Source organism: Haliotis cracherodii, unplaced genomic scaffold (assembly GCF_022045235.1).
Source record: "Haliotis cracherodii isolate W230 unplaced genomic scaffold, xgHalCrac1.p SCAF_3, whole genome shotgun sequence".
Lineage (NCBI taxonomy): Eukaryota > Metazoa > Mollusca > Gastropoda > Lepetellida > Haliotidae > Haliotis > Haliotis cracherodii.
Genome location: NW_027266286.1, coordinates 42,236,821 through 42,339,393, shown reverse-complemented (window position 1 = coordinate 42,339,393; position 102,573 = coordinate 42,236,821). Strand labels below are relative to the sequence as shown.

General features: G+C 39.3%; 6 protein-coding genes across 12 annotated transcripts; 3 read left to right on the top strand and 3 right to left on the bottom strand.

Annotated features, from left to right (window-relative positions):
• The first annotated feature begins 2,558 nt into the window (after positions 1-2,558).
• Positions 2,559-19,408, top strand: LOC139474841 (probable U3 small nucleolar RNA-associated protein 11). The gene is made up of 8 exons (XM_071257989.1): positions 2,559-2,710; positions 2,967-3,028; positions 3,843-3,945; positions 4,372-4,488; positions 6,432-6,525; positions 7,096-7,226; positions 18,655-18,765; positions 19,260-19,408. Exons 1-8 carry the CDS (start codon positions 2,651-2,653, stop codon positions 19,344-19,346), a joined length of 765 nt encoding a protein of 254 aa, XP_071114090.1. The 5' UTR covers positions 2,559-2,650; the 3' UTR covers positions 19,347-19,408.
• A 12,315-nt stretch (positions 19,409-31,723) lies between these two features.
• Positions 31,724-33,710, bottom strand: LOC139475938 (four-domain proteases inhibitor-like). The gene is made up of 4 exons (XM_071259153.1): positions 33,635-33,710; positions 32,775-32,886; positions 32,123-32,269; positions 31,724-31,955 (listed from the first exon to the last, which is right to left on the bottom strand). Exons 1-4 carry the CDS (start codon positions 33,675-33,677, stop codon positions 31,901-31,903), a joined length of 357 nt encoding a protein of 118 aa, XP_071115254.1. The 5' UTR covers positions 33,678-33,710; the 3' UTR covers positions 31,724-31,900.
• A 4,199-nt stretch (positions 33,711-37,909) lies between these two features.
• On the bottom strand, positions 37,910-70,509 carry LOC139473548 (cyclin-dependent kinase 8-like). 7 transcript variants are annotated; one of them, XM_071256192.1, is made up of 17 exons: positions 70,335-70,509; positions 69,026-69,094; positions 68,370-68,442; positions 67,281-67,391; positions 65,118-65,258; positions 62,260-62,317; positions 61,770-61,901; positions 60,682-60,825; positions 60,018-60,087; positions 59,345-59,417; positions 58,567-58,664; positions 57,221-57,317; positions 55,193-55,216; positions 49,089-49,180; positions 47,316-47,342; positions 41,047-41,139; positions 37,910-40,601 (listed from the first exon to the last, which is right to left on the bottom strand). In XM_071256192.1, the coding sequence occupies exons 1-17, from the start codon at positions 70,463-70,465 to the stop codon at positions 40,484-40,486; spliced, it is 1,551 nt and encodes a 516-aa protein (XP_071112293.1). In that variant the 5' UTR covers positions 70,466-70,509; the 3' UTR covers positions 37,910-40,483. The 7 variants fall into 7 exon arrangements, with proteins under 7 accessions (XP_071112293.1, XP_071112294.1, XP_071112296.1 ...); XM_071256193.1 differs by lacking the exon at positions 69,026-69,094 and having other exon boundaries at positions 70,326-70,509; XM_071256195.1 differs by lacking the exon at positions 49,089-49,180.
• Positions 70,510-76,398: 5,889 nt separating this feature from the next.
• LOC139474508 (NADH dehydrogenase [ubiquinone] 1 beta subcomplex subunit 4-like) lies at positions 76,399-79,639 on the bottom strand. Its single transcript, XM_071257560.1, has 3 exons — positions 79,465-79,639; positions 78,296-78,439; positions 76,399-76,603 (listed from the first exon to the last, which is right to left on the bottom strand). Exons 1-3 carry the CDS (start codon positions 79,627-79,629, stop codon positions 76,532-76,534), a joined length of 381 nt encoding a protein of 126 aa, XP_071113661.1. The 5' UTR covers positions 79,630-79,639; the 3' UTR covers positions 76,399-76,531.
• A 7,065-nt stretch (positions 79,640-86,704) lies between these two features.
• Positions 86,705-91,143, top strand: LOC139474566 (uncharacterized). Its single transcript, XM_071257630.1, has 4 exons — positions 86,705-86,777; positions 87,621-87,863; positions 88,505-88,643; positions 89,422-91,143. The coding sequence occupies exons 1-4, from the start codon at positions 86,769-86,771 to the stop codon at positions 90,897-90,899; spliced, it is 1,869 nt and encodes a 622-aa protein (XP_071113731.1). The 5' UTR covers positions 86,705-86,768; the 3' UTR covers positions 90,900-91,143.
• A 5,379-nt stretch (positions 91,144-96,522) lies between these two features.
• On the top strand, positions 96,523-100,784 carry LOC139474848 (beta-porphyranase A-like). Its single transcript, XM_071257997.1, has 3 exons — positions 96,523-96,762; positions 98,451-98,589; positions 99,182-100,784. The coding sequence occupies exons 1-3, from the start codon at positions 96,523-96,525 to the stop codon at positions 100,657-100,659; spliced, it is 1,857 nt and encodes a 618-aa protein (XP_071114098.1). The 3' UTR covers positions 100,660-100,784.
• The last annotated feature ends 1,789 nt before the right edge of the window (positions 100,785-102,573 follow it).

Below are 102,573 nucleotides of genomic sequence, written 5' to 3'. Positions count from 1 at the left end.
CCTAAAGCATGTAACTCATTTTTTGAGCATTTAGAATAGGATTATCTTAACTGTACTTCTAACTGATTGGTAGCTTTCAATCAATCGGGAATTGATTTAAATACTTAGATACACTGCACTTAGTATCATTCTGTTAACCGGGAATTAATTTCCCGCACACTGACATTGGTTCCACAGTATTCCGGAACATTCTAACTACCAACGGAACTTACTTAGTATAGTGGGGGTCACGGGTGGCCCAGTCGTCTTAGGCGGCGCGATTCGCTTTGCAGAGTTGCGTCCCTTGGACACGTCAGATTATGTTTCTAGGTTTGTCAGCACCATACCCGTGCTCGTGGGATTCACCGAAGTGTTAAACGTCTAAGACCTGCATCACTTCGGGCTTTTCTCCCACATTAAGCTGACACGCCGCGATATAACTGGAATACTGTTAAAAGCGGCGTTAAACCCAACTCACTCACTCACTCACTTAGTATAGTTAGACATATTCCTGCCCGGACTAGATTCACATCGGAACTGATAAAAGTTTACAATGTCACCATTAGCATTGAAAGTTTTACCAAACAGAAATGTTTTCTATATTAACATTATCTGATTTATTTTCATAAACATTTATTGCTTTTAATGTAAATATTATTATTGTTGTTATATTTTTGGTGGGTTTGGATATTGGTATGTAAGAAATATACATGTCATTTCAGTGTAAACTGTAAGCTGTTGGTCATGGGTTCGAATCCCAGAGATTCGTCCCGTATGTAGTCATTGGTTTGACAGAACCACACCCTGTGAGTTTCACCAAACTTAAAAACTGCCTTGAACAGTATTTGTTATATCTAGCGTAAGTGTCAACTTCATGTTGGAAGAAGGCCCAATGTGATGCAGGTCGTGGACGTTTATCACTTTAGCGAAACCCACGACCACGGATTTAAGAATTTAAATCAGGAAGAACCGGGAATTCAAACCCTCGATCATCAGAATGTGGCAAAGGGACGCAACTCTGCACTCTAAATTGCCGCGACTGTCAGACGATGTGTTGACCCGTGCACACATACACTAAGGCAAGTTAAGTTAGCAAACCAAGGAATTATAACTTATTTACAGTAGCCATACACTAATTCTTGGCTTACAAACGAAACAATGTTCCACCATTTTTGTATTTGAACTCTATTTATATGGACACACATGTGAATTGGTTCTTTTCAGCAAGTGCGTGTTTGGGACGACAAAGAGGTTTAGTGCACATGAGTTTACTGGAAGCTTTGAATATTTGAATAGAAGCAAGTTTGACTCAAACTGATTTTCTTAATAGAGGTATTGTTAAAACTGTATCACCTTGCTCGGTGTTACATTGTACGAAATCGGCCTTACACATTCATTTCTTTCATTTCAACTTCAGTTACTTGTGGGGGGCACGGGTGGCCCAGTCATCTAAGGCGCCGCGATTCTCTGTGCAAGGTTGCGTCCCTTGGGAATCCCAGTTCACCCCGATTATATTTCTAGGTTTGTCAGCACCATTACCGCGCTCGTGGGTTTCACCGAAGTGGTAAACGTCTGAGACCTGCATCACTTCGGGCTTTCCTCCCACATTAAGCTGACACGCCGCCAACTCACTCACAGGCTCAATTACTTGTGTGATTAATCAGGTCATAAGTCCACTTGAATGCGTATGATAAATCTTGAAACATAGGTTATGTAGTTAATTATATGATAAATGTAATTAATAAATAATAAATTGAGTTAGTGTCTGTACCCTCGAAGGGGGTTGAATAGTGTTAAGTAATGGTTCCCTGAGATGGTATGTAAAATCGCGTCATTCAAAGTAATTTTATTTCTTCCACTGATTTTAACCGCGGACTATTGCATGTCTTATTTGGCTAATCTTGCGTCTCACGTGCGTTCTGGAAACCTGTGATCGTGGCTTCAAATCCCAGATTCGTCCTGGTTTGTTTCTAGGTTTGTCCGCACCTCATCCGTGTTTCACCAATGTGGTTTACAAACGTCAAAGTCTAACTCAGGCTTTTCATACTTTCTTCACTACTGATAGAAAATGTACGAATTTGCCATAATCTTGTCTCAGTTTTCTTTCTTAAATATAATTTTGACTTTGAAAATAATACCAGAAATAATTTGCTTTCCCCGATGTAAACGATATCATTGAGGATGACACTTGCAATAATTACATGTAGAAGTTTATGCTATATAAAGAATACTATCACCAGATTATCTTTAATTTCAGTCTATGAAAAATGTATGATTCTTTTCATTCATTATAGTTTCCTTACAAGAAAATCAATAATGTTTATTACATAATCTGCACGATCATTAAGCGCACATCTTAGCTAAGATTAATACACGTAAAAATCAACGTGTATTGTTGTTGCAATGTGTACACCCTTTCTCACATAACAGACACAAATGGATTACATGAAACCACTATTTCAGTTCGAGGATTTTTTTGTGAAGAGTTGATATATCTGGTGTTCACCAAAGCAGACAAATCAGACTGTTAAGGCCTTCCTCAGTTACGTCCCCTGTTGAAGCTCTCTTTGGGGAAAAGGCGAGAAATAACCAACTTCCGTTCTATTTCTCACACGTGAAACATTGTTTGTGTTGATCGAAATAAAAGCATTACAAGACTGAAACTAAAATCATGGCGTCCTTTACAAAGGCAAACAAGTCAATGCGTCGGACATACAAAGAAAGGAGTCAGGTAATGTGTATTCAAACGGGCAAAGTGTACGTGTGTACTATGTATCATGCCAGTATTGCCACGAAAATAGGAAACGTCACTATTTACAAAGTTCAGATATCCATATGATACAGCTATACACATTGCATTACAGATTCACGTGTCGATTGATTGGATAAAATAAATTACACAGTGTAAATAAAGTTCACATCAGTTCAGGCATTTGTCGGATGAAACTGAGCAGTTGAATGAAAACTATCATCCCTCCATTTTTCAGCTTGAATCCAGAGCAAAATTAGGCATGTTGGAGAAGAAAAAGGATTACAAAGAAAGAGCAGAGTAAGTACATATTGCTATTGCTGTGTGGAAGTTAATTGTATACGTTAAATCAATAGAACCAAATGAGTTACACCCAAGTCTGACTCCCAGAAATTATAGGGAAATTTCTTCTTACATACACGAGACTTCCTAATCCAGCATGGCAACATATGTCAGCCCGATGTCGCTTAACATGGGAGATTTCCATCATTTTCTGAATCGGAACTGTCATAATGTTGTATGAGATGCATTAATGAGCATACGCGCGTGCTGCTATAAGTACTGTAGTTCCACGATGCACAGCATGCACTTGTAATCAGCAAGGTGAACCGGAACTACAACATGAACCATTTCCGGTTGGAGGAATATTGATTTGTGCGTGGTTTGGGGTATATGGGTACCGTCCTGTATTCTGATTTTGGTTAGGGTACATATCTGAAGTGCCCATGTAGTACTGCATTAGTAAAGGTGTATTTGCACCTTTATCAAAAGATCTCATGTAAGGAACATGATGATGTATAAAGAAGTTGAAATCCATGTTAACCCTGTCATAAACTATTTCACCGATGTTTGCAGTAGTGATGTTGTCATACGCAGACATAAAGAGTCAGAAACCATGACATTGATAGACATTAATACTAGTCCTTTAGCCAAACTGCCCAGTGGTTAAGGTATTATAAGGACTTGTAGGAATTTGCCATTTTGAAGGGTTTTGCTATGTGTTATGTTTGTAACTATAAGGGCTAGTGATAATTACCATGATTACTGTAATTATTCTTGTAGGTTAACAGAGGATAAATTGGGATTGATAATCTAACAAATCTGTTTCTTTCAGTGATTTCCAGAGAAAACAGAGGACACTAAAAGCTCTAAAACGCAAGGCTGAGGACAGAAATCCAGATGAGTTCTACTTCAACATGGTGAAAACTCAAAAAGTGGTAAGATGCTGTTTTCAATTTCTGCTGGGGGCCTAGGCGTCTATGGTGCCACGATTAGCAGTGCAGAGTTGCGTCCCTTGGGCACGCCAGAAACCTGTGATTGTGGGTTCGAATCTCGGTTTGCCCCAATTATGTTTCTAGTTTTGTCAGCACCATACCCATGCTCATGGGTTTCACTGAAGTGGTAAACGTCTTAGACCAGCATCACTCTGGGCTTTCCTCCCACATTAAGCTGACATGCTGCGATATAAGTGGAATACTGTTAAAAGCGGCGTTAAACCCAACTCACTCACTCTGCTATTGGCTACACATGCTCCTCTTGAGTGTGCTTTATTTGGCATGAAGTTGTTTGGATTGGTAAGGTTATTTCTATTGCTGTATAAAAAGAATTTTTATTTCTATGTCATCTTGTAATTGTCCAATCAGGATGGAGTTCATCAGCGGCGAGAAAGTTCGGAGCCAATGCACACTGAGGACCAGCTGAAGCTGATGGAGACGCAGGACCTGAGATACGTCAACTTTAAACGATTCACTGAGAAAAAGGTATTTAAAGTAGACCTATTGTAACATTGTGTTTGCCTCGTGGAGTTGGGGGGGGGAGGGGGGGGACAGAATAGGTCCCTCTGATGCCATGCTCTTTGCGAGAGGCACGGGTGGTCCAGTTGTCCAAGGCGCTGCAACTCGCTGTGTAGAGTTGAGTCCCTTGGGCATGCCAGAAACCTATGATTGTGGGTTGGAATCCTGGTTCCCCGATTATGTTTCTACGTTTGTCAGCACCATACCGTGCTCGTAGGTTTCACCAAAGTGGTAAACCTCTTAGACCTGCATCACCTCTAATAATGATCTAGTGTTGACTGAAGCTCATTTGTTTACCTAGCTAGAATAATAAGCAACATAAAACAATATTCAATTACCCACTCACAAGGACAATATTCACTTTCTCATTCCTAACACAATATTCACATTGTTCACTTACACATTCATACAATAGTCACTTTGCCACACAAATTGTGAACTGTGTGGTAAAGGTTCATTAAAATAAGAAAAATGCTTCTCATGTTGTAATATGATGTTGTCAGACATGTACCATGGTAAATTAATTGGGCTTCAAACTCAAACCATTGTTAAATGAGTAGGTTTTTATGAAATTTGTGAAAACCACCAAATATTGATAGTTTTATGACAGAGTTCATGATACGATGTAGATGTACATGTATGATCAAGACTGTCTTGCCTCATCAACAGATGGTTCCATAACATTGTCCTATTCACTATTTATGATACTTTCTACGTCGAGCCCTACATTAGGCATATAATAGTTAATCAGTTTGTCGAGCATTAGCCCAGTTTCGATATACTTCCCACTAACTAAACACAGAAAAGGTCAATATAAACTACTCAATGAAGTTGAGGACATGCCATAATAGATTACTAATAGTAATGAAAGAATTGGTTGTTCTTTAACTTCCTTTGAGTAGTATAATAAAAAAAGACAAAACAAGAAAGAATTTGTAAATCATGTAACTAATGGATATGTAGAAAATTAGAATTATTTTTTCTTTGTTTTTCACTGATAATATCAGCCTTATACAGATCTGCATCAAATTTATCTTCACAAGAAATATAAGTATATTATATTTCTTTCAAGTGGAATGTTTATAGTGTCTGTTGATAACACTGGAATTGTTTGACATTTGGCAGTGACTGTTTTTCATGCGCTGCAATTAAGAAACAATGGTGTTAATGTGTGACTCAAGGATTGTGTTGGCTGCTCTAACTCCAGCTGCATGGGTCGATGGCCTACATCCATGATGTTTACAGATGAGATGATGGATACGTTCTGTACAAGGGCAATTGTCACTCACTGTGAGGACACCTTTAACATGGAGCTAATTCCTTCAGGCAACTGCCTCATATTCTCCCTGCCTGGTTTGATTTTGAAAACACATTGGTTCATGACCAATGACAGGGACAGGCTAGTTTTTGCACCTTTAAAACATGCCATTTAATATGACCCAAGAACGTATGGAGTTATTCTAAATAAATACCAAAAATCAACGCCCAGTATGTCGGGATGAATTTTTCATGTCAGCGCTCAATTTAGCTGTATCAAACATACACCAGTGCAACCTATTATTGAAAAATGAATCCTAATAAAAAAATCAAGTTTGTGTATTACAACCCTGACTTGTCAACACACAATGATCTTCATCAAGTTCATTTACCATGCTACATCACTAATCCCTGTGTTCCGTGTAGTTTGTCATGCTTTCTTAGGTTTGGTGTCATCAAGATTATGTGCACATGTTCCTATTATGTTTTACAGCAATGAGTCATCAATTTGTGTGACTCTGGCAGCAGGCTGGCTTATGTTTCAACTTTGGTAAATTTATGGGTAGCAACCATGCTGGGTTTGGTGCAACTTGGTTTTCATGTCAATATGCGCCTGGTGCAATTCTCAAGGCCATTTATCTTGTGGTTTACAGAAAGTTGAGAAGCTGAAATCTTCACTGCATCTGATAGACTGCAACAGCAAACCAAAAAATAAACACATTGTCTTTGTGGACAGCAAGAAGGAAGGTGGGTTGTTACCACAATAATGTTTATATTTCATTACCATCATTAGGGCAGTGTGGTACAGACTCTTCGATGATAGAATCTCATAAACAAACAACTAGGAAGTAATGTTGTATGTTGTTTAACGCCGCACTCAGAAATATTTCATCTATCGGTAAATGACGGCGGTCTGTAAATAATTGAATCTAGACCAGCCAGTCCAGTGATTGATATCATGAGCATCGATCTACCCTATTGGGATTTGACGACATGCATCAACCAAGTCAGCAAGCCTGGCCACCCAATCCCATTAGTCACCTCTTACGACAAGCAAAGACACCTCTCATTGCAAGCGTGGGTTGTTGAAGACCAATGCTATCCCGATCTACACTAGGAGTTTCAACCTTGCTATAAGTTGGCTCATGGAATGCAAAGAGTCGGTGGGACCGTAGTTGATGTTATCGGTTGTCTCACATTGTTGTGGGTTCACTTCCTGATAGGGTTAATGGTGTAAGGTGTGTCCGAATGTGATACTACTGTTGTTTAACAAAATGAGAACTTCCCCCAACTTCATCAGATTTCGTCACTTTGCAGCCAAGAACTTTGATCCTGCCAAACATTTTGACACCCATCCAGCGTTTGTGAACAGAGCCTACAACCGCCCCACTCGCAGCATGCTGGAGTCTCTAGACTTGAGTAAGATGCTGGATGAGGAGACATTGCAGGTGAGTAGTAGCTGTCACATGTCAAATCACTGTCACATGTCACAACCGGCACCGTCACATGTCACAACCAGGACCGTCATATGTCACCACCAGCACCGTCACATGTCACCACCGGCCCTGTCGCATGTCACCACCAGCACTGTCACATGTCACCACCAGCCCTGTGACATGTCACCACCAGCCCTGTCGCATGTCACCACCAGCCCTGTGACATGTCACCACCAGCCCTGTCACATGTCACCACCAGCCCTGTCACATGTCACCACCAGCCCTGTCACATGTCACCACCAGCCCTGTCACATGTCACCACCAGCACTGTCACATGTCACCACCAGCCCTGTCACATGTCACAACCAGGACCGTCACATGTCACCACCAGCACCGTCACATGTCACCACCAGCACTGTCACATGTCACCACCAGCCCTGTGACATGTCACCACCAGCCATGTCACATGTCTCCACCAGCACCGTCACATGTCACCACCAGCACTGTCACATGTCACCACCAGCCCTGTCACATGTCACCACCAGCACTGTCACATGTCACAACCAGCACTGTCACATGTCACAACCAGCACTGTCACATGTCACAACCGGCACCGTCACATGTCACCACCAGCCCTGTCACATGTCACCACCAGCACTGTCACATGTCAGAACCAGCACCGTCACATGTCACCACCAGCCCTGTCACATGTCACCACCAGCACTGTCACATGTCAGAACCAGCACCGTCACATGTCACAACCAGCCCTGAAACATTTCACCACCAGCCCTGTCACATCTCACCACCAGCACCGTCACATGTCACCACCAGCCATGTCACATGTCACAACCAGCCCTGAAACATCTCACCACCAGCCCTGTCACATCTCACCACCAGCACCGTCACATGTCACCACCAGCCATGTAACCGCCAGCACCGTCACATGTCACAACCAGCACCGTCACATGTCACAACCAGCACCGTCACATGTGATCACATGGTTGATGCATGTCATCATACCTCAAGTGTGTGGATTGATGCTCATGACGTCAATCACTGGATTGTCTAGTCCAGACTCAATTGTTTACAGACAGCTGTCATATAGCTGGAATATTGTTGAGTGGCGTTTAACAACAAACAAACAAAGCATGGGGTAAAGACACAACATCCAACACATAAGTTTGATCTGTTGAAGTTAAATAACCTTTCCAACTCCTGACATACCATGTTATCCTACTATCAAGTGGAAGCTGTGAGACAGGGACATATAACATGCGTCTATAGTTGCACCCCTGCTTCTGACGAGAAGCTTTCAGCAACATCTCCAGCATGCAACAACAAACATGATGGACATCTTCAAAATTGACAATCATGTTCATCTGTGGCTTGATGAACCCCAGTGAAATGAAGGATTGACGTAAATTATAATGTTTCCCTGATCCTTTGTAGTTTTTCTGCTTTCGAGCATTGATAGATAGAAGATGGTTGATCAATCAATTGAGTGATGTATTATAAATCAGAAAGAAGTGAAATATTCAAATACTCATTTAATCCCTCATTCAGGGACCAACCAGGGAAAGTACAAACCTCGGATAATCACCCAATTCTTCACCACCATCAAGTAATATAATATATATGATATTAATATAATCCCAGGCTGACAACTGTTCCAATTTACACTGGCAAGGTCCTTTCCTCAGTACTGGTGAAATATAACAACATTATCTTAATATTTACGTCAAAAACACTGCTCGTACCTGCAATGAAAATGCTTAGTACTGTAAGAGCAGACTTATTTGCCCTTGAAATATCACCTAGGCCAGTCTCTTGTTTTATGAATCCACCATGCAGGCCTCTTTCAACCCCAAAAAATATTTTATGTTAAGACGAAAGCCCCCAAGTTCTAGGTACAAAAAACTCGCCTTAGGTTAAAAAAGATAATAGCCTTGGTTCTCAGGCACCGCACGCATCATCGTAAAGTTCACCGCACTGTTCCTTTTTATTTCCATTTTAAAAACAAAAAACAAAAATCCTTAAATATTCCAAGTTCAAAAGTATTTTACCATCAATGAATAGATTTATGTCGGGAGGCCCTTTCACAGGTTGATTGTACACAAACTGTTTATGTGGTTACACGACTGTTTATGTGGTTACACGACTGTATATTTGGTTACACGACTGTTTATGTGGTTATACGACTGTTTATGTGGTTACACGACTGTTTATATGGTTATACGACTGTTTATGTAGTTACAAGACTGTATATTTGGTTACACAACTGTTTATGTGGTTACACGACTGTTTATGTGGTTACACGACTGTTTATGTGGTTACACGACTGTTTATGTGGTTATACGACTGTTTATGTAGTTACAAGACTGTATATTTGGTTACACGACTGTTTATGTGGTTATACGACTGTTTATGTGGTTACACGACTGTTTATGTGGTTATACGACTGTTTATGTAGTTACAAGACTGTATATTTGGTTACACGACTGTTTATGTGGTTACACGACTGTTTATGTGGTTATACGACTGTTTATGTAGTTACAAGACTGTATATTTGGTTACAAGACTGTTTATGTGGTTACACGACTGTTTATGTGGTTACACGACTGTTTATGTGGTTACACGACTGTTTATGTGGTTATACGACTGTTTATGTAGTTACAAGACTGTATATTTGGTTACACGACTGTTTATGTGGTTACACGACTGTTTATGTGGTTATACGACTGTTTATGTAGTTACAAGACTGTATATTTGGTTACAAGACTGTTTATGTGGTTACACGACTGTATATTTGGTTACACAACTGTTCATGTGGTTACAAGACTGTATATTTGGTTACACGACTGTTTATGTGGTTACACGACTGTTTATGTGGTTACACGACTGTATATTTGGTCACACGACTGTTCATGTGGTTACAAGACTGTATATTTGGTTACACGACTGTTTATGTGGTTACACGACTGTTTATGTGGTTATACGACTGTTTATGTAGTTACAAGACTGTATATTTGGTTACACGACTGTTTATGTGGTTACACGACTGTTTATGTGGTTATACGACTGTTTATGTAGTTACAAGACTGTATATTTGGTTACACAACTGTTTATGTGGTTACACGATTGTATATTTGGTTACACAACTGTTTATGTGGTTACACGACTGTATATTTGGTAACTTACTAGTTTGAACAACGACACACAAAAAAAGATAACCCACTCAATATTTTCTAAAGCCCCAAGCCTGAGAATCAATTCTTTTAATTTTTTAAGCCTTATATGCCGCGATATACAGTATGCAAAATTAAAACATATTTCCTAATTTAGATTGAATTTCATAGTAACGAATGACTGTGTCTATGAATACATTTTGAATCATCAGTGTGTCCCACAGTCAATATCAGACAATTTCCTGATTAATGGGTGTCAACACAACAACTACAAGAAATCATTTGATGATTAGAAGAAAAAGGAGAGCTCCATGATTATCTATTAAACATTAATATATGATATGATAAAAGATCAAATTTTATAAGGTGTATTTGGTTATTTTGTATTATTTAAACTTTTGACTATTTTTTGTATGCAACATATTTCTTTTGAAAAAAATAAATTCCAAGTTTCCATAGAAATCTGTTGCATTTTAAAAGAAACTACATCTGTCTCAGCATGCTCAGTGCAAAAATATCTGACAAACAACAAATTAAGTTCTCGATTCCCACAGTGACACTTTTAAGACTCCCATGTGGAACTCCCCCCGCAGGCATTGTAGTGTGCCGCTTGTTTGCCTCTATAGTTAAGGGAGATTTATACAATAACGTTTCGTAATACCACCACTATGGCAATCAATCATACTGTTTGAAACAATTAGTCCTGAAGTTCATGGACCTCATAATCGGCCATTTTGGAGATATAAGGGAAATTTACAATTTTTATTTCATTACCACTCTCGTCTGCATAAACCCCAGCAAAGCACCCCCAGGGGTGAGTAGGTGATCAAGGGTTATGTGTAAGGGCAGTTGCCTCACAGCTAACCAGCAGACCAGGGCCACTTCTGTTGTCTCTGTGATTGGTGAATCGCTTCATGTAATTTGTCACATGCATTAAATGAATTGTGCAAGTGAAACCATGGATAATTTTCACAAGATTAGTGGATATAATCTGTCAGGTTCATTCTTGATATTCATGGTTAAATTCCACAGCGATACTGACAGTTTTCATCGGGCTTTTTGTTGTCTGTCTTTGTTTTACTTTTGTATGCTGTTTTATGTCAAAACTAGTGGTAAAGGACAATTGACAGCTTTTGGAGGCTTATTTTGTGAACTGATTGACAGTTTGATGACAGTATGAGTGTATTTCTTCTGTTATTTGTTGCCGGGAGACAGGTAGAGTAGCCTTGAGGTGCAGGGGTTGGCTTGTCATGGTGGTGATGGGACTTCTATTCCCAACATTTGTACATTGCCCATTATGGAAACACCCCACCCCAAAACACCCAAATGCAATTGTCTAATACATCACTATCCTGTATTATGCAATATCCTGTCCAGTATAATGTATTGTGCAATGCTAGTACATCACTATCCAGCGTTACGCAATGTGTACCACTGAACTCTCCAGTATGTTTGTATCCAATGTCAAGTATTCCACTATCTAATGTCTGCAGCCGATTTGGCAATGTCTAGTACAGCACTGTGCAGCTAAGGCCACGCATTTTATATTTTTCATTTCACGGGCCTGCCGCCCCTGCTGACAGGCGGCTTGGAAAGAGATAAAGTAAACATAAAAATATTTATTTTTATTATGTCTAATATAAGACCCTCTTATACAACAAAAAATGTTCTACATAAATTCCTCGTCTACTAGGGCTGGGAGGGTAACTGGGGTACTCAGGTCAGGTGGGTACTGAGTAGGCCCCGAGTACCCACAGGACTACCCGGACCTGTGGTTAGTCACGTGATATATTGTTTAATGACAATAATTATCTGGAACTCTATGGTTACACTACAAGTCACTAATGTTCGCATTTCTTTCTGACTAAGCACCATTGCTTCTGACCTTTATAGGTTTGAATAAAAATACAACTTCAGTCAACTACATTGTATGCATGACCAGAGCATTTTATACATGTATCTAAATACATTTTACCAGAGCTACGGTCACATTTATTCCCAATCAGACATTTTGTATTCATCTCTTGAGACCTGAAGCGGGTAGGGTTGGGTAATAGCGGGATGGGTACCCGGGTAGTAAATTTGGACTCGTCCCAACCCTATTGTCTACATCAATATCGGTGATTCAAGAAGCCAGCTGCAGTTGTAACTCCATGGCAGAATGACTATCATATAAATAAATAAATCATCGGCATCACAAATTTTTTTAAAATTTATTTTGACCGACTTTGTGTGGAAAAGATAGAATAAATCCATGAAAGATAAAATTCAAAAGTGTGGCCTAATGGATACCACTACTGGTTAGTGATGTCAAGCCTTAGAAATTCTGGTGTGTGTTTTTAGGACCAATGAAAACCTTATTTCACTCAGAGTTTGTAGCTAGTTCTGCTGATATGATTAAAACATGGAGGACTGGTTCAGAATTATAGCCCTCAAATGGCACCAGTCAGTGAGGACAACCATCATTGCATTGTTACTTGTCCTCAGCACAATGTAGTTGTCTCGAGTTAGCAGACTAGCATGTATTTCAAAGGCGGACATCCCTACTGATATCCTGGAGAGTGATGGTGTTGAGGGGAGATAGGTGAGTGTGGGGAGGAGAGGGTCTCTGACTCTCAGTCTAATGATTATGGTGTTGACTTTACAAAGGCAACGTATTCACAAGTCCATGAGACGTTATCCACTGATAGGGCAGAAACAGATTACTTGTAAATATCTACTTTGTGTAATCTGGCATATTTACCTGGATAACTGTTATTGCGTGGAAAACATTGATGCCAAATCGGTGTTGATGCAGATGTTGTCTGTACTATAGCTGCAAGTGTTCTTCACTCACAGAAGGTTTGTTCTCCTCATGAGGTGATTGTCGTAAGCAGAGCTGAACTAGGCATAGACTATTTTACCAAATATTAACAAGCTGTTATTTATATTTTGTTGATGGATCTTTTTTTTCATATTAAATCATAAGTTCAGCAGATAATAAATAAGATAGATTTCTGTTTGGTTTTTTTTAAATATTGTCTGGTGACTTTAGGTTCCACTAACTTGATCAGTAAATGAAAAAAAGTTAATATCTTTTTAATCTGCATGTTCCAGTTATTTGCATATTCCTGTTATTTGCATATTTGTGTGTAGACCAGACCCATTTGTTCACTGCACTGTTGATCTTTCTCTAGATATTTGCATATGGTTTGTGTTTAAATCTTTGTATGCAATCTGTTCAGTTCATTTAAGATTCCGCTTGATGTGAAATTATTGTACTGTGTAGAGAGCTTCCACATTGTTTGTTAAAATTCTCTATAAGGAGTTCAATCAACGTAGAAATAAGAAGGTAGGTTTTTGCATACTATTTTCACATCTGATTTACATTTGCTTTTGCATTTGAATATTTATTTTGACAACTGAAAATATGGTAATAAGGCCTTTGTCTTGTGTTTTTAATAAAAACTGAAACTAGAAAAACAAAAAAAAAGTGAGTGAGTAGGGTTTTACGCCGCTTTTAGCAATATTCCAGCAATATGACAGCAAGGGACACCAGAAATGGGCTTCACACTTTGTGCCTTTTAGGGGAATCATATCCGACCTTCGGTGTGACAAGCGAGGGATTTAACCACTAGACTACCCCACCACCCCTAAAATAAGAGTAAATTTGGAAGTTGAACTTTTAAAGACAATTCGACTGCCTTTATGAATTTTACAGGCAGTTTGCAAACCAGCAAATGAAAATAAAAGGTTGAATGGTTTAATGACATGTTCTGTTGCATATTTAAAGTAATAATGTGATCATAAATACTGAGTTTATGACATTTTTGCACTGTAAAAACTCTTTAGACAATGAAATCCTCTTCTTTGCATTCAGGGTGCAGAGTTGCATCCCTTTGGCACACCAGAAAACTATGATTGTGGGTTCGAATCCCAGTTCACCCTAGTTATGTTTCTAGGTTTGTCAGCACCATACCAGTACTCGTGGGTTTCACTGACTTGGTAAACATCTGAGACCTGCATCTCTTCAGGCTTTCCTCCCACATTAAGCTGACACGCCGTGATATAACAAGAATACTGTTAAAAGTGGCGTTAAATCCAACTCACTCACTCACTCTTCTTAGCATTCACCCGAGCATTGCATTGATTTCAACTGTATGGGTAACAGAATCTCAGCATGCTTTTTATCATTACTGAAATAATGCTTTAGGGAAAATCATAATAAACCTAAACAAAACAACACAATGAGTGTGTGTATAAAATGACATCGTAATCTGCCATTACTCTATTTTATGAATAATTTACGTCAATTCAAATATAAAATTCACTCACTAAACATATTGATTCATTTGTACCCAACACTTCAATTACTGGCAACAAATAATCAGAATTATATACAATTCATAAATCGCCACCATCCACAGTTTTGAAGAAAAAAAAGAAATGCCTGTTAACATGATTAAAATAACTATTTTTGCCCAAAAAACTTCAATAGGTTTAATGTATTGAGTCTAATGTAGCAAATCGTCAATCATGATCAATTCAGCACTTTCCTGCATTTTGGAAATCAATCTCTTCAAATGACCACAAAGGCTTTAAAAATTTTGGACATGAAATCCGTGAATGCTTCGTCAGCACTCCCATCCTATCCATTGAAGGGAGAGTGGTTCACTTATGTCGTACTTGTATTTGTTTAGTTAATTCCCCTGGTGTAATCCATGGGTTGTGAAGAACATGCTGGTATCACATTTCAAACACCCTTTTATTGGACGGGGGCTGTACAGGGTCGCGTTTCACTCGTAGAATTGCTAGTCAAAACCACGCTGTTTTTCTATGAACCCGAGAGGCTCTTTTTTTGATTAAATGGTCGGCTAGTTTTCTTTGGAATCCTTGCAAGAGTTTGCTTAGCAATGAGAAAATATTTTCTCATAAAACTTTCTGGAGGGAGTTCCAATATTTTGTCAAAACATGTTATTTTTGCTAAAAAACTCAACATCTTCTTCAATCAGAGCTACGAACATATTGCAATAAGGGCTTTTCATTTTCATCCAATTTCTGACGAGCTCCTCGCCAAATTGGAGAAGAGAAAAGAGCAAGGGGGCTTTGATAAGCATGGTAGTGTTACCCTTTGTAATCCATGGCTCCCTGGTTTAGCGATCGCTACTACGCGAGGGTGCTGTTTTGGTAATTGATCGACCTTTGTTTACACTGCAAGGCCTCTCATTGGGATCCCCGAGGGTCCGTGTGATGCAACGTCCCCTCGGAGGTGGGGGGCAGGCCGATAGGTGAGTCAGTGGTATCACAGATGGGATGACTTTGTCTGATTTAACTGGACGTTGATTGAATTTGGATGGTTTTCATTACGCTCATTTTGACCATTAGCCCCCAAGTGCTGTGTGTTGACAAAAACAGTCAGCTGATCGGCAGCGTCAATTTCGATATTGATTTCACAAGCCGCCCAAGTCCCACAGTGATTCCCCTTGCTTCTTGTTGTCGGTTGAAGATTCCTCTCGATGGCGACTCGTTAATTTCTCCCCGACATCTACAAGGCATGTTTTGATGATCAGCATGCTCGGATGTTAGTTTCCCAATTTCAGTGTTTGTACAGTGGATGTCTGTCACCTCAGCACGTCTGTAGCATGTCAGTCATGATAAATTGCCCACGCGGGGTGATGGGCAGCTACAACCAGAGCCACAAAGAACAGCCTGTTATGCAGATTTGCCTTCCTTTGTTGCATCATGGCTGTTAAACTTGCATGGTGTAGATACAGTTGAAACTGGGGTATTTTTTGGCGTGTTTTTGTTTGTGTTTGACAAGTCATGTTTATTTCACATGTAGTCATGTCATTAAACGCGGCTCAACATCTTTCTGAGTCCTCCCTCTCTTGATGTATTTATGGAAGCATATATCATACTGACAGATACAGTACTAAAGTTAGATTTAACAAGGGCTGCGGCACGTTATACCCCGCCATACAGTCAAATCTGGCATTTCTGGCTTTAATGAGAGACTTGGGTTCTCAAGACAACAAATTGAAAGCAAGCTGCACATTGTAATATCAGGCAGTGGAACCTCCTCAAACATGTATGAAATTCCTTTTGTCTGTTTGTTTGTTGTTTAACGCTGCACTTAGCAAATTCCAGCCATATGACGGCGGTCTGAAAATAATAATCGAGTCTGGACCAAAAGAATCCAGTGATTGACATTATGAACATCAATCCACACAATTGGGATACGATGACATACATCAACAAAGTCAGCGAGCCTGACCACCTGATTGATCCCGTTACTCGCCTCTTGCAACAAGCATTGTCACCTTTTATGGCATGGGTTGCTGAAGGCCTATTCTTCCCCGGATGTTCACGGGTCAAATTCCTGATTAGGATGGTAACTATTCAGTAGGCAGTAAGAGATTGGGGTGGAAGCTTGTCTGTAGGCAGTAAGAGATTGGGGTGGTATCATGGCGGGTAACACCAGAAATGGGCTTCACACATTGTACTCATGTCGGGAATCGAACCCTGGTCTTCGGCGTAAGAGATTAGGGTGGTAACTTGTCTGTAGGCAGTAAGAGATTGGGGTGGTAGCTTGTCTGTAGGCAGTAAGAAATTGGGGTGGTAACTTGTCTGTAAGCAGTAAGAGATTGGGGTGGCAACTTGTCTGTAAGCAGTAAGAGATTGGGGTGGTAACTTGTCTGTAGACAGTAAGAGATTGGGGTGGTAACTAGTCTGTAGACAGTAGGAGATTGGGGTGGCAACTTGTCTGTAGGCAGTAAAAGATTGGGGTGGCAACTTGTCTGTAGACAGTAAGAGATTGGGGTGGTAACTTGTCTGTAGACAGTAAGAGATTGGGGTGGCAACTTGTCTGTAGGCAGTAAGAGATTGGGGTGGCAACTTGTCTGTGGGCAGTAAGAGATTGGGTTAGGTAACTAGTCTGTAGGCAGTAAGAGATTGGGTTAGGTAACTAGTCTGTAGGTAATAGGAGATTGGGGTGGTAAGTAGTCTGTAGGCTGTAATGGGGTGGTAACTAGTCTGTAGGCAGTAAGAGATTGGGTTAGGTAACTAGTCTGTAGGTAATAGGAGATTGGGGTGGTAAGTAGTCTGTAGGCTGTACTGGGGTGGTAACTAGTCTGTAGACAGTAGGAGATAGGGCTGGTAAGTAGTCTGTAGACAGTAGGAGATTGGGGTGGTAACTAGTCTGTAGACAGTAGGAGATTGGGGTGGTAAGTTGTCTGTAGGCTGTACTGGGGTGGTAACTAGTCTGTAGGCTGTAATGGGGTAGTAATTATCCAGAATATGAAATGGTCAGCCCCCTATGCCCCTGGGTGCTTAATATGTCGACTACAGAAAATTCTAAACTGAGGATGTTGTATCCCATCTTGACCTGATGTCATGTTTGTAGACGGAAGGTGATGGAGAAATGATAATCTGGAAGCCAGGCCTTCATAACACATTCTAAATTAGGGTCCGGACCGCCTCCATGGTCTAGTACTAGAGTGTAGATGTTGAAAGTGGAAGGTCCGGGTTTGATCCCCCACCTCGTCAAAGACCAAAACGACGTTAAAAGATGGTTCTTGTTGTTAACATGTATGACACTCGGCATTAAGGGGCTAAAACAAGGACTGGTCGCCTCGGAGTCAGTCTACTGTGTCCGAGTGGGGTATTCATGTTAAACTGGGGCATTGTATCTCAGTGGGCTAGCACTATAAATCGGCATCAGTCCGGACTAGTACAAGCAGCCACACACACACACACGCACATGTGCAGGCACGTCGCTACGTAAGTGCTGTAATCTTTGAAGCAACGTTAAACCCCTTTCCACCTCACCTCACCTCACCTCACCTCACCTCACCTCACCACATCACATGAGGTTCCTGATGGCACTAGCATGAAACTCAAAAACTCCTACCTTGTCCTACATGTAAGATTGGTCCAGGGTTTTTACTGGGGTCTATCTATTTTGGAGACCGCACCACCCTGCGCGGCACCCCAACCCATCCCACCACACTCCACCACACCCCTCCCCACCACACCACACCACTGGTCATGTGATGACACATGCATTTGGTTTGCATCCTTGGCAAATAACATATGTTCTGCCTGCAGATGATTGCTGAATCAGGGTTAGAAAAGACACCAGCATGCTAGTCCGAGACATATGGAAATTTGGAAATCTATCTATGTATTGTTATTTCAAAAACTTGTCCAACTGGTATAGATTGGCTGTAGCTCATATCTTGTACATGTCAGTGTGTAGATACTGTTGTTGTTCCCAGGACATCGCCGTGGCAACACACAAGCGCTACAGTGAACTGGGCAAGAGGATAGAGAGAGAGAGGGACCTGAGTGTCGTCGCTGACAAGATGGAGACCAAGATCCATCTGATGGTGAGTTGATCACTTCCTTGCAGTGTTCATAGCAGTCATCATGATACTCTCCACTTTATTAGACAGCTGTTGTGTGTTTAAGTGTGGAAGAAGACTCAAAATCATGTATCTTGATTATCAGCAATTGGTTATCAAGTGTCAGGATACTCAAGTTGTCTGGTTGTTTAAGATGCCACATTTCCCTGAAAAGAGTTGCCTCCCTGAGCTTTGCCAGGATTCACTGATCTTGGGTTTGAATTGAATTTGTCCTGATTAGTATTATCATTTCTCTGCACCATGCTTCTAGTTTCTCCATAGTGGTAAATGTCACTTTCCTCCACAGAAATACTCCCAAAAATGTCTTCAGTAGTAATTCCAGAAATGAAAAAAAGTAGATTTTAATCTGTCGTCCATAATTTTGATTTCTCTTTTTATCATCTTGTTCACTTTCCCATCTAACTTTAAGAAATCACTTATTAATTTTGATTTGGAGACTTTGACTTTTCCTTCATCAGGACAAGGAGGCCAGCAAGGAGAAGGTCAAGGACGAAACTAAGACCGCACCTGCCCAGTACCGATGGAAGCCGGTCAGAAAGCGATGAACTCCACAACTACTAAGATTTTTGTACAGCTTGTAAATAGTCAATAAATATTTGCCCATGTTCTTCATGTGCACTTTTTTCAAGAAGCGGATGTAACACTGTGACTACAGCTTCGTATTAGTGGTACATATCACAGAGCTGTCAAGGTCAAGGACAGTCAACTCCAGGCATAATCAACTCCAACAAGACTTAGTCAGTAATATCTGGGATACATATGAGCCAAATAGGAGATGCATGTATCACTGGCAGGTGTATAAGATTTATTTTTTTGGCCTTGTTCAAGCATTCAACTGATAAAATCCTTTTACACACTAATGTCGCATGTGGAGAATTGATCATTATCAGTAAAAGGAGACTATGCTTGTCGTAAGAGACAACTAACAGGATCGGGTGGTCAGACTCGCTGACTTGGCTGAAGCATGTCATTGTATCCTAACTGCGTGAATCAATGCTCATGACATCAATCACTGGACTGTCTGGACCAGTCACGATCGCCATCATATAGCTGGAATATTGCTGAGTGAGGTGTTAAACAACAAGCAAACAAACAAACAAACAAAGATAAAGCTCATTACATTTGATTATATCTTTATTGGTCACCTTTATTAAGGCCAAACAAGTAACATTTTTTTCACAAGTTAGTCTGCCTTACACAAAAAAAACACCAAACTAAAGAGACGCAGAGAGATAGTGCTGTGTTTAATAATCCCAAAATAGACACACATGTAAGTGTTTCTCTTTCTGCTTTTAATCAAGACTTTTGTAATAGAGTAGCATCTTATTTTACAGGTATTTTCAAAATGATATCCTTAACTTAATATTTTTCATTGACTTTTGGTTCTTAATTTTTTTCTAACATATTGACATAGGCATTGAGGTAAAGACAAGGAAAAATCTTTGTGTGACCTTATTCAACCTGTATCAGGATCTGACTTTCTTTCATCAAATTGTATATTGTTCACTCGTCAGTGTTTGGTAACTGGCAGCCTGAAATACGGCCATGGTGAACAAGACAAACTTCCGGCACCTTGGAGACACCTTGGCTGTATACACCCCATGGAGCTGAGAATGCCGTTGAAGTGCATACTGATCTGTCAACCAGGATAACACTGTTTTGAGTAGGTTCTAGTTTTGAGTATTGAATCTAGAACTATAAAAGTATCAATCCTTATTGTGTTTTCCACATTGAAATAAAAATGACGTTTCACTTGAGCTGCAGTTGACAATCTCACAATGACGAAAGTGGTCAGCAAGTCGGCTCATAGTCTGCCATTTCGCAGTACAGAGTTGTGTCCCTTTATCGTGGTTTCAGAACCCAATGGTTGTAGGTTGGAATCACCCTGAAGTCTTTGTTCATTGTCGCATAGCTCGTGAACTCACTCACTTACCCCACAGTTAAACAGGAATGAGTTATTTTGTAACAGGTATGTTGACCTTCATTGACTTAACCCAGAACTGCTGTTTAATAATGAATTATAATTATATACTTGTCAACTGACAGATACTGTGATATAATTTCCATATATATGTGTATTGTCAGGAATCGGTTGTGACCTGGGGAGCACGGGGCGGAATAAGTCCCCAGCACACCATCGCTTGTCGCAAGAGCGACGTAATTGGGGATTCCGGGTTAGAAATGGTCACTAGCAACGTATGCTGGTTGTAAGGCGTGATTTAATGGGTCGGAAGTCTGTGACTTGGTTGTGGTGTGTCAACGTATCTCGGCGGCGTCGTCCGTTGTTCATAATATCAATCACAGGATCAACCCGGACTCGAATTTTTACTGTCAGACTCTCATGGAAGGACTTTTGAGTGCAAACAAACGCGCACATACACCAAATACCGAATACTGCTATCAAAAGTTGAATAGTCTATATGCATCTCCTAAAAACTTTCCTACGTGTCTTATTTGATGGAATAACGATTATATGAAGAAGCATCCTGAAAATGTCGGCAAATCACACAGTCTGGCTACGATGTGCTGGGTTGGTTTGTTGGTTTGTTGTTTAACGCCGCACTCAGCAATATTCCAATATATGACGGCGATCTGTAAATAATCGAGTCTGGACCAGCAGAGACCATATATGGGCCCAGGCAATCCAGTGATTAATATCATTCGCATCGATCCACGCAATTGGGATGGATGACATGCATCAACCAAGTCAGCGGGCCTGACCACACGATCCCGTTAGTCGCCTTTTACGACAAGCATAGCCACCTCTTACGGCAAGCATGGGTTGCTGAAGACCTATTCTACCCAGGAATCTTCACGGGTCACGATGTGCAGGGACACCGATGGGTCGTGTTTGATGACAGAACAGGACACGGAGACCAGTTGTTCGCTGAACACTATCTGCTGTGGGAGTACCAAGCATGGAGCGAATGTATCACAACAGACGATTGTCACAGGGTGCTTATCATAAGACAATGGAGCTATTATATTATACACAGCATGGTCGAGCTGTCATCTCTCTTGCTCGCCTCGCATGACAAGCAAGAGAAGCTCTCATAAAATATGTCGACTCCCTCCATTGTCCTGTCAACAGCACTTTAGGAGCATAAGCCACTGTTACAATCGCATCAAAAGAAGGGGTCATAAAATACGATTTAAACCAGAAAGCAGTCGGACAAATTGGGTTTAAAAACCGAGTTCTATAATCGGCACATATTTTTCAGATATATATTGTACATGGTGGACTTGTGGAATGGGGTTTAACGTCGCTCAAGATAATTGCACTTCTATAGCGACGTGCGTGCTTGTGGTACTAAGTCCGAGCTAATGCCGGTTTTATAATGCCAGACAACTGAAAAACTGTTATAGTTTGACATGGATATCCCACTCAGACATATTATACTGACTTCGAGCCGACCATTGCTTGTTTTAACCGCCTTTATGCCGAATGATATCTTTTAACGACATTTTGTATGTCGCGGCCGAGGATCGAACCACTGACCTCCCGCTAACCGGGCAGACGCTATATCCACTATACCACGGAGGATGTCGCTCAATTAGTAGGCCTTTCAATGATACTTCGGCGTAAATATTTAATTTTCATGACATTACACAGTTATGACAGTCGACTGAGGGTTGAGTCGACATCCAGTATATGGAAACGATTTCCAATGTCACCTTGATGCAAAATATGAAAATTACAACTACATAACATTCAAATTGAACCGCGACATCAAAGACACGCACTTCATGAATAACTGTCATTTAAAATTTGAAAAATAATGAGCGTCATAATTCAAAATTATGTGAAGAGATAGTTCAAAATAATTCAAAATTATATGTAGAGCAGTCGATTACTGCGAAACACCAGTGTCCTGTTATGTTGTAAGTGAGTGAGTTGGGTTTTACGCTACTTCTAGAAATATTCCAGCAATAGCACGGCGGGGGACACGAGAAATGGGCTCCACACATTTTTTCTCCACGTAAGGAATTGAGCCCGGGCCTTCGGCGTGACGAGCAAACGCTTTAACCACTAGGCTGTACCCCACCGCCCCAGAACCATATGAACTATTGTATGTTACACTGAAATAAAACAAAAAGGGCGATGGGACTCAAGGATAATTAACACACTTGTATTCGTGATAAGGGATGGAATTGTGTGTAAAGGCGACGTAAAACCATCCTCACTAACCCTAAGGATCGTTGGTTAGCCAAGTGGGTTTGGCGTTCTCTCCCAGACAAGGGTTTGAATCCCATGGAAGAGCTATGTGAAACGCATTCTTGCTCTTGCTCTTCCCCGATGATGGTAGGTAGCCTTGTGGTTAAATCGTTCGCTTGTCATGCTGAGAGCCAAGGTTTTATTCCTTAAATGGTCATTGTGTGGAGCCTATTTTTGATGTGACTGGTCTGATATTGCTGGAACTACGGTAAAAGCGGCGTACAACACTTACTGGCGTTAATGAAAAAGATGAAGACAAGGGTCTCGCAGTCGCACTATCATAAATAAAAGGGATAAAACAAGGACTGTCGGATTGTATTCTGTGGGTATCTTTATAAACTGGGGCGGTGGGTTAGTCAAGCGATTACGGCGTTCGCTCGTCATACCAAAGACCCGGGTTCGCTCCCCCACATGTTTACACATATGTGTAGCCATTTTCTGATGCCTCAATTGGGATATCATTGGAATAATGTTAAAAACGGCGTAAAAACATACCCACTCACTCACTCCATTTTAATGGTTTCTCATTAAAGCACTATAAAGCCAGCATAAGCCCGGACGAGTACAAGCGCGCATGAAAGCAGCGTCAAACCTTTCGAGACCACTGCGTTTCATAAAATCTTCAAGGTGATGACCAACATTTACTGGTATTAAACACGTACAGTCTGGTTAGCATTGAGTGTCACTTAAACCGACTGACTTTGAAGCTAACATTATGTAAGACTATCTTTAAACTTTTGAACCTATGAAATTCAAGTAGATATATATTCCTATCTTGCATCGACGGACGCCATCCCTACTGGACATCTCTCTTCAGTTCTCGGACAGACACTGACCACAGCTCTTGATCTCCAATCACTTGTTCTGTCTGAAATAGTAGATACAGAAACATAGATATTATAATACCACTAGTAGTGAGAGAGTCGGTTTCAATGTTGATCTGCGCAGTATTTCTGCTGTATCAAGGCGTGTCAGCTTAGTGTGTCAGAATGCCCAATTGTGGTGACATTCTCAATCACGGGTATGGTTATAGCAAATCCTGGATCATAAACGATGAGCGGATCCTTGCGACTTAGGGGCGACTACCCAGGTCAGTGTCTGCTTAGTGTGTCAGAATGCCCAATTGTGATGACACTCTTGATCACGGGTATGGTGATGGCAAATCCTGGATCATAGATGAGCGGATCCTAGTGACTAAGGGGCGACTACCCAGGTCAGTGTCTGCTTGATACCAGTAATGCGTGTATTACTAGCTGCCAACTGACACATTAATGTAAAGTTTTTTGTTTAACGCAGCACACAGAACTATTTACGCTACATATTGGCAGCCTGTAACTAATCGATAAGCGATCGATATTATCACCACCATCACACGTCGTCTAAGATACAAGACGTGTAATCAACCACGTCACGGATCCTGACCGCCCGATTCATTTCGTCGCTTTGTACAAGCATAAGTTTCAGGAGACCAACATACGACATGCGTATTTGAAAATTTTACCAAAATACATTTTGTTCAAATTTACATCTCAAACAATGACTGACTGAGTGAGTTTGCTTTAACCCCACTTGAACATTACATCACGGCGTGTCAGCTTAATGTGGGAGGAAAGCCTAAAGTGGTACAGGTCTCATACGTTCACCACTTCGGTGAAACCAACGACCACGGGTATGGTGCTTGACAATAGGTTGTTTGGTACGTGATAGGTTTCTGGCACAGCATGCTGCTTAGCAGTTAATGGTTGGTTGGTATACCGAGACACATTTAATCAATTTAAGCGAGCAGCTCGTGTTGCACTCTCATCGTCATTGAACCTATGAACACATACAATGAAACCATTTGTGACGTCGTTGCTTTGTTCATCAACGCTATGCCATTGTTTCATCAACACGACAATCTATGGCAGCACTGACTTGCATGCTGCCACGTCCATGAGACACTCGTTGTCGTATGTGATGCCGTGGCACAGATGGAGTTAATTGAGAAGGAAGGGACGCGCCCTGTCACAGCTGCACTCGGAGTCCATCTTTGTCAGCTACTGCATCAATGGACACAACCCATGCCAATAACCTCAGGTCACAATCATGTCTATATATCAGTAGTGTTATATCCCAATGGTGTTTACGTTTAAGATTTGTCCGCAGATAAATTAACCCCTTTTGTTTCACGTGTTGTTTGGCTTGTTATCGACACTAAGTAAGTTTATCGATAACCGTCAACCGACCTGAAGATTTATACATATATAAGCTCGGGGTTCAGTTGTCAATTAGTTGGATTTAACGCTGCGTTGAACAGTATTCACGTTACATCATCAGCTGTGATGTGATGTGGGCGGAAAGCCCAGAGCGATGCAGGTCTTAGATGTTTACCAGTTTGGTGGAATCAACGAGCGCGGGTATGGCGCAGACAAACATAGAAACATAATTGGAGTGAACAGGGATTCAAACCCTCGATCTTAGTTTTCTGGCGTACCCAAGGGACGCAACTCGCGGCGCGTTATACGATTGGTCACCCGTATCCCCGGTTTTGTCCATAATTGTCAATAGCATGACATAGATGACACAAACAACTCGCTGCGGTAGCTCACCTGCAGGCGACAGCCTACATCATACATTTATTCCCACAGCTTTTGGTGATCGTGATTCGTGAATGGTTGTCCATCATCGGACACGGCGTCAGCCACTCAGCGGTAACAACTGTGGACAATCAAATTGAATGTGTCCTTTCGGACGCCGTGGTTCTCGTGAGCTAATTAATGTGTGAAGTAAGTTATGTTTTGATTTCTGCGTGACAAGTGCGTGAGTTATTACTTAATGTCGAATCACAATCACAATAACAGATGGAATTAACAGTACACACAATATTTCTATTAACGATATTTATTTTGGCAAATTGAATACATCCTACATCAGCTGGTCTTGTGTCATTGTATGTCCAGATTACAATACTACTTCTCGTTTTGAATCTCATCTCATTCGTTGATATTGTTACTCACATTAATGTTCATCACCCTGACACAACGCACACGTGCAGATCACAGAAGGGCGGTACTGTGTGGGTCACAGAAGGAAGGGAAGAATAGGTCTGCAGCAAGTTCTTTAATACCAGGTATTTTACTCCGATGCGACAACTCTCTGCGTCAAGATCTGAGGACACCTCCAATGGACTTATTACTTTCCAGTAAGCCAGTCACCGTCGAGGCTACTAAATGCTCGGTACGAATGAGAGAAGCATTCAGAAAAGCATATTAATTTTAATTTCTGTACATCAAAAGCGACTAGTATTGGCCATTTCCGAATACAAAAATAAAGCCAAACTGTTATATTGTTTTGGATATCTTATTAACCCTTTTGTTTTAAAAGAAGATCTGATTAATATAATTAGCGACCCTGCTGCATACCTCTTTATGTTAAACGCGACGTGTCAACATTATAATTCAACTTTTTTTTATCTTTCGTTAGCTTAACCCTGTTTCAGTCAGTATCAGGCCCCCGTTTTTAAAGTAACCAAATCGTAAATTGTGATCACGATCAACATGATTATATCTAAACAAGGTTATCTGATAGGTACTTAGACATGAGTAGTGTTATAGTCTAGTCGCACGTTATGCTATACATACATAATGTTTTATGTTTGTTTGTTTGTTTTCTGTTTAATGCTGCACTATTCCAGCAATATTCCAGTAGTCTGTAAATAATCGAATCTGGACCAGACAAACCAGTGATGGACATCACGAGCATCGATCCACGCATTTTGGATACGATGACATGCATCAACCAAGTCAGCGAGCCTGACCACCCGATCCCGTTAGTCGCCCCTTACGACAAGCATGGTCGCCTTTTACGGCAAGCATGGGTTGCTGAAGACCTATTCTACCCCGGATTTTCACGGGTCATGTTTTAGGTAGGTTTCTGAAGTTTAGGTAACAAGTTCAATTAATAACGATGCAAATAACTGTCGTTGAATCTGATCCTCCTAAGTTATCCAGTGTATTATACTGTAGGACCTGGTTGTGTCGAACTTGGATGTGTCGAATTACCGGTTGTCCAAATTAGGCATAAAATTCCCCTGATGTCTCGGACACCTGAAAACTCGAACCTTTTTCAAGGTCCCAACGAGTTCGACTCAACGAGGTTTGACTGTATGTTCATCTTTAATGGATGCCCTGGAGCCTTTCGCTACAAAAGCTAAAATTAGCCGCCCATAATGGTGGTGACGTCACTTCCGAAACGAAGCTGTGTCGGTGAATGGGCCCGGGGTATTTGTCATAACTTCTTTAAGACTTCATATTTCATTCTAACACTCGCCGCTTTATATTGCTAATCAATGCTGATGCCGTGTTAAAAAATAATCACTCATTCACTCACTACTATCAATCTGTCAAGAATGCCGCAGCGAATAGCTAATAACTTGCTCTCTCACTAATCCACCCAACATCCAACGTCAAACACAACGTATGTCAAATGACAATATCACTTCAGACATGTACACACGGCTAAGTAAAGTATAACATGCCTACCGTCCGGCCATGTCTCCAAGTTATATCGGAACGATGTGGGCATAGTCAGGTTAACTACGGGGCACAGTAGGCCCAGTCGCCTAAGGCGCTGCGATTCGCTGTGCAGAGTTGCGTCCCTAGGGCACGCCAGAAACCTATGATTGTGGGTTCGAATCCCGGTTCGCCCTGATTATGTTTCTAGGTTTGTCAGCACCATACCCGTGCTCGTGGGTTTCACCGAATTGGTAAACGTCTAAGACGTGCATCACTTCGGGCTTTCCTCCCACATTGAGCTGACACGCCGTGATATGACTGGAATACTGTTAAAAGCGGCGTTAAACCCAACTCACTCACTCACTCACTCACTCACTCACTCAGGTTAACTAAAGCACATAATGCTATACGTGTATTACAATGTGTTAAAGCTCTTACTACATAAGCACAGCACACAATGTAGCCTCTTTGATATTAAGAAATTTATGAATACCCCTACAGCATCCCAGGAGCGTTGTAAATTGCACTTTCAAGTTTGAAGTACATGAAGCACTTGACGTCTATCCTCCAGAGATCAGAGGGTGCAGCGAACATGCTGGCACTGTACGTGTGTTTTCCTGCTGTGTATAACATAGATCATAGATAACGACCTTCAATCATACTGGGACCCTGATGGACGATGTGGTCGACGTCGCAGTATTTGCCTGCGCAGTACCGTGTACCTGCTGTGACGATATGTGCCCATCGGTCGTTCAAAATCTGCCCCGATTATGTTTCTTGTCCGTCAGAACCATACATCCGGGTTTCACTAGATCTGGTCTTTTCTCGCATTACCTAATTTACTTCGTGGTATAACTGAAATAATTTGAAAGCTGCGTTAAACCCAACCCACTTGCACCTGTCTCTCATGCGACACGGGGCGGTCGGGTAGCCTAGTGGTTAAAGCGTTCGCTCGTCACGCCGAAGACCCGGGTTCGATTCCCGAAATGGGTACAATGTGTGAAGCCCATTTCTGGTGTCCCCCGCCGTGATATTGCTGGAATATTTCTAAAAGCGGCGTTAAACCATACTCACTCACTCACTCACTCACTCATGCGACACAACTCAATCCTCTCTCATGCGGTACGTCACTCAATCCTTTCTCATGCGGTACGTCACTCAATCCTCTCTCGTGCGGTACGTCACTCAGTCCTCTTTCATGCGGTACGTCACTCAATCCTTTCTCATGCGGTACAACTCAATCCTCTCCCATGCGGTACAACTCAGTCCTCTCTCATGCTGTACAACTCAATCCCCTCTCATGCTGTACAACTCAATCCCCTCTCATGCGGTACGTCACTCAATCCTCTCTCATGCGGTACAACTCAATCCTCTCTCATGCTGTACAACTCAATCCTCTCTCATGCGGTACGTCACTCAATCCTCTCTCATGCGGTACAACTCAATCCTCTCTCATGCGGTACGACACTCAATCCTCTCTCATGCGGTACGTCACTCAATCCTCTCTCATGCGGTACAACTCAATCCTCTCTCATGCGGTACAACTCAGTCCTCTCTCATGCGGTACGTCACTCAATCCTTTCTCATGCGGTACAACTCAATCCTCTCCCATGCGGTACAACTCAGTCCTCTCTCATGCGGTACAACTCAATCCTCTCTCATGCGGTACAACTCAATCCCCTCTCATGCGGTACGTCACTCAATCCTCTCTCATGCGGTACAACTCAATCCCCTCTCATGCGGTACAACTCACTCCCCTCTCATGCGGTACGTCACTCAATCCTCTCTCATGCGGTACGACACTCAATCCTCTCTCATGCGGTACGTCACTCAATCCTCTCTCATGCGGTACGTCACTCAATCCTCTCTCACGCGGTACAACTCAGTCCTCTCTCATGCGGTACGTCACTCAATCCTCTCTCATGCGGTACAACTCAATCCCCTCTCATGCGGTACAACTCAATCCTCTCTCATGCAGTACAACTCAATCCTCTCTCATGCGGTACAACTCAATCCTCTCTCATGCGGTACAACTCAATCCTCTCTCATGCGGTACAACTCTTTTATTTTACAATTTTATTTTTATTTCATATAATAAAATCCGTGATATCCATAGTTCTTTAGTTGACACCAACAAATAATTCAATATGTAGAGGTTATTACGCGAGTGTGTTTTGGGATGACAAATACCCAGTATTAAACACTCAGGGACTTTATGTCATTCTTGGGTTTGGGCATCCAGTCTCCTAGTTCAGTCCCCGCACAATTCCACGGAGAATTAAATATAATAACCATTCCCATTTCATTTCCCCCCACCCCCTTCTTAACTCAGTCTAGATCCAGACCAACCTCGGTTCTAGGGTTCCTTAATACTCCAGGATTCCCTTATAAAGTAACTTTTATTTAGACCCGTGAAGATTCCGGGTCTTCAGCAACCCATGCATGCCGTAAAAGGTAACGATGCTTGTCGTAAAAGGCGACTAACGGGATCGGGTGGTCTGGCTCGCTGTCTTGGTTGATGCATGTCATCGATCCCAATTGCGTGGATCGATGGTCGTGATATCAATCACTGGACTGTCTGGTCCAGACTCGATTATTTACAGACCGCCGTCATATAGCTGGAATATAGCTGAGTGTGGCGTTAAACAACGAACCAACCAAACCAACTTTTATTCAACCTTATGTATAACTTTATTTCAGGGACTATATAGAACGCATAATTCCAGGGCGGGTTGTGTTCAGATTGTGCAGCCGATATAGACCATACCCTGCTATATGTGGCCAGTTGAACTCGTGGGGTGCCCAATACATAGCTTTCGAAAAAGCTGCAGCCGCTTATTTCCGTGGCTTGTAAAATTTCAGACAGACGAAAAATCCTCGTTCTCCTATACCATGAACCTTCATGTAATAAACTTTTAATTTTCACCAGTTACGTTTAAGAAACGTATGAATATGAAGTCGGTATAGATGTGATATTTTGTTACGATATATGTAATTCCTATTGCACCCATTGCTACTGTATGTATATATGTACTATAGGCCTATGGCCTTTTCAGTACTTGAAATAAAGATTGATTGATTGATTGATTGAAGTCGGTAACATATTATACGTTTTTTTTATATGCGATTTCCATCGTTGACTAAGTTTCTTGTTTAACGCCGCACTCAGCAATATTCCAGCTATATGACGGCGGTCTGTAAATGATTAATTCCCTGAACACTTGCCATCCCAACATCTTTGACGACGTCCAACTTATCAAGAGGGAACAGTCTCCCGCGGAGAGGAAATTGGTCCATCATAGAGGGAACAGTCTCCCGCGTAGGTGAAACTGGCATATCATAGTCGTGAACCTGCTGGACAAACTGTAGCAGTGGACCAGGGTCAGGAAGTACTTATGATGGACTATGCTGGTAGTGTTGTACATCTTCTAGGAGAGTATGATTGTCTTTAATCAATCCAGTCATGAACAGGTTGATACCGTGCCTGTGTGCGTGTGTGAGTGTGTCTGTTCATATTAATGCCGGTTTTATAGTGCGAGTTAGCCTACTGAGATGACATACCGCAGTTTAACATGGACACCCCACTTAGATGCAGTATACTCACTCCTAGCTGTCCAGGCCTTGTTTTATCCCCTTAATGTCGAGCGACAGGCAGGGCACCATGTACCATATATTGGTATGACGCGGCCAGATGTTCATACCACCGAACTTCCGCTCTCCGGTCATACCCTCTATCCACTACACTACGGTGTCAGATTCCAAAATAGAGGTAAATCGCCTCGTATATCCGACGAGAAGCATTAATAAATCTGACATATAAAGAATGACCTAAAAAATTCTGATGTGTGAATTTGTCTATATGCCCTGCAAGCATTTGTAATCACAAAGTTCTTCAGCAACCCATGCCTGTCGTAAGAGACGACTGCCGATATCGGGTGGTCAGACTCACTGACTTGGTTGATGTATGTCATGGCATCCCAATTGCGTATATCGATGCTAATGGTGTCAGTCACTGAATGGTCTAGTCGATATATTATTCGATTTATTTACAGACCGCCGTCATTCAGCTGGAATATTTTTAGTGCGGCGTTAAACAACAAACAAACAAAATGTAATCACAGGGTTAGCTCGGACATACTTGACCTCTCACTGTCAAAACACATCCATAAGAAACACGTTTGTTTAGATCAATATTTTTATTACCTTTCAAGAAACAGAAACATCGGTTAACATGTATGAATTAATTATATACATTGTCACATAACCTATCATGATTAAACCATAACCTCTCCACTATCAATGTGGAATTAACCTTTAGAATTAACCGTAAATTATAACCCTTAAATGTATTCTTGCATCAGCGCCACAGCTATGTCTGACAATGTGGTCATCAGTTCTCGGCTGGACATGATCCGGCGCTCTCCACTTCCAGCCACTTGTTTTGCCTGTAATAATAATAATAATAATAATAATAATAATAATGATTATGATGATGATGATGATGATGATAATTAGAGATTCTGCCATCTTAACATACATTATTACGAAAACAATGTTTGAAAAAACAACAATTCCATTATTGGATCAATACGGTAATGTAGGCAGCACTTACTTGCACGCTGCCACGCCCATGAGACACTCGTTGTCGTATGTGATGCCGTCCGTGGCACAGATGGGGTTAAGGAGGAAGGGACACGCCCTATCACAGTTGCACTCGGAGTTCGTCTTAGTCACGAGATGGACGCCTTGCTTGGCCAGGCTGAAAATACACACACACATTTGGTGGTACTGCGTATATGAGAACAGTCTGTATGAAAGGACGAATTTTGACGGAATATGCGTTCGCTCTTATTACTAAGCCCATGGATGCAGTCCATGACAATAGCCTCTCACACAGAGATCACAATCTTCTCGATACCCGAACGTCAACCGTGAACCAGAGGAAGGTGAGCCCCTCGCTCGCTTTGAGAAACTGATCACGTTTATGTACAGAAACATGCAACGGAATAATTTGGTGTCATGATGTCAACAATCATATCAATTAATATTTTCCCGAATTAAGTATTTGTACTCATGTACCTTCCATATTTTATTTCAACTGTTCATACAACCATTTTAAGACATAAAAAAGCTGTGCACGCCTATGTAAAATAACATCTGTATCAGCGCTTCTGGTTTATGCATTTACAGTTCAGGGTTTTGCCAACGATTGTTTACAGATTAACATAGCAACCGGCTCAACACTCCTCGCTACGGTAGCTCACCTGCAGGCGTCAGCCTTCATCATACATTCATTCCCATAGGACTTGATGAACGTTGCACAGACGGGGCTCAAATTTCTCGGACATGGTCTCAGACACTCGTCAGCGGCACAAACTGCAAATAAACACGTTGTATTAGAAATGTTCTAATATACATAGACTACATTGTCCAGTTCAAGCACCCACGGGTCCGCCGAAACGAATAATAATGCGTTACACTCTACGGTTATAACGAACTAAAAGGGACCACTAATTTTATTTCGTTATAACCGTAGCTCGTTATAAGCGTAGTTTACTGTATGACTACATTAAACAAATATCACCGCAGGGGGCACCGGGATAAGGCTGCAACCCCCCGTGTACCAACGTTGGGGGTCGGGCCTATGTTTTCGCCACGATGAGCGAACACTTTTTACCACCAGGCTGCCCCCATGTCCTAATCGAACAGGGAAACAGTGATGCAGTCAACATATCACCCTGTGCGGAATCATACAAAACAACGTATAGGTATATTTCTGACACAAACGTTGTTTGATCATGGTAACAGAGATCATGTATAGGAGGAGGACATGTTCAAATTTGACGCATTAGTGATAAAAATGTCCGATGCAATTCTCTATTTTGACTTTTGGAAAAGGTTTGGTCAATATTCTTTATGTTATGCTGATCAGATGAATATCATTTATCACAAACGAAGGTTGAAGTTGCTAAATTGACTTTTGTAATGACATTATATCAAAAGAAATATTTAACAAGGTTAACCTGAAATAAAGTTATTGACAATTTTACATGTCCCTTTTCTTCACCCACCACTGTTTATGCCCGTACTTAGTTTTAAAAAGAATAAGTACAAAGGGACGTACCAGTGAGGACCACAGCAGCAGCCAGAAGAACAGTATTCAGCATGGTGAAACAGGTGCTTTTTGTAGCCCGGGTAAATGAAAAGACTGGGTGTGTGAAGCAACCCCGCTGCACACCTCTTTATATAACGCGACGCACTGACAAGTGTCAACATAATAATTCAACTTGTTTACTCATTTCCAATACCCGTTTCAGTCAGTATCAGGATACAATTTCTTTTTCAAATAATCGTAAATAAGTAAAAGTGACAACTAGATTAGATAATGTGTGATATGTTGTTTTATTGCCTTCGGTTTCAATATACATAAATAGGAATGCTTTATTTGGTGCTCGTGACCAATCTAGAAATATATTCAAAATTATTGTCATGGAACTGCATCAGTCCTAATGTATTACAATAATACATATCACTCCTTTGCTGAATCTATAACCAATGAAACAAAACACAATTATAGGGTAGTAATAATTCCTTCCAAAAGAGGGAAAATGTATAATGTTTGTATGAACTTGGCCAGGCAGGGTAACAACAAGTACCATCTTATAACGTTTTTTGGGATGACGCAGCCGTGGATCGATCCCGACCTTCTGCTCTACGGCTGTATCCGCTAGACCACGGAGGCGGTCTGTATAAGAACTAGAACTGCTAAAGCAATAAGACAAAGAAAAGCATACGTTCCTTCTCAAAATAATATTGTTTACTATTACGTGAATTAGTTGAATCTTTGTTCAGACTTATCATTTACATCCTGTATGCGGTTGGAAACATACCCTGGGAGTCTGTTAACAGTATTTATTCATGAGACTTGTCTGGATAAATAACACAAAACCAACAACAATGCTATTTGTATTTCATGTATAAAACCCGATTCAAAATAAGCTAATATTAATTTAGAGAAACATTTATTTTGAAATTTTGGCGATTACAATGTATGATTTATGAATACTTCTGAGTCCTTCCTCCAGGTATCACCGGGGAGCTGTAAATCTACTTTTCAAGTTTGTCGTCAATAAGAACCTTGACATTTACCTGATCAAGCATGTAGATTACGATACGATTTATAAGGTGTAATAAAATAGTCGACTAAACATGACTTACGTCACAACGCGAAAAACTGTCGAAGTAGTTTCGTTAGGTCAGTGAAACATTGTGAATGTCATACTCATGGCGAGGCCAGGTTCGAAAAGGACCCACGTGGATGGTCACAGTGAGGTTCAATCGTTAAGTTTGTTCACCATTTGAACTAAACTGCCCCTTTGATAAAGTATCGACCACTGATGGTACAGCCTTAAGTTAATTGAAGGTCAAGCCCACTGGAATGGTCATTCCTGAGGCAGTTCTGCTTCTCTATGTCCTGAACCAACCCTCTTTGGTCGTATTGCGTTTGTAAGAGCTGGTTCCGACTATATAAACTACAAATAATCAAGCAGGTGATTGGCTGATATTGGCCATCAAACCAAAGTTCTTTTAACTTCCAAATTACGGTAGAGGCATAGGGCATAAAGTCTCACTGCACATGTCATGTATTTCCCTACTTATTAAAGTGGCTGGTGGGATAATTTGGGCATGTGTTTCCCAATCCCAAATGATGTCCTGGGTCAAAATGCCTTCTGGTTCCCACTCATGTCAGCTGGAGGAAGGGTGCGTTAACCCGGTATCAACTTGTAGAAGGTATGCTCACTTAACAATCAGTCAGGTGAGGTAAAAAACGGGTGGAGTTTCCACTTCTGTGGGACTCTTGTACTTCTCACTGAAATAAGGTAACGATGTATAGTTGCTGTTGTCACTCTCTTTATATTGCAGCTCGACGATGTCCTCCAAAAGTAGAGATCGTATATGACCATGCGTTGTCTGGCAAGTATTCCAGACAGAGTGGTTGCACTTCAAATAGGCTTTACCCACAGAATCCATGTCTTCAATCTCATCTGGGCCTTCGAGCGAGCGATACAACAACTTGGCTACCCTACCGCATCTGCAGATATGGAGATGACACTCTAAACTGGCGAAGTTCCTTTGTCCAACATCCATATTGGGTCTAATGACATGGGACTCCTTACCGGAAACCACTTATCTATGAATCAAAAGCATTGCACTTACGACCAAGGTGTATCTCTGGTTTGCATATGAATCAGCAATACAGCTGAGTAAGCAATATTTCGCCAGGGGGTCTTTTTTATACATATAACGACATGATACATGATACATATATTATACATGTATCATTTCCAAGTATACTACTTAAGGTTTGCTAAGGATCAAGTTTTGATGACATAAAAAAATCACCCAACAAATAAAGATAGAAATATCCCGGTACACAATGATTGGATAACCCCACAGGACCTCATTGTCATGATGAACGGACAGAGGCATGCAGTCATGGGCAAGATGGTGCACGAGGTGCTTGAAAACTGTTTGGATGTATCGTTGCACATCATTATCAGAGAGCACAACAAAATTTGCTAACAACTGAATGCACTTATGCCCCCTCAACGTCGTATGACGCCCGAAGAATTAGGCAGGAGCATAGGCATGATTGAAACTGACACCAAAGGCTTTTGCAACGTGACGTTGTGTTGACCCAGCCATAGCGTGATTAAGGTATGGACTCGATACGACGTATGGATCAGCTTCCCAGCGACATGCAGGTGGTCGACAGCGTTCAACCAGAGAGCGGGAAGACAGGTTCTCCTGATTGCATTAAGACGTCATCACTTTGTGACTGACACCACCCTCAGAAATGACCTGCACAACGCCAGTGGTGTTAACGTTTCTTCTCTTGACAGTGCGTAATCGTCTCCGTGAGGCTGGTCTACGGTCACGGCATTCGCATCCCACTAATCCGACATCACAGGCAGACACTGTGGATTGGTTGAAAATCACGTCAGTTGGACAGACCAAGAATCAGGAGAGGGGCTCAATCATGATTTGGGGAGGGGTCAGTTGAGCTGGAGGAACCAATTTCCATGTCCTACAGCAGGCACTATGACAGTCGTGCGCTACAGGGATGACATTCTGGATGTGTACGCAAGACCGTATGCTGGTGTAATTTGATCAGACTCTTTCCTCATGGACGATAACGCACGACCTCATCGTACCAGGGTCGCTGATGCCTACTTTGAGCAAGAGACTATTGTTCTCATGGAGTGGTCAGCTTGGTCACTAGACCTCAATCCTACCGAGCAGCTGATCGCACTCTCAAGCCGCACTGTCAATCCGGCAACTCGACAAGACCTTGGCAATGCCCTTTAATACTGAAGAGCGGGACAATCGTCCCTTGGCAACCATCCAGACACTTATTGGAGAATGAGGTACGCGCTACTGAGAGGTTGTTTATTTTTGACAATGAATTTGTTTTCGTGATTTTTTACGTTTAAGATTTTGTCAGACAATCTCATTCTGATTATTGGTCACATGAGGTTCGTTGGCATTGTGTGGCACATGACAACGGACGATTGTTCATTAAACATGTCTTCACGAAATACTGTCCTTGGCTATTTCAATAGATGCAAATGACCTAGTACCTTTGAAAGTGGTTATCCTTAGTCAATTTCGAGTAGTATATCAATGTTACCGATTGTATCATTCGAGGTACAATCGACCATGCTCTTTCTATGAATGAGTGAGTGAGTATGGTTTTACGCCACTTTTATCAATATTCCAGCAATATCACGGTGGGGGACACCAGAAATGGGCTTCACACATTGTACCCATGTCGTGAATTGAACCCGGGTCTTCGGTGTGACAAGCGAACGCTTTAACAACTAGGCTACCCGACCGCCCCTTCTTTCTATGAAGATTTCAAAGAGTGTCATAGGACTCTTGCTCTGAAGTTCTTGCTTACAGCATTGAAAGCTTTCGTAAAGCTTTCAAAGTGTTACCGCAGACACATGGACATCTCCAAATATGCTTACTTGCTTGATTGTTGTTTAACGCCTCACTCATGAATATTCCAGCAATATGACCACGGTCTGTAAATAATCGGACAATACAAATATGAGGCATCCATGACCAAAATGATGTCTGATGCAATCCCCTATTTTGACTTGTACCATATGTTCTTGTGAAGACTTGTCTTTGTATTTTTTGTGATGTTACTACCGATGTGCAGGATACGCCACCTTTTCATGAACATCTGGTATCACCACTATTTCAAAGCGACATAAAACACATACATATGATACAGTCGGAATCATACAATAACAAATATATACATGTATCATGATTTATTTGTATCTGCTGTCTATAGTGATAGAGAACTGACAACAACACAAAAGCTATCTGATACATCTTTATTCCTATTAGTATGTACAGATTCATCGTGTCCGACACATATTTCCACACCATGAAGAACAATCCTGCACAGGTCCCTTCCCTCACAACAATAAAGCCTCTCCAAAACCCTGTAGCACTTAACACATAATCATGGTGTGATGAACATACGTTTGTCGTATGTAAAATAGAAAAGTGCAATCTAGCATGTAATTGAACATGAGGGTTTGTGGCTTGAGTAGTTAAGAGTAAGTTAAGGATAATAATTTATATCAAATACGACAGTTATGGTATGGTTCATTTCACTATTAATCTAATTCATTTATCTATTAGGGTTATTTGTTAAAGCTGAGGTACAGTGTGGATAATTGCTCCCTCATGTTCATATCCTTTGAAAAAACTCATACAAATTCATCCTCAACATATTCTTAATTACATTTCAAAAAGACCTCTTTTAGTATGGTCTTACCTCAAGTATTACAATTTGACAAACTTCACTTTCAAATATATGATGGTAACCCTGGTGTGCCATTTAATGCCATATCTGAACAGCCGTCATTCTCAAATGGCCTCTTTACTTTTGTAAGAAATTATATTTATGAATGGTTTAATGCTAAACATTACAATTTGATTTATTCATATTTCAAATGAAGCTAGTAACACTGGTGTTCAATTTTGTGTAAAATCAGAACAACACGTGGACAATAAAGAAGTTCTAAACTCATCGCATTGGAGGTGTACAGTTGTCCAGATAAAGTCATTAGTCAGCATCATCTGTGAGACTAATAGGCACAGGATGAAGCCTTTAATGGATTGGGAGATCACATCCTTCAGCTGTATGAAAAGCAATATCTACTGTGCTATCCAACGAGCTCTTAAGATGATAAGACAACAAGAATCAGAAGTTCTGATCAGAACTTGTCTCTTTCAAGAAGTTTGTCTGATAGCAAAGAAACATAAAATAGTAATAACTAAAATCGGAACTTTGCATTCTTCACTTGTACCATATAACACAAAACACTTTCCTTTTATGATATGTAGACAGAAACCTACTCGTGAACAATTTCAAGGGGGACTAGTTTTAAGCCAATTGGCAAACCTTGCAAGTCTGATTCAAGTCATTCAAAAGCGACTTTCTTTGTCTACGAAATCAAATTGTGAGTATGCCAATCTTGTTACATCTATAACAGCCAGATGTTGGCACCACATGGTGGAGCATAGTCCCCCTGTAAGCGGCTCATTGTTTCTCAAATTCAGTGGACAGCTAGGTGAAGAGTAGACTACCTTCTGGGCAGATGCACCATGCAGATTGTGAATTTTCAGACTTATGAAATCATGGAGTTCTGGTCTTTTATGTTAAAACAGACCTTCTCATCAAGGTGATCCAGAAGGTGGTGTTTCTTGAATGGTCTCCAGACTAACAGTTTCACTGTATGTCCATTGAAATAAGTCTAAAGCAGGGTTTCACAAAATTGTTTACCACAACAACCTCTTTTGCCATACGAAACAGTCACACATCAAAGTAACATTGTAATGCTCAAAACAAGCATGAAAACTGGGACAGACTCAGGAGAGGTTGAAGAAAACATTCAGAAGATACTTTAATATGTGGCTAATGTGATGTGATATGAATTAATGCCATGGTTAATCAACTAAGGCCACAGTTTTTATTTTTTGTTTCACAGGCTTTCATATAAATAAATGATTGATATAGCAATTTATTTTTATTTTCATTTTGAATGCCCTTGTGTGGAAAAGCTGGAATAAATCTGTGAAACATAAAATTTTTTAAAATGTGGCCTAGCTGTCCAAAATGGAACCATCTCCCAAACACAAGAAATGCTTGTCCACCCTGATTTAACGAAGTATATCCTTTCCACAAAAGCCCTTCACTTTTGGACCAAATACTATTTTTTATCAAGATTAACTGATGTTTTAAATCATATAGAAACATTTTTGAACACATATCAAGAGTAAGATACAAGAAAACAATATCCCTGGCAGATCAAATTTTCAGCAATACCATTCTCTTTCTCACAACAAAATGTTCTACAAGAGACAACTTTGTTTCAATGATTCTTGTACAGTTCTTATTCAAATTCAGTGTATCCTTAAATGTAGAACTGTTGTTACATATCCTGAAAGTAAGGCCTCTGATATAATCATAATTACGTGTTGAAATCTGTATACAGTTGCTTACCATCAAAATACTACAGGATTATTTCATCATCGAACCCTTGGTTTTCTTCCAGTGTGACCACATTTTGTAACTAGTACGCACACATGACACTTGGCTGTGTGTTTCTACTGCTTGTGAAAGTGTACCAAACAATATTTAGATCTTTGAAATCAACAAATATACATAACCCCAGCATATCAAACTGATCCTGATGGTAAGAATGCCCATCAATGTGGAACTATGTACCACAACCAAAGACAACAACATAAGGTAGGACTACACGATCATTTATCAAGCAGCAAATCAGTCTCCTCTTTCCGAATCCTTCCGAAGCAGGCGAGGATACCTGGGAGAACCACAAAGTGTATTTGGCTTGTATTGTTCATGTGCTCCCACTACACAGCATCATGTACTGTGTATCAGACTGTCAATATCTGATGTAGGTTGAGCCTGAGGAGGACGTCTGGGTGTTGTTGGTGGAGAAGGCCATCCCTTGCTGTTGCTGGCCGTGCATGTTGTGAACCTGTAGAATAGAAAATAGAATAGAAAATAGTCGAAACATACTGGATGAAGGAAATACCTGGAGAGCATATTGGATATACCTAGAGAAGATATTGGATACACCTAGAGAAGATATTGGATACACCTAGAGAAGATATTGGACATACACAGAGAAAATACTGGATATGCCCAGAGAAGATATTGGCTATACCCAGAGAAGATATTGCATATACCCAGAGAAGATATCTGATATACTTTGAGATGATGGAAGTACTGACAAAAGATGCTGGATAAACCTAAACAAGAGATTTCATATACCACACAGACGTAGGAAAGATTTTGAATATATTAAGAGAAGACACATACACAGAGGAGATATTTGAAGTACAGACATATTATATTATATATCCCCATGTAGGATATTAGAAATACTTCCACTATATAGTTAGAGTAATATGAGATACTACCATGTTACTGCTTGTTGTTGAAGGTGGCATAACTCGGACTTTCTTGGCCGGTGGTTGATTGTGTCCAGATGATTGGTCAGCCTGTCCGGCTTGCTGGAAGTAGACCAACAAATGTTATGAATGCCGCAAAGATCAGCAGCATATTGACCATGTGCTTGGTTGCAATTGTGCTGTCGATCAGGTGACTATGGTTGGTTCCATGGACAACTAGCTTCATGAAAGCCAATATCAAAGCAACAGCTCAGAAAATGGTATTAATACTACAGCTGTTGGTAGACACAGACAAATGTTGCAGTGTTAGCAAGAACCAAGCAGAAGAGGTGGAACCCAGGTTCCATGTCTAAGCATTCTGTAAACACCCATTCAGGGCCAGGCAAACCAGTGGTTGAAAGCATGAGCAATGATCCATGCTGTTGGGGTACAATGACATACAATCATCCAGGTCACACGATGTGACCACCTGATTCTTACTTTAAACATGAGGTACTGGTGGCATTCTATCCTGGAAACCTCATTCCCAAGGGTGCAACATGTTCACACTCACACACGTATGCTGGGAACACAATAAGCTAGGATACTCAAAGTTACTCTTGATGATACATTGTATCTACCCTGCAAATGAGTGAGAGAATAAATCCGCAACTTTTCATCAACATATAACCTGCTACAATAAGGTTATCCATATATATAGAATATCACAATATCATGACAACAACTCAAATAAATTTCAACTATCAATATTTATGTAACCAAATTATGATGTTCCACACAAAACAAAATATTGCTTAAAAATAATTCACAAATTATTAGATAATGCAATTTTACATCTGCTACATAAATCTCGAAGTTGTAAAAACATATTTGGGCGACATAATTTGTACTGCAAATTTTGAACTTAAATAAGTGTACCGTATACCTCTAACAAACATTATGAAAGACACCATGTCATGATAATACCAACAAGACAATGAAAACAAAATATTTGAGAAAAAACAAATAAATGAAGAAAACAGCATTTTCTGAAATGTAAACACACAACCAACATTTGTGGAGATACCAGCATTTATCCCATCATCTGTTACCATGGTTACTTGTGTTAGTTTTAACAGCATACATGTCAGTTCCCAAAATTCTTTATTTATAAATCTTAGAGATAGTGTTTTTAATATATTTTCATGTCAGTATTGTTTGTGTCAGTTCCCGCAGAAATAAGATACAAACATTAATAATTTGAAGGATCAGCCTGGTAATTGTGAGTAAATGTCGGGGACACCAGAAATGGCTCCATAAATTGTACCCATGTGGGGACTAGAACCCAGGTCTTCAGTGTGAGAGTGTATGGTAGAAATGGGCTACAGAAACTGCCATTACTATGATGAGTAAACTATAGTCCGTCAACCATCATTTGCTACCAGTGTTTCACAATTATTTCTCATTAAACAAGCAATAATGTGACAGAAGTTGGTTACTATTGAATAATAATCATTGAACTAACTGTTCTGAATAAAAATATTTTCTTCATTGTTTTAAGTATTTGGGGGTGACGGGTGTGGGGCTGTGTGTGGGGGAAGAACAGACATTTAAACATCTCACAACAATGACATACTGTGTGTCAAAGACAGCATGAAAAAATGACATAATTCTAATTTTTTTAATTAAATTGGTTAAAATTTGAACATTATGTAAGTTTTATTTAGGGTTTGCTCATTTTCTATAGCACAAAGCATGATACAGTCCAAAGGCCAATCTACCCCACACAAACACACCCCCACCCAATAATGAATGAACAGTCCCTTAGTTGGTAGTTGGAGTCATCATATAGCTGGAAAACTGTTAATGCATCATCAAATATAAATTTAATCATTATTCAAGTCAAAAAGGTTTCACTACTTATAACATCAGAACTGTAATATCTATCGGAAGAATTCCAAATAGATTAAACTATTCCACAAGAGCTGACATGTATGCTGTGTTGGACAGAGCTGCTTGCTCATGAGGCAGCCAACCGCAGTACGTGCTCAGTTTAAACACCACATGTGCTTGTTAGTGTTTCACCATGCAACTCACACCTCCGGCTCGAATACAAACAGAAAAGGATCCATCAACAAAACACCAACTCAAATATATAACAAATTTGTTGTCACAACAAATTAACATTTTCATTACAATTTCCATAAACCACCCTTAAATGATTTCACAATTATAAGGGCATCATATTTATAGTTAATTTCAAATGTTAGCATTGCAGGAATGGGTATAAGAGTTTTATCATTACTTCATTAATTAGTCTCCGATACAAGACAGTGGCTTTTGTCCAGCAGCAATTATAAAGCAAATCAAGTAAAGTGCTCCAACTCAACCACATGTATTCCATAGTACATACACATAATTCATTTAGAACCAGTAACCCATAACCGTCAACTCAGAAATGGATGACTGATGACAATTTAATGCTGGAACAAATGTTCATTATATTTGTTTTATTAGTTCTTTGTGGCTATGTACTTAATAAGTGGAAAAATCTTTTACCTTCAACAGATGTAAGACTCCAATCCATGGTAGGAGTCAGATCAGTGATGGATGCTTAGGTCTGTGGCATAATTTATATACTACTCCAAAACAGTTAAGGACCACTCGATTCTTTATATATTAAGTAGTATATCTTCAATGAAAGATGTTACTAAGAGCTAAGATCGTACAATCTAAACAAAAGAAGCAAAAAGTACACATGGGCAGCATCTCGAGATGACACCACACTAAGAGGACATCCTAGTTGGCAGCATCCGGGGCAGGTCATCTTGACATCTTGGATGAAACATGCAATGAATTTGAAAATCTGCCAGAATCGAAACCAACCACAGATCAGAGTCCTACAAATGTGCTGAACAGAATTTGTATTGCAAATTTACCACATAAACTTCTATTGGTCTTATTGTTATCAGTGTACAAAAAAGCCAGTTGTGAAGAACAAAACCTCAAAGAACTTTGTTAGATAACAACCACTCCACGAGGAGCAGGAAACAGGTAACTTAAACAAGGTGTGAACGTATCAACTTGCAGATGGGTACTGTAGACAGTTGTTTGCTTGCATGTGATAGAACTGAGGAGAGAGAGAGAAGAGAGAGGTGAAACTAGCTTCACTAGCTGGTATAAGGGAGACAACCCTGTAACATGTCACATCCTTGTCTCACCGGGATATTGATATTGGGGAAAAGAATCGACAATCAGTACAAGATCAAAACATTAGCCCAATAATTTCAACGAAAGTAAAGGAACTTAACCGTAAGGTTATATATAATAGATCTTAAAGGTCATCACAGATATATTCTTTTACAGATCATTGATTTTTTATCAATTATTTGGGTCAGAACTTTTAGAAAGATTTCTGAAAATATTGTGTTCAGGGGAAAATAAACCATTTATGACAAATATGCAAACAACATAGTGCTAACCTATGAATATATATATGAAATACATATCCTATATATTTCTACATCTAGGAATTAGCCTACATATCTACCTGCTTTGTTATGCTATGGATGATGTGATTACAATGGTGTAGCTATGAGGGGCGTGGGATACTTACTGATTGGTGGTACTATCGTTAATACAGACTGTGTCAGCACCAGTGCCTTTTGTGAGGTTTTAGGAGGTCATGTTTAGTGGGCAGGAGTTTGTGGAATTGATTGAAGGTGTAGGTCTCTTTAATCTGATTCTGTGAGATGTGATCTAGGTCTGTGTTAGGTGTGCTTCTATCAGTGTGTCCATCTAGGCATGTGTGTGTCAAACTAGGTCTGTGTAAGGTGTGCTTCTATCAGTGTGTCCATCTAGGCATGTGTGTGTCAAACTAGGTCTGTGTTAGGTGTGCTTCTATCAGTGTGTCCATCTAGGCATGTGAGTGTCAAACTAGGTCTGTGTAAGGTGTGCTTCTATCAATGTGTCAATCTTGGCATGTGAGTGTCAAACTAGGTGTGTGTAAGGTGTGCTTCTATCAGTGTGTCCATCTAGGCATGTGTCAAACTAGGTCCGTTTAAGGTGTGCTTCTATCAATGTGTCCATCTAGGCATGTGTGTGTCAAACTAGGTGTGTGTAAGGTGTGCTTCTATAAGTGTGTCCATCTAGGCATGTGTCAAACAATGTCTGTGTAAGGTGTGCTTCTATCAGTGTGTCCATCTAGGCATGTGTATGTCAAACTAGGTCTGTGTAAGGTGTGCTTCTATCAATGTGTCCATTTAGGCATGTGTGTGTGTCAAACTAGGTCTGTGTAAGGTGTGCTTCTATCAGTGTGTCCATTTAGGCTTGTGTGTCAAACTAGGTCTGTGTAAGGTGTGCTTCTATCAGTGTGTCCATCTAGGCATGTGTGTGTCAAACTAGGTCTGTGTAAGGTGTGCTTCTATCAGTGTGCCCATCTAGGCATGTGTGTGTCAAACTAGGTCTGTGTAAGGTGTGCTTCTATCAATGTGCCCATCTAGGCTTGTGTTTCAAACAAGGTCTGTGTAAGGTGTGCTTCTATCAATGTGTCCATTTAGGCTTGTGTGTCGAACTAGGTCTGTGTAAGGTGTGCTTCTATCAGTGTGTCCATTTAGGCATGTGTGTGTGTCGAACTACGTCTGTGTAAGGTGTGCTTCTATCAGTGTGTCCATTTAGGCTTGTGTGTCAAACTAGGTCTGTGTAAGGTGTGCTTCTATCAGTGTGTCCATCTAGGCATGTGTGTGTGTCAAACTAGGTCTATGTAAGGTGTGCTTCTATCAGTGTGCCCATCTAGGCATGTGTGTGTCAAACTAGGTCTGTGTAAGGTGTGCTTCTATCAATGTGCCCATCTAGGCTTGTGTGTCAAACAAGGTCTGTGTAAGGTGTGCTTCTATCAATGTGTCCATCTAGGCATGTGTGTGTCAAACTAGTTCAGTGTAAGGTGTTCTTCTATCAATGTGTCCATCTAGGCATGTGTGTGTCAAACTAGGTCTGTGTTAGGTTTGCTTCTTCAGTGTGTCCATCTAGGCATGTGTGTCAAACTAGGTCTGTGTAAGGTGTGCTTCTATCAATGTGTCCATCTAGGCACATGTGTGTGTCAAACTAGGTCTGTGTAAGGTGTGCTTCTATCAGTGTGTCCATCTAGGCATGTGAGTGTCAAACTAGGTGTGTGTAAGGTGCGCTTCTATCAATGTGTCCATTTAGGCTTGTGTGTCAAACTAGGTCTGTGTAAGGTGTGCTTCTATCAGTGTGTCCATCATGTAAGGTGTGCTTCTATCAGTGTGTCCATCTAGGCTTGTGTGTCAAACAAGGTCTGTGTAAGGTGTGCTTCTATCAATGTGTCCATCTAGGCATGTGTGTCAAACAAGGTCTGTGAAAGGTGTGCTTCTATCAATGTGCCCATCTAGGCTTGTGTGTCAAACTAGGTGTGTGTAAGGTTTGCTTCTATCAGTGTGTCCATCTGTAAATGTCTGTTCATCTCTGTGTGTTCATCAGTGTGTATGTGTGTGTTGATCCAAGTCTCTGTTCATCAGTGTGTGTCAATCTGGGTCTTTGAGCACTGACCTCTGTTTCATATGGAAGTGTAAGAGTCCTAGTTATAAGCTGAATAATGTTGGATACACTGGTTGGATAATGGCGGGATAATGGCTGCAAAGGATGGATGATCTGTTATGCACTGGCTGAAAGATGAGAGAGTCACAGGTATAGGATTTCTTGAACTTTTTTCAAAGCACATTTGATACATTCTGTGCTGGGTGTGATGCACTGATGGTTGGTGCCTGATGCAAAGAATGCAAGATGTCTAAGAGATGGAGTGGTTAGATGATGTGTGATACATTGACTGAATGATGAGTGATCCAGAGGAGAGCTGTGTGACCATGTGTGATACTCGATAGTCATATGGGATGTTTGCTGGGCTAAGTGGCATGCTTGATGGGCAATGCAGAATGCTTGACGGCTATATGTGTGACACATGATTAGCCATGGGTGACACAAGACAGACCATGTGTGACGCTTGATGGGGCACGTATGATACTTGACGGGCTAAGTTGTGACACTTGACGGGCAACGTATGATGCTTGACGGGCCATGTGTGACACTTCACGGGCCATTTGAGACACTTGATTGACGGGCCATGTATGCTTGACAGGCCATGTGTGATGCCTGACGGGGCAAGTGTGATGCTATGTCTGTCTTATCCACTGGATTGTTGTGATGCCTACACCGATGATGTTATCATGTTGGGTGATTGGGGTGGGGTGGGAGAGATGAGAGACAGATAGGAGGAGTCTACTTACTTTGTGACCACCCTGTACTTTGTATACCTGAATAACGGTAAGCACACATGCATGGGTTACTACTAAGGATACTAACATACACACTGATGCGACAAAATCAACGTCTGGAAATCACAATAGGATAAACTCAGTGGTTCTAAATCACTTTTTCAAAGAATTCTTTTTGTTTTTAGTTTCGACAAAAGAGACAGTACATATTATGACAAACAGTTATCACATCAATGTGACATTTCGGTGAGGATCTTATCATGAACATGCCTCACACATGCTATGATTGAAAGAAAACATTCCCACCCTGTTTTTGCCATGGATACATATGCTTAATGAAAGTACCATAGCGTACAGTGGCTCACCTTAATAGCAGGATTACACTGTCCAGTAACAATGCTGAAGCTTTTGTCTAAGCATTTAAGTGTTCCAGTAAGAACATTAAGACTGGACTGCACATGCTTGGCTTAACCATGAGGGGAATCAAACATGGGTCTGCTGTGTGATAAGCCAGTGCTTTAACTAGGCTACCATACACTAACTGTCTTTGTATTATTTCAACACACTTCAAATGTGCAAAACATCACCAATACACTAACTGAAAATTGACAGATTTACGGCAATGGGAACATGCCTGTGAATAGATTTTGTTTGTTGTTTAACACTGCATTCAGCAATTTTCCAGCTCAGTGACGGCGGTCTGTAAAAAATCATTGAGCATTGATCCATGCAGTTGGGATACAATGACATGCATCAACCAAGCCAGAGAGCCTGACCACTCAATCCAGTTAGTCAACATGCATAGTCACCTTTTACGGCAAGCATGGGTTGCTGAAGACCTATTCTACCCCGGATCTTCAGAGGTTTGTGAATAGGTGTTATATTATGACATCATGATAAACTGGGAGAAATGGGACGAAATGTATATGTGACACATTTCACACATCTCATATGACTGTGGGGTGGTGGGGTGGCAGAGTTGTGGAACATGTTAACCTGTTGGCCTGTCCAGACAAATCTTGTTTGATTCTTCACATGGGTACAATGTGTGAAGCCCATTTCTGGTGTTCCCCGTCATGATATTGCTTGCATATTACTTAAAGCAGTGTAAAACCATACGCACTCCCTCACTCACTAATATCAATCACAAGTCCTCGTATCATGTATTACATGTAGGAATATCCTGAAATATTTAACATATTTCTATTACTCCTATAGACCAATTACCACTGAGGGATTTTGTATGGGCTACATGACAAGCGCCAGGTACTAACACCATGACCAAAACCATTTTGAAACACTGTCTCTTGTACCAGCCAAAGGTTTGACACTAGTTCTGTATTCTAAAAACAAAACCTTGTTGTTTGGGATGTTGGGAAGACATTTTGAAATGATCAAAATGTTAATCCTACTTAATATAGCCAGGGACATATGGAACATATTGAATGACTATTATATTGAAAAGTACTGATGCTAGAAACATTGCTAATAGATGGACGACGGACCAAACCCATAACATAAGCTCAAACGTCAAGGTGAGCTCAATGAATAAATGCCATAGTTCTGATAATTTGAAGATAATTGCTTGTTGGTCAATTTACATCCATAAATTCTTCACCAAGACAATCTAGCTGAAACAATAAGTAATATTTTTCAGTGTTTGATGACAAATTGAGTTAAAAATATGATTTTCCTCTCTTTTTGGGATAACTTATTATTATTAGTTATCCTGCTGTTCTTTAATAACACAAAGCATAAAAAATGTATAAAATAAAGTTTAAATACTGAGGCTCTTGTGTCTGCATGAGGGATACACATGGCCTATTTTCCCCCTTTTCACTCTGACCAATTCTTGGAAAAGTGATACCAGACTTACACTGAAATACAAAACATAAAAATCAGGCAAACAAAAAGAAAACACGGTACAAAACATAAACATAGATATCAATCAATCTAATTAAATCAGAGCTTATTTATAGCTACTGCTAAACAAAGATCTGAGGACATCCCATTACAGGTCATGTCAGAATGACCTTTCGCGGACTTTGACCGACTAATGAACAACAAACAGAAAGCTGACATTAGCCAGTCAGAAAGCATCTTTCTTTAGCTTTATGGCACTAATTTCAAATTGGCGAATTCCATTCCAGACTATGCTTTGAAAAACACTGACTCATAATTTGAAAACTGAACAAAAGAAAGTTCTGGAATGTTCAATAGATGGCCGATATTGTATGGCAGTACTTCACACTAGCTACGGAAAGACTCCTCCGTTTCAAATGTCTATCGCATTCAAGTGAGAGATAGACGATGATTTTGACGGAATCGGTCATACAGATTGTAAATGTCATTCAGAATACCCGGTGTTATCCATTTCGAGGTTACATGATAAGGAAACACATTCTGATTGTCACTTTCACGATTTGGTAAGCGATGTTCTAATTGGTCGAATGAAAGGTCGTTCTGACTTAACCCATAATAGGATGTCCTCAGATCCTTGCTTAGTGATAGCAGGAATAAGATCTGATTTTTATGAGATTAGATATAATATATATCGGACAAAAAATATAAAAGTATATAAGAAATGTAAAGAAAAGAATGTAATGATTACATCTTGCTGCCAGTTGTTACATTATGAAAATCTGTAGCATAAAAAGAAAATCTCCTACCACTACCAGAAGCAAAGATGTTATTCAGGTTTAATACAACACAAGCACATATAAAAAGGCAGATTACTGAGAGGGAGACTTAAAACCTGTGAAACATGAAGAAACATCACTCATGGAAGAATGTAAATCAAAACATGACTGCACAACATGTGTAGGTTTAATCTGTGATTGCACCTATTGGCAGAATTAAGGTTGGAACATTCCAAACCAAATCAGACACACAATAAGTAAACTACCACTTGGTACAGAATCTCAGTACCTTCAACATCAGGGGGAGTGAATGAACTTGAAGACAGGGTTGACTATAGATTTCAACTTTACTGAAATCCATCCCTGTCTGTATTGAAACGACAGCTTGTACATGCCACTCATCAATATGATTTATTGTTCATTTGTTGTTTAACGCCACACTCAGCAATATTCCAGTCTGGACCAGACAGTCCAGTGATTGACATCATGAGCATTGATCCATGCAATTGAGATACAATGACATGCATCAACAAAGTCAGCACGGCTGACCACCAAATCCCGTCAGTCGCCCCTTTTGACAAGCATAGTCGCCTTTTACGGCAAGCATGGGTTGCTGAAGACCTATTCTGACCCGGATCCTCACGGATCCATCGATACGAATGAGCTTTGTTTAAATCACTGGAACAGTATTTCAGTTACACGAGGACATGTGGGGAAAGTCAAAAGATGTCAAGACCTTTGCAACTTTGGTGGAAGCCCAGGAATGGTCATGGCGCCGATGGACCGAGGATCATTATTGGAGAAAACAATGGATGCAAGCTCAATTGCAGTGAGTGCTGACCACCAGTGACCCTGGTACAACATTCTACCCATACAATACTTAGTGGGTGAAGGTTTAGAAACATTCTACAATAGACTAGCAAAGACATAAGCGATTACTAGATATATTTGATATTAAAATAAACAAAAACAGTTATTTCATTGTAGTGTATGAATGTTTCAGAGTCATGATAAAAACAATCACATGGGACATGACAAGAACTTGGGGAGATTCACAGAACACAACATGGGAATGTCATCGGTGCTGACTTTTGGTGAAAGCAATTATATATGGTCATATGTGCACTAGATAAATAGCCTGCTACTTCTTAACTGTGATACAGAGTAAGTGACAGTTGTTCATGACTAATCAGATCATAATCTCCTTCCTAATGTGGTTAGGTAGTTTCTCAATGTCTGAGCATGCCTGTCCAGTGTATCATCAACACAATTCTCCTCTCTCATCATGCAGAGAAAGAACATCCATGCACAGCACAAGACACCATCTCCTAACTGCAGCTGGAACTACTGGAAATGGTCAGTGCTCTTCAAGATTTATATCCTAAATGTACTCCACTAACATATATTCTTTCAGGTAAAAACCTGACATCTCATGAACTCTTATTGTGAGCACACAGTAGACTACGTTCATAACGATCATGCTTATAACGAACTGATGGATATAACAAACAGTTTTTTGGGTCCATTTCTTGTATGATTATGTATGTATATAACTTATAACAAACTAAAATTACTGGTCCCTTTGAGTTCATCATAACCATAGTTGGAAAGTAAGCATTGTCTGAAATTAAGCATGAAAGAGAAGGGGTCATTATAATAATCCTAATGTTAAAAAAATGACTAAGGGTCCAAAGATTAAAAAATAGTAGTAAATCTCAAGGGCCTTACTTAATTTGAAACACTGGTGAGTCAAGGAATCATATTATAGGATCCCATATTCTACTCTCATCACCAGCGAAAGACATTTTTTCAATGAATCAAAAGACAAAAAATGATTTCATAAGCAGACTCCAACTCACCATATTTTCTTGTATACAGTGCCCACGTTTTTTACAAAAACAATACAGCTGTGTACAGAAGGGTTCACATAACACATGCAGATAATGAGTTCTAATTATTTCCCCAAAGCAAAGACACCATAATTTCTGCCAGCACAGTTATAAAGAGTTTTCCTTGTATACCTGGACTGTAATCTATGTATAAATTTAATTCAAAATCTCATTCAAAATTGTTTATATTAATTGCAAGGCAATTGTGTGTGAACTGATCGGCAGATCGCACCAACTTGCTGTTTTTTTACAGCAACCATGATCAGACGATAAAGGCGCATTGAAACTAACCTTAGTTGTCAGAGAATTGATACATATACTAATCAACATTTGCTAAGGACCAAAATAGTCATCTTTGTCAAAGGTGTGGTCCTTAGCAAATGTTGAGTAGTATTTATAATAAATGCCATGTGATGTCTCATAAAAATGTATAGTTGTTGTTTGACTGTTATATGACAACATATTGGTTTTGCCATCGAAATTGATGGACTGAGGAAAGCATGACGTGGTGACTTGTCAAACTATTCCATACATAAAACAAATATATGGCAATAGACCAAAGTGTTATGCATGTGGTTATTCATTTTTTTAACAAGTATATTGCAAGCACAACTAAACATCACTCTATTAGTATATGTTACATAATAATATTTTTAGAAACAATCTCTTCTGATCATTCCATTAAAACTCTTGTTATTTTTTATATAGGTTATTTCTTAAAAGAACTACTGGTGACTCTGGAAGGAAACATGTTCATGTACAGCTGATGGCTATTTCCAGTTTATTTTATGTGACAATTACACATGTTAATCTTAATCTCTGCATATAAAATAAAACAATTCCTAGCACGAAATACAATTGCAATCCTAATTCATCATCTCTGGTGATGTTTTATAGCAATTGTCAGTCTCCTTCACCAAGTTTGTTATCGCTTGTTTGTTCATCTGAAGTGATACCATGTAGTTTTTGACTGTGCACAACTTATGAAATATCAACACTTCTCAAAACTTTTAACCAAGACTAGCATGTGTGCATTGTACCAGGGTGTTACCTTGACCTACAAAACTAGGGATTAAGAGGACATCCAATTGCTAATGAGAAGGGTCCTTACAGGAAATACGAGAACGCCACACTCAGCAATATTCCACCTATATAACAGCGGTCTGTAAATAATCAAGTCTGGACCAGACAATCCAGTGATTGATATCATGAGCATCAATCCATGCAATTGGGATACGATGACAAGCATCAACCAAGTCAGCGAGCCTGACCACCCGATTCCGTAAGTCACCTCTTTCGACAAGCACAGTCACCTTTTACAGCAAGCATGGGTTGCTGAAGACCTATTCTATCCCAGATCTTCACGGGTCCATCGATATTTATTTGTACTTTGTTTACATCACTGGAAAAGTATTTCAGTTACATGAGGACATGTGGGGATTGTCAAAAGATGTTTTCGCTGCGTTTATTCTTTGCATTTGTGAGTACTGGAAGCACATTTCTGTATCGCGTCGAATCCTGTTCTACTCAAGTCCACTTTGTACTCAAGAAAATATGCTAAATACAAGCTTCTGAAAAATTCACAGACTGTAGGTTAAACCCTCTGACAGTGTAAAATTTATGGGTACACAAGGGAGCTAGATTTAGACTACAGTCAAGAATCACCTTAAATCTATCATGCTTTACATAAGGAAAGGGATCTCTCAACTGTTATCATTAATGAACCCAACTCTCAGTGTTTGAAGCACAAACAGGAACAAGATTACACTCACCCAACATAAAGCAAAGAGATCCCACTTGATTTAAGAAGTGTCTTACATAATCAACAGTCATTCCACATGATACAAGTGATAAACATAACAAAGACTTGTTGAAACAACATCTCAAATGAGAAAGGCTTGCTGAAACATCTCAAATGAGGAAGGAATGCTGAAACAACATCTCAAAATGAAAACGAACCATCTCACATGAGAAATACACTGTCTCCATATCGGATTCGGATCATGCCATGGAGAGAACACAATGTCAACATTACACAAAAGTGAATACACAAAATAATTTTAATTATGAACGATATGAAAAATGAGTAATATGATGCATGACACACATAGACCAGGACATTTCAAATACATCCCTTCATCTGAGGAGTTAAAGTATCAAAAAGCTGTTATGCTTTTCCTTCTGTGAAACATTGCTAAAAAGGCATTCCAATTACGTTTCTATTCAAAATTCATTCATTAAGAGATCATAGCTTATGGACAAATATGCTTCCCATCAACAGAATATATGAAGGTTTATACTGTAGGGAGCCAACTATATATGTGGTTGACGACCATGGTATATCTACTTCAGTTGTAAACCTTGTCAGACACAGAATGCCTTTTCAGTTGGTTGCTTCACTGAGAGTATATCTTGCATCAGCCACAGATTTAGATAAACAATAAGTTGGTTCCTTAATGCTTCTAAACAAGGCAAGGACAAATTTATTCCAAGGTTTCATCCCTAAATCTACATGACATGATACACTTTTTGTCTGTAAGTATATCTAACTTCACTAAACGCTGGGTCCATGTGATTTAGAATGAGTGGGTGAGTTGGGTTGAATGCTGCACTGAACAGCATAGTAGGCCGGATAAGGTAGCATTTGGTCAAAATCATGCACTTTGGCACCAAACTTGGCACACTTATACATTGAACAATTCTGAGTACTTCTGATATGGATGAGCAGCACCGCCTGGTGATAGAGAATCCAAGATGGCCAACAACATGATACCAATTTATACTCAACATATCATAATTATTTGGTCAATCTTGAGATTTATTCAGGATTAATTGCAACAATGCTAAATATAATTCAAATTCAGCATGCAGTGCCCCCTGGTAGGGATGAAAATCCAAGACGGCCACCAAAATGACTATCTTCCAAAATTGTCAAATGTTTGTTCAAATCAGTATCATATGTTCAATTAAATTGAATAAGGCTTTAGTATTAGTTATATCGAGGCAAGTGTCCTTTTTCTTCTTCATTTTTTTACCCAATTAACAAGACTAAAACCTCAGGCTGCTTTGTCAAGAATTAACATAAAATTCCCATAAAATATATTCAATGTCCACACTATATTCAATGTATATTTCAAAATTCAGAAATTAACAAAACAAAAAGTAAAAACAACCCAGAAACCTTGAAATGAATCAATACTGCCCCAAATTAAACTGACACCATGAAAACCAGAATGGATATCTACAATTTTGATTCAGTTTTCGAAGTGAAATGGTCTTGAGCTGCTAAAGAGAGCACACAGTACATGAGTATTACTACAGCGGCTGATGAGGGAGGAAAAGCTAACAGCTTCATACTCACTTTCTGCCCAGCACCAAGCTTCACCTGAATAACACATATCACACACACATAATACATGCACTCACTTGCACAAGCAACATCTCGAACAGTTGGAGTCAACATGTCCCTTTGAATATCAGAGAAGAGGTGAAATGGGGTTTAACATCAAGTTTGTGTGTGTGTGTGTGTGTGTGTGTATGTGGCTGCCTGTACTAGTCCGGACTGATGCCGATTTTATAGTGCTAGCCCACTGAGATACCTTGACGCAATTTAATATGAATACCCCCTCAGACACAGTATACTGACTCCGAGCCGTCCAGTCCTTGTTTTAGCCACTTAATGCTCAGCGCCAGGCAGGGTAACAACAAGTACCATGTTTTAACGTCTTTTGGTATGGGACTGAAACCCAGACCTTCAGCTCTCCGAGTGGGACGCTCTATCACTAGACCACAGAAGCAGTCTTGAATATCAGAGGAGAGATCAATTGTTCTATGAAACATTCACAAAATTAGACTATTTTGACTAGCCTTGTGTAACTAGGCCTGAATGAGGTCATACAATGTCCTTCACAGGTCAGTCCAGGGCTGGAATGTTTTATAATTATTACAAGGTGTGATAAGGGCGCTTTCATGAAAAGACACTAAAATTGAAAAAACAAATCAGGGAGATCTTTGAAAACTTGTAATGAAACTTATGGTAAGTGTTCGAATGACTCAATAGCATATTTCCTTTAGCATTGTTTAGACTCTAAAATTTTAGACACATGTTAACAATAAATTCACAGCTATGACAATGTATGATGCAGATTTTCTAAAGTCTTGAGAAACAAACTCTAAGCAAGTAATAATTGCAGCACAGTTGTTACATCCATCCCCTGAAATGATCCACTTGTTCTTGTTGAATATACCTACAAAATCCAACAAAACATCGGAACCTGCCATATTTCACACATTTTACTCATCCAATAAACCACATGAAGAACATTTTAAAAAATCAAAAATCAAAATGCTAGTCAGCAGCCATATGTGAACTCTTTCATAAAGCTTAAGACATGGGGACTGACCATTGGATATTCTTGGTGTGGGCTGGGATTTTATCCAAAAACAAAGTTGTCCAAGAAAATGTTTGAAATAAACTAATCATGCTTCAGAACATTGGACAAAAAAGAAATTGTGTCATGGAAAATACATTTTTGCAACATGTTTTTTTACAAAAAATAATTATTCAGGCTCATAGTTTTAATAAAGACATATATCTGTCTTTGCAGCTGTCGTTATAAATTATCTCTGAACAAGATCCCAGGCCCCACCGAGAGTATCAAATGGAAGGTCCCTTATGTTTCAACTGAAACATTTCCCAGTCTGGCTGGCCAGAGAGTGTACTTATCAATCCGTGTCCTTTTACATCTACTCAAATGTACAACATAAGGAGTCCTTATACTACATGTGTTCCCCGAGAAGATGAGGATGTACTATACACACGGATCAAATGACTAGGATGCATGAGATTCGGGTTAATAATAGATAAGTGTGCATTCAAATTCCATTTTCAGCTCCCTGGGAAGTATACTTTTTGTGTAGCGTTATGACCATGCCTTAGGGCATAACAGCACATTCATAGTATCATATTATTTATATTATCGTATCATTTGCTGTCATTCTGTATGAAAATAAATCAAATTTGTTAAGATACTTTGAATATCAATTGGCTGAATACATTTTGGTATTGGGGGTAACACAACAATCTCAACAATACCACAATAGAGCTCAAAGCCTCATTCATATTCAGTATGAGTGAATGTATGTTTTTTATGCCCCAGTCAGCAATAATCCAGCCTTATCACAGCAGCCTGTGACTGGCATCGGGCCAACCCATTTGAAGCCCTGTTGTACGCTGGGGCCTACTCTCACCCAGGACCCCCGAAGCCCAATGTGAGATGCAAGGGATGCGAGCAAGCATCAAGAAATACATCAATGCTAACTTTTCCATGTATAAAAAAAACAATAATGAGGAAAGTTTGGGTGAGTATTTCAATCTCCCATTGAGTACCTTGTCAGCCATCTTCCCTGTATCAGCCTTGTCGTCGTTGTCATCGTCCGAGATGAACTCGCGCTTTGGGTAGGGAATGCTCATCCCGTCAAACACACTGCAGATAGAAACAGATAGTCACCGTGTAACAGGCAGTGAGGTAATCTCATCACGATGTCTACTTTAAATGGGACTTTTCAGTTCAGGTTACATTCACTCAATTCAGGAAGCAATCTCTGGTGATGATCTTAACTTTGATGACCTTTATGTTTCAGATTTGCAGAAGGTGATAAATGGACCAATAAAATGAAAAACGCTTAACTACTTAAGTGTTACACTGTTTTCATCTAATTGCATTGTGATGGTTCTGTGTCAGCTACTGACTGTGATGGTAAGGACAAGACAGTAGTGTATGTGTTCTGTGTCAGCTACTGACTGTGACGGTAAGGACAAGACAGTAGTGTATGTGTTCTGTGTCAGCTACCACTGTGATGGTAAGGACAAGACAGTAGTGTATGTGTTCTGTGTCAGCTACTGACTGTGATGGTAAGGACAAGACAGTAGTGTATGTGTTCTGTGTCAGCTACTGACTGTGATGGTAAGGACAAGACAGTAGTGTATGTGTTCTGTGTCAGCTACCACTGTGATGGTAAGGACAAGACAGTAGTGTATGTGTTCTGTGTCAGCTACTACTGTGACGGTAAGGACAAGACAGTAGTGTATGGGTTCTGTGTCAGCTACTGACTGTGATGGTAAGGACAAGACAGTAGTGTATGTGTTCTGTGTCAGCTACTGACTGTGACGGTAAGGACAAGACAGTAGAGTATGTGTTCTGTGTCAGCTACTACTGTGATGGTAACGACAAAACAGTAGTGTATGCATTCTGTGTCAGCTATTGGCTGTGATGGTAAGGACAAGACAGTGGTGTATGTGTTCTGTGTCAGCTACTGACTGTGATGGTAACGACAAGACAGTAGTGTATGCATTCTGTGTCAGCTATTGGCTGTGATGGTAAGGACAAGACAGTAGTGTATGCATTCTGTGTCAGCTACTGACTGTGATGGTAACGACAAGACAGTAGTGTATGTGTTCTGTGTCAGCTATTGACTGTGATGGTAAAGACAAGACAGTAGTGTATGCATTCTGTGTCAGCTATTGGCTGTGATGGTAAGGACAAGACAGTAGTGTATGTGTTCTGTGTCAGCTACTACTGTGATGGTAAGGACAAGACAGTAGTGTATGTGTTCTGTGTCAGCTACTGACTGTGATGGTAAGGACAAGACAGTAGTGTATGTGTTCTGTGTCAGCTATTGACTGTGATGGTAAGGACAAGACAGTAGTGTATGTGTTCTGTGTCAGCTACTGACTCTTGTGAGGGGAGAGGCTCCTCCAAGAAGTACTGGTCCTTCATGGCTTGTTCTGAGGTTATCCTCTTGGTCGGGTCCATCGTCAGCAACTTCTGTAACTGTAAAAATCAAGAGGAGCCATCAGGCTCCAGGTTCCAATGGTTACAGCTTGTTAGATCTCTTGACTGATAACCCCCTTTTAAGTACAGTAGTAATAACAGACCATGGTTTGGGATTTGGGCTTCAAGAGTGCAAAGAATAATATTATATTTGGCAAGTATGGAAAGCATCACATATGTGCAAAGACAACCATCACTACAGATCCCCAACATGATCCAAATTAAATCCCACATCATAACATTGTGACAGATGTTGTTGATTGTTGTTTAACACTGCACCCAGGAATATTCCAGCCATATGACAGCAGTTTGTATATAAATCAAATATGGACATGACCAGCCAGTGATTCACGTCATGAGCATCGATCTAGGCAATTGGGGATACGATGACATGCATCAACCAAGTCAGCTAGCCTGACCACCAGATCGTTACAATATTTCCAACTGTATCCCTATGATCCACAGAGGCATACAAATAAAGAAGTCTGGACCACACAAACATGTGGTTGATATTATGACCATTTATGTAGAATGACATACAATCAACCAAGTCACTCAGCCAGACCACACTATCCTAACTTGTCACCTCTTGGTCTTATTAGTAGGTTAGTTGGGACCATTTCTAACCCAGAATGCCCACGGATGAGAAATTCAGCTACACTGACAACAATGTGACCTACCAAATGGAATGCTTTGCTGTCCGACTTCACCTTGTGTTTCTCCATATACTTCATTAAGTTACAATTCACATACCTGAAACACATTAACCATAACACCTTACTGAGGCTACAAAGAATCATAGTCTTGGTTCTCGGGCACCTTCCGCATCATACTAAACTTCACTGCCTGCTTCGTTATATTTCCATCATAAAAACAACAAAAAAACATTAAAAATTCCAAGTCCAACAGTAGTTAAATACTGTATTCCAGTATTTTACTCATCAAGGAATACATTTATATAGGGAGGCCCTTTCCCAGGTTGATTGTACACAACTGTTTATTTGATTACACATCAGTTTATTTGTTTACATACTAGTTTGAACACACACACACCCACCCAAAAAAGCACTGCCCGTCCACAACATATTTTCAAAAGCCATTGCCTGAGAACCAGTGCTATTTTTTTTTAAGCCTAATAATGCAAACAAGAATTGTAACTACGGTAAGAATTTTATTACTCCCATTTGTGCATGTTTACTGACATTTGCTGCAGACTTGGGATCAAATAACTGCCTCTTAGCAAGTCTTGATAAATCATTGATACTTAACAACGGGCCAGCCACACCTTTAAAAATAAAGGAATATGTTGAACAATTCATAAAACTAAGCGACAATGAGTTACGGGGAACTCACGAGGTCTTCTTAAAGTCTTTAAGCAACTGTTGATGTTCTGGCATTTTTCGTATATCTTCCCAATCTTTATCTAAAATGAAGAAACAAAGAAAGTTGACACTATTAGATTCACATTAAAAGGAATGCATAATCATATCAAATGACACTAATTCCAGACATGGATTACCTCCCTTTACCATGAGACCTCAAAGCATGAACTGAGACATCTGACCAGGAAAGAGTTCACAGCTAATGGTTTGCTGGTTGCAAAATACTACATCCTATATGCCTAAAAATTAGAATGGATGCAAATTTAGCTGCCATAAAATGTCTAAGTCCCACAGTGGGATTCAAACCACAGACCGCCTGATCCGAGGTCAGACACCTTGTCCACATGACCAGAGAGGTTAAGTCCGTTCGCATGGTTTGCACGTTGCTACACAAATATAATGTACAACAAATCACACTGTACATAATTAGTGCAGAGTTGCAGAGCATGCACAAGGTCAGACAAATGGATGGCAGTCAAGAGTGCCACATGTGACCAGCCTCTGACATCAAGCATGTGGTCCAATGATTACACCCTGAGAACCCCAAAACATGATTTCTAAGAGTTCGAGGACTCATAAAATAGAGGGACCACGATAATTCCCTGCTATCTCCCAGACTCCCTGGTGCCCCTCACCTTGTGGGAAGCCCATCACATTGAATATCCTATCCAGCTGATCATGATGGTATGGGTTGCTGGTTTTGATGTCTTCCTGCCGACAGTGGAAAATTGGTTCCGACGTCAAAAGCTCAGCAAATATACAACCTATTGCCCAGATATCTGCAAAATAATATCAACAAGCATAAAGACAATTCTTCCTCCTCAGCCCCCTGGGTCTTCTTTGTTTTTGTTTTTTTGTTGGTCAACACCGTACTCAGCAATATTCCAGCAATATGGTCGACCAGATAATCCAGTGATTCATATTGTCAACAACGATCCATGTTGTCAGGGGATGATGACATGACCAACCAAGACACTGAGTCTGACCACCCGATCCATTTGGCTGCCTCTTTCGGCCAGCATAGGATGCTAGGGAAATATCTATTGACGCAGAATCTCCACATGGTCTTCCTGTGTAGAGAGCCATTGCAGGTATCAGTGATGGAGAGGAAGAGGAGAAATGGGGTTTAACGTCACCTCCAAGATTATTGCTCTTACATAGTGATGTCTGCCTGTCTGTCTGCTTGAACAAGTCCAGACTAATGCCAATTCTGTATTGGTAGCCCACTGAGATACCATGTCGCAGTTTAACATGAATACCACAGAATACTGACTCCGAGCCGACCAGTTCTTGTTTTAGCCCCTTAATGCCAAGCACTAGAGAGGGTAACAAGAAGTACCATAACGTCGTTTGGTATGACGCAGTTGGGGATTAAACCTCCATCCTTCCCATCTCTAGACGGATGCTCTATCCACTAGACCACTTCCGTGATGGCGTGAGCCCTCAAATACAATTTCTCCAGGGAAGGCAAAATTTATTGTAAAGGTAATGGGTAATTATAAATCTGCGAATTCATGAATAAATATGTGTATGTTATTAATAAAGCCTAAAGACATGTTGGGGATAGTAGACGTATAACTGACTGAGAGGGCGAAATAGGGGCTTGTATCATTTACATTCTTGGTGTGTGAGAGCATTTGGTAAACATGGTAAATCACAAAATGACATTTTCTTAGCTGATACACTTGTTACAATTATTCTTCCTTTAATATTGTGTCATTACCTATCGCCTTTGTATAATGCCTAGCCCCGAGTAGAAGTTCTGGTGCTCTGTACCAGAAGGTCACAACAACAGGGTCAAGGTCAGCAAGGGGCTTCAAGGGAGAGTTAAACAGTCTGGCAAAACCCATGTCAGCTGGAAAATAGCAATGAAAGTCATATTTCAGTACATAGCCCTACAAGTCATCATGAAAAGTTAAACCAAACTGAAACGTACACATGACTGTCACAAGATCTTCAACAACACGTTTAAGTTAGGAAAGGCATAACAGGCACTGTTCAAGAAAATCACTAATCATGATAACATATGATCTTATAGTTCTGCACACAGTTTGCCTATACGTACTCATCATAATAATATTGTTAACAATTTTGCATTATATAAAGTGAGAGTTATATTGACATCACATGAAAAATATTGCAGCAGTATAGATATGGGATCACCATACATAATCCCACACAGAATTGTAAATTTGACAATTTGTCCTACACACCTATTTTCACTCTGCCTCGTTCTGTCCCTTCTCCCATCACAAGGATATTGGCTGGTTTCTGAATCACACACAGTAATTGGAAATCATGTTTATATTCTAAACAACAGGATACAAAATGGAGTAGAGGATATCATCTGGGAACAATGTAGCATTCTATTAATGTTGAAGTCTCCTGTGGTCAAATGTAATTTGTATTACATACAGCAATGACTATATATATGCAAAATGCGGATTGGATGGTTAAAATGTGTGTTGTTTTTGTGTGTGTTTTGTTTGATGTTTAATGCCAGCACTCAGCGATATTCCAGCTTTATCACGGCTTATTAGTCGCCTCTTACGACAAGCATTGTCGCCTTTTACAGCAAGCATGGGTTGCTGAACATCTATTCTACCCGGATCTTCAAGGGTTATTAAAATGTGTCACATGACTGATTGCTTATCACACACGACACATAAGTATTGATTGTTATTCAATGTCCAACAACTGTTTTCCTGGGCCCAGTCTTGAATATTCATAGGCTGCAATGATACAGTTTAAATACTGGTGACTCACTGCATGATGGATGTACGGCCTTCTAGGGCTAATGTTACCTGAGGGCTAGGGATGAGATGATGCATCATTTTACCGTGTGTACCGGTGCATCATGCATGCATCATTTTACCATGTGTACCAGTGCATTATGCATGCATCATTTTACCATGTGTATAGGTGCATCGTGCATGCATCATTTTACCATGTGTACCGGTGCATCATGCATGCATCATTTTACCATGTGTACCGGTGCATCATGTATGCATCATTTTACCATGTGTACCAGTGCATCATGCATGCATCATTTTACCGTGTGTACCGGTGCATCATGCATGCATCATTTTACCGCGTGTACCAGTGCATCATGCATGCATCATTTTACCGTGTGTACCAATGCATTATGCATGCATCATTTTAACATGTGTACCGGTGCATCATGCATGCATCATTTTACCGGATGTACCGGTGCATCATGCATGCATCATTTTAAGATACATTCTTTTGCTGGATTGATACAAGATGATAAGACTTGCTAAAATAAATTACTTTCTACTCGTTTTAATGACACCCAACATTTTGGTCAGTCAAATATGGCAAAATGGGTTGTAGTTCACTACTAAAAATACCGTATATCGCTGTGTATAAGGCGAGTTTTTCGTACCTAAAATGAGGGGGCTAAGAAGGGGGGTCGTCTTATACACGGAGTCGAAGATCTCACATTTTTTTCCACTGGCGATGTCAACCGGCGTCCGATAGCCAGCAAAAGCATTTGACAATAAAACTTCGCATTTCGTCCTAAATAACTGTTTCAATAACTATTTCCATACATAAACATGATTTGTATCTCTTTTCCTTGAATAAAGTTTAATCATTTCTGCAAATAAAGTTGAAATGACCCTCGCCTCGATGCAGATTGTCAAACCACCTGACACGGTAAAACAATCAACATCCGTGAGAAGAGAGCCGGAAGTACTGGTAATTTGCATATTGCACATGTGACCTAACATGTGATAACCGGTGAAGCTGAAATCAATTCCCGCTGTTTTTACAGTTTTATTAACAAGTGTTGGAGACGGTGTGTACAAGTGATTGTGGAATAAACACGCTGAATGTGAAGCAAACATAAGCCTAGTTAGTTACAACAAAGTTAATTGGCGATTAATTGCTCACCATTGTCTCTTATATGTTATTACTTCATAAATGAATTTTATTTTACGGGCACCAATTTGGTGTTGTACCGTGTAAACACAAAATGGCGACGAGTGCTGGAGTTACACACGCGACCTATCATTGTAGAAAAAAAACAACGCAAGATAAATATATTTTTATTGCATATATAAGGTTTGTGTGTGCACTTGTGATGTGTGCGAAATATGCATCAGTCGGAAAGCGCATGTTAAATCTCCAAAGTAACTAACTAACTTGTGATGTCCGTGTGCGAAATACGCTACAGTCGGCAAGCGCACGTTAAATCTTCTACTGGTATATCAGTCAGACTTGTGATGTGTTTCATTCTAGGTCGCCTTATACACGGAGTATAGGATTTTGGGTTGATTTTTAAGGCGTGTACAGGGGGGTCGTCTTATACGTGGGGTCGCCTTATACACAGCGATATACGGTAACCACTACAAACATGTCTCTGTAACAGGTAGCTATTCTTTTTGAACCTGCTCTAAAATATTCACAGTCAAGCCAATTCCACAAAATATGACCTAAATAGTAGGGCTGGGACGATACACAACTGTGAGATCCTATACATATCACGATACCTTACTCATGATCCGATATGTATCACGATACATGCATGTGCACTGTATTGCGTAAGCCATCTTTTTCATAGACCAAATACCTGGCACACTGACGATTTACAGTTGGCAGTGTCAAATATGGCACAACAAATGAAAATATTTATGTTGAACATGCACTACTGATTAGTGTTTTGTGGAACAAAAAGTAAAACATCGCGATCCACCGATGCATCAGTGTATCGTCCCACCATTACTAAATATGTGTATCGTGATACATGTACCGAGGGCTTGACGAATTTAGGCATTTTAGGGGATGTTATCCCTTTTCGGGCCAGTAAATGATTCATGTTGGATGCATCTCTGATAACAACATCCACTCATACTATCAACATGATCAAGCAGACAAACTGATTGTATAAGACACTGGAACGGACAGACAGAAATTTATAGGGAATAGTTGCATTCTCCCAAAATCTAGCTATTCCACACAAACCATTAGCCCGAAATGAGCTACAGAATAGTTGGCTATGACCAATGGTGTCTACCCCTGCTGATGATGCTACTGTTGAGGTACTGACCAGATCTCTGTGTAGCACCCAGTTAGCATGGAGGTAGTGGATCCCATCTAGAATCTGGAAGAGGAGTGACTTCACCATGTTCTTTGGCACATTGACCACCTTTTTGTTGGCCTTAGCAGACCGGTGGAACTTAATGATGTGCTGAAAAAGACATACTTGACATGTGATTACATGGCTCACAGGGACATTCTTGCAAAACCCCATCTTCCTGAGGCAAGGACGTTAACTGAACTAGGCTGTGATTCCGGAGTTACATTTTGGCTGGACTAATGAGTCTATGCATAGTCCAATCAAAATCGTGTAATGAACTACACATACAGTTAAAAAACAACATGGATTTCAACATGCAGATTTCAGTCGACTGCAGGATCTGCAAGGCATGTTTACTGTCACCTGGGCGTTGACAGACATTTTGCAAATCTTTTCATGTTTTTAATCAAGGTGATCATGTGATTCGATGTACTTCGGGGGGTAAGACCCATTTTATTACTATATAGATCTTGATTATCGATCAGATAATCTTCACTGGGCGCCATTATTTTGTTTGAAGCAAATGCAAGTGATATGAGCGATGAAATCTGATTTGTCAATAGGAGGGACATGGAAGGGATATAACTCCTAATAGCCACTGGTAGCGCTATGATCAAGCCTGGAATTCCAGCCTAGTTCGGAAAGGGTGAAAAATTAATTAATAAGATATACGGATGACATGCGAATGAGCATGTTTTTGTGCCACTTTAAGAAAAATTCAAGCAATATCAAGTCAGAAGACACCAGAAATGGGCTTCACACATTGTACCAATCTAGTTACAGATTTCCAATTTTGATGAATATACAAGATATACAAGGGGGGATCCAGCTTTTCTAAAAGGGAGGGGTCCAAAATTTGAAAATCCTCTTTCAGACAATTTTATTGCCTGCAACATACTAAATTTGGTTTTCAAAGAGTGGGGATGGAGTGAGGAGGTGGACCCCCTCGACCGACCTCTGGATCCTCCTGTGATATAAACCTTGATTAAAACCTGAAACTGAACTTCACTACCTTAACCACAGTATACATGAGCCATTGTCTCCATGATGACAGAGGACAGGAAGCCTGACATTTCGCAGATCGTCACTGTACACCACTTTGGTGAAACCCACAAGCACAAAGCTGACAGACAAAAGGTGATAACTGGTGAATTTGTCATAACTCATGGTCAAGGGAGACAACTCTGCACCTCAGGCTACTGTGCCACCCATGCCCTGGCCTTAGCTCTGTTGAATTGTGTTGGAACTGATTATTGTTGCAAAGTCAGGGGTGTAGGCCTGAAGCTAGTGAGAATTACCTTGGACTAATAGAATTATTATTCTGCTAGTCCATAGGCAGAGTTCTCGCTGGCTCTTGAAACTGCCAGTCCTGGTGGATTGGTAACTCTAAAAATGACCAGTCCCTCCTTATCATTGTCTGTCCCAAACTTTCAACAAATAAAAACATATGAAAATTCCTTGGTTATTATTCTTTCAACATCCTGTTTCAAGCAATGACATCAACTCTGAGGTAACTTAGTTAGATCTACACATCATTCACACAAAGTTTTGTCACAATTTTCTGTTTTCAAATTTTTTAAATATTTCAAGACGAAGTCACTTCAAATATATTTTTAACCTTGAAACAAAGCAAAATGTCATTTCCTTGCACTAAAATTCGACATGGGGAAACCCTGATGGTAACAGACAAGCTGACTTTGTAAGAAAAATATACTTATATGAATATCACAGATTTATATGGTTCTTTATTTGCTGGTCCACAGGGACTGGCAGTCACAAGAATTACCGGTCCAAGTTTAATTTTACAGAAAAAATACTGGTAATTACTGGTAAACGGGAACACAAATAGGGTCTGTAAGCCTTTTGACACATGTTGTATATTATATATCATCCACTCGATTCCCCCTGTCAACATGGTCAAATCACTGTGCCAGACATTTGGCAAAATCCTTAAGTCCTCAAAGATTGAAATTTGAAAGTCTTCCTATTTCATAAGGACTTGTAACCTTTTGCAGGGCTAACACTAACAGAAAAGAGTCACACTAGCCCTACGTCCTTGTTTAATTTTGAGATAATTTCCATCACTGAAATAAATGGAAAGAAAATAGAAGAAGTGAAGAAGAGGATGGTTACCCAAAGATCATGTTCGGAGTAGTCGAACAATAGCCAGACTTTTCTATCTGTGTGGGAAAGGAACACTTTCTGTAGACTGATCACATTGGTATGCTTTAACTCTCGTAGCAGCTGAAAAATAACAAGCAAAGTGGTACTTAACTTCAACATGTTCAAGGCACCTTTGACAAAGTTTAATCTTTGTACACAAGTCAGAAATAATCTCAAATGAAAATTATTTATTCAGAAAATTTTAGAATGGTTGTCATGGTTATCATGGTTTTCACAAATTGAGGGATTTATCCAGGATTCCAAACGAAGCGCCACTGGCAGGCACTTTGCATGCTTTGAGCAAAAATCCTTATTTTGCTGAAATTGATCAGTGAAAGATAAGTCACCTCTACAAGACATAACACTAGTTATTACTATACATAGCTGCCTAATGATCACAATCAAATGTGGGAGAAATATGACAATCGGAATTGAGAGAAAAAGTACAGATAATCTGCGTGAAAATTATGACAATATGTGGAAAATACCAAACGTAACTCCCCTGTTCATGAAATGGACTTGTCTGACATTGCTGAGGTTGGATTGTATTCTGGGAGTCATCATTATTTAAATACGGGTAAATATTTATAAAGCTTATACATTTTATCAAAATCCTTCAAAAGGCAATACAAAATGTTGATCTCATATAAGAAATAACATGAACATGATGAATAGGGAAGTTTGTTCTTCCATTTAGAGACTGAATCTTGGCAAGTTTAAATAAATTTCTGCACATGTCATCCAAGTTGTTCACATAGCAAATGTCTCACTCTTTAGGAAATGTCAATCAATGTGACAATCATTTTGGTATGAAAATATTTCAGCTGAACATCCTTAGCCAAAGGGTTCAAGGAGAAACGAAACTCATAGATATGTCTCTGTTTGCTTCAAAATCTGCACAAAACTATAATCCCTTTGGCATGTTTGGCTTGTTCAAGTTGTTGCACAAAACATGTTGGTGCTACAACCATGAAGAGTCTATGTTAACTGAGCTATGATCACTTTGTGGAACAATTATTCATCGAATTCCATAATCTACAATTTGATTCTTCTACTTACTGCTATCTCTCTGCATGCTGACATTGATATACCCGTTCCTTCAATCTGCTTGAGGGCATACTCACGACCATCACTGAAAAGCATAAACTGACAGGATTAACATGAATGCCATGAATATTTATACACTTTTTTATATCACAGTGTCCTTAAGGATTGATAGAATTTGAATTTAGGGACCCCATCATTTCAATTATTTTGCATTAAGGTTATGACAGTTATGACTGTGTTAAATTTCACACTCTGTTTGTAATTATATACATGTATATAGATATTCATGCAAGGCAAGTTGCCTCACTCTCCATTCATGAATTCATCTTGTTTCATTTAATTTTTTTTCAAATATGTGTGTGATGGAGGGTCATTTAGTATGGTTTTATGCCACTTTGTTTCCAGCAATATTACAGCGGGGGACACCAAAAAAGGCTTCCAGATTGTGCACATGTGGGGAGTCCAACCCGGGCAGTCGGCATGACGTGGGAACACATTACCCTTTAGGATTCCCCACCACCCTGTGACTTGAGTGTAAGCAAGTTAACTGAATGTTTATTTTACTCATCCTTGACTTTACCATGTTACACAGTGTATCGAATCTCCATTCTATTGTGAAAAATACCCTGGAACCATTCGCTACCATCATGTGACTATAGCTACCAGACCATGGATTTTCTGATGGGTCTGGAATTGTGGTGTTGATACCCTGGTTATAAATCAAGACTTGCCAGTTGCTACAAAAAAAGCAAAGGTTTCAAATGCAGTCATAAGGCGTTGAAAAGGAAGGAAGGAATTATCCTTGACATGTTGTAAACATCATAATATTAACTCAAACGATGAACACTGCAATGTAGGTTAGTGAATGTTGTCTACACCAGTCAGTTACATAATGCTATATTACATAAATTAACAATCAAGCCTCGGTCAGGTAAACCTGCAGTTGACAGGATGGAAACAGGACAATCCGAACACACGGAGGTTCATAACCACCGAAAAAGGCTAGCCTGTACTTAAACTACCTGTACAACCCGTACCTGATTTGGAGTATTCATTTTTTATTTGTCTGTGTACACCTGTTTGGATGATCTGTACACAAATATGGAGGCCCATACACAAATGTGGGTGGACCCACACCCATTTATTTTCATACTTGTTGCATTTGTAACGAGTTGATATGAAAGCAAGATGTCAAATATCATTTCCAGGTCATTGCTACCTGGATACAGATAAAACTAGAAGCGAAATAACGTTTAAGATCATATAACTTTCAATGTGTACGAAAATGCTTTTAAGGTACTTGTCATACAGTTGATTAGGCACAGGTGGGTATGAGCATGAATTATCCAACATTTGTGTACAAGTCCGCCAAACTATACAAGGTACAGATCTCCGTGGGAACGGATTGTCCAGTTTCCAACAGGATGAGCAATGACACATTTCAGGGTGTGATGACACCAAGCAGTCAGTCAGCCAAACATGATCATCCAGAACTCATTGGGATTAGTAGGCTAGATGTGTAGCTCTTGCTATGCACAGTATGGGTAATCATGGCAATGTGGGATTATTCTGCTTTAGAACATGTTAGAATCCAGAGGATGTAGCATGTGAAAATATCCCCTCAACTCATTCATGATAATCTAGAAATCACCACATAAATTACAATTTGTTAATAAGCAAACTTTGGAGAAGAGTAGGTGAGGAAGATTTCTAGTCATCAAGTCAAGTTGCAAAGAAACAGCCTGACCTCTTTCTACAAAGTACAATCACATATTCGTAAATTCCACACATCTTTAGATATAAGTATCTCTTCATGTAACATCCCTACGTCCTGACTAATTCAGAAACAGTCATTGTTAGTCATGTCGCTAATCATATAGCATATCTCACTGCTACAATATATCGCCAATATGGAGTTTATTCTGGCATTGTTTAATTTGAGCACTGGAAGATTTATAAATGTCTAACCCCGCGTACCCGTCTTTCCTCTTTGCCTTGTACACATGGCCGTAAGTTCCTCTACCAACTTTGCATCCTTCGTAGTCGAACAAATCTTCTACTTTAGCTCGTTCATTGGCTGTCTTCACTTTAAAATCGTAGTCCATCATATGTCCAGCTTTTCCATTGATACAAGCCGCGGTTCCTGTCAGCAAGATTCTGCAAACTCTGGACAGGGTTATGCGATAAATATCTCCGCCCGCTTGGTCCCGATTTCCAAATTATTTAGGTAAGTATGATACAGTTTGTTCGTAGATCTACATCGATATACAAGATCTTTCGTATATTATTGACATAATTTGATATCTTGAAGTGTTTGTGTCAGAAAATATGACGAATAAGGTGACAACAACACTGTGTGGAGTTCTTGTTAATCCTTTCGTCAATGTATTACCTCCCTTGTCATATAATATTTCAAGCTCCTTCCCAGCGCGTGACACCTTCGTCACACTCTTGGTAACATCGTATAGAGAGCTCCGCGAACGGGTTATCGCTGTGAGGAGCTTGATAATATTTTACAAGCGCTTTATCATGAAACGTGTTAAAAATGGACAGTTATTTTTTTGTATAACCATTTTCCGGGGGACACTACTCACTGGCTTGTCTGGTCCAGACTCGATTATTTACAGACCGCCATGATATAGCTGGAATATTGCTGAGTGCGGCGTTAAACAACAAACATCAAACCTATTAATAATAAATGAGACTCGTGAAGGTCTTCAGCAACCCATGCTTGCCGTAAGAGGCGACTAGATGCTTGTCGTAAGAGGCGACTAACGGGATCGGGTGGTCAGGCTCGCTGACTTTGTTCATTAATGTCATCGATCCCAATAGCTTGGATCGATGCCCATGATATCAATCACCGGATTTTCTGGTCCAGACTCGATTATTTACAGACCGCCGTCATATAATTAGAATATTTTGGATTGCCAAACCAACCAACCAATAATAAATGAATATCCATTGTGAGCAGGGGATGTATACAGAGTAAACATGTTAGATGTTGTTATTTCAGTGTGATATCTTCCAGAAGAGTTCACGTGTTGATCCATTCGTGAAGAGTAAAACTGGTGATTGAACAAGGGATCCGACATAACACCATCTGAGCTGCTTAACATATTATGCGCTTCAAACAATGGGCCAAGGGTTTAATGTGATGTACGTTGTGCTGAATTAAGATATGTGTGCGTATGGTGTTATGAACTGTTATACAATGTATATAATACAATCAATGTGACACAATACTTGAGTTTGTTTTCTTTATTTTTCTCTGTGTCAGTTATGACATTTTTTGTGTGGCCGTTTTGAGTATGGGTTGTGGACGTTTTGAGTATGGGTTGTGGCCGTTTTGACTTTTCCTGTGGCCGTTTTGATTTTATCTTTTGAGGCCATTCTGACATGAGGCCGTTTTGACCCGCTCCCGCTTTAGTTCTTTAGTTGAGAATCACGAACGTCTCAAAATATCGAGTCCACCATCCGACCGAGGGGCTCGTAAAATCTACGTGTTCCAACCATTATCGCGACCATAGTTTTGGAAGGGTGTTGATTCAAGAGATAATTGTACTGGAATGTCTTTGCATTCCAAAGCTATCTGGATGTAACTGATTTAGAAATACTTGAAATAAGGAATGCGAACTGACCCGGCTAGAACTAGTTACCTCTCTGCTATCCAATGGCTGTTTGTACTGACACCCACCTGCCTGACGCGCACCGATCCTGCCATTTTGAGAATATCATGTCTAATTATATAAGAAGCTGATTTTGGCGCTGTGTTGCTGAGATATTACCTATACGACGTTAAATATTGACTCCCACTCTCACTATGGGTTTTCGAGGATATATATGGCAGGGGCGAAACTATTATTATAGCTTACACCTAAGAATTTTTGTTTGTTTTTACACCTAAAAAAACCCCAATTTACCATCTTTGCAGTAAATTATTAATTAAATCTCCACACGGTCGAACGTGATATTTATTGTCTAACTTGAAAATCGGAATCTGTACGCACTTTTTGATTTTTATGGTAGATGGTTTATCAAGCCCTCTTAAAATTGGATTTGCTAACACTTAAAATTAGCCTAGTTGCGCCCCTGTGAAGACATGCTATGAGGTGTGTTATTTGGGCAGTACGCGTGCCGCATCTTCCTTTTGTGTCACGTGTACCGTGTTGAGGCTGACGCGCATTAATATGATGCGGTTAGTGATTAGAGAAAGAAGCTACTCAACAGGAGTTGGGAGCACGGGTGGCCCAGTCGCCTAAGGCGCCGCGATTCGCTTTGCAGAGTTGCGTCCCTTGAGCACGCCAGAAACCTATGATTGTGGGTTTCACCGAAGTGGTAAACGTCCGAGATTATTAAGCTGACACGCAGCAATATATAAGGAATAATGTTAGAAAAGCGGCGTTAAACCCAACACACACACACACACACTTAACCGAAGAAAGTACAACTTTAGGGAATACATTACTGTGACTAGATAACAATGGCACTATTTGGACACAACTTGAAGAATGTATGTGCCGACTGACTTAAATGATTGTGGTTTCGCTTAATCATGGTGGCGGTTTCAAGTTAAGAACTAGATTAGTTCCTTGATAAGGAACTAGAATATTACATAGCAAGTTGGCGTGATTGAGTTGAAGTATGTAGATCATGATGCATCTGCCGATTAACAAATAGGTTACTCAGCGAGGAAATGGGGCATTTGCATTTATTCTGCAAACTAATTTCCTCACTTGTTGGATCCTAGCGTTAAATTCGAATACCTCAATACCTTTGCAAAAATAACAGTTGTCGATGTAAAGTTCAATCTTTAACTGTATTACTGCAGCTGATTTACACTTGGTTTAATGTCACAGAACACTCCTATTATATAATATGTAATGTACTGTTCACTCAGGGATCCGGGGTAGAACAGGTCTTCAGCAACCCATGCTTGCAGTAAAAGGCGACTATGGATGTCGTAAGAGGCGACAAACGGGATAAGGTGATCAGGCTCGCCAACTTGGTTGATGCATGTCATCGTATCTCAGTTTGTTTGTTTGTGGTTAACGCCACACTCAGCAATATTCCAGCTATATGAGGGCAGTCTTTTAAATAATCGAGTCTGGACCAGACAATCCAGTGATTGATATCATGACCATCGATCCAGGCAATTGGGATCGATGACATGCTTCAAACAAGTCAGCGAGCCTGACCACCCAATTCCATTAGGTTAGTCGCCACTTACGACAAGCATGGGCTGCTGAAGACAAATTACTGGATGAAAACAATAGGCTAAAATATAACTATTTGTGAAAGGTGAACTACGAACCTAGAGGGTATGCTTTAATCGCGCAGCGCAGCGAGAATAGCGCGGAACATAAGTCAAACCAGTCGAGATTATAGTCCATAATAAGCACCTTTATTAATCCGCAAAGAAAAAGCCGAATCATATTTCAGTACTTTCCAAGTTGTTGTTTCCCTGAAGTCGTGACAGAATTATTTTGAATATGAAGACCCACTTTGTGATTTGGCAATTGGCGTTTAGTTATTTAAATCGTGTTGAAAATAAATCACAGAAATTAAAATGAGTTTGCCATTGTGATGCTTTACGTTTTTTCTTTAATCCGATCACCTGTAATATACTTTTTGCACCCATGCTTTTCGAATGGGTAAAATTTTAAAGGACGCTTCAAAAAGTACAAGCGTGTGTGCGTGTGTGTGTTATAACATTGGTTTCTATAACTATAAAAGTAAATCAATGATCTGAATCGAAGGTTCGGAACTCAAATGCAGTTCATTATCCTAGATGATCCTCAAAATAGTTTCTTTCTTACAATTCGCAAACAACAGGACAACGGGTTTAGATTTACACCTGCATACTTGGTCACACTTTCCTATACTCGTTATATTTTGCTATTTCTGCCAAGAATGTCAAGAATGAATACAGATAAGATATACAAGTTCTGGTTCTTGGCGACCGTCTGTAGGTGATTTGAAAACCATAGTGTGTGAGTGACTTTGGTTTAACGCCACTTTTAACAGTAGTTACAGTGTCAGCTTTATGTGGGATTAAAACATATGACACAAGATAGTGACTGATTGAGTGTGGTTTTACGCTGCTCTTAGCAATATTCCAGGAATATCACTGCGGGGGCAAGGCCGTAGTTAACTAGTTTTGACAGGGGGCAAGTATTTGTACAAGTATCATTTCACCTCAACAAACAAACATATTATGAAAACAAAACAAGTAATTATGTTTTCACAACAATGACTTCCTGAAACATTTATCATTTTCAAGGAACATGGGGTATTAGGCTGACACAGTCATTGGGGTATACATGATGCTGTTGACATTGATATCTATAGAGTGGTAACGTTATTCATATTTCTTCATAATCAATCTTTTCAAAATAATAGTGAGTGAGTATGCTTTTCACCGCTTTTAGCAATATTCCAGCAATATCACGGCAGGGGACACCAGAAATGGGTTTCACACATTGTACCCATGTCGGGAATCAAACCGGGTCTTCAGCGTGACGACCGCTGACCGCCCCCTACACAAAAAAAGGAACCTGACTTGGCCGAAAGAGCCTTATCATGAGAGGGGTGAGGTCTATGATAGAAATTGGCACTATATATACAAGTACTACAGTAATGACCTTGCCAAACTGCCCAATAGTCAAGGCAATATGCCATTTTGAAGGCTTCTGCAATGTATGTTATCATTATAAGATTATAAGGACTAGTGGACCAAATTTGTTCGGGCGTTGCCACACCACACCATCACTGAGCAACCACCATATCGGCTGTGCTAGCGCTGTTATGGCACATGGTGTCATTGATTCGTGATAATGGTGCCAAAGAAACTCATTATCATTATCATCTTCACCGCTAACACTGTGATCAAATTAAATATTTTATTTCCCTTGCAATATTGATTTTTTAAAAAAAGCTTAATTTATAAACAAAAAGAAGTGCTCCAAATCAGCTCACAAATGATAATTATCAGGTGAAGCTTAAGCATTTTCAACAGAAGAATGTCTTTCAATTTTCACTAAAACTAGTTGACACATTTCAGAAAGTTTCAGCTCTCTGGGCCTTAGCTGCATTTTCGGAGCAATTTTAGAGTTTCAAAGTCAAATCTATTTTGAGTAGGCATTCAATAATTAGGCTTTACTGATCACATCATCTCTTATTTTTCTTAATTTGAAAAGTTTAATGTGATGAATGCATTTAAATTTAGTTCCTAAGATTCAGCACTCAGGGCCTTATGGTTTATAAGAGTTTGATTTATCACAAATTTTGTTTTTCTTTGATATTTGATTTCACTGGTGTGAACAAAAGTAAATACCATTTTGCAACTACAATCTGTAGGAATGCTTTAATGGATTTGTAATCCTTTTCAAAAAAATTTAAAATGAACAAATCTTATCCCCATTATGGTGCTAGACATCTAGTGTCTAAAATTCAGATAAATTCAAATCGGACTGGCAAGTCTATAATAAATAGCCAGTCCCTTCAAAATGTTGACAGTCCAGACAAAGCTCCTTAGAGCAATTGAACCAACTTGCAATGCAATATTCAATAACCAAGACATGGAATACACTCTTCAAAATTCAAGCCAAAGTTTTTCTTCTTATGCGATGTGATGGATGCAGATACATATTTAGCCAATTGGCAATGAGTTCATTAGACAAAGTTGAAAACCCTCTGAGTGCCATTCTCTAAATGCCACTCACCAAATAAGTTCACATCCTTTATTTGGCTGACTAAATCTAAAAGAAATTAATATCAGCCAGACCATAGTATCTTCATGTTTAAAAAGCTGACAATCCATGACAAAAATCAGCCCTTATCAGCACTGCAGGAGGGTATATTAATCACCGACACATTCCGCTAGTTACATTTTTAGATCCTTCCATCGAGGCGTAAGCTGAAAGACAGATGAAATGCAGGCCAATGGCGGCAAGCATGTCATGTAATAAGCTAACTTGGATGCTTGGTCCAGATGGGAAAAAACACAGATGATATATGAGGACAACAAGCTCCATATGTCACACAACATATTTATTCCTGAATTTACACACACTATGGCAACATTATCCAGGATAATGACTTGTCTTCGACCATTGAGGGATCCAAGGTGAATAACGTTCTCAATCTGTTCCCCATTATTTATCTAGATAGTGTCATTAATACATGAACTTCCATGTTCTGTCCTTGTAGCTGATCTCACCAGCGCGATACTTCTTCTCTCTCTCCCTCTGAAACAATGGAAACAGCAACATGAAACACATACAACACAGTGACATTAGGATATAGCTAGGACTACAAGCTAAGGGACTGACCATTTGATATTCAGAGAGGGAGGGAGGGAGAGGTAAAAAAAGAAAGGAAAATGTCCATGAAAGTTCTTGAAATAACTGGCAGCCACCAAAAAATGTGGAGTTTTTCTTTAAAATATATTCAGGTCCATAGTTTTAATTTAAAATATCTCAGGTTTTGCCGCTGTAACGAAAAACTATCTAATCTCCAGACAAAATCCCAGCCCCCACCCCTCCCCCCGTCTGACACCCACACCCAGATGAATTTAATTTCTTATTTTCTAAAGTTGAGGGGGGCTTAAACAACATTGTATTTTAACACTGCATTCAATACAATGATATAAAATAAGCATAAGGCAACATTAGTCATGTTTGTTATAACTATAATAACAGGACTGTGGACAATTTTAATCCCAATTTGGGAATTTGTTCTGATATCTGCAGCACACTTGGTGCCAAATATCGGCTGATGAGCCTGCAGATACATCCCTGGTGTCAGTACATTAACACGGTAACAACTATTATACTCATGGTGGTATAACAGTAATCACTGGTTCGAGATGTTATGTGTGTAAACACATGATACAAACCTTGTTTATCTGGACACCTGAATTTTCCAATATTGTCCAGAGAAACAAGGTACTGGATATCTAAATCCCTTAACTGACCAGAGTTACCTGCCCTACCCAAAATTTAACAAGCTATGAAAAAACCTTTTGTTCCTAATGCAAAACCCCACCCCATAGTCAAATGACTGGTAATAGGCAATGGGCAAACAGGAGGCTGTAGGTAATTAGCACAAAGAGGTAATAGCAATGGACAAATGGAAACTAGCTGATTAACTAGCACAGACAATAATCAAAGCAGATAGGTTCCTTCGTCACGGTTCATGGCTTGCTGGTGCCTCCTGATGTCAATGGCTTCTTGTAGTTTTCAGCGACAATTAACTGTTGGCTTCCCTTGTTGGTTTTTATGTTTATTTCCACCAGACGACATATTATCCCCTTGTTAAGTTTCCACATTTGTTATCTTTACCTTAACATATGTATTGCTTTTTCTGCTTGATCTTCCGCTGTTTTATGGGAGAGCTAGTGCTGGCTATAGATACAGATAATATTTTAATATACTAGTGAGTGGTGGCACATGTATTCAGGGACTACTTAGTGGACTAAGTAAGATGAGTTCTATGGATGAACAACTTCTTTACAATTAGTGCCACGTTTCGGTGTAGATCCTTACACCTTTATCATCAACTGCTTGATAAAGGTGTTAGGATCTACACCCAAAACGTCCACTAATTGTAATAAAGAAGTTGTTCATCCATACAACTCGTCTTACTTCATCACTCCAACTTCTAAATGCCACTGAAAGAAGTTATACTTAGTGGACATCTGAGATATAACAAAAACAGTTACTTTCCATCTTCAGCAAAAAACATTAGTGACAATAACAAGTCTGTTTTGGTGAATCTAAACTTTATTTCATCACAATAGTTTATGTAAGGTATTATTGATGACACAATTTTCAAATCGACAATCGTTAATATTTCTCCTCATCAATGATAATTCCGATTATCAATCTTTTTTGCCAGCCCAAGAGAGAGCATCATCTTACATTAAGGTATACACTTACCCTTCCTGAAATAGTCAGATATGAGAAAATGGCTACTGGCAATATGACGAAAGCAAAGCCCTGCCACACAGTCTTAGGTGAAGCCTTGAAGTAATCAACCTGGGATGACCTCATCGACATGAACCGTTGTATAGCAGGATCAAACTGAAACAGAACCACAAGACACATCATTTTTATCCAGAATGACACTTTAACTTTTAGTTAAGTGATATGCTGTACAAAATATACATACTCTTATGGCCTTATCTTCCACAGAAGTGTTACATAACTCCTTTCCTACACGAGATGATGTTATCATGGTTATATTTTAACATGTTAACGTATAAATAAATGTCTGTATCGTGTATAATTCTAGTCATAGGCTACTATGCCCACGGCAGTTCTCGCAGTATATTCGCTTTTTTCAAAAATTTTGTGCACCTGAAAATTAGTAAACATGGCTGAGATATTATAACCATGATAACTGACTATTTTCATATAATCATTATGATCATAGGAGCAAGAAGAGCACAGAAGATACCAAATTTTAATATGAAAATACATAGAATCAAGTTGAAGAAATAAGTTGTTGAAACCTGGCGCGGGATTAGACTTTTATTAAGCACTGGTAAACACGCAATTTGCTGTTTTGTTTGTTGTTATTTTGAGTGAGTCTGTGCAAAGGCATTTTGGACAGCGACAAATGGGGTGTTTTCTGCCAGCAAAATATGGGTCTGTCATGGCATGTCAGCGTTTTAGCCAGATATGATGTGAAACATGTGTCAGACCATTGACAGATTGAGTATCTTGAAATCAGCTTATGAATATCTCTGAAAATGGCAATTTTCTACTTGTCGTTTTTATACCTTAACTATTGGGGCTTTTGTCGAGGACTTGAGTACTAGCACCAATTTCTATCTCTAGATGTGTGTATCCTAATGTTTTAATGTCCTAAGATTTTAAACAAATAAGGACTAGTGGACTTTTTATGTTAAGTTTCTATCATCGACATCTGATCAATTTTAGCAACATAATGACAATAAAACCGGGGAACTTTATAAACACTGTTGCTGTATTAGGAGCATTAGCCCTGTGACGCTTCACTCTCTCGCTGATAACAAATGCCGGGAATGCCGTGTTTTGAACGAAACAGTAAGACTGAGTGCTGAAGGTCATACAAAGATACAAACCATAAATCCTCCATTGTTTGCACCTTGGTGGGGGTTTGTGACTTTCTTTTGAAATTCCGCTTTTAATGCAGACCGCATCTTTGCTCTTTCTTGCACAGCTTTCAATTCATCTGCACTAACATCAAACACTTTCCAAGGATCCCACGGTCGTTTCGGTGCCGCCATGTTTGTTTGTAACCGGAAATGGAATCCGTCTTCCTTGAAATCCGGAAAACTTGCATTGGTTTATATCGGATCAATTTAATCCGGAGCGAACAACAGTGATAAACTTTGGTAAAATTATATGTTAAATATTTGTGAAATCATTAAAGTTAAAAAAAATAGCAAACACACCTTAGTGTATCTAAAACATCGGTGACATAACTATTGTGTTTATTAAGCGCACAAGGTGGTGGCTTTTATCGAGGCTAACGTACGGCGCTGTGGGCTTTCAGCTGCCGTGAGTTTCTCTCTCTCTCTCTCTCTCTCTCTCTCTCTCTCTCTCTCTCTCTCTCTCTCTCTCTCTCTCTCTCTCTCTCTCTTTCTCTCTCTCTCTCTCTCTCTCTCCCGAACGAGACTTTGCTCTTGATATCCTTAAGTGCTTAAAGTTATCTTGGGTCTGCTGTTTATTGAAAGCTATTTCCTGATTTTTTCTAGTTTTTTGGCAGTCATACTAACACGTGGAGTTTACGATGTCTTTGAGATTGTTTCAGTGGCAATGTTTATTAAGGTATTATTTCCACCACGAAGAAAGCACAGGCTATGCTTATCAAGCAATTCTTCATATCATTCTGATGAGATGAACCCCATAAGGAATTGTGACCATTTAAGTCAATGAAAATATCCAGATCCCCATTTGAAGACAGATGATGGGGGTATATATAATGATCATATAGTTATTCCATGAAATCTAAAATACCAAATCTATTGAAAATGGATATAGGGTGTCTGTATCCTTTTGCAAAACAATGACTTTTTGTTGTTGAATAGTCCAGATTCATACTTTTCTTTTTCAGCGGTGAAGATGTTGTTTGAGTTTCTGATGTTGTGTGTGAGGAAGATTTATGAGATGTGGATAAGGAAGTCAGATTATGAAGCTCCTCACAACGATAGCCCGTTCGCGGAGCTCTCTGTACTATCGCTGCCACCAGTCAAACTCGCCTCTGTGTTAGGTTGCCACAACCATGCTTGGAGTTGAACTCGCAACAGGATGACCGTTATGTTTGCAAACAAGTGACGACTGTCGTGACGCCGAATACACTTACCCTTGCTAAATTCCTTGTTTGTTTGTCAATTGGAATTTCATTAATACTATCATGTAATTGATATAGTAAGAATGTAAGGGAGAAGTTGGTTCATTTGCCGTTAATCTACAATCTCGAACCAATTCTAGTATATGATCAAACAAACAACAAGTTACAAGTGTTGGAAATCGAATAGACTCATTCCTTCTTAAAGTTGAAACGCTCAGCCTCAACTACACCCTACATACGTAATTGACTCACAACGTTGAGAGATCAACAAGACTCTTATCTCTCTCATCTATAATTCCTTTGCTGAAGTTCAGAGATTTATGTGGTTAGCAGGTAACTGGAATATTTGCAAAATATGTTGCTTCGATAAGATTTAAGAACAGCACCATATCTAATTTTCGTAACATTCTTTAAAGTTCCAGCGATACCTTTGATTGCTTTTTCTAAAAAGTAGAACAAGATTTTCATTAGATTCAGCAACGATGAACCGAAGCCAGGTTTCACGTTCCGAATAGCATGCGCATAGTCTGGTGATCATATCTTCCTCATCATCAGTGTCATCTGTATGATAACGTAAATAAATGCCTGTGGGTCTCCAGCAGTCGGTACCAAGCCAACACCGAGGGCATACTCAAGCAGAAACATAACTACCGTACCACTAGATTGGCCCATGAGACTCTAATATTGCAAATAATTCAACAGTCAAACATACATATTTGGTTTCAGAACAGTTTGAGAAGAAGAAGCAAAATTTGCAAAATAAGGACGAAATTGGTCAAATCTGTGCTAAAAAAGGATAACGCACAGGGCTTGGCATGGCCAGTCGATTGTTGGACCGGGCCCATCCTACCACCCGTCTCGGTGAATTAAGAGTCGAAGTGGTGTATTTGGCACAGGAACACTATTCCTGGAACCCATGCACTCAACCGCCAATGGGGATAAAACCCAGGTCCAACGGGATGCCAATTCGGTCGCCTTTTACGACCAGCAATGGGGTGCTGGGGACACATTCTACTCCCCACGGGGAGTGCTGTAACCGGCAAATGCAGACAAAAGCTACAGAACCCTTTCCACATTCATAAGAAATCTCTGCTAAAAGCAGAGTCGATTTACGATGGGACTATATTATGAGCATGTGGAAATGATTTCTATCAAATAGTGATGATTTCAGGTGTTCGCGAAAGCGTCAGCGTATTCTGTTCCACCTGTGGTATCCGTCACAAACACATGCTAACGCAAGTCAGTTGTTCACCCGAAAGAAACCAAGTACAAGTGAAAGAATATAGAAGTGTATCAGACATAATTTTTCGTCACTGGTGAGTCAAAATTGGAAATGTCCTCCACATGTCTACTATAAAACGCTGTGAAACCGTTACTGAGACAGTGGATGACTTTTTGACCAAGTGTCTTTTGAAATCTTCTTAGAAAAACCTCTCCGTTAAAGTACCACACACATGGCCTTGTAAAAGTCACTGAAAAAATCTCTTGAAACCCATATATGTTTTTCTTTTGCAGATAAGTCTGTATCGAGAGATAAAACAAGTCGAAAAATAACTGGGACATCAATCTGGTCCTAAGACACGTACGTGGCGAATTCTGGCATTCTTTTTGTCGCACAACGTACGATAAGAAGATTTCATAAAATGTAAGGTACAAGCCAAACCGTATAGCCTATGACATTGTCAAGAATTAACGCTCGACTCAAAATGAAATAACTGAAATCCAATTGGCATTATTATACGAGAATACATAGAATGGCTGGTGTGTCTATTTGGACCCAAAAGGATACAAAAATCTCTATTTCATACACGTTGCTGATGTGTTGTTTTTAATGAATGATTCGTTACCATGGTTACAGGTCACGTTCCGCATGTTGGCATATTGAAGTAAGCAGAACACGAAGACACAAACATTTTTGTAAACAACAACTTCTATTACTTGTATTAACGACGTTACAGGGCTACGCCTTACGCCTTCATCAGGTGCACAAAGTCAGCGTATACATTGGTATCTTTGTACCTTAATCCTACCCCGAATAAATGAGTGAATGAGTGAGTTACAATGTTACATCGCATCGGCAATATTGCAGCCATATTGCGATGAGAACTATAATCCTAATTATTATTAAATACCTGTCGACAAAAGGACAGTAAAACACCAAGGCAAGTATCTCAGTTTAGGTATAAAACAAACCAGATCGCACTTAAATAAGTTTTCAGTAGACTAGTTTGTAGAAATTAACACTGGGCTATAGACCACCAGCAACCAAAGGTAGACCACCTTATTGGCGATCATGGGGACTTACAATGCTTTTTCATATCAGCATGTAAATATATAATAACATATAATAACAATTCACATTCAAATATTCACCCAATGATGAGTCAATATGTAACCCTGAAACGTTGCAGAATTTGTTATCCATGAAAATGATGAACAGAAGTTTCACAGGTATCGTTACGTCTCTGTTGTCTGGTTTTATGTTTCATTTGCGAAAGTACACGCTCGTTTGAACAACTGGATGTACATGGTGCTTATTGATATCATTATAGCCAGATAAGTAAAACCGGATGATGATGATGATGATGATGATGATGATCCGATATCACACATGTAAAGATGTTTTCTGAGTCCTTTTCAAACTTAACGACAAGGTTCCTTCGCCAATACGCTAAGACAGTCACAATCAAGTAATCATTTAATTAAGCCTTAACTGTATATTGAAAATGGAATGGGCACTGGTGTTTTTTACTTTGATAGTAGATTTTGCGACAATATATCAGTCCAATGCCCACCGGTTTACCCAGCTCGGTCTCAGGAATACATTGATGGTGGTGTTTCTGTCAGCCAATATACAAAATCCATATTACAACTGGTCTCTTTTCACTAACCAAGGAGAACCCAGAAGAGCTATCTACGTCTTCGAGTTCTGGTACAAATTCACGTCAGGCTTCTCCTTTATCAGAACTACCAGCCAGCATGATGGAGACGAACGAACCGTGTCTCCGTTAGCAATGTCTAGTTCTCAGCATAACGAAACGGTCATTCTCTTGCACAGCTAGTCGTAATGATTAAGATGTGCAGTTTTGTTCGTGTGGGGTGTATTTGTCAAAATGAACCACCAACAGAAAGATTCACGACATTACAGATAAGGTTGAACGGACCCAGAAAACCACCCGGCCAAGACCCAGGGCACACCGACAATTCGAGGCAGGGGAGATAACCAATACACGTCACCAACATCTGATATGCTCTATCAGTTAAATCGACGCCCATAATGATAAAGATTAAGACGTGACCTTGACGCCACAAAGCTTGGAGAGGACCTTTCGTTTCATCACTACTTGGTTATGATTCATAGACACATTGTATGATGAAGTCAAAATCGTACAATGGACTTTGGAGTAGCCATAATCATTGACAGCAAGACATGAGCATTATAGACAGTATGCCTGAGTCACTTATTTTTCAGTAATCCGTGAAAATATAGAATCTACTCGCCACTCAATATTATCGTAAAAACTACATCTATATCAATGAAAATTATTAAGTATCTGAAAATACATATTTAAGTCATCACTAATAAGTCTAATATATTAATATTATGACTTAAGAGACATCAATTGTCGTTCTATTAAACGAAAACGGCCATTTTGAAATTATTTCTCCTTACACAAATCATAGAAAAGAGAAACATAAGTTTCCTTTTTATTGAATGAATGAATGAATAGATATTGTTTTACGCCGCATAAACAATACGGTGAGAACCAGTTAGAATTTCAAACATGTACATGTACTTATAAAAAAAAACATCCATAAAAGTATGATATCAAAGATCATATAAAATGTCAGTCATATATCACTGACAAATAGAAAAGACTTGACTATTTGGGTTAAAACCTACACTATTGTCCATTGTCAAAAAGATGAATTTCTTTCACTCACAAATGCTACAATTGTATGGCTATGAACTTGAATAAAAAGTTGTTCCAAAGTTGAAACATTAAATTATGTCGCACATACTAAATCAGTATCCACACAGTCTAAAAGTATGTGTTTTATGGGAGTATCTTCTCCCTTTCATAGGAAAGCATCAGTAAAATTGTGAATGTCCTATACGGCATCGGCATAAAGCAACATCATCCACGGCAACCGACACTGATATTGTCATGACATATGAGTGGTTGAATATTGTGCAGCTTGTAAGTGGTTTGAGTATCCCAATTTGACTGCCAACAATTATTAACATATTGCCTAATAACTGGTTTACAATCAGTATATAGGTTCTTTTTATTGTGAAAAGTTGCTATTGTGAAATACTCATGAATAACGAAAACGATATGTTTTCACAAACGTTATCTTGACTCTGTCATAATGAACATCTGCATCTTTTCCAGTATCATTTTCAGACGTTTTGACCTAATATACAAGTTTACACACGTGTTAAAAGCATTAATAAATTTATCAGAAACATCTGAACGTACAGTAAACTTGTAGTCATGAAAACATTTTAATACATGAATGAGGTAGCAAACATATATGAGATAACATACATCAAGTCAAAGCATTGTAAGAGTGTGCCATTAAATCACTGGAGAATGTAATAGTCGAGTAATTTTCTAACACAGAATGCAATGACACTGTACAGCGACGATCGCCGGATTTTGCCGAATGGTGTCGGAAAAAAGCAGGGAAGCAGTGCGGTTAGTAGACCATGTCCAGGGTAGTTTCACGACATGGTGACACAACTGATAACCAGTTAATTGTCCAATGTAGTCAATGATTTTCTTTTCACTAAACTCATGTAAAAAACTTCCAAGCAATCGTTTAATATATATTAGTGTGTATTTCCTATTCTGATTATAGTGTTTCTTGACATATATTCATTGCAGATGTTTCAGGGTGTCTGTATGACATTTGGGTATAGGTCTGTGCGCGACCTAGATATAACTTAGATAGAATGATGGTAATGGATACATAAGGAAGGTAGAAGCAAGCTACAATGCATAGATCGTTTAGATCCAGTCACCCCAAACAACCAAGCCCATTTTTTTATACAAACCCCATAAAAAAAAACTCAGGCAGAAATTTATTCCTTTGACAGATTGTTTTAAAAATATGAATGGAAATAGTGTCGAACAGTGGCCTTCTCGAAGCCCAGACATAAATCCTATCGAGCATCTATGTGAATCAATTCGGACGTAGGGTTAGAGCCAGTGGCACTCTTGTACAAAATATTGACATACACTGTTGATCATTTAAATGTGATATGGGTATTATATTTGACTTCAAATAACATTTTTGATTGCTTTTTCATACCCATCTCTTCTGTTCATCAAATTATCTTGGTGGTGCGATACTTGACGGGGTGTAATTTATTTTGGGTACTTATCAATTAATCCATATCTGTCCACTGAACTGACCAAAAATGTCGAAGGGCCAAAAACAAGTCGACTATTGCTCATCATCTAACAACAGAATGAAAAACAAATGTTTAATATGAGAATATAATGAATTTATAAATGTTCGTAATAAAGTTTAACATTTCGGTATCTTGGTGGTGTGTTCTTTACCACTGACAAACATAAGGGTAAATGTTCATGCTAATATGCATTCACGATTGATTGCAAAAGGACACAAAGCGGATTACAATTCCACTCATCTACTAAGCAAATCGATTGTTTGGGCCAGAGGGTGGAATGAGCTGCCATTACACAAGGTCTCATCCGCAGGCTTCTTGGTTCCATTGGCAGGAGGTTTAATGTAGACATTTACAATAGTCGACACATCTTTTTCCACATACATATGGTCCTAAAAGCATTGTAAACGTCACACAAAGTATCTCTTGAAAACGACACATGCGCTTTTAAAGGGGAACATATTTGGAGATAAAGCAATTTGAAAAGTGACTGGGACAACCATCTGGTCCAAGGGTATGTAGGTGACACATTTGTGATATCATACGATAAGAAGATCTCATGAAAGTGTATAAAACTTGCCGCTACACAGCAAGTGAGTGTTGACCTAACCTTGTCAGAAGTTGGTGTGTTGATACCCAGGTGAATTTGCGTAATGCTTCATGTGAGTACAAACACCCCTGTCGCCTTATGAATGTGAAAAGTGCATGTCAAACTGCATGCATGTCAAGAATTAACATATTGATTTACAATCCGACTTCTCCTGTCAAAGTTAGTCAAAATAAGATAATCTATCGATTTGGATTATGAAAAGACAACATTTAATATGGTTGGTGCGTTTATGGCGACTCAAAACCAGAACAATTTTCTTTCATTTTTCATACACGTGAGTTGCTTTTAATGAATGATACGTTACAGGTCACGTTCCCGATACAAACATAACTTTCGATCTTTTTTTTGGAAGCATGTACTTTACAATGTAACATTATTTACACTTATTTTACGTTGGGTTTTAAAAGATAATTAGAAGCTGGTCTGAACCAGCACATTATTTATTGTTTGTAACACCTTTCGTTGCGTACTTCAGGTGCATTGTGAGAGCGTATATACTATCATTGTACGTTGATCCCTTCCTGAATAAACATTTCAGCATATGTATATGATAACTCACTTAAAAATACTCAATATTCAACAGATGAAGAGACAGGATGTAGCCATGAAACAATAGAAAAGTTTCATATCATTATGTCTCAGTCGTCTGTTTTTATGTTTTATTTGCAAAAATACATGATTATTTGAACACATGTTTCTATATGCTGCTTATTGACCTTATATCAATGTAGCCAGATATGTTAAGTCTAGATGATAATGATGATGATGAGGAGGAGAATAACGGAGATGTAATGATCTCGCACATGTAACGGCGTTTTTTGAGTCGGTATCTAAGTTGACGTCAAGGTCACAAACCAGTGATCATTTAATTTTGCCATAACTTTACATTTCACAGCAAACTGAATGGACACTGGCCTATTTCACCTTGAGCCTGTCCATAGGCAGTGTGTACAGCGACACGACGGTGACGATCCACTCTCAATGGTTGGCACAGGGAGGCAGTGCTCGCTATGACAGTAACAGGTGGAACAAGCACAACGGCCTTGATCAGGAGTCGTTTATTCCCGAATGTCGGAACCTTCGGACTGACGCCGGGCGCTGGAATAACAATGGCTTAAGTTATCGTCTCTTCGAAGATGTAAGATCATCTTATCCCAGTCATTTAACCAGTCAGTCTACTCACGGAGCGTCTGTTCACAACCACTGAACATTAAAGCAGTGTGACATTGTATAATTTCACCTACATTGCTGATGTGATATTTATGCTAAAAAACATAAGATTGTAAAGTGTATGGGAGCATGTACTGCATACTGAGTGGTTGAATGTTCTTAAATGGAATTTGATACGTTGGATACGTTAAGTGAAAGGTGATATAGTCCAAATTTGAAAAATATGGCATTGGGCATAGGAACTACAATATCACATTCACTTTTTATTGCATTTGATTAATACTTGTCAGAAAAAAATATATTTTAGCTTTAGATGCTTTTTCTTTAAATTCTCCTGACAAGATAAGTCACCTATAGAAATCACATCATATAATTCATCAGTGACACTGTCGCACAACAGTATACATATACGAAGAAATAGACTGCTATTTGCTTTCAATGTCATTGAAATTACATGTTCCAAGATTTGTAATATGTACATGATGCTGGATAGTTGTGACAAATGTAGTTTCAAGTTATGAGTATTTAATTACACTTCCAAATCGAAAGACACATCATTTCCCTCTCCTAACTGTTTACTTGATCGAGTAAAAATTCTATTGTGATCAGTGGCCAGAGGACCCAAACCGAAGCGGCTACCCAGATCCCAACTACCTGAAGAATGCCACAAAACAGAAGGAACTGTTTTCCCTATACCGTGCTAACATTAACAGTGGTTATGAGAACGACATGATCATGATGTCGGAAGGTAAGAAGGTATTTGTGCACTAAGCCAAAGATAGAAATTACAATGATTAAAATAGGCCAATAGGCAAACAATGTTCTTTGGCCTTGTTGAGAATACAGAATGCATCATTATTCTGGGACTTTTCAACCCTTCAGATTTGGCAACCATTAAAGGCCCAACTTAATTTTACTTTAACCCCAAAGCTGGAAATTTGCAATTCTACATTTAATTTTAGTTAGGATACAATGTTGTACATAACAGTTTTATTTGATATTTGTTTCAAAGCATCAAGTTAATAATAACCTTATTTTCCGGGCAATACATTGTTTATTTATGATTCATTTTCTTGAGTGAGGATATTGCAGAAAATGTCAAATTAAAACATGCACTATTAACACCTGTTAGATGTACATATAAAGTAATCCATGAGGGTGACTTACACAATATACTCCAAGGATTTGTACCATTTATTGCCAAAATGAGTTGCCTAGAAAAACAAGAGACACTTTGAGACTGGAAAGTCGTAAGGCACATGGTACACATGTCATGCTTCTTCATAATAATAATTTCTGGAGGGAACATCTACTATTTTCAATAGACATAATAAAGCTGTTTCGGAAGAAGAAACTGAGATGAAACCATGATTTTGCAATGATATTTTATCCTTAATTAGTCCATACATTCTTAGCTTCAATGTGTTAACATTTCATATCATAACAAGCATTCAAAACCGTTTCTTTTACATTCATTTACAACGAAATTTGTTTTGTACATATGTTTTTTCTCATGCTATTTACAGGTTTGTTTTACCCGAGTTGGATGAACCAGTCTGAACATGCAGGTCAATTCCCCAACAACGTCGATGCTGCTGCAGAGTTCATGATGCTGATGGTGCAAGGAGTTTACGAATTTACCAAAGGACAGATCCCACCCTACATTGAACCCATGAATGAACCTGAAGTCAACTATAACATCTTGAACCTCACGACTGTTGCCATGTTCCACAAATCAATTGCAGAGAAACTCCATGCAAGGTTTAACATCAAAGTTGCTGGTCCTACACTCGACGGGGAAACTGGATCTTCAGATAGAAACAACTTTACGTACTGGAAAACAGTGGCCAATTTCATGGACGTCACTTTAGACAATTTAGACGTGTTTTCCTTTCATTCGTACAACTCACTTATTGTTTCGGGAAAATCTTACAATCTTACTGGTATGAATGAAGCACGATTAGTAGCATTTGTCGACCTTGTTGAAAATTATGCCTATCAGAAGAAAAGGAAAATTGTCCCCCTTGTTATCAGTGAATATGGCCGCGATATTGTGATAGGAATTGACAAATATGCTCAATCAGGTATAGTAGATTTTTCGACAATATATCATTCCAATGCCCATCGATTTACCCAGCTCGGTCTCAGGGAATACATTGACAGAGCAGTGGTGTTTCTTTTAGCCAATATACAAAATCCATATTACAACTGGTCTCTTTTCACTAACCAAGGAGAACCCAGAAGAGTTATCGACGTCTTCGAGTTTTGGTACAAATTCACGTCAGACTACTCCTTTATAAGAACTACCAGCCAGTATGATGGAGGGGGACGAACGGTGTCCCCGTTAGCAATGTCTAGTTCTCAGCATAACGAAACGGTCATTCTCTTGCACAGCTATTCGCAGGAGTCACAGGTCGTGAAGCTAGACTTTGAAGACGACTGGATCAAACCAACCACTGGAGAAGCTACTTGCGTTACCATCAATGACCACTGGTACCCGATCATCACCTTCAATGAAACCTTCGACATTCAGCAGACCCATGGAATTGTTGAGCTTCCTGCTGAAGCAACATGTCATTTTACATTCAAGACCCCTTCAAATAAACTGCCTTCTGTCACTCTAGACGAAACCACATACTACGGAGCTGATACACTTATACCCATCAAGGGCAATATCGCCTCAACAGTAATATATCTACCAAATGGACAATATTACAGTGCCAGACCGAGAGTTGCTGCCAGTTGGCCGATTAATGAAACAAACAGTGTATCATATCTAACCTTCAACGTTCACCGCCTTGACTCTTACTATAAGCTGTTTGATTCCGACAAGTTTAACAGCACCACCTATTGGGAGGTTTGGGAGTTTGTAGTCCCCACATCCCTATTTGTCACTGGGGCTAACCAGGTTCAGGTTCTCTTCTCTAACAACATGACAGCAGGATATGTTTCTTCATTTGCTCTTGTTACAGCCAAGTTTATCCCATCTGATTTGAAGTCATGATAATGATGATAGTTCCTCAAATGGGTTTTTATCGAAAAGAAAAACTGTCTTGGAAAATGCAGTAATTATGATTCAGTATGTTTAAAAAAATAGTCTGCCATAATATATACAAAGTTGGAAGGTGCTTGTTTAAAGACATATTTAGGCTGATAGTTTTAAAGAAACAATTATCTGGTTTTGCAGCTGTAGCTGAGAAAATGTCGTGTCTCCATACAAAATCCTGAATTGTAAAGTGTGTGCGAGTCTTTCCTAAATAAATGGAACATTGGTACATTGGATCAGATTTGCGTTGTCTATCGCGGTGGATAAGGAACACATTATATCTCTGAACAGAACAGAACAGAACCTTTTTTACACTCAGGCTGGGATCTTCGGCATATGAGGAATAAATTTGCAAACAGTATATACATAAGATGGCGGGGTGGTTTACATGGAAGATTTTACTGTTTTCATAATGACATTATAGAATGTACAGAGGTTTTTTTTATTGACATTCATTTTTTTCCAAAGAAAAGTTCTTTAGATTTAAAGATATTTGGATTGTTAGCATATATATTTGGAACATATATGTCCTTGGGTGTTTAAAAAAAGGACAAAGAAACATATAATGGAATTCATCACCAACATCACTCATGTCGCAGAGTTTACACGTTCGTTCATTGACAGGGATTTGTGCCACCTGCCTCGTTCAATAGGTAAATGGTGGCTTGAGGTTCTAAACAAAGAGAAAGGGATAACTAATACATACTTTTCAGGGACGAGTTCAGTTTTAAATATGTGATATGCGATACCTTTAGAAGAATGTGTAATCTCTGCTTGAGTTGCTATATAGAAACATACATAGCGTTGTATCCTGCGGAGGATTCTCACTCAATCGCTTCAAGGATACTATCAATGGCCACCCAGATCTTCACCTACCACTTCAAGGTAACTGGATAAGCTGGAATGTCACCGTGCTGGATAAAATTGATGTTCATGTCAACCGATTTTTCTCTGTTTTGACTTGCTTGACACTTTTGCGTCGTTCAATTTCGATACCTAAACAAAATTGATTTCACCGTAGCACCCCAATTTGTCTATTAAATCATTGCACCCAACATCGACAGAATCGTTCTATTCCAGTTATAAATGCCTGTTTAAAGGAGTCCACGTTGTTCTAAAAAATGTCTAAAACCTTAAACAACAATCGAGCGACATGCATTTTCGTTTTTGAAGAATGCTTTAAGACATGAGAAATTAGATAAGGATTACTTGATTCCTGCCCCTTTAAAGAAAATATATGCAATACTGTTTAAATGTTTAAAAGAGATCTTAGATCTCTTGACGCCTCTATCCATTATTTTTACGTTTTCAACAAGAATGCTGTTTGTTTCTTGAAATTATTATTTTTCCAATTGCCAATATGTTTGTTTGGAACAATTCATAGATCCATATGTTTTTGAACAAGTACAAATATAAATGAATTCATACCAAATTAACAGGTCGATCGATCGTTATCAAAGAGCAATTGTTCACAGTGAAAAGACCTTCTGTTAATGAAAGGCCATGATGGTGGTCCGTTTTCTTGACATGACCCTTTAACATTCTCCTTGACATCGTTTCCAGATATGGCTATTTTCGGAAAGGTATTTTATCATTGATCAGAATTACATTTTCCACTTTGAGTACTTGTTACTTTTATGATAAGATGTTTTGAACAAACTTACAACAAATCATTATATAGGGAGTTGATTTAAAATGTTAAACCACAATGTTGCAGCTATATCGTGGGACAAATTGATTTAGGGTCAGTCGTAATATTTGAGTTCAGGAGATATCTTGGAATAGGATTTCTAAGGAGTAGCAAAAGGCAATGATTAATATGTGTAGTTTTCGTAGCGTAGAGTGCATTTGTAAAGAAAATCGCCTGTCTAATAACAGGGCAGACAGACTGGATCCAGATAACCACCTGGCAAACTCCCTGGACATACCAACAGGTCGAGGTTAACGATATAACCAAGACACGTGACCAACATCTGGTATGCTTTATCCAGTTAAATCGACGCCCACTATGGTAAAGGTTAATACGAGAACTTGAGGTCACAAAGCTTGTGATAACAGTGCGTTGTAATGTTGTAGGAAGGTTTAAGGAGCATCTCGTGGGTATGTATTGTAATATTCACGCCAGACTGAATGATGTATGTCCAGGATTATTGGATTTACTGGATGCCTTTTAACAACGGTCCAATTGCCAAGTCTTGGCACTGATTTACCTAACTGAAATAGTAATAAAAGAGACCAGTCAGACCGCCTCATTGCTTCTTCTTAAAAATAGGTATAAAGGTTCAGAGTTGTAAACACCCCTCCACAAGATGGTATGACAAGATGAATGGCTTCACTTTTCCAATAGTAAACTTTCCCTTTATGTCAAGCAATATTTCAGGAGCTCCAACCAACGTTGTCTACATTTAACAACTTTTAAGGTATGCTTTAAAGCATGCTTTTTCTACGCCGATTTCAAACAGTGTCATACGAGTCATGCTTAAAAGTTGTTAGATCGGGGTTATGAAATTCATGGCCTATGAAAGGTTTTCGAAACGTTTTATGGTGGACGCCATTTCCAAATTGGAGGGATCAGTGAGTCAAATGATGTCAGATGTAATTTCCTATTTTAACTTGTACCATATGTTCCCGTGTTTTTTCAGATGAACAATTGTTTTCCCCTTACATGTGTTTGTGGCGAGTGCTATCGATGGGTCTTATTACTCTTGTTGTTCTTACGTGTACATATATATGCCCTCTGACTCATATCATTCATTCACCCGATGAAGGAGTAAGCATATACTCTGAAACGTTGTGTTCCCCAAAATAAAGAAGTTGACATCCATAAATTCTCTTCCTTATGTGTATCACTTATAAATGCCTTTCAAAGACTTAAAGTTTCCTGTTTGTCTTGTTGTATCAAGGGGTAGAAAATTGGATTTCTTGTTCTGTTTTTGTTCAAAGTCGAAATCGGCAGTATTCCATCTGTATGACGGCAGCCTGTACGATCCATGCCTTCTGGTACAATGACACGCAATCAAACAAATTATCGAGTGTGATCGAAAAAGTCGACTCTTATGTCCAGAATAGGTTGTCGGGGACCTATTCTGAACCGGAATCCCAACAATCGAGAAAAAGTTGAAATGCAATATATAAGGGGGCACGTGTGGCCCAGCCTGAGGCGCCGCAATTCGCTGTGCATCCCTTGCGTCCCTTGGGCACGCCAGAAACCTATAATTGTGGGTTCGAATCCCGGTTATGTTTCTAGGTTTGTCAGGACCATATCCGTGACAATTTAAACCAAACCAAAAAGACGATATACAGTTATACAAGATGTTATTCAAAATGGTGCCATTTACACATACATGGGAATTAGTATGTATATTTTATATGCTGTGTCCAACGTCACCTGATTAAAGAATAGATAAAAAACTTAGCTATGTGGAAACACAATATATCTTATTGATATGGACATGCATAATTGTATACATCATATTGACCTAAGTGATATTAAAACCATATATGACAATGTTAAGAGCCCCTTTTTATGGTCAATACTAACAATTTTCGTCAACAAAATGAATGTCACCGTATTTTGTAAGAGTTGCAGTAGATATTTGTTAAAGAAATTTGATTGGACACAGGTCTTTTTCACTTTGAGTCTGACAGTAGGCAGTGTATGCAATGACATCACTGTGGCGATTCACCCTCAATTGCTGGCACAGGGAGTCAGTATTCGAATAACAGATATTGTAATTATCGTACTTTGTAATGCGTAATGAGATATTTGACATTATCAAATTCACTTAATACAACCATTCGATGAATTTGTTGACCTTTTAAGTCTTAGAATGTCTCCACATCTTTGTGACGAAAAATGTATTTGAAATACTTTAGACACGTGTTACTTCATGTATACATGTCTACTGAACTGACAGAAATGTCGAAGGGACAATAATGATCAAATATTGCCAAACATGTTACAACAGAAATATTGGTGGTGTATTCTTTATCATTGACATTGGTGGTGAATATATCAGTTATTGACGCCACATTATGCCAGTATTTAGACTGACAGTAAATGTCCGTGTTAATATGCATTCTCGAATGCATTAAAAATGCATATTGATTGTATGGCATGAGGGAAGAATGTGCAAATTGTCATCCGCAGGTTTCTTGGTTCTATGCGCAGGAGATGGTGGACACTCACTCTTGTAGACTTTATGACTGTGCAGAAACGTGTCAGTTAAAGTTTGAAGAACTCTGTTTAACTTTGTAATCTTCCAAACACACACGTGGTCTTTTATATCTTTCCAAATGTTACAGAAAGAATCTCTTGAAAACTAAATATGCGTTTCTTTTTAATGGAGTATATATGGAGATACAACAAGTCGAAAACTGTGTCGGACATGGCACATGGCAAATTCTGGCAAAATCGTGACCTCATACGATAAGAAGATATCATAACAAAACTGTACAAAACCGGTCGCCACACAGCTAGTACGTGGTGACATAAGCTTGTAAGAAGGCAGTGTGTTGATAGCCAGGTTAATTTGTGTCGTGCTTAATGTGAGTATAAACAACCGCATTGCCTTATGTATGCCAATCCGACCTCTTCTGGCCAAGTGAGTCAAAATGAGACAATCGATGGGGAATTGGCATTATGAAAAAGACAATACTTAGAATGGTCGATTTTTCTGTCTGTGCGGTTCCTAAATAAGACGTTGAATCTTTTTTTTTTTTAAACATGTACTTGATAATGTAACATATTAACACGTACGTCTACGTCTATGTTGGTTTTTGGAAGTCATTTAGCAGTTGAATGAATGAATGAATGAATGAATGAATGAATGAATGAATGAATGAATGAATGAATGAATGAATGAATTGTTTACGCCGTATCAGTACATGTAAGACAAATCACAGAAAAAGAAGAAAAACGTACTTTGTTCGCTGAAACCTTTATCTTGTCATAAAGATGGATTTCTTTCAAAACATTATTTCTATAATCTTATGGCTATGAACCTGGGTAAACGCTTGTGTCAAAGTTGAACCATGAAATATGTACCCGTATTAATGCACCGCGTAAAGAAGTTGGAAGACCTTTCAATTCTACCTTAGGTGAAGTGTGTGAGTGAGAGTGTGAATAATATACCTTTTCCTACTCTGAAGACACATATGAACATGTTTGTTTTGTTTGTTTGTTGTTTTAACGCCGCACTCAGCAATATTCCAGCTATATGAGGGCGGTCTGTAAATAATCGAGTCTGGACCAGACATTCCAGTGATTGACATCATGAGCATCGATCCATGCAATTGGGATACGATGCATATGAACACATTACTCAATGTTTACATAATAAAGACACTTGATGTCATCTTGAAATTCGCGCTGTTACAAATTATAGAGAAGTGGTTTCAAACCATTATATCTGTGTAATCTAGTGTTATGTTTCATTTGCGAACGTACACGCTTCTATGAACAACTGTTTGTATAGACCTTATATAATTTTAGCCATATATGTAAAGCCTGGATGATGATGCAATACGTCAAAGTCACAAGTCATCATTAAAGTAAGCCTTAACTTACATTTCACAGAACATGGAATGGATATTGGCCTATTTCACTTTGAGCCTGTCCATAGGCGGTGTATACAGCGACACGACGGTGACGATCCACTCTCAATGGTTGGCACAGGGAGGTAGTGCTCGCTATGACAGTAACAGGTGGAACAAGCACAATGGCCTGGATCAGGAGTCCCTTATTCCCAAATGTCGGAGCCTTCGGACTGATGGCGGACGGTGGAATAACAATGGCTTAAGTTATCGTCTCTTCGCAGATGTGAGATCACCTTATACATAATACCAGATACTACTTACTTAGCTGATACTAGATCACAGAGAGTGGACTTTAACACGTTGAAATCCTGCGACGATTATGCTGTGATAGAATCTATTTATTTCAAATTATTATCTTTTAGTAACTTTTTCTCAGATTCATGAACAAAAGGATCAACTTCATTGTTTCTCAGAATGTCTCCACATTCTGTTGCAAAAACATATTTTCTGTTGTGCAAGCACTTGTTATCATATTAAGCAACTGAACTGACAGGAATGGCCTTGGACACATATTGCCCAAATGAAAATAAGATATCATTACCATTGAATATTAGACCCTTTATAAATCACTCGACGCCATATTATCACTGCGATTTAGGCTGACATAAATGTTTGTGTTTATATGCTTTGAGGAATGTTGACAAAAAGGCATCAATTGGAACATAATGTAAAACTCTGTTGTGCAGGCACGTGCTACTATATATTACTACTAAACTGACAGGAATGGCCAACGACCAATAACTGTGAAATATTGCGCAACATGTCACATCAGTAACGAAAATAAAATTACCACTGAAAATCAGAACGACGATGAATCAATTCCTTATCGCTGCTATTTAGGCTGACATAAATGTTTGTGTTAAAATGCATTGACGAAGTATAATATAAAACCGTATACTCTTTATGCCTTTTACAAAAGCAAATAACACTTTGTTCTCATGATCTCTCTCCATAATAGTCTTACAGTCCATGTACGGTGACCATGTAGTTACCCTATTACCTTCTTTGCCAGATCTAGAGGGGTGGTCGGGTAGTCCAGTGGTTAAAGCTTTCGTTAGTCTAGCCGAAGACCTGGGTTCGTTTCCAATTTCTGGTGTCCCCCTCCGTGATATTGCTGGAATATTGCAAACAACGGCGCAAAAACCATACTCACTCACTCTTTGCTAGTGAAAACATAAAAAATGAACACAATGCTTCAACATTAATGACACAATAGTTTGAAACGAGAATACAGTGTAAACTTTAAATTGTTTTAGGCGCCCTTGATAATTTATTCAATGTCAATCCAAAAAGTGTTTTTACTTGTGAAACAACTGAAATCTATTCACAAACACTGAACATAAGAAGCAGTGTGGTATCAAAAGATTTCAGCTATTTTGCTGACATGATATTCATGCTATATCTATTCATTGTAAAATATATGGGAACATTTGCTGCACTCCGATTGGCTGAATATGTTGTTAAATCGACCTTGAAACCGTATCATAATCCAAATTTGGAAAAGATGTCATTGGAAGAAGGAACTACAATACCGCATTCATTTGTATTGCATTTGATTATTACTTGTCAGAACAACTGATTTTTCAGATTTAGCCTTTTGGTTTATAAAGGGTAAGTCTTCATGGAAGCATATGACACTATACCACTCTACAGTGACATAACCTAAGTTACACAACAGACCATATGAAGAAGTAGTTGAAATTACTACAGATGTCACTGTTTACACGGTTGTCGAAAATTGTGAGTGAGTGAGTGAGTGAGTGAAATTTAACGTCACATCGGCAGTCTTTCAGCCATATCGTCAAGAATTTTGAAAAATGTAATTTCCAGGTACACACATTTAATAACGCCTTCATATCGGAAGACACATCATGTTCAACCCCTAACTGAATGTTTATTATAATAATTCAGTGGCCAGAGGACCCGAACCGTAGCGGCTACCCAGATCCCAGCTACCTGAAGAATGCTACAAAGCAGAAAGAACTGTTTTCCGTTTACCTTGCCAACATTAACACTGGTTATGAGAACGACATGATCATGATGTCGGAAGGTAATACTAAGTATTTGTGCACTGAGCCTACGACTCTTCATCTCCTCGTATTGGGCATATCTGAATTTTACTCATACCTTAAAGCTTGAAATTTCCATTTCTTCGTTTCACTTTAGTTATCAGATATGCCAGGATGCAATGTTGTTCACAATAGTTTTATTTGATAATTGTTTCAGAACATCGAATGAATATTTTCCTTCTTGTCCTTGACTTTGTCCTTGACTTTGTCCTTGATTTTTAATGATTAATTTTCTTAAGTAAAAGGAAATGGCAGAAAATGCAATATTAACATAATTAAATGACGAAAGGAATTATCTTCTGATGCTAACCTACAAAATACACAAAACACTCCAATGATTTATACCATTTATTGTCAAAAGGAGGTGTCATACAAAACAGGAAACTCTATGAGACAAGAAGTTCGAAATGCGTATTGTACTGATGTAAGCTTCTTGATAATTTGTGAAGAGGGCTAAGCATCATAAAGTTGACAAACGTGATCCAGAAGCAGAAACTGACATTTGTACACGACTTTGACAATGGTATTTTATGCATAAATCAAATTCATGTTCTGTTGTATTATTGATTTTAGCTCTTAAATGGCCAAACTGGTTGAACCAGTCCGAACATGCGGGACAATTCCCAAACAACGTCGATGCTGCTGCAGAGTTCATGATGTTGACGGTGCAAGGTGTTTACGACTTCACCAAAGGACAGATCCCACCCTACATTGAACCCATGAATGAACCGGACCCCAAATTTAACATCTTGAATTTCACAACTGTTGCTTTGTTCCACAAATCAGTTGCAGAGAAACTCCATGCAAGGTTTAACATCAAAGTTGCTGGTCCCACACTTGACGGTTTTGCCAGAAATTCGGACAGAGACAATTTTACCGACTGGAAGAAAGTGGCCAATTTCATGGACGTCACTTCAGACTATTTAGACGTGTTTTCCTTTCATTCGTACAACTCACTTATTGTTTCGGGGAAATCTCACAAGTTTAAAGGTATGAATGAAGCACGATTAGTAGCATTTGTCGACCTGGTTGAAAACTATGCCTATCAGAAGAAAAGGAAAATTGTCCCCCTTGTTATCAGTGAATATGGCCGCGATACTGTGATAGGAATTGACAAATATGCTCCGTCGGGTATAGTAGATTTTTCGACAATATATCACTCCAATGCCCACCGATTTACCCAGCTCGGTCTCAGGGAATACATTGACAGAGCAGTGGTGTTTCTTTTAGCCAATATACAAAATCCATATTACAACTGGTCTCTTTTCACTAACGAAGGAAAACCCAGAAGAGTTACCGACGTCTTCGAGTTTTGGTACAAATTCACGTCAGACTACTCCTTTATCAGAACTACCAGCCAGTATGATGGAGAGGAACGAACGGTGTCGCCGTTAGCAATGTCTAGTTCTGAGCATAACGAAACGGTCATTCTCTTGCACAGCTATTCGCAGGAGTCACAGGTCGTGAAGCTAGACTTTGAAGACGACTGGATCAAACCAACCACTGGAGAAGCTACCTGCGTCACCATCAAGGACGACTGGTACCCGATCATCACCTTCAATGAACCCTTCGACATCCAGAAGACCCAAGGAATAGTTGAACTTCCTCCTGAAGCAACATGTCATTTTACATTCAAGACACCCTCAGACCAACTACCTAATGTCACTCTCAACGAAACCACATACTACGGAGCTGATACACTTATACCCATCAAGGGCAATATCGCCACGACAATAATATCTCTACCAAATGGCCATTATAACAGTGCCAGACTGAGAGTTTCTGCCAGTTGGCCGATCAATGAAACAAACGGTGTTTCATATCTTACCTTCAACCTTCACCCCCTTGACTCTTTCTATAAGCTGTATGATGCCAACATGATTGGCAGTACCACCTATTGGGAGGTCTGGGAGTTTGCTGTCCCTGCCTCCTTGTTTGTCACCGGGGCTAACCAGATACAGGTTCACTTCTCCAAAAACATGACCGCGGGATATGTTTCTTCAATAGCCCTTGTCACAGCCAAACTTGTTCCATCTGATTTGAAGTCATGATGGATTTTTTTAAATAGGATTTTTTCTAAGAGAGAAATTTCCCCAGAAAATGCTTGAAAAACATAATTATGTTTCAGTCTGATAAAAGAGAAATTGTCTACCACACAGTAACAATTTTGCAAGTCTCTCCCAAATAAATGGAACATTGGTACATTAGATCAGATTTAACGTTGTCTATTGCGGTGTCTACAACTGGAATATGCTGGATAAAGTGGATGTTGTTGTGACCAGATATTTCACTCGGATTCGGTAGACAAGACTGTTATAACCATAGCACCCATTGTGTCTATCAAATCATTGGTCCCAGCATCCAAAGAATCATTATATGTTGTTTCCATTGTGAACACATGTTTATTTGAGCAAGGGATAAAAGTTAAGTTTCCTGTGACGAATTCACTTAATATTTGGCTACCACACACATGGTTTTAAGACACACACCCGTGATTAGGCGTCCACGTTGTTATCAAAAGCCCTAAAACCTAAAACAACAATTGGACAACATACATCTTTTTTTTCGAAGACTGCTTAAAGACAATATAAATAAGATAAGGATTGTTTGATTTCTGACCATAAAATCTGTGAGGAAATATATGCAGTACCGTTTAACAGAAATGTGTGCTTAGAATTTGACGCATCTATAGGGTCTTGGTTTGTTGAGGTTTATATATTATATATATTTTCTTTTGACAATAATTAAGTTTGGAACAATTCATGAATAGCTTTTTTTGAACAAGTACAAACATTCCCCATTCAAATTTGTTGGGAAGATTGTACATGAATAATTGGAATAAATCCAATTAACAAGTTGATTCTTCGTTTTAAAGAGCAATGTTTTACAGTGAAAACGCCTTTCCGTGAAACGAAAGCTAATGATTGGGGCCTGTTATTCATGACATACTCCTTGACATGACACTTTACCATTCTCCTTGACACGAGCTCCAGACACGGCTATTTTAAGAAAGGTATTTAGTTGTTGAGCATAACATTTATTTTCCTCTTCGAGTATGTGTTACCATGACAGCATGTTTTTGACAAACCTAATATATACAGTCATATTGTTAGTTTGATGTAAAATGTTACAGCACAAATTGCAGCTTTTTTGTCGGACAAATTCATTCAGGGTCTATCTGAGTTCACAAAGTCTTGAAATAGGAAATTTCTAAGTTTTACCATAAGGTTATGATTAGGATCTGCAGTTTTGTTTGTGTGTGGTGTTTTTGTCTCACGACATTATAGATAAGACTGAATGGATCCAGAAAATGACATGGCAAAGATCCATGGCATACCAACACGTCAGCTTTATTCAGTTAAATCGACGCCCAAGGACGCCAGCGCCTCATTACTGACCTGAACATTCACGTCAGTTTTTGTAGATATCTTCGTAAACTTTGCCTTCCGTACCTCAGCTTTTGCAACGTGTCATGGAGCTGTGAGTTTATCATTATATAACAGCTAAATGTAGCAATAGATGACAACAAAAGGATTGAAAAAAACAATCGGAACTATCAAGCTTCACTGATGAAGTTAATCAGAGCAAATACACAAGCGGCTTAGCTAAGCAATGGTATTGCAGTAATAAATTGAGAGTACCTGAATCAACACTTTGACAAAATAAAGCCAAGATGCATAGAATGCCAAATAAGTCGGCTGAGACCAAGTAACACCTGTGTTAATTAAATCAACACTCTAACGAGTGAATAACTTCGGCTGGGTTAAATAGCAAGAAATAAACACAGAAAGTCTATCCTTAAAAAAGGTCCACTGGAAAATAAAATAGATAAGGACGTCTGAATATCAAACTCGTCTAAAAGTCGAAAATTAAGCCACTTTGACCTGTGCAAGGACATTCTAAAATTAAAAAAAACGCTAGAAAATCAAGGGAAGGTTGGTATCCACAGATTACTAGAAAAAGGG

What these genes read in the sequence shown, in the direction of transcription:
- LOC139475938 (XM_071259153.1), bottom strand. Translation starts at nt 33,677, where the DNA reads ATGCTGAATACTGTTCTTCTGGCTGCTGCTGTGGTCCTCACTG. An exon ending in TGCTGCTGTGGTCCTCACTG is followed by an intron (nt 32,887 to 33,634) that starts GTACGTCCCTTT and finishes GTTTATTTGCAG; the next exon opens with TTTGTGCCGCTGACGAGTGT. An exon ending in ATGAAGGCTGACGCCTGCAG is followed by an intron (nt 32,270 to 32,774) that starts GTGAGCTACCGT and finishes GTGTATTTTCAG; the next exon opens with CCTGGCCAAGCAAGGCGTCC.
- LOC139474566 (XM_071257630.1), top strand. An exon ending in GTTATCGTCTCTTCGAAGAT is followed by an intron (nt 87,864 to 88,504) that starts GTAAGATCATCT and finishes TATTGTGATCAG; the next exon opens with TGGCCAGAGGACCCAAACCG. An exon ending in CATGATCATGATGTCGGAAG is followed by an intron (nt 88,644 to 89,421) that starts GTAAGAAGGTAT and finishes TGCTATTTACAG; the next exon opens with GTTTGTTTTACCCGAGTTGG.
- LOC139474848 (XM_071257997.1), top strand. Translation starts at nt 96,523, where the DNA reads ATGGAATGGATATTGGCCTATTTCACTTTGAGCCTGTCCATAGGCGGT. An exon ending in GTTATCGTCTCTTCGCAGAT is followed by an intron (nt 96,763 to 98,450) that starts GTGAGATCACCT and finishes ATAATAATTCAG; the next exon opens with TGGCCAGAGGACCCGAACCG. An exon ending in CATGATCATGATGTCGGAAG is followed by an intron (nt 98,590 to 99,181) that starts GTAATACTAAGT and finishes TATTGATTTTAG; the next exon opens with CTCTTAAATGGCCAAACTGG.
- LOC139473548 (XM_071256192.1), bottom strand. Translation starts at nt 70,465, where the DNA reads ATGATGGACTACGATTTTAAAGTGAAGACAGCCAATGAACGAGCTAAA. An exon ending in AAAGACTTTAAGAAGACCTC is followed by an intron (nt 59,418 to 60,017) that starts GTGAGTTCCCCG and finishes AATGTGTTTCAG; the next exon opens with GTATGTGAATTGTAACTTAA. An exon ending in CAGGGAAGATGGCTGACAAG is followed by an intron (nt 55,217 to 57,220) that starts GTACTCAATGGG and finishes TGTGTTATTCAG; the next exon opens with GTGAAGCTTGGTGCTGGGCA.
- LOC139474841 (XM_071257989.1), top strand. Translation starts at nt 2,651, where the DNA reads ATGGCGTCCTTTACAAAGGCAAACAAGTCAATGCGTCGGACATACAAA. An exon ending in TGTGGACAGCAAGAAGGAAG is followed by an intron (nt 6,526 to 7,095) that starts GTGGGTTGTTAC and finishes GTCACTTTGCAG; the next exon opens with CCAAGAACTTTGATCCTGCC. An exon ending in TGGATGAGGAGACATTGCAG is followed by an intron (nt 7,227 to 18,654) that starts GTGAGTAGTAGC and finishes TGTTGTTCCCAG; the next exon opens with GACATCGCCGTGGCAACACA.
- LOC139474508 (XM_071257560.1), bottom strand. Translation starts at nt 79,629, where the DNA reads ATGGCGGCACCGAAACGACCGTGGGATCCTTGGAAAGTGTTTGATGTT. An exon ending in CAAACAATGGAGGATTTATG is followed by an intron (nt 78,440 to 79,464) that starts GTTTGTATCTTT and finishes GTTCTGTTTCAG; the next exon opens with TTTGATCCTGCTATACAACG. An exon ending in ATCTGACTATTTCAGGAAGG is followed by an intron (nt 76,604 to 78,295) that starts GTAAGTGTATAC and finishes CCATTGTTTCAG; the next exon opens with AGGGAGAGAGAGAAGAAGTA.